The sequence below is a fragment of the Oryctolagus cuniculus genome, chromosome 7 (genome assembly GCF_051225735.1).
Source record: "Oryctolagus cuniculus isolate XC-2025 breed Fujian yellow rabbit chromosome 7, ASM5122573v1, whole genome shotgun sequence".
Taxonomy (NCBI): domain Eukaryota; kingdom Metazoa; phylum Chordata; class Mammalia; order Lagomorpha; family Leporidae; genus Oryctolagus; species Oryctolagus cuniculus.
Window position 1 is genome coordinate 35626312 of NC_142873.1, and position 144179 is coordinate 35770490.

Here is a 144179-nt window from a genome sequence, read left to right on the forward strand (position 1 = left end):
GTGTCCATCTCTATCCTTTCTAGTAAATCAGTAGATGTAGGAAAAAATGCTTCCCTGAATTCTGTTACCATTATAAAAAGTTATCAAAACTGAGAAGAGGGTCTTGGGAAGCTTTGTTCGTTGCCAAGACATATGGCAGCATGGTGACCAGGAAAACACCTACATGACATTGAAATCTGAAAGGAATGGGGAACATCTCTTTGAAACTGAGCACTTAACATGTGGGACCCACACTAACTTCAAGTTATTAGTGTCAGTATTGAATTCAGTGGTTGGATGCCCGGTTGTATGGATGGAGAGTTGCTTGCTCTGGAGGGATAACCCCATGCACCTAATGTCAGGAGTCTCGAAAGTAGAGGAACAGAGTTGTTCTTAAGTCTCATTGCCCAGGGCCCTGTGAAACAAAGTTAGCCATGATCACCTTGCAAGACAGAAGTAACAGAACCAATTGGCTACATAGGAAAGAAAAGCAGATCCAAATCTGTATCTTTCAAGGTGCCATTTATAAGTGCTTCAGTCCTTTTTGGTGTCATGGTACAGTCTCCTTGAAGCAGAAGGTGACATCTCGTCTTCATACCTAAATACCCAAACCCTCAACTCAGAGCATTTGCCCGAGTTTGCCTTTATGCTTTTAGACTTGGATATGTGTTGATTATTGTATCTGCAATTCTCTTCTCTTGCTTCCCCATGTGGCAAACCCCTATTCATCCTCCAATACAAAAGTCAAATATCCTCTCAATTTCTCCATCTTTACAACTTTGTTGATACTTCTTCAATCAGTGGAAACTGTAGAATTACACTTATATGCCATATGTCTGTGTCTCCCTCTAAAGCCAACACTGTAAACTGCTTGAAGAAGTGGCCATATGCTATTCATTTCTGTATCATTTCACCTAACACAAAGTCTGCTCCAAAGGAAGTTTTCCATTAAAATAGGAGAAGTAAATTAGTGTATAATGGCTTCTGTGGCCTTAGTTTACCTGTTTTACTTCTAAGGCTGGTCATGGTCAAACCAAGAGAGAGAAAGAAATCATTCAGCCAGTGTTGTGCCTAAGCTGAGATCTATAGAGGTCATGGGCAAAATTTGAACTGTTGAACTCTGACCTTTCTGGGACCATAGAAAATAAAGCTGTAGGTTTCAACCCAATTGTTAGAAAGCTAGCCTCCATGACATTACCTCCTGCTACCTCACATAGATTCTTAAGACACTATGTCCCCATTCCCTACCTTAGTTCCTTTTAAAGCTAGGCCTCTGTAGCTTCTGTCTGTCATTACTCACAGGTCTTCTCAGAAGTCATTTAATAATCTTAGAAATTAGGAGGTGTTCCCAGAGCACACCTGAGCTGAGAGAATCAAATTCAAGATTTCTAGAAAGCAGGGAGAATGGCTTCCACCAGAGAGCCAATATGGAGAACATTCAAGTGGGTCTGAAGATTTAAAGAATACTTTACAAAAAGGTGATCATCACCCCTGACCACTCTGTCCATTTTGCAATCTACTAACCTTTTGCTGTATGTTGTATTTTGAGGACAAGGTCACTTAGGTACCTCTTTTCTGAAGGGATTGTTAGGTGGTGAACCAGTACTGATATTATCTCACCTAACTTCCTATGTAGTAGTGACATCTACTGGGGAACATTGTCACTTCAGGGCACCAATTTCTGTACTGTACTAAGTAACTTTAAAGTGTCAATTCCTTTAATCTCTGTAGACACTACAAAAGTTCATGTTACAATCTGCATCTACCAGATAAGGAACCATGACACAGAGAAATTGAATACTTGTCCAAATGCCACCTGGATAATACATTGGCAGAGTGGGGATTTGAACCCAGAGGAGGGTGGCTTCAGAGCCTGGACTCTTCACCATTAAAACCTGTTGCTTCTTCTACCATTCATCTTCTGTGCTTAGAGTGCAACCATCATGGAGCACTTTGCCTGTTGCTTGGAAATCATGTGTTTCCACAATAAACTCTGTCCTGCTAAGAACATCCCCTGTGTTTCATATCCATATTTATAATGCCAGTAGTTTGCAACAGCCCCAACACCTAATATGTGCTTAATAAATATTTGGTGAATAATGTTGCACAAACTAATGGATGAGAAAGAGAGTGCATGCACGTAGATGGCAGATACAGAGCAGGGATAGGGAGAACGGTGAAGCCCTCATGCCTTCCAATAGGGATTTTGGAAAGGCACATCAGTGAGAGCAGGGTGACCAGCCTTCAACTCTGGTAATCCTTGAGATCCTTTACAGATTCTCATAGCTTTCAGAAGAGTCCACGCTTCATAGCTTGAAATGGAAGACCCTTCAGGACCTGCTTCCTCCCTCCCTCTTCAGCTTCTGCACGTCCCACAGCACCTCATGCCCTTGGCTGCAGAGATCTTGCCGACTGATTTTCTGAACTGATCACACCCTCTCACATCTACAGGCTTGGACATTGCCTCCGCCTGGCATCTCCTTTGTGACTTACTTGGACTCTTCCAGCTTTTTCCAGAGCACCGGTACTTGTTGTTCAAGTGTGGGTGTCTTCTCCAGGAGGCTTTCCCACAGACACAACTGGCCAGGGCTGAGCCTCTCTTCTGAGACGCAACAGCATTGTGGGTGGAGGAAGGGGTGCAAGATGCAGCTTTGTGGCCTGGGATTGAATCCCAACCTGGCCTTTTACTGGCTGTGTAACCTCAGGTGAGTTACTTCATCATTCTGTACCTCAGTGCTCCCATCTTCAAAGTGAGAATAATGAGAAATAGCAGGGCTTTACTGCATTGTAAGCACTGATGGAGTGAAGAAGTGTAGACTGCCTGGAACAGTGCACTAAGGGGAACTGCAGGGTTTGCTCTGACGATCACTTTTATCATCTATTTACTTGTCTCTCTTTCCTAGCAAAGAGTTTCTTAACCAACAGCAGTTTTGGCAGTGCTTTTATGCCCACAGGGCCTAGCAAAGTGCCTGTTAGCAAGCAGTAAAGACTGAGGGAGAGAGGGGGAGCAGGACAGGAAGAAATGTACTTACTTTTCAAGTGCAGTTATGTGGACCCACGAACAGAATCAGGCAGTCTGCAGGCAGCTCTGAGTAAGCAGTGGAACAAAGAGGGAGCAGAAAAGCGGATTTCATTGTGGCTTATGGTTCTCCTTTCTCTATGCTTTGCTCTGTGCATAAAGTCCATCCACAATTGCTTCATCCCTTCATCTCCCCATGCTACCCCAGAAGGACATCTTTTGAAAGTGACAATCACTTCCACACATGAGAAATATGTTAAAGCCATTTTTTAAAAAAATGCAATTTATTTATTTGAAAGGCAAAGTAACGGGGGGAGAGAGAGAGAGAGATTTTCCATCCAGTGGTTCACTCCCCAAAAGGCCACAATGGCTGGAAATGGGCCAGGCCGAAGACAGAAACCAGGAGTTTCATCCAGGTCTCAGACATGGATGGCAGGGGACCAAGCCTGCTTTTCCCAGGTCATTAACAAGGAAGGAGCTGAATCAGAAATGGAGCAGCCAGGACTCCAACAAGCACCCATGTGGGATGCCGATGCTGTAGGCAGTGGGCTCAAAATGCCTCCCTGCCTCCCTTCCTTGGTGACTGAAAGACTCCCCTCAAGATACAGAGATGCTGCCCAAAAAGGCTGATCTCATTCACACACATGAAAGAACGTCTTTTTCCCATCAAAAAGCAGAGATTGGAGACTTTTAGGTAATGAGCTGGTTCAAGTTGCGGAGAAAAATGAGGAGAGTTGCCATTAATCAAGCATTTTCTACATGCTGTTAGACTTCATGAAAATGCCTTTTAAACATTTGACTTTTAACAGCTACATTTGGAAAATGAGATGGGGGATTGGCCCTGACTGGCAGCCCTGAGAAAGGGCAGCTCAACATGGGCCTAGGTGTGGCCAGTGAGTCCATGCCTCCAAAGCATACGGGGCAGTTTTAAAAGAAGCTGCTGAAGGGAGGAGGCAATAGTATAGCTGTTACAGGGACAATATTAGAGTTTTCCAGAAACAGCAACAGTAAGAATACATACATATGGAGGTTTGTCAGGAAAATTGGCTCAGGTCTCTCTAAGGATGAGAGGTCTCACAACAGGCCACCTGCAAGCTAGAGCCCCAGGATGCATGCCTAATCCAAGTCCAAGGGCCTCAAAACCAGGGAAGCTGATGGGGTGACTTTCAGCTGAGACCCAGAGGCCTGAAACCTGAGGAGCCGAATCCTAAAGTGGGAAGAACAGAGATCCTGGAGCTCTGGGGTCTGCAGACAGAAGAGGAAAGTGTTTTTGACTTCCATTCTAATTTTCCTTTGTTTCTGTTCTCTCTGGGCCCCAGAAAATTACATGGTGCGTCTTCTCCACCTGGTCCACTCAGACTCACACATTAATGTCTCTGGAACACCCTCACAAACACTCTCTCAAATAATGCTTCACCAGGTTCTAGGATTTCCTTCATCCATTAATCTTGATTCCTAGAATTAACTATCACAGGAGCCACTTCCACCCTTCACTATATATATGGCCATAAATTTTATTAACCTTGTTTGCTTTCTCCTCTTTGTTTTCCATCAAAATCCATTCTCAAGGCCAGCATTGTGGCACAGTGAGCTAAGCTGCCACCTACAACACTGAGATCCAATGTCCAAGAAAAGGCTAGAGTCCCACCTGCTCTATTCCTGATGCAACTCCCTTGCTAACGCACCTGGGAAACCAGCAGAAGATGGCCAAAGTGCCCACACCCCTGCCATCCATGTGTGAGACCCAGATGGAACTCTGAGCTCCTAGCTTCAGCCTGGACCAGTTCTGGCCATTGCAACAATTTGGGGAGTGAGCCAGTAGATGGAACATCTCTCTCTCTCTCTCTCTCTCTCTCTCTCTGTCATTTTGCCTTTCAAATAAATACATAGGTATTTAAAAAAAATTCTCAAGGAGGTCCAAGTAGATAAACTTTCCTCCAATGTCTAAGTTACCCATTCATACGTTTGTTCAGTTCGTGTAGACTGTGCACCAACACCCTATCAGGCCCACAGAAAGCCCCTGAGGACAGAGAATCCGGGCAGATCCAGGCCAACTCTGTTTCATAGAACCTGAGACTCGAAATTCCCTGAAATGTCATGCCCCTTGAGTGACCCCACCACTCCTTCCTTGCTACTCTTTTCCTTATGAACCCTTGTCATCCCCCCGCCCCCAGCGGAACCCCACAGAAGCATCCTGACTGTTCCCACTCACCACCTTGTAGTCAGAACCAAGTCTACCTTCCTGCAGAGTACATGAGAAGCTTGTGATCCGGCCTTGTCTGCTTCCAGAGCCTCCTTCCCTGCTGCTTCCCCAGATTCAGCCTAGCCCTGAGGAGCCTCTGGGAATCCTCCTGCAGCCCAACATGCACACATTCGTCCCTGAAGCTTTACGCTTCTTGTCCTACTCTCTATTCAAGGCCATTGCTCACGTAATAACACTCTTCTCACCCGTCACAAGCCTCCCTCTCTGGAGCCTTCACCAGCCTTCTCTGCCCCTGTGTTCCCAGTGCCTTCTCCAACGGCACTCACCACATTGTTTCAATTGTTTGCTTCCTTGTGTGTTTGCTTCCTAAGGCTGTGAGCTTTGGGAGCCAGCGAGTGCCTTCTAGTGATCTGTGTATCTTCCTTCCTCAGAGCCCATCATACTAAAGTCACAGCAAGAGCACAAATCATGCTTACACGAATGAATGAATAAAATGAAATGAAAAAGTCTAAGTGAAGCAAATACATTAGAGTTGTGTAAAAGGGCTGTATGAACATGTTGCTGTTTTCTACTTTACTAGAAAAGGTGAGGAGAGGCCGGCGCCGCGGCTCAATAAGTTAATCCTCCGCCTAGCGGCGCCAGCACTCTGAGTTCTTGTCCCGGTTGGGGCGCTGGATTCTCTCCTGGTTGCTCCTCTTCCAGTCCAGCTCTCTGCTGTGGCCCAGGAGTGCAGTGGAGGATGGCCCAAGTGCCTGGGCCCTGCACCCCATGGGAGACCAGGAGAAGTACCTGGCTCCTGGCTTTGGATCAGCGCGATGTGCTAGCCACAGCGGCCGTTGTGGGGGTGAACCAACAGAGAAAGGAAGACCTTTCTCTGTCTCTCTCTCTCACTGTCCACTCTGCCTGTAAAAAAAAAAAAAAAAAAAAAAAAAAAAAAAAAAAGGTGAGGAGAGAATTTCCCTCACATTTTGAGGGACAGTTAGGATCATCCTTTCCTACTCTGGGTACAGGCGCATTTATAAGGGACAGAAAGGACATCTTTAGGGCAGGTAAAATGCTCTAACAAATATATGTAAGATTCTCATTATCTTGTAGGAGGCTCCTGAGTTGATATCACTAAATAGCTATCTGGACACCTAATCTTACTTTCTTTTTTAAATTCTTTTAAATTTTAATTTTAATTAGTTTTCAACAGATTCAATGTGCTTTATAGATACATTTCTAACAACATAATAATATTTTCTTCCTCCACTCCCTCCCTCCCTCCCTTTCTTTCTTTTTTTAGATTTTGACATAGCATATTTTAAATTTACATTACAGGCTGGCGCCGTGGCTCACTAGGCTAATCCTCTGCCTGCGGCGCTGGCACACCAGGTTCTAGTCCCGGTCAGGGTGCTGGATTCTGTTCCAGTTGCCCCTCTTCCAGTCCAGCTTTCTGCTATGGCCCAGGAGTGCAGTGGAGGATGGCCCAAGTCCTTGGGCCCTGTACCCCATGGGAAACCAGGAGAAGCACCTGGCTCCTGGCTTCGGATCAGCGCGATGCACCGGCTGCAGCGCACCGGCCGCGGCGGCCATTGGAGGGTGAACCAAGGGCAAAGGAAGACCTTTCTCTCTGTCTCCCACTGTCCACTCTACCTGTCAAAAAAATATTTACATTACAGCAAAATGGCTTACTACCTCATTGAATGAGAAGTTTAACAAGTAAAAAGCAAAGACCTTAGTTTACTCGGAATATGGACAATGGCTATAAATAATAATTGAATGGAAAAGTGACCATTTCACCCATATACAGTAAATTTTAAAGTAGTCACAGATCACTAAAACTATATAACATAATTAACCATTGGTTTGACAAAGGTATAAAACAAAGTTTTACAAGCCTACATTTGCAGCAATGCTGAGACACACAGACAATTCTTTTTTCTTTCTTCTTGTTTTGTTAGTTTTTTAAATTCTCACATATGATGGGCAATATGCGGTATTTGTCTTTCTGAGTCTGGCTTATTTCACTCAATATGACGCCCTCTAGTTCTATCCATTTTGCTGCAAGTGGTAGAATTTCATTCATTTTTATAGCTGAATAATATTCCACTATGCATATGTACCACATTTTCTTTATCCAGTCACATGACGATGGACACCTTGATTGATTCCAAACTTTGGTTATTGTGAACATTGCTACCATCAACATGGTGGTGCAGGTATCTCTTTGATACATTGTATTCAAGTCTTTTGGGTATATACCCAGTCATGGGATTGCTGGATCCTATGGCAAGTCTATTTCTAGCTTTTAAAGAAATTTTCACACTGTTTTGCATGGTGGCTGCAATAATTTACATTCACACCAGCAATGCATAAGTGTTCCCCTTTGTCCACATCTTTGCCAGCATTTGTTACTCTCTGTGTTGTGGGTTTTAGCCATTCTGACAGGGGTGAGGTGATACCTCATTGTGGTTTTGATCTGCATTTCTCTGATAGCTAGTGATGTTGAGCATTTTTCATATTTTTGTTGTCCATTTGTATTTCTTCTTTTGAGAACTGTCCATTGAAATTCTTTGCCCATTTCTCAAATGGATTTGTTGTTTGTTGTTGTTGTTGTTGTTGCATTTTTTAAGTTCTGATATATTCAGGATGTTAATCCTTTGACAGATAGGTGGTTTGCAAATATTTTCCCCATTCTGTTGGATGTCTCTTCACTCCATTGAGCATTTCCTTTGCTATGCAAAAGCTTCTGAGTTTGGTATAGTCCCATTTATTGAATTTTGCTTTTGTTGCCTGTGCTTTCAGGGTCTTGTCTAAGAAGTCATTCCCTACACCAATATCTTGGAGTATTCCCCCTACATTTTCTTCCAGCAACTTCATTATCTCAGGTCTTAAATTTCGGTTTTTGATTCATCTTGAGTTGATTTTTGCATATGCTGAGAGGTATGGATGTAATTTCATCCTTATACATATGTACAAACAGTCTTACCAACATCATTTGTTGAAGAGAATATCTTTATTCCACTGTACAGTTTGAGCAATTTGTAAAAAATCAGTTGGCTGTGTGTAAGTGGATTAACTTCTGGGCTCTCTATTCTGTTTCACTGATTTTTGTATCAGTTTTTATGCCAGTACCATGCTGTTTTTTTTTTAATTTAATTTTATTTTTAAAAAAATTTTTTTGACAGGCAGAGTTAGACAGTGAGAGAGAGAGAGACAGAGAGAAAGGTCTTCCTTCCGTTGATTTACCCCCTCTCCCCAAATGGCCTTTATGGCTGGCGCACTGCGCCGATCTGAAGCCAGGAGCCAGGTGCTTCTTCCTGGTCTCCCATGCTGGTGCAGGAGCCCAAATGCTTGGACCATCCTCCACTGCCTTCCTGGGCCACAGCAGAGAGCTGGACTGGAAGGGGAGCAACCAGGACAGAATCCGGCGCTCCAACCGGGACAATAACCCAGGGTGCCAGCGCCGCAGGTGGAGGATTAGCGAAGTGAGCCGCGGCGCCAGCCATACCATGCTGTTTTAATTACTGTAGCTTTTTAGTTTGCTTTGAAGTCAGGTATTTTGATGCCTCCAGCTTGATTTTTCTTGTTCAGGATGGCTTTGGCTATTCTGAATCTTTTGAGATTTCATGTGAATTTCAGAATTGCTTTTTCTATTTCTATGAAGAATGTCATTGGTGTTTTGATAAAGATTTCATTGAATCTGTAGATTGCTTTAGGTAATATAGACATTTTAATGATATTGATTTTTCCAATCCATGAGCAAGGAATATTTTTTCATTTTTTGTGTGTGCCCTTGATGAGTTTTTTCATCAATGTCTGATAATTTTCATTATAGAAATCTTTCATTTCTTTGGTTAAACTTGTTCCTAAATATTTGATTTTTTGTGGCTATTGTGAATGGAATTTGTTTATTGATTTCTCTTTCTGTGAGTTCATCATTAGCATACAAAAGAAGCTACCATTTTCTATATGTTTATTTCGTAACCTGCAACTTTATCGAATTAGTTTATCAATTCTAACAGTTTTTTGGTGGAGTGTTTAGTTTTTCCAAGTGCAACATCATGTCATAAGGATAATCTGACTTCCTTTTTTCCAATTTTGTTGCCCTTAATTGTTTATCCTCCCTAATTGCTCTCTCTGAAACTCCTATAGTGAATAAAAGTGGTGATATGAAGGGAACTGCTTTCATTTTCTCATTTAGTAGACATTGGCTGTTGGCTTGTGATATATACTCCTTATAATTTTGAGGAATGTTCCTTTTATACCTAATTTGTGGAGGGTTTTTGTCATGAAGGGGTGTTGATTCTTATCAAATGCTTTCTCTGCATCTGTTGAGATGACCATATGGTTTTTGTTCTTCATTCTATTGATGTGATTTATGACACTTCTTAACTTGTGAAAGTTGAACCACCCTTGCTTTTCTGAGATAAACCCCACTTGATCACGATATATGATCTTTTTGAAGTGGTTTTGGATTCGATTTGCTAGTATTTTGTTGAGAATCTTTGTACCTGTGTTCATTAAGGATATAGGTCTGTAGTTTTCTTTTTGTGTCATATCTTTGGTTTTGATATCAAAGTAATGCTGGCTTCATGAAAAGAGTTTTGGCAGAGTTACATCCTGTTCAATATTTTGGAGTAGTTTGAAGAGTATTGGAATTACTTCACCCTTGAATGTTTTGTGGAATTTAGTAGTAAAGCCATCAGGTCCCAGATTTTCCTTGCTGGAAGACTTTTAATTACTGCTTCAATCGCACTGCTTGCTAACTGTCTAAGTTGTCTCTATCTTCTTGATTTAATCTTGGTAGGTTTTATGAATCCAGGAATTTATTCACTTCTGCAGCATGTTCCAGTTTATTAGCATATAGTTCTTTAGAGTAGATTCTTATGATCCTTTGTATTTCAATAGTGTTGGTTGTAATGTCTCCTTTTTCATTTCTAATTGTATTTACTGGAGCTTTTTCCCTTTTTTTCTTTGTTAGTCTAGCTAGAAGCTTATCTATTTTATCTTTTCAAAAAACCAATATTTTGCTTTGTTGATTATTTTAGCTTCAATTTAATTGATTTGTGCTCTGATCCTAATTATTTCTCGCATCTTGCTGATGTGGGGTTTGGTTTGTTCTTGTTTTTCTAAGTCTTCAAGATGCATCATTAGATCTTCAATTTGAAACCTTTCTCTTTTTTAATGTAAGCACTTAATGCTATAAACTTCCTCCTTTTTAAAAATTTATTTATTTATTTGAAAGGCAGAGTTACAGAGAGGCAGAGGTGGAGGGGGATGGAAAGAGAGAGAGAAAGAGAGAGAGAGATCTTTCATCTGCTGGTTCACTCCCCGAACAGTTGGAGCTGAGCCAATCAGAAGCCAGGAACCAGGAGCTTCTTTGGGGTCTCCCACATGGGTGCAGTGGGCCAGGGCCTGGGCCATCTTCTACTGCTTTTCCAGACCACAGCAGAGAGCAGGAATGGAAGTGGTGCACCCAGGACTTGAACCAGCACTCATATAGGATGCTGGCACTTCAGACAGTGGCTTTTACCTGCTATGCCACAGTGCTAGCCCCTAACTTCCTTCTTAATACTGCTTTTGCCATGTCCTACAGGTTTTGATATGGTTTGTTTTCATTTTCATTTATTTCAAGAAAGTTTTTGATTTCCTTTCTAATTTCATTAATGACCCATTGATCATTCAGTAACATGTTGTTTAACTCAGGGGGCGTCCATAGCCTTGGCAGCTCATGACAAGAGCCTAGGGTGATTACTGAGGCCATAAACAAGAGTGTCAATTTGTTAAGTCAACAACAGGAGTCACTGTGCACTTACTCCTCATGTAGGATCTCTGTCCTTAGTGTGCTGTACATTGAGATTTAATGCTATAACGAGTACTCAAACAGTATTTTTCACTTTATGTTTCTGTGTGGGAGCAAACTGTTGAAATCTTTACTTAATGTATGCTAAACTGATCTTCTGTATATAAAGAGAATCGAAAATGAATCTTGATGTGAATGGAAGGGGAGAGGGAGTGGGAAAGGGGAGGGTAGCGGGTGGGAGGGACGTTATTGGGGGGAAGCCATTGTAATCCATAAGCTGTACTTTGGAAATTTATATTTATTAAATAAAAGTTAAAAAAAGAAAGCATTTATGTTTAACTTACAAATATTTATCTATTGTTCTTCTTGTTGTTGATTTGCAGTTTTATTCCTTTACAGTATGAAAAGATACATAGTATGATTCCAACTTTTTAAATTTGCTGAGACTTGATCTGTGGCCTAATATGTGGTCTATCCTAGAAAATGTTGTATGCAATTGGAAAGTGAACCAACTGATGAGGTATTTCCCTCTCTTTCTCTCTCTTTCTCTCAAATGAAATAAATAAAATAAAATAGAAACTTCTGGCACCATACAGCATTTACCTTCTGTACAATAGTTCCTTAACATGATGCCCTTTAGTTTCACCCAAGTTCTCACAAATGGCAGGACCTTCTTTTTCACTAAGGCTGAACAGTGTTCCATTTTGTATTTATAAACCATCGTTAGGTAGGATGAAGAACCTGGAGATCTAAATGTACAACATGATGAATATATTAATAGTATAGTGTATACTGACAATGTGTTACAAGAATAGATTTCAGGGCTAGCGCTGTGGGGCAGAGGGTTAAGTAGCTGTCTGCAGCACTGGCATCCCATATGGCCACTGGTTTGAGTTGGGGCTGCTCCACTTCTTTTTTTTTTTTCTTAAAATAAGATTTACTTATTTATTTGAAAGGCAGAGTTACAGAGAAGCAGAGAGAAAGAGAGAGAGAGAGAGAGAGAGAGAGAGAGACTTCTAGCCACTGGTTCTCTCCCCAAATGGCCACAACGGCAGGAGTTGGACTGATCCAAAGCCAGGAGCCAGGAATCTCCTCTGGGTCTCCCACCTGAGTGCAGGGGCTCAAGGACTTGGATTGTCTTCTACTGCTTTCCCAGGTCATAACAGAGAGTTGGATCAGAGGAGCAGCCAGGACTCGAACAGGCACCCATATGGGATGCTGGCAGTACAGGTGGCGCTGGTCCTATAGCTGCTCCACTTCTGATCCAGATCTTTGCTCATGTGCCTGAGAAGGCAACAAAGGATGGCCCAAGATGTTGGGCCCCTGCACCCAAGTGGGAGACCAGGATGAAGCTCCTGGCTCCTAGCTTTAGCCTAGCCCAGCCTTGCCCATTTGGGGCGTGAACCAGTGGTTGGAAAATCTCTCTTTCTGTCTTTCCCTCTCTCTCTCTCTCTCTCTGTGTGTATCTGACTTTCAAATAAATCTTTTTCAAAAATTAAAAAAAACACAGTGATTTCAGGTGCTCTCACCACACACACACACACACACACATACACTAAACACTGTGAGGAAGTGAATCTATTAATTACATTGATTGTAGTAATCTACACTATGCATACGTGTATTCAAACATGGTGTACAACTTAACTATATGCAATTTTTTATTGAACAAAAAAGACTTCTGGGAATGAGTCAGGCATGAAAGCCAGGCACTGGGTCTCTCCCTTCCCATCATCTTGACGTCATACCTCCTGTGAGCAGCTCTTCCCTCACATGCAGGCCTGCCCTTGCATTGCAGGTCACAACCTTGTGTGCATAAGACCCAAACTCCGAAGGCAAACCTGGAAGAGTGCCCAGGGCCAGCTTTTTCTGATCCCACATCTTACATTCTCACCAATGCCACACATGCTCTGGGCTTCCAAGTACTTTAAAGACCCTCCTGGATTTTCTTGTCATTCCTACTACAAACTTAAAATTTGAAATAGGAAGAATTGAAATGATAAAGTCAAGAAGAAGTGCACAGGTTTTATATTTTTCTCAGTAACAAACTTGTCAGAAATTACTGGTTTTTAATTGCACAATAGCTATTTGTAATCGTGTACTGATTTGCTAAAGGCAAACCAACTAAAATGCTTGTATGTACAGATATTTCCTTAAGATGTGCAAGGCTATTTGCAGATGGAAATCTCTCCATAGATGTACCAGTTATTCTGTGTATTGTGTGAGGAACGTGACTTATGCATAGGCTTATTTTGCATTGCCATATCTACAGCTTTCTCTTGACTGTGGAGAAAAACTGGCTATTGACTTAAAGTCAGTCTCTACAGTTTTATTTTAACCACCTTCAACTCTACCCTTTCCTATCAATTTCATGTAAAAGACACTTTCCCAAATTTAAAACATGCAGATCAACAGCTACAGCAAGGGCCCGCGCTGTGGCGTAGTGGGTAAAGCTGCTGCCTGCAGTGCTGGCATCCCATATGGGCACCGGGTTCTAGTTCCGGTTGCTCCACTTCAGATCCAGCTCTCTGCTATGGCCTGGAAAAGCAGTAGAAGATGGCCCAAGTGCTTGGGCCCCTGCACCCATGTGGGAAACCCGGAAGAAGCTCCTGACTTCTGGCTTCTAATCTGCACATCTCCGGCCGTTGCAGCCATCTGGAGAGTGAACCAGCAGATGGAAGATCTATCTCTCTCTCTCTCTCTCCCTCTCCCTCTCCCTTTCCCTCTCCCTCTCCCTCTCCCCCTCTCTCTCCTTCTCTCTCTGTGTAACTCTGACTTTTGAATAAATAAATAAATAAATCTTTAAAAAAAATAGCTACAGCAAACATGGGGACCTAAGTGGGGGATTGGAGGGCAGGCAGGTGTCTTACATACAAACCACATATTTTGTGTACCTTTACATCAGAAGCATTTTGAGGAATTAGAGACAGGAAGAAAACAAATGGACAGAGGTCCTGCCCTCAGAAAGTTCAGAGGATCTGCATGAGTAAGGTCGCCTTGTGTCTATTACATTTACTCAAGAAACAGAGTTTTTGAGGCTAAGATGGGGAATGTGCAAACTCCAAGGAAGCTGAGGATTCATTTCTCATTTCTGCATGACTTTTTGTGACAAAGTCCTAAGCTGAAACCACCAAGTCATGCGCCAGTTAATGGAGGGTGTTGATAAGGGAAGATCCACTATATATTAAGCAGTGTTAAATAGCAATTAGAAGTAGAAAAATAATAATAGAAAAATCCAAACTATATTCATATTTGTGATACTAACCTATTATACTGCTTGGTACAGTGGATGCTTATTAAATATTAGCTGAACACAAATTTATGTTTTTTTATTGTTAGAATCTCAAAAAATATACACACAGTAGCAGGTCCATAGGCTTTATAGCCAGGAAGCCTGAAGTCAGGTGTGTCATTGGTTTGTGACCCTGGACAAAGGAATTTCAGGCTTTGGGGGCCAGTGTTGTGGCTGTTGCCTGCCCAGCCGGCATCCCGTAAGGAGGCCAATTCAAGTCTTGGCTGCTCCACTTCCAATCCAGCTCCCTGCTAATGCACCTGTAAAAGCAGCAGAAGATGGCCCAAGAGCTTGGGCCCTTACACCCATGTGGGAGACCTGGATGGAGTTCCAGGCTTCTGTCTGTCCCCACCCCTAGCCATTGTGGCCATCTGGGGAGTGACTCAGTGGATGGAGAATCTCTCTCTGCTTTCCAAATAAATAAACAAATCTATAAAAAAAAGAAACTAAAGTTGTATTTGTGAAATGCATGAAGTTTGTATACCTTAAATAAAAGGTTTCTGGGTAAAAAGAAAAAAGAAATTGAAGACACTAAATATATATTGTGGTATTGTATAGACAATAATCTATGTGAAGTCATGGAGTAAGTTCTCAGTAAATGTGTATTCCTTCTCTCTCTCTTTTTTTTTTTTTTTTTTTTTTTTTTTGACAGGCAGAGTGGACAGGGAGAGAGAGAGACAGAGAGAAAGGTCTTCCTTTGCCGTTGGGTCACCCTCTAATGGCCGCCGCGGCTGGCGCGCTGCGGCCGGCGCATCCCGCTGACCTGATGGCAGGAGCCAGGTACTTATCCTGGTCTCCCAAGGGGTGCAGGGCCCAAGGACTTGGGCCATCCTCCACTGCACTCCGGGGCCACAGCAGAGAGCTGGCCTGGAAGAGGGGCAACCAGGACAGAATCCGGCGCCCCGACCGGGACTAGAACCCAGTGTGCCGGCGCCGCAAGGCAGAGGATTAGCCTAGTGAGCCGCGGCGCTGGCCTATTCCTTCTCCTTAAACTCAGATTCCTAACACTTATCATTTGGTGATTTAAAAGTTCATTAAAAAAAAAAAAAGGTTTATTTATTTGAAAGGCAGAGTGTCAGAGAGAAAGGGCGAGAGGGAGGGGGAGAGATTTTCTATCTACTGGGTCATTCCCCAAATGACCACTACAGTTAGGACTGGGCCAGGCTGAAGCCAGGACCAAAAACACTGTCTGGGCTCCTGTGCAGATAGCATGGGACCAGCTACTTCACCCATTCTCATCTGCCTTTCCAGCTGCATTAGCAGGAAGCCAGATGTGGAAGTAGATTAGCCAGGACTCAAACCAGTCCTCTGATAGAGGGTGCTGGGGTTGCAAGCAGAGACTTAGCCTGCTGTACCACAATGCCAAACCCAAAAGGTTCCTTATTTAAAATAACACCTGAAAATGTTCTTCTTTTAAGTTTAGTGGGAAATACAGAAAACCAAGGTCTCAGATAAACCATGTTTCTTGCTGTTCAACGAGACTGTTCATCCTAGACTGCTGCTGTCACCATCTGGTGGCAGCACACTGTATAATATTTTTGAGTGATGAATGCATATAATGAAACCCTAAGCATTCCTTAGTCTTACATATTGCAGATAGTAGGAAGATTTAGATAACAGCTCTTTACAACACCTTTTCCCAACCAATATGTGGTGACATGTTGCTATGCTAAAACGATGTCTGAAGAAATAATATGTATTTTCAACACCTATTAATGTCTATTTTTAATGCCATTAGTTTCAATGACACTCTCCTTCTTTGCCCCTCAACACTCCGGTTACAGTCTGAATTTAAAAGCTAAGAGATTCTTTTGAAGAGTCATGTTAAAATAAAGTCACTCAAGGGGCCGTCACTGTGGTGTAGTGGGTAAAGCCACTGGCTGCCATGCCAGCATCCCATATAGGCACTGGTTCATGTCCCAGCTGCTCCACTTCTGGTCTTGCTCTCTGCTATGGCTTGAGAGAGCAGTAGAAGATGGCCCAAATCCTTGGACCTCTGCATCCATGTTGAAGATCAGGATGAAGCTCCTGGCTCCTGGCTCCTGGCTCCTGGCTCCTGGCTCCTGGCTTTGGCCTGGCTCAGCCCCAGCCAATGGCCGTCTGGGGAATGGACCAGAGGATGGAGGACCTCTCCCTCTGCCTCCCCTTCTCTCTAACTCTGCCTCTCAAATAAATAAGTAAATCTTTAAAATAAGGTCACTCATTACAAAAGCACAACTCAAAGAAGAAAATAATAGATAAATTGAGCACCATCAAAATTAAAAATCTTGTGCTTCAAAGGACATTATCAAGAAAGTGAAGACAACCCACAGAATGGAGAAACATTTTGCAAATCATGTATCTGATAAGGGACTTGTTTCTAGACTATATGAAGGATTCCTACTTGATTATATAAAAACAATCCAACTAAAAATGAGGGAAAGATCTAAATAGATATTTCTCTAAAGCGGATATACAAAAGGCCAATAAACACAGAAAAAAATGGTCAGCATCAGCCATTAGGGAAATGCAAATAAAAGTCGTAACGAAGGGCCCCTGTGTTATGGCACAATGGATTAAGCCGCTGCTTGAGATACCTGCTTCCCATATCAAAGCATATCAGTTTGAATTCCAGATGTTCCACTTTCTTTTTCTTTTTTTTTTTTTTTAAGATTTATTTATTTATTTGAAAGGCAGAGTTACAGAGAGGCAGTGACACTGAGAGAGAGAGAGAGAGAGAGAATCTTCCATCCACTGGTTCACCCTCCAAAATGGCCTCCACGGTCGGAACTGTGCTGATCTGAAGCCAGGAGGCTGGTGGAGCTCCTTTCAGGTCCCCAACGCAGGTGCAGGGGCCCAAAGACCTGGGCCATCCTCTTCTGCTTTCCCAGGTCGTAGCAGAGAACTGGATCAGAAGTGGAGTAGCTGGGACCCAAACCAGTGCCCACATGGGATGCTGGCACTGCAGGTGGCAGCTTTACCCACTATGACACAGTGCCAGCCCCAAACGCTCCACTTTCTATTCAAGCCTGCTAATGAACCTGGGAAGGCAGCCCAAATACTTGGAAGATGGCCCAAATACTTGGACCCCTGCTACCCACATGGGAGATTCAGATGTAGTTGGAAAATCCATCTCTCTCTCTCCCTCTCCTTCTTTCTCCACCTCAATCTGTTTTTCCCCTCTCTCTAGAAAACTCTGCCTTTCAAATAAATTTTTTAAAATCCTTAAGAAAAAAGAAACACTAAAAATCATGAGATACCACTGTGCACACACTAATAGTGTCTATAACAACGACAACAAAAAAGACAGTTAATAACAAGTATTGGTGAAGATGTAGAGGAATTAGAAGCCTTATACATTATTTATAGAAATGTAAAATGGGGCAGCTACCTTGGAAAACACTCTAGGATATTGTCAAAAGATTAAACCCAGAGTTATCCTATCACGCAGCTATTCCACTCTGAGGAATATTTCTAAAAGAAGTGAAAACATAAATTCACATAAAAATCTGTACATAAATGTTCATAGGAACATTATTCACATAGCTAAAAAGTTGGAATTATCCCAAATGCCCATCATCTTATGTTTACAATAGGATATTATCCATAAATAAAAATCATAAAGTACTGATAAAACAGCAATGTGGCTGAATCTTGAAAATATTATGCAGAGTGAAAGAAGACAGCCTCAAACCCACACATTATATTCTTCCATTTATATTAAATATTTAGAATAGGCAAATCCATAGAAATAGAAAGTCGGTTTGTATTTGCCTAGAGTTGGAGGGGCAAGATCCAGGGGCTGGTAATATCCAAGGGATGTAGGTTTCTTTGTGGGGCTTTGAAATGTTCTCCAGTCTATTGTGGTAATGGCTGTACAAGTCTAGGAATGTACAAAAAATGAACTGCACATTTTAAATGAGTGAATTATACAGCATATTGGTTCTTCAAAAAGCTGTTAAAATGTAAAAAAAAAAAAAAACAAAGCATATCTGAAATGGTGGTAGACAAGAGGTTCATCATGTCTTGCAAACAAAAGCTTCATTGTGTTCTGGTAAAAACTTTCAGAACTATAATCAAATTCAAAGATGTCAGTGTCACTCATACATATTAGGTTTTCTTGTACTCTATATATTAGCGTATTAAGTCTGTGATTATAAAGTAAATTAAAAAGATGTTATCAGAGCCGGTGCTGTGGCATAGCAGATAAAGCCGCCACCTGCAGGGTTGGTATCCCATATGGGCACTGGTTCGAGTCCCAGCTGCTCCACTTCTGATCCAGCTCTCTGCTATGGCCTGGGAAAGCAGTAGAAGATGGCCCAAATCCTTGGGCCCTTGCACCCCCGTGGGAGACCCCGAAGAAACTCCTTGTTTGTGGCTTCTGATTGACGCAGCTCTGGCCTCTGCGGCAATCTGGGAAGTGAACCAGCAAATGGAAGACCTATCTCTCTCTCTCTCTCTCTCTCTCTCTCTCTCTCTTTCTTTCTCCCTCTGCCTCTCTATAACTCTGCCTTTCAAATAAATAAATAGATATTTTAAAATGTTATCATAAGATTAGAAAAGAAAAGAGAAGGAGGAAGAAAAGAATAATTATATTCTTAGAACTGTATCTATGAACAACTTGAAATCTGTTCTCTTTAAACTAATAAAAAGTTAAAGAAGAATTTCAAAACCAAAACATTTCAGTCCAACATTGGAGGCTATTCTTTTATAGAGAGGCTAATCTTTTCATAAGGTTGGCTTAGTGGTGCAATTGGTTAATCTCTGGCTTGCAGTGCTGGCATCCCCCGTCAGAGCACTGATGCAAGTCTCAGCTGCTCTACTTCAGGTTAATGCATCTGGGAAGGCAGCAGAAGATGGCCTAACCATTTGGTTCCTTGCCACCTGCGTGGGAGACCCAGATAAAGCTCCTGGTCTTAGATTTGGCCTGGCCCACATCTGGCTATTGCAACCATTTAGGGAGTGAACCAGTGTGGAAGATTAATCTCTCCCTTTCTCCATCCCCACCTCTTGCTGTAACTCTTTCAAATAAACAAATCATTAATAAAATTTAAAAATCTCCATAAATTAATTTGTACCTTTGGAAACTTTTTCTAACTTTATTTTCTCATAAAAGAATATTCTTTTCTGGTTTTAGTGATGTTCTATAAAATGATTAAATAGTACAATTTCATATTTAACTGTTAACAAGGTTCCCTTTAGATATCCAGAGCAGAGCTAATCTTACCATCAAAAGTAATTTTTATTGATAGCACTTTACTCCTTTTAACAGCCTGAGCCATGCCTACCACCCTCTGCATAACACACAAACACACACACACACACACACACTCACATGCATGTATGCACACAAACCTCTGGTACCTTGGCATATGACATGGAAGAATTTGGGGAACCTTGTCTGCAGCACCAAGGCTCGGCTGGCAGTACCTTGTTAGGCTGGCATATGTGACTAGTTTTGATTTCCTCTATCCCTAAAAGCCATATTTCTGTACCTCTGTAACTCATTGAAACAAATCACAGAATCTGAACATTTGAAAGCACTTTACAAGCAGCTAAGTCTTCCATGGACCTTCCAATGTGAATTAAAGCAGCCCAATCTTTCACTCGTATCTGATTCTGCTACAGTCATAGAGATGCCGCACAAAGGATAAAAGAGCCATTTTTTCATGACCTTCCCCATTTCTCTGAACAAAGCCCAGTGTCAAAATCTTTGAAGAGCACATATTATAGTAAGGAACAAGATTCAAAAAAAATGTTTGGAAGCATTCATGGTACAGAGAAATAATTTCCTCTCTCCTATCCCAAAATAAAAAACAACCTTATGATGTGTTAGATTGAAATGTTTAAATATTGAACCAGTGCCAAAAAATGATTTGTAAGCCTCAATAAACTTCATGAAATTTAAAAATGATATTATTATCCCATCTGACAGTGTGTCTTTCAGGACTTGAAGCTGTGTGGCCCAGATTAGGGGCCTTCTAATGAAAAATAAACGTGCAGTACATTTGACTCACAAATAGAGTGACATATAAAATACTCAAAAGATATACACTCAATGAGGTCTATTTGCAATTGCTGGTTACTGGTATCAATTTTTGTCTCCTACACTGAGCAATTGGGTCTTTTACCTGAGTATTAGATCCTGATGGTTACGACATGAAGCGCTTTTTTCAAGAAAGAAAAAAAAAGGCGTGTATATAGGAAAGACAGCACAGCGTCAGTTCATACTCAATGGGATATCCAAGCTTAATGTCTCGAAAGATGAACAACTGGTTCTCCATGAAATGGGTGCAATATTCACATATATAACATGAGGTTCGTGCATCCTTTGTCCATTGTAGATGCTGTAACATAAACAATGTCAGCTGAGCTGGCAGCACTCATTTCTATAAACTCTGTTCTAGCCACCGCATTTCCTACCATGAAATATATTTTCGAAAGTCAGTAACATTGGAGACAAGGACTCGGGTTGTTGGCTTGGTTGTTTATTCTTCTGTTTCCATCTCTTTTACCAGAAGCACTTTATGCAAACAGCATCTCTTCTTCTGCCGCCTCCTGCTGTGCTTCGAAGGCTGGAGAGGAGGGAGAAGGAAGCTGGGGAGAGATGGGGGCGGGGGGGGGGGGGGGGGGCAGGGCGGGGCATGCTCCTTGCTCAATCTCTGCTGCTCTGAGCTCCAAGCAGGCACAAGATTGATGACACTCCCTGGGTGTACAGGAAGATCTCCTCCTTGTGAAAGACTGCTCATGAGGCCTGATAGACTTGTCATCTCTTAATAAACATCGCTGATGTGTTGGGAGGACAGAGCCAGGCAGCAGAAGGGCACACCCAGCCGGGCGCTTGCCTCTTGTGATGATTTACTCAACAGGTCCTGCTGGGGGTGCCATGGAGCAGCGGGCTTTTTCCATCACCTCCCCTGGGAGACCTCGTTTCCCTCTAGGGACCCAGAGACACATATTTGGGATCCAGAGCCTCCTTCTTTGGGGATCTTCCTAATTTCCCGAGATTCAAGGAATCTGGAGAACAGGAAAAGCTCACTTGCTGCTGATCTTTCATTCCCAGAAGTGCGGGGCAATCCACACACTATCGCTGTCATGAGTCCCTGAGGAGCTTTGTCTTCAGGTTTTGAGAGTGATGGAGACAGAACATCTAATCACTTTTCATAAAGTCCCAACGTGGCGGCAGCAGCCCCAGGAGAGAGAGTCAGTCCTGCTTCTGCGAAGTTCTTTGCTCCTCCCTCCTCTCCTTGTCTCTTCTTTCTCTACCCATCTGCTAAATTGTTCCTGAAATTCCACCTTCTCCAAGAAGTACATCCCTGATAAATTCAGCTGCAGGTCCAGTTGCTCTTCCCTCCATGTGATCCATAGACCACATTCTCAGATTCTGCTCCACTCTACTCCCTAGGAAGCTCATCTCTGCTTCTCTGTCACTTGGTGCTGAGTGAATGTGTGCACAGACCCATTCCACAAACTCCCTGTCTCTCCCCAGAGTCAAACCAAACTTATGTTTGTCTTGTAAATTAACTTATAGCATTTAAATCTTCATTTTGATTTTCATTGTAACATTTAATTCTGCCTACCAGTGAGTGCTCGGCTCATTTACCTTCACAATCTGCCTTGGAACTCCTGTAGGACAGGGATCCAGGGGGTCACTCTGGGCAGTGCCAGGGACGCTTTGCAGGAAGAATAGCATTTCCTGATGGATGTCACCAATGATGGAGATGCAGGCCTAAAGAACACCTGCCCAGTACTACACTTAATATTCATTGTCTAAAACCAGTCACACAGACCACTTGGGCAGTACAAGATGGACATTTAACCACTGGATTAACAAAATAGCCCATTAACGAAACCCAGCCTATGAGTTACACTAAGGCCCTATGTCCCCAGCTTTTCCCTCACTGAAGCCAGAGCCTTCGGGCTCCATTTTCCTCACAGGAAATTGCTCTTCTGATATCTTGAAGCCTTTTATGTATAACATGTGTGTGTGGCCAAATAGCGAGCTTACATTTTCATCTTGAAATAATTGCGATTAATAAATTACAACAGAGCTGCAGTACAAGCCTCATCCCCAAGGGAACCACATTTTGTTTATATTCCTAGAAGTCAACCTCAGCCTGAACTCAAAAAGTTCAGCCCCCACCAGAATTCAGAGAGGCTTAGACAAGATGTGTGTAGGGAGTAGGGAAGGGCAGGATGTTCACCTGTAGGGTAGCCCTCAGGAACCCCATTTTGTTAGCTATAGCAGGCCACTGCTCCTTCATCATTCTCCTCCTGCCCTCATCCTCTGTCCCAGCATCAGCTCAAGAGGCAACATCGCCCTGCTCCTTGTCTCCTTTCCCTGACGAGCGACCTCGCAGCAGGCTCCGGTGACTGTCTGCTGCACAGAACTGCAGAAACAGTGCTCTGTGTTGATGTGGATGGAATTCTGCAAGAGAAGCACTTGGGGGAGAGGGGAGTTTCTTTCAGAAATAGCAGGGTTTTTTTTTTTTCTGTGGAAATACTAGAATTCACTTTACAAGCATACTTCAAAAGGCTTGGGGAAGGGGCCGGTTAAGCCTCTGCCTGTGGCGCTGGCATCCTATATGGGTGTTGGTTCAATCCAGCTCCCTGCTAATGGCCCGAGAAAGCAGTGGTCGGGTCCCTGCACCAGAGTGGGAGTCCTGGAAAAAGCTCCTGACTCCTGGCTTTGGAGCAGCCCAGCTCCGGCCATTGCAGCTGTCTGGGGAGTGAACCAACAGATGGAAGACCTCTCTGTCTACCTCTCCCTCTCTCTGTCTGTAACTTTATCTCTCAAATAAATAAATAGATCTTTAAAAAAAAAGTTTTGGGGAAATGAAATTAAAAGATGTTTACTTTGATGCAAAACAATCTTGAAATCCATGCATTTGTGGAGGATCTTCTAAAAGTTCATTGAAAATGTTATGTAAAAAAATGAACACTTTTCAAAAATTTTTCTACCAATGGGCAAGCATTCAGCAGAGTGGTTAACACACCTGCACCCATATTGGAGTGTCTGGATTTGAGTCTCAGCTCTGCTCCGGATTCCAGTTTCCTGCTAATACACACCCTGGGAGTCAGCTGGTAGTGACTCAAGTAGTTGGTTCCCTGCCAGGTGAGAGAACCAGATTGGATTCTCAGTTCCCTGCTTTGGCCTGGCCCAGCTTCAGCTTTTGCAAGCATTTTGTGACTAATCCAGCAGATCAGATCTCTCTCCGCTCTCTGTCTCTGTCTCTCTCTAATTAAAAAATAATTTTAAATTTTGCACCAAAATTACCTTATTATTTAGTTTCACTTTTTATGAACTTTCTGAAGTACTCTCATGGAAGAGCCCTGGCACTCAAATTTGTCAGTATAGCAGAAGAAGCCCCTGCTCTTGGAATGAGACTAGTTTTGCTATGATTCTAGGCTCTGCTACTTTAACTGGCTACATCAAGTTTTTACGACCTCCCCTCTCCACCTCCACCTCCTTCACACACACCTCTTTTTTCACCTGTAAAGTCGAGATCACCTATGGAAAATGTCTTACACACAATAATCATTCAATAAATCATAGCTGTTATTATTATCATAGCTGTTTGCTTGTCATCATGATCATCATTGCTATGACTACCAGGAATGATTGAAATAACCTTCCTTAGTTCATCAACTATTTGTTGGTCAGGTCCTGCGTGGTTGGAGATGAGTGAATGCTGTGAAACCTCAAATGAATATCAAGTGCATTATCACTCAGCTACTCAAGTGCAGCAATGGACATGGAAGCAAGCAATGCCCAGGCCATTTCACATCAGGGGTGAAAATAAGAACATAATCATAACTAAAGTGCATTGCTTGGCTTTGTCTCCACCAGTCATGAGAGTTAAGGACCCATGCAATCCTTGCTCAATCAAATCTTGGGGTTCTTGAGGGCTCAGGAAGTGACTGTAGTACCCTCAGCTAACTGAGAGAGCCCCCATTGTCTCCTGCTCCTGTTTCCCCTATTGCTGTCTCCATTTGTTGTCATCCTGAAAAAAGCAAGATGAACTTTTCATCTCTCTTCAGACAGCCCCCCCCCCCCACAGTTTCTGGAGGATGTGAGGGAGTTGGCAGACTATGTTTAAAATGCTGGCTCCACTCTTGAGGCCAGCTTGCCCTCCCTCGTTTGGCGGGCTCCGCCACGACCACTGTTCTTATATCTGTCACTTCACGCTTCACACACATTTATGTTTCTTGCCAGGACCCTAAAAGGTTTTTTGCAAACACCCCTTCCCATAAATTCACTGATTCCAAAGCTAGCGACACACCCTGGGGGCAACAAAGCTGCTGCCAAGAGCCAGGAGGCACCGCAGCACGAGGCATGCCCCCACCTCTTCCCCATTCCAGCTGTCCGCAGCAAGAGGACATGCTCCATCCAGTGAGTCACCGGGTGAGTGCTCAGCCTGATGCGTCTGTCATGCATCCCTACGTACTCTATCCAAGGCTCTGAGAGGAAGAGGCGCTTCGGCTTAAATTCTGTGATTTAGGCCCCACAACAGAGCAGCCTTGCATTAACGTATCAGGGCATTTGTAGTGAAATACTACTCTATTTTTACTTCCTCTTTATTGCTGCCTCCCAGGCCAGTCTTTTGAGAGATGGAGAAAACAATAGAGAAGCTAGAGAAGCATCCCTTGTTATAATAATCTGTGTGTGTGTGTGTGTGTGTGTGTGCATAGTTGTATTTTATCACCTCCTTATCCAGGTAAAAAGACATCAGGGTCTCAGAGAACTCCATCAGTCTGCTGAACCGTATCAGTCAAGTACAATATATTCAGTGACAAATAACAGAAACCCCCCTAGAGACTGGCTTACACAGCAAACGGCTTCCTTGCTCCCTGCAACAGGTTAGCAACCTAGGGGAGGACAGTGGTTCCATGAGCCTTTCCCTTCCTTTCTTCTGCTCAGCTGTCTTCACCTGGTTTCATCTTTAGCATCTCAGGAGGGCAGCTGAGCTCCCCAGCAGATAGAGATCCTCCATCCACTGCTTCGCTCCCCAAATGGCCAGAGTCGGGCCAGCCTGAAGCCCAGGAACCAGGAGCTTCATCTGCTGCTTTCCCAGGTGCATTAGCAGGGAGCTGTTTTGGCAGTGGAGCAGCAGGGACATGAATCAGCACCCTTATGTGATACCAGCATGACAGCAGCATAATCCACTGTACCACAATGCCAACCTCCTTATTTTCCTTTTTGCTAATGAAAACAGCATTTGCCCATGTGGATGTCTGGCATCTTTCTGACTTGCCATTATCCTGCAAGTAACATTTGTTTCAACAGTAGTTGCCAGATATTAAACACTTAGTAGATGTTAATCAATGTGGCAAGAGTTCTTACATACATAGTCTTCTATATGTACAGGAGGTTATTGGGCCCAGCCTAACTGTAAACTGTGTGACGTTTTATACAAAATATATAAAATACATTTTATAAAAAATACTAATTTTTGCTATTTTACTATTTTTGAATTAACAAAATAGAATGCGTTGTCTACTTTCCAACAAAACTCAAGTGTCCTCCAGTGTTCCTGCCTGCCAAGTTGGAGTTACTCTACAATATCCCACAGATCATGTAAGTCCTGTTCTCACTGCCCTCAGGGAGCCCACTGCCTTTCTCCAGAGCATCTGAGGATGCCAAGGAGAGTCTCCTTCGTCTTGTCACTGCTCCTGCCAAGAGCAGTGATTCTGGAATTTTTCAGAATGCTTCTCCAGGCCACCGTGCTTCTATTCACTTCTGCATGCCATGGTTTGAACAACTCCTCTGTTTATCTCCCAGACAGAGCTGACAGCAGGTTATCCTGGCCAAAACACAGAATCAGCGCTTGAAGATGGCATAACGCAGAAATCCCAGTTGCACCCCATCACTCTGGTGGTTCCACCTCACTACAGCAGGTGAAGTAGAGCGTCTAGGAAAGAGTTCAAAGAATCAACTTCAAATTCCTTTATTTTGCCTCCAAGTCCTGGGGTCCAGAGCAGTCAGACCCTGTTCTGCAGAGTCCCACAGCAACACAGTCCCCTGACGTCTTTCACTCTGTCTTTTTTATGTCCAGAGCCCCCTCTCTACATAAGAAGAGATGGCATGGATATGCGACCAGCAACAATAGTGATTCAGGCTATAAAAATGAGTTGTGTGTTGTTGTCATAGACGTTGCCATTAAAATGCAAAACTTCTAATATACCTTTTTCGGAATTGTTTTTGGTTTCTTTGGAAACTGAGTATCTTCAATGGTACAAATTTTCATGATTTTTGTGGTAAGTTTAATTTCTGCAAAGAAGCAAAATGTGCTTGGAGCTGAATCTGACAACTAAGGTGAGAAATGAGTCTCTAGGTCAAAAACCAGATGTGACAACCTTACAATGATGTCGATGTTTTCTTTAACTGGGGAGAGAGCTGTTGAGGATATTCCCAAAGAGGAATTGAGAAAGACATTTGAGCATGTGCAGTGTGAGTATGGTGAAGCATAACACTCATCAAGAAAATATGGTACTGCGACTAAGGACAAAGTCTTTGTTGGCTAGCTCCAGGGCTACAGCCACACTCTCTCACTCTGGCAATCTGGCAATGTTTTTGCACCATTTTTCATTTTATATTCTTCAGCTTTAACAAATGAATAAACCTCCTGGGAAGTGATGCTGTGAGGCTTATTATTCCATGCAAGTGGACCATAGGAGGGAACTTCAAAAAGATTGTAGAAAAGTAGAATTAAGAGATAACTTTATTTAGGGGTAAAAAAGCTGAAAGCCGTGCAGCTTTTCATAGCATGAATTTTCCTTGAACTTCTTAATGAGCCTTCATATTTGATGTTCTCCTAGTACTTCTACTTCTATTGCAAAGAGCAAGCCTACCATGCTTGAGAGCCATTGCTAGCTTCCAACTTGAAGGTGACTATTTTAGAACAAATGAAGAAGTGATCACACCCCTATTGCAACATGGTGTCTCTCAATTTGCTGCCTCCAAGTTTCCAAATTCACAGGAACAGAGAGATTACTTCTGAGTGATCAGGAGGCAAAGATAACATGCATAATATATAATTCAAACATTCATAAATGAGGACTGTATTGATCTAATGTCTGTTACTTTTCTAAAATGCCAGAAAAGAGTTTCTTTAGAAATGAAACAGTTTGAGGTTTCTATATCAAGTGGCTCCATAGTCTAGCATCTAGTAGAGGCTGGTTATGGTAGGTGCAGTGTCAGTGATCATATCATGTGCCAGGGAGGAGAGAGCTCCTTGGTTGAACTTCAACTGAAATACTTAAACCTCTCATGAGAACCACGCACTGGTGGTACACCCACAATGACCCAAAGACTTCCCATCCACCCCACCTCTGAGATGCCATCATTAGACCAGAGCTCTACCCTTCATCAAACAACTATTAATATTAAGACACTAGAGCTTATGCAACTGTATGAGTTTTAGGGAGATAAATCCTACTCAACCCACAACAGGGACTTTGTTGGGACAGTCCTACCATCTCAATGCCCAATCAGATACAGAACTGCATACACTTTGCTGCCTCTGTTGTTGGAGAACCTGGGAGAGATGGCAGAGCAACAGAAACCAGGGCAAGTTGCTCAAATATTTTCAGAGCCCAAGTATTTTTTTTCTAAAACACAAATAAATCAAACACAAACATACACACAAATCAGCACACTGTGAACAGAAAGAAAAAGTGAATGCTGGGAAAATAAGGGTCTGAAAATCCTACCTTGACTTTAGGAATAATAATGAAAAGATAGGTAAAGGCATAGTTTCCCATGTTAACAACATTTTGCCAGCAACTAGGTATAGTTATTGTTAGAACACATTTAAATAATAATGATAGTATTTATAGAGCTACCAAGCACTGCACTAAATGCTATGTCTACATTATCATAGTTGCTTTGGTTTAGGATAAAAGTCAACATCCACTAGTCCTATACTCAAGAATAAATTTTTATATATGCAAATATCAATTATATAGATGCATCAACTTGCAAATGAAAAAAAGTCTAAAAGAGTGTACAGGCAGCTGAGATTTCTCGGCACTTCCTCTGGAGCTGGAGAACGGACCAGGTTAGCCAGGTGAGGATGCTTCTTGGATGCTAGGGGGAGGGAGAGAGGTCCTGAGGGCAAGGAGACAGTCCACTGTTCTAACGCAAATCATTTATTGCCGGATTGCTGGTGATTTTACAAAGAGAAGAGTCCTGCAGCAAGGGCAGCCGTGTTTCACCAGCAGGCAGAGTTATGGGGTCAGTCTGAATTCCATAAAGCTCCCGAGGTTTGTGAAAGGCACTATATGGGCCTCGATAAACAACAATGATCAGGTTAACCTCTTGTTTCCTGACTTCCCATATCTGATTTTGAATGTGGATAAGAGCATCCCCTACTGATCTTGTCCTTTGCGAAGCAAATACATTGTGACAAAATGACAGAAGATAATCTCAAAATCCAAGTCCACTTGATGAGTATGGATGCTGGACTTCAGGGTGAAGGTGTTTTACATCATCACCATCCCTTTTCGGCCAAACAAAGAGAAAGCACTCCTCCGCAGAGCTTTTATTTTGTTAAAGTCCCTCTGATGGGCTCCTGCTCTCAGTAGTTATATAACAAACTGGTGGCATAATATATGCGGGCAGCGGGGTGGGAGTTGAACATACCTGTATTTGCAACCATAATGAGAGCTTCGAGGTAACAAGAGGGGTGATTTGGATAATAATTAATAACCTGAGTTGCAGGCACAACTGGAGCCGCATGCAAATTCTATGACCCTGCAGTGGCACCTCCTGAAGAAGAAGGTGCTTTATTGCCTCTGTCAGGCGTTCCCTTCTCAGCTGCGATTCCTCACAGCCTTGGTGGTTTGCATACTGCAGCTAAACATCAGGCAGTAATGAATGACAACACAGCCACTCTGCGCACTGCAGTGAGAGCTGCCATAATTGGCTCCCCCATCACCACCATCCCCTCCTCCTTTGCACAGGAGAGGAGGTGCTGATAGCAAGCACTTCTACATAAAGAGAATGGCATGTGGACCCACCGCGGTAGTCCAGGATACAGAGGTAGCTGTCACAACTCAATATTTTCACCCTTCCCAGAGACACAGAGACCACTGTCTCGGGATGTGAATCATGCAGCTCTCTGTCCACACTCTGGGAATGGCCTGACTCAGAAAAGAAAGATCAGTGGTAGAATCACGGATATTTTCCTGTCTGCCTTCTAGGCCTTCTTCCCCTGTTTTGCCTGGGTTCAGATTATGGAATGAAAGAAGCTAAATGAAAGACTAGAGTCTTCATGTTGGAATTTGTGTTTTGCTTTTCTGAGATATATTTTCAGGCTTTTTGTTTGTTGTTGCTGTTAATGTCAGATTGAATGTCCAGGACTCTGTTTTTTTTTTTTTAAATAGAAATTTATTTATTTATTTGAAAGCCAGAGTTACACAAAGAGAGGAGAGGCAGAGAGAGACAGATCTTCCATCCGATGGTTCACTCCCCAATTTGCTGAAACGGAGTTGTGCCAATCCCAAGCCAGGAACTACGAGTTTCTTCCAGGTCTCCCACACAGGTGCAGGGGCCCAAGCACTTGGGCCATCTTCTACTGCTTTCCCAGGCCATAGCAGAGAGCTGGATCAGAAGAGGAGCAGCCGGGACTAGAACCGGCACCCATATGGGATGCCAGCACTTTAGGCCAGGGCATTAACCTGCTGCGCCACAGCGCTGGCCCCTAGGACTCTGTTTTAACTTGGTTCTACCACTAAATGTATAACCTTGAAGAGCTTGTTGTGGGCATTTGGAGAGTGAATCAGTGGAGGGAGTTCTCTCTTTCTCCCTCTCCTTCTTCCCCTCTCTCTCCCCTTGTATCTCTCTCTCTCTCTCTCTCTCTGCCTTTGAAATAAATAATTTTTTTGATTTTTTAAAATTTTTTATTTATTTATTTTTTGACAGGCAGAGTGGACAGTGAGAGAGAGAGAGAGACAGAGAGAAAGGTCTTCCTTTGCCGTTGGTTCATCCTCCAATGGCCGCCGCAGCCGGCGCGCTGCGGTGGGAGCACCACGCTGATCCGATGGCAGGAGCCAGGTACTTATCCTGCTCTCCCATGGGGTGCAGGGCCCAAGTACTTGGGCCATCCTCCACTGCACTCCCTGGCCACAGCAGAGAGCTGGCCTGGAAGAGGGGCAACCGGGACAGAATCCGGCAGCCCGACCAGGACTAGAATCCAGTGTGCCGAAGCCACAAGGTGGAGGATTAGCCTAGTGAGCCGCGGCGCCAGCCGAAATAAATAATTTTTTTAAAAAATTAGTCCTAGCACAATCATCTACTTTGCAGTAGATGGTACTCTATTCATAAAATTTCTTGCGTAATGCAACACAATAAAAGACCCACTTTTTGTATCCTGAATTTCCTAATAATGCAATCCTGGGATTTGTTTCTTGGGTTTTTTTTTAAAGGTTCATTTATTTATTTGAGAATCAGAGTTATAGACAGAGAGACAGAGATAGAGGTCTTCCATCCACTGGTTCACTCCCTAGATGGCTGCAATGGCCGGAACTGCGCCAATCCAAAGCCAGGAGCCAGGAGCTTCTTCGGGGTCTCCCACGTGGGTGCAGGGGCCCAAGCACTTGGGTCATCTTCTACTGCTTTCCCAGGCCATTAGCAGGGAGCTGGATAGGAAGTGGAGCATCAGGAACATGAGTTGGCACCCATATGGGATGCCAGCATGGCAGGCAAAAGCTTAACCTACAATACCACAGCACCAGCACCAGCAATTCTCATTTTTTTTGGCTTAAGTGAGCATATTTAATTACAAGCTAAATGCTCTATTTCTTACTAATGTGCAGCCCTACTGACTACAATAACTAGAAAGTTAGAAACAAATTTGATAATGAATATTAAATATCAGTCTTTTGGATTCTTTACTGTTAAACATAAAATAAAATTCTAGAAATCTAGTAATTGATGCTTACTGGTGTAACATAGTTACATTCTGCACAATAGATATTTGACTATTATGATCAATTGATTCCATTTTTCCAGATGATATTGGAATAGCATGTAGAAGTTTCTTTAATTTGGTGATTTACAAATATAGTGAATAATTTTAGAATAAATGAGCTCATATATCAAGAAATAACTATACATAACTTATTGAATGGCGAGCAGTATAGCCCAGTCATTAGGTGCAAAGGCTGTTGAGGGAGATCCCAGGACATGGACTGCTATGCTGGAAATTAACAAGTTAATCTTAATTTAGACAAAGTGGTTACAAAAGAGTGTATATGATGAGCAGAGAAGAGATAGTAACAAAGTTGGAGTGTCAAGGGTGAGATAATTTAGGTTTTACAACAGTAGCACACTACCAGAAATCCATTTTATTTTCTCCCATAAGAGAGGCCTGACTCTTTTGGAATTTAGAAATTTTGTACTTTCGGACTTCTTAGTTAAATTACAGGGATGGATAAAATTGTAATAGTTGAGAATGCAAAGGAAGAAAGGGAAAGAGAAAAGAAGAGGAAGACTAAATTATCCAAGACTCCAAAACCTAGAGAAAAAGTAGAAGATCAAGAATCAGCAATGAAAACGGAAATTGAGTTATCTGACCTACATATACCAGAAAATCACTAAAGAATACCCACGCTCTCAGCTGCATAGCTTTTTTATTCATCAAATCGAACCATAAAATAAATATCGACAAACTCTAAAATACATCTGAAATGATGGGGAAATTTTTGCTTGTAATGCCTAAAGCTAGAAATGCATAATGAAAAGATAGCTTGAAAATCCCCATGTTCTAAATGTTTGTAAATTAATCAGTATACTTCTAGATAACATATAAGGCAAGGAGAAAATTTCATAATAGCAATCACAGATTTAAACTGAATGATAATGAAATTACCACACATAAAATTTTTTCTGGGATGCAGCTAAGGCTATGCTTAGAAGGAAATACATGGCCTTAAATGCCTACATTGAACAATAAAAAAATTAAGGGACTAATAATATATCTCAAAATTAGATTAAAATATGTTAAGCCCACAGTTTACAGAAGAAAATGACATGTATAAAAACAGAAATTAATGAATTGGAAAAGAAATGTAAGGGCTGGCGCTGTGGCATAGCAGGTAAAGCCGCCTCCTGCAGTGCCGGCATCCCATATGGGCACCAGTTTGAGTCCCAGCTCTTCCACTTCCGATCCAGCTCTCTGCTATGGCCTGGGAAAGCAGTAGAAGATGGCCCAACCCCTTGGGCCCCTGTACCCATGTGGGAGACCCAGAGGAAGCTCCTGGCTCCCGCCTTTGGATCAGCACAGCTCTGGCCATTGCAGCCAACTGGGGAGTGAACCATCAGATGGAACACCTCTCTCTCTCTCTGCCTCTCCTTCTCTCTGTGTGTAACTCTGAATTTCAAATAAATAAATCTTAAAAAAAAAAAAAAAGTAAAGTAATGTAATTGGAAATCCCTGGCAAGACTGATCAAGAGAAAAAAGGGAGATGGAAAAATTACTACTGTGAGGTTAGGAATTGAAAACAAAGTATCATTAATGATGTCACAGATGTGAAAAGTAAGATAATAATGAAATAATTTTGTTAATCTATTAGAAACTTTAGATGAAATTCATAATTTCTTGAAAACTACAATCTATAAGTATAATAAAAAATCAAAAATATGAAAAGTTCTTTACCTTTTAAAGAATATGAACTTGTAAATTCAAATATTCCCACAAAGAAATGGTCAGGCTAAGATGGCTCCACTATTGAATTCCAGAAAGAATAAAAGCCAGTATTTATACAAACTATTCCAGCACATAGAAAATGAGTTCCCAATTAATTTAATGAACTCAATCTTAGTTTTAAACAAATGGCAATGTAGGCATAATAACAGAATATCATAGGTTAGTCTTTTTCATGGGCATATATGTTAAAAAAAAACGGAGATATAAACATAGCTCACTATAGTCTCAGAGGATTTTTTAGCCCTTTCAGAGGTCTGGCTGTAGTCCCTGCCCACAGTTCAAAGATTCTCTGACTGCTTTGGGTTAAGCAAACTTTCTCTCTAAGGTAAAGGGGGAAAAAAAGAAAAAGAGGGAGAACTTCTAGTTAAAGACAGGTGACAGCCAGTGCCGCGGCTCAGTAGGCTAATCCTCCACCTGCAGGGCCAGCACACCGGGTTCTAGGCCCGGTCGGGGCGCCAGATTCTGTCCCGGTTGCCCCTCTTCCAGGCCTCTTCCCTGTGGCCGGGGAGTGCAGTGGAGGATGGCCCAAGTGCTTGGGCCCTGCACCCCATGGGAGACCAGGAGAAGCACCTGGCTCCTGCCTTCGGATCAGCGCAGTGGGCTGACCACAGCGCGCCAGCCGTGGCGGCCATTGGAAGGTGAACCAATGACAAAGGAAGACCTTTCTCTCTCTCTCTCTCTCTCTCTCTCTCTATCTCACTGTCCACTCTATTAAAAAAAAAAAAAAAAAAAAGACGGGTGACTGCATGCATTTATATTCTCTCTCTCTCTCTCTCCACCCCCCCACCAAAAAAAAAGTTTTAACCTTTAAATGACAGTACACGGGTCAGGCATTTGGAGGCAGCAGGTTAGGCTGCTGCTCGCAACACCCACACCCTATACTGCAAGGTCTGATTTCAAGCTCCAGCTCTCTGCTGTGGCCAGGGAGTGCAGTGGAGGATGGCCCAAGTGCTTGGGCCCTGCACCCCATGGGAGACCAGGAGGAGGCACCTGGCTCCTGCCATCAAATCAGTGTGGTGCGCCGGTGCAGCGCGCCAGCCGTGGCAGCCATTGGAGGGTGAACCAACGGCAAAGGAAGACCTTTCTCTCTGTCTCTCTCTCTCTCTCACTGTCCACTCTGCCTGTTAAAAAAAAAAAAAAGGATACAACAAAATCCACCAGACAACTATGAAATATTAAAAATGTCTAATATTAAAGTAAAAATTGACAGCATGAAAAATCTAGAAAATGTGTCCTATAACAAAAAGAAAAAAAATCACTAAATGGAAACATATTCAGAAAGTAAAAAAAATGAATTTTCAAGACATAAAATCTGTTATTATTTTATTTTTTCTTTTCATTTTAAAGTCTTTGTTAGGTTAATCCACTCATTTGCCAAGCATGTATTATTGCACACACACTATTCTCCAAGCATTGCTTTTTCAAAAAAGATTTATTTATTTATTTGAAAGGCAGTGTAAAAGAGAGAAAAAAAAATCTTCCATCTGGTAATTCACTCTCCAAAAATGACCATGGCTGGACTAGGCCAAAGCCAGGAGCCAGGACCCCATCCAGGAGTCCTACATGAGCAGCAGCAGTGCAAATATTGGGACATCATCTGCTGCCTCTCAGGCAAATTAGCAGGGAGCTGGATCAGAGGAGGTACACCTGAGACTTGAACCAGCTCTCTGACAGGGGATGCCAACAATGCAAGTGGCAACTTAACCCTCTGAGCCACAATGTCAGCTACCATTGTTCATATTTTTTGTGTCTGTTTATGTCCCTTACCTATTATATTATGTTATATTATACTATATCGTTATTTCAAAAAGCAGACAGAGAGAAGGAGAGTGAAAGATGACTCCTGTCTACTGGTTCACTCCTCAAATGTCCACAGTGGCCAGGAGCCAGGAACCAATCTGGGTTTCCTACGTGGGGGGCAGGGACCCAAGTATCACTTGGTGTCTCACAAGGTACTTGTTAGCAGGAAATTGGAATTTGGAGCAGAGCTGAAACAAACCCAAACCCTATGATATGAGATGTGGGTATTCTACACAGCGTCTCATTCACTACACCAAATGCCCACTCCAAAAACTGTTATTTTAAATATTACAGACAAGATTGAAAAAAATGAACCTAATGCTGAAAGAATAGAAAATATTTTTTAAAACATTTGCCCAGGTGATTAAACTGTTGGAAGGGATGCCTGAGTCTAATATCAGAGTGCCTAGATTTGAGTACTGACTGTGCTACCAGTTCCACCTTCTGGCTAACACACACTCTGGGAGGCAACAGATTGTGTCCTTACCAATCACACAGAAGACAAGGACTGAGTTCCCCGCTCCTTCCTGTCTTTGGCCCCTGGCCTTGTCTAAAGCTATTGCAGACTTTTGGGGAGTAAACCAGCAGATGGGAATTCTCTCTCTCTCTCTCCAATTATTTGTCTGTCTCTGTCTCTGTGTCTTTCTAGGTCTCTCTCAAATAAATAATTTAATATTACTTAAAAAAATAATGAAGAGTCCTAAAGATAAAAAAAATCAAAAATGAAAATTACAAGGATCAGACTTAAAGTAGCCACTAAAGAAGAAAAAATTAGTGAACTTGAAAACTTAGTAACAGAAGATACACAGAGAATAGAAGGCTGAATAAAAAAATCACTTGGAAAATAAAAATTTTAGCCCCAGAGGATGGAGAGGAGAGAGAAAATAAAAAAAAACACTTGAAAAAGATAATGGTTGAAAATTTTCCAATATGAAAAAGGGTCATAAAGTCACAGACCGAAGAGTCTCAACAAGTCCTAAATAAATAAGTACACAGAAAATCATACCAGGGAACATCACAACCAACTTGCTATAGCTTAAAAGAAAAATAACTTACACCACAAAAGCCAAATATGTCAGTTAACTATGCCACCATACTTAGAACCTTATCAATAAGAGTACAAAAAAGACCATATCCATGTAAGGCTATGTCAAAATTTCAATTTTCCTGCTAAGGAGATTCTGATAAAAGAAACAAAATACAAAGCTGAGGAAAATTGTAACATAGTGCTTTAAGCAAGCATATGAGAACATTAAAAACTTTGAATATGAAATATGAAAATTACAATATGAAATGGACCTAAATATCATAGAAAGAAAATAAGAGTTGGTTTTCCTCATGAAAGAAATACAAGAAAATAACAAAGCCACCCCAAAAAAAGACGTCTAAATTACTGGGTATGCAAATAAGGGTAAATTTGGATGTAAACATAATAAAATGTATTGAATAAAATCAGTAGAGCAAAAAGGGAATAAAAATGGGATAAATAAATGAAACAACTCTGTGGTAAAGTTGTTGCAAAGAAAGGCCAAAAAAACAAAGCAAACATTCATTTATCCTTTCATATTAAGTGCTATCCCAAAGATGAAAGTCAAAACAACATAAGGGAATTCAAATTTAAACTATAATAACAAAAAAGAGACTTTCCAGAAACAAAAGAGGAATCTATACATTGAAAGGGCTCAGCAAGTTCCAAAGAAAATTAACCTAGAATGATGAACTCTGAGACATAAAGTGAAAATACTCAGGAGCTCTGGCCAAAAAGATGAAATAAATTATGAAGTCAAAAGAATTAGATTGTTACCAGGCTTCTCAAAAACAACATAAAAGCATGATAATAGTGGAATAACATTTCCAAGAAACGTAAAGAAAAAGAGTAAGCTAAGGATATTATATCCAACCAGTCTGTCCTCCAAATGTTAAGGTTATAGAAAAGGGCTTTGCATGTGCTTAAATTCATGTTAGTTTGTGATCTTCCTGAGACTTTTACTTCAGGATGAGTGTCATCCAATCATGAGATCACTGGGTCACTTCCCAAAAAGATTGAAGATGTATATTTCATATATTCAGTTGTAGAGCAAAGACCCCACATAGAGTGAGCATATGCGGTGCCCAGACCATTGTCTCTGATCCTGTATTCCACTAAAAAGAATCAGCATTCCAGAGAGAAATGTCTGGCTCCAGGTCTGAGCAGGAGAGATGTAAGATGAAAGAAGTACATCTGGTTGTACCAGGAAGAAAGGAAGTGCTAGGAAAAGCAATAATGGGGATGGAGCACAAAGACATCGCAGCCGGCTTGAAAATCCAGGCCACCAATTTGAGCACCAGAATACAACAAACAGTACAGTAGAAATTATAAACCACTGGGGGAAAAAACAGAAATTAAACCAACAATAAGTAGATGATGAAGCTATGGAGAAAAAGAGAGAGGGAGGGTGGGAGGAAAGGAAGGAAGGAAGGAAGGAAGGAAGGAAGGAAGGAAGGAAGGAAGGGAGGGAGGGAGGGAGGGAGGGAGGGAGGGAGGGAGGGAGGGAGGGGGAAGGGGAAGGGGAAGGGGAAGGGGAGAAGGGGGGGGAAGGGGAGAAGGGAGGGAGGGAGGGAGGAAAGGAGGGAGGGAAGGAAGGAAGGAAAAAAAGTAAGGAAAGAGGAGGGAGACAAGGAGACACAGAGGAAGGAGTAGATAAACGAGGATGGGGGAATATTACTTAGAGAAGAATGCTGAGAGCTAACAGGTTAAGTGTGCAGCATATACAGGAGTTGAAAAATTACCATTTCACAATGATAACAGTAAATCCTGGATAGGCGATAATCATAAATTCATCTTAAATCTAACAAAGTTTTGATAAGAATTGGAATGTTTGCTTAGTCTTAAAATGTTTGTACATAACTGCTTATTTGTTACGAGAGAGGGGAAAAAAGTAGCTATGCAAAAGAAAAACAATCAAATACCACTATTATCAGATTCTCAAAATTAACACCACCTAGGAGGGGTAGAAGGATATTGTGCACTTCCAGAGATGGTAACCTGAGGACACAACAGCGGCAGTCCAGCTGACGTGACATAATCTCGATCTATTCACAAGGAAAAATAAAACAAATATAAGATTAGGAATTTTTTCTATTTTAAAGGTAAAAGTGATCATATTCTTCAAAAAGTGTCATAAAATTTGGGGCTGGTGCTGCAGCACAGCTGGTTAAGCTGCCACCTGCCATGCCAGCATCCCATAACGGAGTGCTACTTCCAGTCCCAGTTTTAGGTCCAGCTCCCTGCTAATGCACCTGGGAAAGCAATGGAAGACGGTCCAACTATTTGGGTCCCTACCACCCACACAGGAAAGTCAGACGGAATTCCTGACTCCTGGCTTTGGTGGGACCCAGCCCTGGCTATGCAGCCATTTGGGGAGTCAACCAGCCTACGTCAGCAACAGATAGAAGATCTCTCCTCTCCTCTCCTCTCCTCTCCTCTCCTCTCCTCTCCTCTCCTCTCCTCTCCTCTCCTCTCCTCCCCCATATCTGTAACTCTGTTTTCCAAATAAATAAAAAAAATCTTTAAGAAAAAGTAATAAGCATCAAAGAATGGCTATAGAAATATTCTTAGAGAGGTGAGCACTTTGGTGTATCAGATAAAGCTGCTGCCTGCAGTGCTGGCATCCCATATAGGCCCTGGTTTGAGTCCTTGCTGCTCCTCTTCTGATCCAGATCTCTACTATGGCCTGGGAAGGCAGTAGAAGATGGCCCAAGTCCTTTGGCCCCTGTATCCACATGAGAGACCCAGGAGAAGCTCCTGGTTTCTGGCTTCGGATTGGCCCAGCTCCAGCCATTGCAGCTATTTGGGGAGTGAACCAGCAGTCACTCTCACTCTCTCGCTCTCTCTGCCTCTGCCTCTCTGTAACTCTGCCTTTCAAATAAATAAATAAATCTTAAAAAAAGAAAAAAAAAAGAAATGTTCTTAAAGGAGGCTAGAGAGACATGAATACATTATATACATTACTTGATACTATACTGCTACTGTGTTGCATAGGACAAACATTTCCATAAAGAACAATATTCTAGCAACTGAAAAAAACTTGCAGTGAGTAGTAGATTAGATAAAAATCACTGAATCAGCATAATACATTAGGTTGCTAACTGTATTGTGGTTATATAAAAGAAAATCCCTATTTTTAACACTCTGAAGTATTCAAGGGTAATGGGTCATAGCCGGCACCGTGGCTCACTAGGCTAATCCTCCGCCCACGGCACCGGCACCCCGGGTTCTAGTCCCGGTTGGGGTGCCGGATTCTGTCCCAGTTGCCCCTCTTCCAGGCCAGCTCTCTGCTGTGACCCAAGTTCTAGGGCCCTGCACCTGCATGGGAGACCAGGAGAGGCACCTGGCTCCTGGCTTTGTGGCCATTGGAGGGTGAATCAACAGCAAAGAAAGACCTTTCTCTCCGTCTCTCTCTCTCACTGTCCACTCTGCCTGTCAAAAAAAAACAAAAGGGTAATAGGTCATAATGTATGTAACTTACCTTCAAAAGTTCAGAAGAATCATTATAGATTACATAGATGTGTAGCTAGAACAAATGATTAGTAAGTGAAGTAAAAACAGTAGATAAATTGGAGTAAAGGACATATGAACTTTCTTGAATTTTTTCCTTTCATAACTTTCTATAAATTTGAAAATATTTCCCAAAAATTTTAGCTAAGAATAGGAGAATGTGAAAAGCATATTTGTGCCAACAAATTTGACAACTTATGTGAAATGTATAAATTCCTTGGAAAAACATTACCAAAATTCCCAAAATTTATTTAAATGCAAAATATACCTAGCCCTGTATCTGCTGGAAAAAAAAAAAAGGAAGTTGTTGTTCAAGCATTCTCACATAGAAAACTTCAGATCCAGATTGCTTCATAGTGAGTCCTACTAATCAATTATGAAATAAATATTGTTAAGCCTACACAAACACTTTCAAAAAAGAAAGTGGATCATAATTCTCAGTCTGTTGTATGAAACCAATAATAAATCTATTCCAAAAAGACATCACAAGAAAAAAAATTATAGAAAAACCACAGGATCATCTCATTATTCAGAAAAAGCATTTAACTACCATAATGAGGTACCACCATACCCTCAATTCAGTGACTAAAATTACAAACCTGACAGTATCAAGTGCAAACATGGATGTGGAATAGCTCAAAGTCCCAAAGTCCCATGCATTACTGACTCACATGTAAGAAAAAATATTACAGCCAATTTGGAAAACAGATTGTCAATTTCTTCTGAAGTTAAATGTATATTTATCATATGACACAGCAATTCCTCTCTTAGGTGTATTGCCAAGGATAATTAAATATGTGTCCACACAAAGATTTGCACATGAATGTTTATCAAAAATTTATTAGGAGTAGTCAAAAAGTGGAAAAAACTCAAATGTCCACCAACTGGTGAACAGATTAATAACCTGTGGTATGCAATAGACTGTCACCTTTAAAAGAAATTACTACTCATATTTGTAACAACATGGATGGATCACAAAAATAGTATGCTGACTATAAGGATATGTTTCTGTGATCTCATTTATATGAAATTAGAAAGTAGGAAAAACCAGTCCATGATGACAAAAAGAAAAGCAGTGGTTGTCTGGGGCCAATGGTGGAGTGAATATCAATTGCATAAGAACACAGATCATTTTGGAATGAGGGAAGTGTTCTATACATTGAGTGAAGTGGTGTTTCCATAGGTTTATATATGAGCATTTGTCAAACTCCCCAAACTGAACATTTTAAAAGGATGATTTTTCATTACAGGTAAACTACACTTCAATAATATTGATTAAAATTTGTACTTAGCCTTAAAATCTGAGTTCAATTCTGTCTTTTCTAAGGAATATTTTCCAACTTCACAACTCTAGGAAATGCTCCCCCCATCAGTTCTTCCCATAGCCCATCAGTAACAGCTGTATCGCAGCCCTCCATGGGTCTGTTTCATGCTACGGGTGTGTGTGTGTGTGTGTGTGTGAGTGTGTGTGTGCATATTCTGCCTCTTTCCCACTTGAATTTTCCATTGAATCTGTCTTCCACCTGAATCTCTCCACTGAAATAATTCTTGCTAGCTAACATCACTAATGGTTGATTGCAATGGCCATTGAATAGTTTGTATCTTAATTGGTTTTTTGTCTGTATACAATACTTTTTAAATGTTTATTTGCTTATTTTCATCCACTTGAATGTCAGAATGAAAGAGAAACAAGGACATAGACAAAAAAAAAAAAAAAAAGAACTCTTCCATCCTCCATCAGTTGATTTACTCCTCAAATGCTCAAAATAGCCAGGGCTGGGCCAGGCCGAAAGTTGGAGCCTAGAGCTCAATCTGTATCTCTAAGATGGATGGCAGGCACTTGAGCCGTCTTCTGCCACCTCTCAGGACGAGCTTACAGAAGCTGAATGGAAACAGCGTAGCTGGGACTTGAAACAACACTCCAGTATGCGGGGTGGGGGACCCACGTGGTGACCTCATCCACTGTGTCACACTTCAGCCCCAGTATCCTATAGTTTTGAGCACTTCTTTGTATTTACCCGAAACACATGGTTAGCACGATCTTTTTAGTCTCATTTTCCAGGTTTCTTTCTACTTCCATTTAAAAAATGACATTCCTTGTACTTTCACTTTGGATCTTTCCTTACCGAATAAACTTTCTACACAAGATTTTCCAGTACCAACTTTTACCATCTTGATGCTGATAAACTTTAAAATGTGTCCTTACCTTCAGTTGTTTTTTTCCCCTTGTTTGTTTAACTGAATGCAAGACTCATTTACCTACCTACCAATGGATATCAAAGGTATTAAAATTAATCTTTCCACAACTGACCTATTTTCTAACTCCCAACTGTGTTCTTTCTTTTGTATTTCATTTCCTCTTATGAACACACATAAACCAAGCCACCTAAACCAAATCTAGCAGATTATCCTAGACTCCTCATTCTCCATGTACATCTAGTTGTGCTCATTAAGTCCTGTTGACTCTATTTCTTAATAATTTGTACATTATCCATTTCCTTGTCTGACTTAATTCAAAGTTTGAATACAAGATGAAACTTATCGTCCATCCCAGGTTTAGAAAGTGAGAAATACACAAGTCTGGTTTGGGGAATGCTGATTTTTTAAGGCAAATGAGCAATAATCAGCAGGAAATGTGCATCAGAGAGTTGGATTCATGAGACCAAATATGAGAGAAGGGAAAAGGCAGGAGATGAAAGTACAGACCCGGGAGCCCTTAGAATATAAGTGGTAGTTAAATGCGTGAGAGTATGAGCGCCCAGCAGTAGGCCAAAGTTAGACGCTAATGGCCTCGATTTCCTTGTTGGAAGTGACTGCCGAGGCAGGGAACTAGCAAGCAGGGATGAAGTTTTAAAAGAGTTGCTTTGGAGAATTGGAGGGGGAACTTGGATAGGAATGTGTAGCACATGTCTCTTGACCAACACAGAGGAGGCAGGAAAACAAACAGTGAGGGGTCCAGAATCCCAACCAATGTCCCCAAGATTACAATTATGGTTACTTCCCTGGATGGTGAGTGAGGAAGGGCTGGGCAGTGATGGGGGCTCTGGCAGAGTTGGAGAACAGGAGGAGTCAAGGAGGGGAGGTCACGATTAGACCAGAGCACAGATACGTGGGGTAAGAAACACAGCAAAACAGAGGAAAGCATGAAGCTTGGGTCACAAAACACAAGACCGTGCAGGTGCTAGCAGGGAGAAAGATAGGAATCATTAGAATCAAGTATACAAGGAAGGTGAACACAGGGTCATTAGCAGTGATGCCAACAAAGGCACTGAAACTCCCAGTAAAAACAGTGATTTGGATGCCTTTTAGCCAACTATCCAAATCCTCTTGGATAATCACAAAAGGGCAGGGAATCTATAATCACTCATCTTGCCTGAGAAATAGTAAAGCATTCTAGTTGAAGAGAGCTAACAGCCCTCGGGAAGTCTGATGTGGTTCATGATGTAGAAACTGCTCTGGAGCCGGAGTTTGAGGAGACAGTCAGAAGGGACAGAGGCATCAGACTGTCTGCATTCTGCAACCTTGAATAGATGGAGAGCAAAACTCTGAAAAAGAGATGTATATGAGTGTGCTTAGAAATTGGAAGGCCCTGGGGCCAGAGCTGTGGTGTAGCAGGTAAAATCACTGTCTGAGGGTGCCGGTATCCCATAACGGCACCATTTCAAGTCCCACCTGCTCCTCTTCCAATTCAGCTCTCTGCTTATGGCCTGGAAAAGTAGTAGAAAATGTCCCAAGTGCTTGGACCCCTGCACCCGCATGGGAGACCCAGAAGAGGATCCTGGCTCCTGGCTGCAGATCAGCCCAGCTCTAGCTGGTGCAGCCATTTGGGGAGTGAACCAGCAGATAAAAGACCTTTCTCTCTCTGTAACTCTACCTCTCAAATAAAAACATAAATGAGTTTTCGAAGAAGAAGAAGGAGAAGGAGGAAGACAAATTTGTTTGCTTCCTAATCAGACCTGATTTCAAACCCTGGGAACTTAGACTCTGTTTTACCAACAAAGGTAAAAAGAGTGCAGTCTGTGGGCAGGGAGGCTACTTCCTTTCTTTGGAAATGGAATGGCTCTGTAGGACAGCGTCACCTCCATGCTGAGGTCCCAGAGGACATGAGCTTCCTGCCCCCCTCACAGGTCACACCTGCCAGGAGTGCTCTGAGATTCGCATCCCGTCCTGAAAGGCCCCCAGGCTCACCATGAACTCACTTTGTTTCTGTAACCTTTTTCGGGCCCTCTTTATAGATGTCTTATGGGAGCTAAAGATTTTTTTATTTATGTGAAAGGCATAGTTAAATTAAGAGAGAGAGAGAGAGAGGAAAAGAGAGCGAGTTCTTCCATCTGCTGGTTCACTCTTCAAATGCCAACAACAGCTTGGTCTGGTCCAGGCTGGAGCCAGAAGCTTCTTCCAGGTCTCTCACGTGAGTGCAGGGGCTCAAGCACTTGGGCCATCCTCCACTGTCTTCCCAGGCTATTAGCAGGGAGCTGGATCAGCAGTGGAACAGTCAGGACACAAACCAATGCCCATGCAGGCATCCCAGCCATGGCTTTACCTGCTACAACACAATGCCAGACCCTGGACCGTACTTTTGTTTGATGGAATTTTTAGCTGATTCTTTCTTTCTCTAAAATATTTTCCTTCTGATCATAAAAAGAAGTAGAGCCTGCTGAGACTATTACTGTAATATCAACTGAGGAGAGGAGATAAGAAACACAGAGAAAATGACAAAGACCAAGAGATGGAGAGAGAAAGAAACTACAGAGAACTTTCAGAAACTATAAAAAGCAGTAATGATGTGCTAGTGTACCCAGAAACTTAATGATATTTCCATCTGAAATAAACCATCATTCAAATTAAAATGATAAACCTTAATCAACATTTAATTAAGGGAGAAATCCTAGAAGTTGAAAGTCTGCAACAGAATACAAAATTTACAGACAAGGTTTCCTTAGATTTCCCTGTATCCAATTCTAGTTGTCCCCTCTAGAGGAGGGCAGGCCATTAGGAACAATTGAAAGGATGGCTCCATCAGCCCTTTCTGCCCTCACAGCTCACCTCAACAGTTCCAGCAGGGAAGATCTGCTGAGCCCAGTGCTAGTCTCAAATCTCAAAAATATCCAATATAGTCAATCAAACAGATTGGGAGGTAGAAATACCTCTATCTTAAGATTTTCTGGATAAGTCTGGGATGTCCAAGCTCCACTAGTTTTTTTTCCCCCCCCCATTATAAGCTGTGGGGAGCAACCCAGACTGGACTGAGTTACTGGAATTAAGACTTATTCTATGCATCTGCTCTCCCACAATATGGCGCTGGGAGAGGAGGCAACAGCTTCTACCCAGCTGCCTCTCACCAACTTGACAAGCTGCAGGACCTGCTCCTGATTGGAGGAGAGCAGCGTACTCGGCGTGTGGGCAGCCGAGTTAGGATTAGCGGAGGAGGACTATAAAGGAGGAGAGAGACGGCATGCACCAGGAACATCTAAGGGGAACATCTACCTGAGGAACACCTGTGCAGCCCCCGAGAGAGCCGGCCGGCCGTGTGCCGCTCCCCCGCGGAAGTGGGGAAGGTGGCAGGGGGAACTGCCCTTCCACGGAGGTGGAAGGGACGGTAGCCAACCCGGGAAGAACCAGCAGCAAACCCGGGGAGGGCCGAGCAGACGAAAGAACAGCGCAGGGTCCTGTGTCGTTCCTCCACAAAGACGGGGAGCGACATAAGCTTAGTTGGAGATTGTTCTGGTGACCACCACACACAGTGAGGGACCACACTTCTAGTGTCTTGGACTTAAAACTCATCAGGAACTGTGCTACATACTAGGCCAATATAAATATCCAGCAAATTCTGAAAATTTGTTGACCATTGGTGTGGGGAGCAACCCGGACTGGACTAAGTTGCTGGAATTGGGACTTGTTCTATGCATCTGCTCTCCCACAATATGGCGCTGGGAGAGGAGAAAGCAGCTTCTACGCAGCTGCCTCTTGCCAACTTGAGTGATGACCTCCAGGAGCTGATCCTGTTCCTGATTGGAGGAGAGCAGCGTACTCGGCGTGTGGGCAGCCGAGTTGGGATTGGCGGAGGAGGACTATAGAGGAGGAGAGAGAGGGCATGCACCAGGAACATCTAAGGGGAACACCTGTGCAGCCCCCGAGAGAGCCAGCCGGCGGTGTGCCGCTCCCCTGCGGAAGTGGGGAATGTGGCCAGGGGGAACCGCCCTTCCACGGAGGTGGAAGGGTCGGTAGCCAACCCGGGAAGAACCAGCAGCAAACCCGGGGAGGGCCGAGCAGACAAAAGAACAACGCAGGGTCCTGTGTCGTTCCTCCACGAAGAGGGGGAGCAACAATTGGGCCCCATAGCTAACTAAATATTGCAGGAGATACAAAAACCATCAAAGTCATTTCTTACATTCTGAGAGAAAAGACATACACGCCCAAAAAGATTTATAAAGGACAATGATCACAGATCAGTCAAATGAGAAACACAGCAAGTGAACAAGTATAAGTATATAGATCACTATGAGCTCAGTTCCTCAGAGAAAACTTTCTTGGCATCAAAGCAAGGAACAGTGCATAGAAGATCTTGATGGGTGGACTCTCATGACTAGATGCTTATTTGCTCTAGAATATTACTCTGGCAACATCATTAAGAATGGTTTAGTATAGAATAAAAGACTAAAAAAGTCACTGCTACATCAACAATGGTAAAACATTAATGTGAATAGAAATAGATGCATTTAAATCACATTAAGGGGATGGCTTGTCAGAATTTAGCGGTTGATTGAGAAAGAGGATTGCCAAACAAGGAAGAGCGAAGAAGGACACTCAATATATTTGTCTAAGCAAACTATTTAGATGGTCTCCGTTCACTGAGATGAGCAATGCATAGCAAGAGACAGACTTCCACATTAGGTGTTATTTGAAGGCACAGCACTTGATGATGTCCCTGCCTTAATTTGACTTTTATTTTTTCTTTTTTATTGCCTGCATGTCAAGAGTTTTGGACAGTTTCATTTCATAAATTTACTTTAATATGTTGTAGCCAAAATCATCTTCATGATAACTTTCCCTCACCACTTCTAAAAGTGTTATTTTAAAATAAGCATAAATAACCCGGCACAAAGACAGTTCAAGGTTTATTTTGTGAGTATCCCTCTTTCATTCCTTACTCTTCCAACCTTTATACTTAAAAATACAAAAATATGAAGACAGCCTTTCCAAGGTTCTCAGACACCAGTCAAACCTGTAAAAATGCTTTGGAACCTACCAAATAGTCGCATCATCACTTGTTTCTAGGGGATATTATACACAAGATTGTAAGTGCCCTAGTCTGCATAGCCAGTACTGAGGCTGGGAATTATATTTTCTACTTATTTTTTACACTATGGATTTGCAATTTTCCGGAAATTCAAGCTTTCGGCTGGAAATCTCTTAGGTTCTGTGATTCAGGCCTAAATCTGTGAGATGTGGCCACATTTCTATGGCTGAATTAAGCAGATCATTTCTAGCATCATTTGGCCTAGACAAGATGCTAGCTTTCTCCAAATTACAGGTTCTCCCAGGAAAAGGCTTCACCACCCCTGTCTCTTCTACTTAGTCTCCAGAATCAATGAAGCAATGGATGCTTTGTGCAGGAGCGAAAGGAGAGAAAGGGGAATTTGCACATGTCAACATCCTGTTGGCAGCAAAATCCCACTCCTCATACATGTCTAGAGGCCCAGCAGCGTCAGCGTGTACCTGCCAAGATAGGATGGACTGTGAGAAGCCGGTGACCAGGTATAACATCCCAACCAAGATAGTGGGGTCCGTCACAACGGACTCAGGGCTGAGACACGTCACTCCAAGCTCTGTGCCAGAGTGCTCTCCTGTGGCACTCAGCTGAAGATGGTTTGTGTGTGCTCCCCCTCACCTGATGAAGTAACCTGGGTCCTGGACAGGACGAGTCCTGGAGTCCACAAGTGTTTTCCTGCAAGTGGTGCCACAGAAGGCCAAACACACACGCCCGTGCTATTCTGGTATAGTCTTTCTTTTCAAGTCCTTGGACCTTGGGTCTTCACCAAAGGTTCAGGGTTTGAGTGGCTCTTCAAATTTTTCTGTTCTGGGGCCATGAAGAATGATGCCAATGGGATGATGTTGTAAAACGGAACCACCCCTAAACACAAGTTGGTAAGGGCAGCAGCAACAGCGACAGCAGCAAGCCAGAGTTGAATTCCATTTAAATAAAATGCCAAAAGGCAGTCAGTGAAAGTGACATTTATGGTGTTACTACAAATGCATTCAGTGGGAAAGCTCAGTAGCAGAAGCAAGGGGGAAAAAAACAAGCTGTAGTGAAAACTGCCATCTGTATATTGTGCCCCGTTTTTAATATTCTGTATTCTCATAAAAAGTGTTGTTTCTGTCACTATTCAATCTCACAAACTCACACAGAACACTGTTAAAAGTCAGCAGTGTGTGAAATGGTATTTTAAAATAAATGAAACCGGCTCGCAGAGCTGCGGAGGAATATTGCAATGCTGGGCGCTGACAGACAGGCACTGAAAAGTAACAACCGTTATCATCTTAAAGCAAAGCGGATTAAATAAAAACCCACAGCCAGTGGTGCATTACCAAGTCTGATATTGACACAGCTGCTGTGGTGGTTATTTTTCATTGTCTCATCAAGACAAAGCATCATGGGATATCAATCTTCCCTCTGTCAGGCCATGCCTGGTATAAAGTTTTTCGTTTACATTTTCATTATATCCCTTTTATCTCCGATCCCAGCATTTTTTCCTTAACTGTGGGGTCGAATGACCTGTGGGGCAGTGTTGAGCTATTCCCTTCTGGTCAGAAGAGCTCCCTCCGGGGGCAAAGGGTAGTTTGCCCCTCTTTCTAGCCCCATCACCTTTAGCTTACTTCAAATGCTGGGACAAGGCCATTATTCTCTGTGCTGGTAGATGATTAGAAACCGATGTGTGTGTGCCTGTAGTGAGAGAGAGAGAGAGAGAAATAAAGAGCAAGAGGGGAAGAGATAATGATGATGAGAATTAAAAGCACATTGGAAGGTGTTATTTGCTTTCTTTTCTTTTTCACTGGAAAGAAAGGGGAGAGTTAGAATAACAGGCAAGTCCCTTGAGAACACTAGAGCTGCAACACCGGATTAGTGCTTAACTTTTATAAACCCCTTTTTTATTTTCTAAACTGGCTCACTCTTTCTTGAATTGGCTTGCAATTCAGAAGCTGGCTGACCTGTGGAACATATATTTTAATTTGCCTTGCAAAAAAATGGTGTCTACAAGATTCATTTGAAGGGCATGACTGATAGACGTTTCCACTATGCTTTGTTCTACTACTCTGAATTCCCCTGCCCTGGAAGTATATTAATGCAATTTCTTTAGGGAAAAAATCAGTTATGAAATATTTTGGATATTGTGGTCTCTAGTTTGTACGTCATTGGCCCCAGTGGCTGGGAAAATATGACTTTTAAGTTCATCAGCAAAAGTTAGAATTGAGATTTTATAAGATAGAGTTGGATATACGAAAGAGGGTGGCTTTCAAAGTCTTAAATGGGGACCTGACTTTTTGCTCATCATCCACAGAAGGATTGGAAAGGAATGAAAGCATGGGCTGAAGGCTCTGTGAGCGGTTCAACAGAAAAGACAGTTCCCTTTGTGTGCTTTCCATGCTAGCAAAAAGCGAGTCAGGTGACAGGATCAGTACAAGTTAAGGCAAAACACACTAGCTGCTGAACCAATACTCTCCATATTTGACGTCTCTTCAGTTTACCAGGAAGAAGTTACTTATCATTCATGTCACAGCCCATGTGGGTTAGGCTGCTCTCCTACATCCTCTGAAATACGTGGCCTCCAACGTCCCTGCTGAAAAGCAAAAGCATCCAAGTATCGCACAGGACATTTTAGGACCAAGGCATGAAAGAGGTTTTCATCACTTCTGCCAACTTCCCAATGGCCAGCGCTCAGGCACATGGCCTCATTCTAACTGGGAGAGTAGCTGAGAATCTTCCTGGAATTTTCCTGTGTGATCTGGAAAGAACTGCAGTGAACACAGAAATCTCTTTGTTATTGTTGTTGTTTGGTCATAGAATCAGGGCAGGAAAGGGAATGGTTAGAAAGAAGGGAAGGTGTGAAATAAATAAGAAAACATGATATACTCCTGCTATACTATGAGTGTCAATTTCTTTTTTTTTTTTTTTTTTTTTTTTTTTTTTTTTTTTTACAGGCAGAGTAGACAGTGAGAGAGAGAGACAGAGAGAAAGGTCTTCCTTTGCTGCTGGTTCACCCTCCAATGCCTGCCGCGGCCAGCACGCTGTGGCCGGCGCACCGCGCTGATCCGAAGCCAGGAGCCAGGTACTTATCCTGGTTTCCCATGCAGGTGCAGGGCCCAAGCACTTGGGCCATCCTCCACTGCACTCCCAGGCCTCAGCAGAGAGCTGGCCTGGAAGAGGGGTAACCGGGACAGGGACTAGAACCCAGTGTGCTGGCGCCGCAAGGCGGAGGATTAGCCTAGTGAGCCGGGCGCCGGCCTATGAGTGTCAGTTTCTACCTTAGTTGTTCAGCCATCCCAACAGCTCAGCTACTACCCCTTCTGCTTCCACCACCAGTAACCCCCGTCCTCCTCAGGAAGCAGAATGTTCATCAAGCTGTGTCCTCATTATCTACTGCAGGTAATGACTACCCCCACGGGGTGGCTTAAAGCGTAGCAACCATTAATCTGTTAATAAACTTGGGGGTTGACTGGACTCATCAAGGCAGTACTAGCTCAATGTGTCTAGTGAAGCTGTACTGGGTAGTGGCTGAGGATGACTCAAAGCCTCTTTCCTTGCATGTTTAAAGCTTAGACTGGGAACCCTCAAAATCGTTGAAACTACAATATCCGGGATTCCTTAGGCATCTCTCTCTCTCTCTCTACAAATGATCTTCCATGTGGTCACTCCATCTACCGTTCTCAGGGTGCCTGAACAATTTACATGGAAACCCAAAGGCTCTCAGAGAATTTCCCAAAAGAAACTAGAAGGAGTTATGTGGATTTTTTAAAAACAGATGCTCAGGGAACCAATGCTGTGGTGTAGCAGGTAAAGCTGCCTCCTGCAGTGCCAGCATCCCCTGTGGGTGCTGGTTCCAGTCCTGGCTGCTCCACTTCTGATCCAGCTCTCTGCTGATGGTCTGGGAAAGCAGTGGAAGATGGCCCAAGTGCTTGGGCCCCTGCAACTGCATGGGAGATGCAGAAGAAGCTCATGGCTCCTGGCTTCAGACAGGCACAGCTCCAGCCAATGTAGTCATTTGGGGAGTGAACAAGTGGATGGAAGAGCACCTCTCTCTCTCTGTCTGCCTTTGGGATTGCCTCTGCCTCTGCCTCTCTGTAACTCTGCCTTTCAAATAAATAAATAAATCTTAAAAACAAATGCTCAGAAGTCAAGTGGTATACTTTAGCCACATGCTGTTTATCAAGTTAATCACTAAACATAAAAAGTTTTCAAGCTATCCATTTTAGAAAGACCAATGTTCACATTAAATCCATGTTCTTGCAAATTCCTAGATGAAAACAAGACAGTCAGCCTATTATGGGAATAGTCCTAAAAATGTTAGCTGTTGTAAAACAGAAACAAAAATGTATGGCAACGAGATAGTGATTTTTTTTCTCTTACTCATCTAATTTTACCACATGCTTTATGTATACTATCTTTACACTTGCACTAACAAAAATAAAAAGTCCTGCCAGAATCGCTCTATCCTCTAACCAGGCACCTCCTCTGTAACATCTCTAGAGGCTCAGAAGGGACTGAATCAATCAAAAGTTCTAGTTATGGAAAACTCTTCTAAAGGACCTCAACCTGAATCAATGTTTATAGTGACATAGCCACCTGCCCACCTCATGTGGGCATCACCATAACAGAAATTTGATAGGCTGCAAAATTTCTAAGGAAACATGTAGTGTCATCCTTCAACCAAACACCCACTTCCTTCCTGGTCTGCAGATTCAGTTTCCAAATGTGCAACCAAATTTGGTGATCTATAGTTGGTGAGATAGCTACCTGAAGATTGGTGCACCATAGATGGCTGGGACACCCTTATGTCCTGTAAGCCTCAAGCATCCCCCTAACTTCACTTTCTTGGCCCCTCTTTAAGGGAAAGCTTCTGCCTTGGTGCACTGAGAGTACTGCACACTAGTTCTAGTCCCTGGCCTCAAATTCCTGTGCATCTCTCCAGGGCCCAGACCTCTGCTTGACTCTGAGTGGCAGATCTCCAAACCACAAATTCTTGCTAACATTCTTCCAATAGTCACAGTGCTGCTACCCACCCAGAACAGTATATTAAGTGTGATTCCTGCTACTGGGTCACCCCATCAGACTGGACCTCTTCACCGTGCAATCCAATGGCTACTTGAATGTTGTGTTGAACTGATGACCACATGAAGAAGCACACTCTCCAGCCAAAAGTGTGTCCCTAATCCAGGCTCTGTAGGCTACTTACTTATGTTATCCCTGCAATGTTCAACTGGCTTCTCAATATTTTTGACAATCAGAGTGTATCGGTTATGGTTGATAAGTAGATATGTTATCCATTATTTACTTCAATTGCTTAAATCATATCTCTTCTTTTCTCATATCCTTAGGCTCACCTGTGAACAGTATTTAACTCTTAAAATTGGTTACTTCAGGGGCAGATGTTTAGCTCACTGATTAAAATGCTGTGTTGGAGGCCGGCACTGTGGTACAGCAGGTTAAAGCCACGACCTGTAGTGGCAGCATCCCATACGGGTGCTGGTTCTAGTCCCGGCTGCTCCTCTTCTGATCCAGCTCTCTGCTAAGGTCTAGGAAAGCAGTAGAAGATGACCCAAGTCCTTGGGCCCCTGCACCCTCATGGGAGACCTGGAAGAAGCTCCTGGCTCCTGGTTTCATATCAGTTCATCTCTGGCCTTTGCAGCCATCTGGGGAGTGAACCAGCAGATGGAAAACCTCTCTGTCCCTACCTCTCTCTGTAACTCTTTCAAATTAATCAAATAAATCTTTAAAAATAAATAAATGCTGCTTGGGACAGCTCCTCCCCACATCAGAGTATGTGTCATTGCTCTTCTGCTTCCACTCCACCTTACAGGTAATGAGCACCCTGGGTGGCAGCGGGTGAGGACTCAAGTACTTTAATCCCTGCCACCAAGGTGGGAGACTCAGACAGAGTCCCAGGCTCCTGGCTTCAGCCTGGCCTAGCTCCAGTTGTCACAGGCATTTTGGAAGTAATTCAAAGGATGGGAGGTACATCTCTGTGTGTGTGTGTGTTTGTGTGTGTGTATGTGTCCTGGACTTTCCAATAAAATAGGTATTTTTTACACCCCATGAGAAAATGGAATATTTTTTAAATTGTAACCTGATTAATGTAATCCAACTTGAATTTCTACCAAACTATGACATCGCTAAGTTAATAATATAGTCACTTCCTTTATTCAGCATAAGCAAAAAAGGTATCTCATTAATTATATGTTCTGATAATTAGAAACTCAGAGTTGAAATCATCCAAACCACCTGTTATGGAATATTTAGAACATAAAATATTTTGGGTATGAAATTTATTCTGAACATAATTGATCACACTTTGATGATTCAGAAGTTGCTTTAGAATCATAAGGCTGCCACATCATCTTTATGAGCATCAGTTAACGAGCAGTCATTTCTGTTAGTGGAGAGTATTTGCCAATAGAAAATGCCCGTTTAATGGGGCACTGGATAGAAAAGGTGCTTTATGATACTGCAAGATGACTATCCCTCAGAAAGTAATGAAAAAGAAACCATCTGAGTGCTGTCTGTGGTCTCCATGAGTCTATTTAGGTTTTAAATGTCAGAGACAGCCAGGTTCTAGTCCTGGTTGGGATGCCAGATTCTGTCCCGGTTGCTCCTCTTCCAGTCCAGCTCTCTGCTGTGGCTGGGGAAGGCAGTGGAGGATGGCCCAGGTCCTTGAGCCCTGCACCCGCATGGGAGACCAGGAGGAAGCACCTGGCTCCTGGCTTTGGATTGGTGCAGCATGCCGGCTGTAGCGGCCATTTCAGGGGTGAGCCAAAGGAAAGAAGACCTTTCTGTCTCTCTCTCTCTCTCTAACTCTGCCTGTCAAAAAAAAAAAAAAAAAAAAAAACTTAAATAAAATGTCAAAGGCAGCATGAATGTTCCTTACCACATACAACCACTTTCCTGAAACAGCTGATGACTCACTTCCCACTCCTTTCTCCTGGTCTGAAAAAATAAATTAAAATTAAGGGGCCGGCACTGTGGAGTTGCAGCTAAAGCCACCGCCCGAAGTGCCGGCATTTCATATGGGCTCCGGTTTGAGTCTCACCTACTCCACTTCTGATCCAGCTCTCTGCTATGTTCTAGGAAAGCAGTAGAAGGTGGCTCAAATCCTTTGACCCCTGCACCTGCATGGGAAACCCAGAAGAATCTCCTGGCTCCTGACTCCAGATTGGCCCAGCTCCAGTCATTGCGTTGGGGAGTAAACCAGTGGATGGAAGACGTTTCTCTCTCATTCTGCCTTTGCCTCTCTGCAGCTCTGTGTTTCAAATAAATCAATACATCTTCAAAAAAAAAAAAAAAAGTAAAAAGGCCCAAAGTGAGATTATCATTTAAAATCTGGTTTTCCTTTCCAGAAACCTCATAGCACATTTTCTGGTTTACATCCAAATTAAATGACAGCATCAGAAAACTGCAATGTCAGCATCATTCTGTAGACATTATATATGTAATAAGTGTTTGCCCATAACATGTCCCTAAGTCTCTTGTGGTTTAAAGAGGAAAGTTCTACCTAGTTCTAAGCAAATGACCACCCTCAGTTCTCAGCTGGGTGTGAATTCTCCACCCAAACTTTCATAGCCCTCATTGTGTCCCTATGAACAGGGCCTATTAGATTATACGCTGTATTAGCATACTTCTCATATCATCCCAACCAAATTTGAATGTCCTAAAGACTAATTCTATTTTCTTCATTGATGATTCATTTCATTAGTTTAAAACTTTTTTTAAATTTCATTTAATGTACACAAGTTTCATGTATTTCATATACACAGTTAGGAATATAGGATACTTCCCACCCTATCCTCCCTCCTGCACAAGCTCCAATAGTTTAAAACTTTTCAAATTCCTCAGATGGAGTTTTTTTTTTTTTTTTTTTTTTATTTTTTGGACAGGCAGAGTGGACAGTGAGAGAGAGAGAGAGAGAAAGGTCTTCCTCTGCCGTTGGTTCACCCTCCAATGGTCGCCGCCCGCGCTGATCTGATGGCAGGAGCCAGGTGCTTCTCCTGGTCTCCCATGGGGTGCAGGGCCCAAGCACCTGGGCCATCCTCCACTGCACTCCCTGGCCACACCAGAGAGCTGGCCTGGAAAAGGGGCAACTGGGACAGAATCCAGCACCCCGACCGGGACTAGAACCCGGTGTGCCGGCGCCGCAAGGTGGAGGATTAGCCTAGTGAGCCGTGGCACCGGCCCTTCAGATGGAGTTTTAAAACAATGAGGTGACTAAAGCATATAATATTATTCTTGTGATGCAATTAAAAATCAAGACATCAAAAAGTAAAGTCATTTTCCCAAAATTCCTGCAGAAATGAACCTGCTGTAGTCAGTGTGTTAAATGTACTTAGTGCTAACAGACTGAATGATGAAGCAGGTGTTTGGCACAGTGGTTAAGACACTGCTTGAGTTACCTGCATCACAGATCATAGTGTCTGTTTAGAAATTCTGGCTCCTCTTCTTCTAATTCAGAGACCTGCCAATGTGCATCCTGGGAGGAAGCAGGGGATGACTCAAGTACCTGGGTCCCTGTCATCCACATGGGAGACCCAGAGTAAGATCCATGCTCCTGGCTTCAGTATGGATCAGCCCTGTCTACTGGGAGCATTTGGGGAGTGAACCAGTAGATGGAAGCTCTTTGTCTCTCTGCATGTCAAATAAAATGGAAACAAATCAATAAGAAAGTAAGAGATAAAATGACCAACTGATTCCTAATCTGGGGCCTGTGTGCCCCTCCAAACCTTTGTGTTTTCAGGTGAGAAGGTCATTATCTTCACTATGATAATGTGTATGCAGCACAAGGCCCTGCCCTACATGCTCTTCCTTGTTGTAATAGTCTTCCCGGAGTCTTTCTTTGCAGTTAGGTCATTCTCATGGAGATTTAATGATTCACCTGCATGCTTATTTCAGTTGCAGATGCAGTCATCTTTGCATCACCTGTCAGAACTCCATAGAATGTCGTGAACATGGAAAAGCCTCAAGACATATGTGCTGAATGAATACATTTATAATTACACTCAGGGCTGGCACACCTTATTCACAAGAGGCTCATTGATAACTCTACCATCTCTGGTATATCCTTAGGAGCCCATCAGTCACACATGTTAGCAGAAGGAAACAGAAATAATACTATTTGTTTATCTATTCAATATCATTTTGTTTTGCATACTGGAAGGATTATGGGCTGTGAGTCAGATAGATTTGGATTTAAATCCCAGCTCTGCCATTTACTAGCTCTGTAAACGTTGATAAATTACCTAACCTTCCTGATTCTCAACTTCCTCATGTATAAAATGAAATAAGAACCTCTTTGCAGGGTAATTTGAAGGATTAAGATAATATAAGTAAAGCTATAGGCACATCCTAGTCACCCAATCACCTGTAAATATCACGGCTTCATCTCTACCTCTTTTGAATGTCTTTTTGCCCAGAAAAGAACTGCTTCCAGTCTCCACAATTTTCAAAAACTGCTTTATAGATCTATAGGCCTCCCATTTATGGCAACTCCTTCAATATGACATTCTTTCTATGACTGTAGTCAAACCTCTCTCTTGGTAATTTTATGCTTAAATATATTGGGCCTTCTATGTAAATATAATATATTTTCCACACATGTATGTGTATATAATCCCATTTAAATTAAATTATATTTATGATATATAATTTAATTATCTATTTATAAATATTTCTTCGTTAACAAAGCATTTACATTTTTTCAAATAAACAAACATATTTTTCTCTACAAAGAATTTACATGGGGGGCCTTCTAAAAGCTCATGGAAAATGCGTGCAATCTTTCACTTCCATTTTCCCAATGAACTTCTTGAAGTACCTTCTTATTCAAGAAGGGGCAATATGTGTTAGTTATATTTAACACTGATGCATTTCAACTTCTGGGGAGTCACAGGGGCATGTGGTATCCTAAAAAGTCTGAATTCCTAGGAGACATTTCCTGGTTATTGGGGTAGCACAAATCTTTGTTGATTATCAAGGTAATTAACACAATTTCCCTTCATTAGGACCTTGAGTGTCATCATCCAGACCTTTGATTTCTAGATAGAGAAGGCAGTGTGATGTCTCTGGTTCCCTTCCAAAAGTCAAGAGGATCATTTTAAAGGAAAAAGAAAAGGCAATGCCCCCAGTACCAGAATACTGTGTATATACAGGGCCACATGATCTTTGGGTGCACCTCATAGAAGGTGCAAATGTCTGAACTGTGATCTCCATTTTAAGTTGCTCCAGCAACATTACAGCAATCATGCATGGATTTCATGCCCTGGTATAGCCACATCAAATTCATAATAAGACAGCTGAAAACCATACCTTGAATTTAGAACAGCTCTTGAACATCTACAAGTAGATATTAGCCCTCTGAAGCAAGTGTTTTCTTAGGCCAGATCTGCTCATCATGACCCAATATCCTATTTCTTATTCCTCTTCATTTACAAAGTTATTTAAATAAATATTAAGCAGCTTATTTACCAACATTCAATTTCACAGTGATTATGTGGAACATTTCTTTAACATGATTAACCACAGAGTGGAGTCACTTTTCATTAGTAAAACTCATTTTTAATGTACTCAATAAGAGTTCCAAAAGCCATTATGGCTTCTTCAGACATACTTCAAATAGGTACAGTTTCATGGTTTTAATGCCAAGGCGTTTTTATTTTTTTAAATCAGTGTCACACAGAGCTTGACCTTACTCAGGTGAGTTATATGATGTCTGTGGTTAATTCTCAGTAACTTCAGTAGATGCCTCCAAATATTAACTCAAATCAAAATAAATTTCTCCATTCCTACATGATTGTGCTGTCATAAAAGTCTTGTTATTTGCTCCTTTTTAATATTTTATTTATTTATTTGAGAGGTAGAATTGCAGACAGAAAAGAGAGACTCAGACACAGAGAGAAAGGTCTTCCATCTTTTGGTTCACTCTGCAAACAGCCACAACAGCTGGAGCTGGGCAGATCCAAAGCCAGGAGCCCGGGCCGGCACCATGGCTCACTTGGTTAATCCTCTGCCTGTGGCACCAGTATCCCATATGGGCACAGGGTTCTAGTCCTGGTTGCTCCTCTTCCAGTCCAGCTCTCTGCTATGGCCCAGGAAGGCGGCGGAGGATGGCCCAAATGCTTGGGCGCCTACACCCACATGGGAGACCAGGAGGAAGCACCTGGCTCCTGGCTTTGGATCAGCGCAGTGCACCAGCTGTAGCAGCCATTTGAGGGGTGAACCAACGGAAGGAAGACCTTTCTCTCCGTCTCTCTCTCTCTCACTAACTCTGTCAACAAAAAAAATTAAAAAAAAAAAAGCCAGGAGCCCAAGAGCTTCTTCTGGGTGTGCCAGGACTTGGGCCATCTTCTACTGCTTTCCCAGGCTATATCAGAGAGCTGGATCAGAAAAGGAGAAGCTAGGACATGAACCAATGCTCATATGGGATGCCGGCGCCACAGGCAGAGATTTAGCCTATTACATCACAGCCTCGGCCTCAAGTCTTACTTCAATTACTTCAGCTTAGCCAGAAAACCCAGCAAACAAATAAGTATCTAAACTCTCAGATGTCTCAGAAAGGGAGCCGCTAAACAGACTGTTTATATTCTTTCCCTTGTTTCTGAAATTCTTCCAAGGACCAATTTAGCATTGCTTATACTTGTACAAGACAGAACAGATTTTCTAGATGTCTCTCTGAATAGTGACCCATTTTTAAATTCCTCCCTTAGGAGGTCATTACTGATATAGCCACCCATGGACATTGGCCTCTAGTACTTTAGGGCAGGGTAGAAATTACTGTATCAAATCACAAAGGAGACAAAGCCAGAGAGAGTGAGCTAGTCTGGCATCCAAAGAAAGGACCAAAGCCCAAATGTCAGAAGAATCACACACCAGCCCTAAACTCACAGAAGCAGAAGTGGAAATCGAAGAGATATGACTGAGAGAGGAGGGGCATATGGTACAGTCACAGATCAGAAGTTGGAAAGAGTTTTTCTGAGATAGCTTCAGGGCATACGCAGGTGAAAGACAAGCAATGAGGTGTCCCGAGCAAAATCTGAGACACCTGGTTGCTAAATGCAGTTTACCGTTACCAAACTTGTGGCTGAGCAGATGTGCTTAAAGGTCAGAGATAAGGATGTTCATTGCCTAGCAGCAAGTAATCTTTAAACAGCAGGTTGAAACTTTGGCACCCAATTACAAAAAACATTATGACATACGTACATGGGACTTATCTGGGAGGTCACTGAGTATCACCCTCTACCATAATTCTAGGAACAAGTACTCAAGGAAGCTTTTTTTATTTTATGGGTACAATCTCTTGCCCACTCCCAATTTCATTCAATAACTATTTGCAAATTTGCTTGGTAAATTAGCAGCCATCTCTAATGCAGGAGGAACAGAATAGTGGATTGGGTTGAAATTTACATAGTCTGGAGAAAGACTGTCAGTTGATTGACTAAGTTTATGCAAAAACTTGTTTGGTAAGCAGTCCTACCAAATGATTATCTTTAGTCCTCATGGTCCTTTTATAAAGTCTTGAAAAAAATTGATTTTTGTAAATAATAACTTTATCTTCACACATACAATGGATGTGGGCAGGTCATACTTGAACATCACAGTGTTTCTAAGAAGTAGATAGAAAGAAATTGGTTCTTCCAAATATTCTGCCTGGTTTGATGGTGCAGCTCCAGCTCACCTGTGGTGCTCTGGCCACGTGACCTGCTGGTTGTGTTTTTGCCAACCCATTTAAGTCAGGCATAACTGTACTTCAAAGGCTGAATATCTGTTTCTAGCCATAAGATCTGCAGTTATTAAATCTTTCACCTATTTCTTTTCTTTCCCTCTATTCTTGACAGCAAAGCTTTATGTTTTATAGAGCAATGCTTTCTCCATTATGCAGTTCCAATATTTTAAGAAGAGTTAGTTATGCAGTGATCCCTGGAGATATTTGTATCATAAGATATGATGTTCACAGGAATGATTCCAGATGCAGATTAGTACTTTTAGAGTTTGAAGTCTCTTTGAGTTCTCTCTCACACTTGAAGCATTCAAGATGGTGTCCTGGTTTTGAGAAATGTCAAAGGGAAGCAGTTCCTGTCAGCAGATTGACACTGTGACTGAATTTGCAGTAGCGTCATTCACACTATGTTACACTGCGAACGGTTAAAACTCCATCTGCCCAGGGACCCAGTATAAAATATGTAACATTTTATGTTAAAGTAATTGCATAAAAGAAGCATCATTTCTCTAGTTTCCCCTAAAGCTTGTACTTCTTTAAATAAAAGGTTATCAGTGCAAACACCTGTGGGAGCTTTACCATATGCCAAGCATATGAATCATTTGAGCCACTTAACACCCCAGAAAGTAAGCAGAATGATTATGCCTGTGTTACGGAAGAGGAAACCGAGAGAGAGACAAAGGTTAAGTCATGCGTCCAAGGTCACAGAGCTAGAAGTAAAAGCTAGGAAGTCCAGCTCGAGAGACAGTCCTAACCTAACAAAACATCTAGATTTTTGCTCTTAAACTCACTAGCCAGTTGTTCTCCATCAAATTCTTATGTGTGCTCCCCAAATAGATGACATTTTCTACTGTAACAATACAGCCAATTTTGGTTTGAAGAGCTGCATCTATCCTAAAACACCAAGGATGATTGAGGGCTACTGTTTTAAAGCAAATCTTAATGGAGAGTCAAGGGAAGCTCTACAATCACCCTTTATTTTCAGGTAACATCCAAGCCTTTGCCTATTTGGGTTCACTGTGTCTAAGTTCATAAGGAGGCCCCAAACTATTTGTGCAAATATATTGACATTATTTTCTCTTTTCTGTTACTTTGGATCTTATTATTTATTTCCACTATCTCTCTATGTGATTTGGCTCTCAAACTCGTGCCAGAATTTATACCCCAAAGTCTTAAATTGACGGTACTAAGGGAGCAGAAACAACCAATAATGATGTTCAGGAGGTGTGGGTAGTGGGAGGCCCTTAGTCTTTGGGGGAAGGCCTTTGGAAAGAAGTTGTCTCAAAAGGGTTGGTTATAAAAGCCTGAATTGAGCCTAACTCTTTCTTGGCCCACCATGTGATCCTTCCTCTGGACTACTCCACCATGGCTCCCTGCCACCTTCAACAGACAGCAACCCAATGAGGCTCTGATCTTGGACTTGAACCTCCAAAACTGTGAACAAAGTCAACCTTCTCTCTTGATAAATGCATTGCTGTGGGTATTTTGTTGTAGCCATGAAAAGCTGTCTAATGTACCATGGATTTGTCAATGTCTACCTTCTTATGCATGTAAAACCACACTTCACAGCCTGGCCTTAGTTCCCTTTTGCACCTTGACTTAAAACCACACAGCCATGGCCAGTCCCTACAGACAGAAAACATATTAATGGTTGCCAGGAGATAGAGGAAGAGGAAAAATTGAGAGCAGCTGTTTAATGATAAAAGGGTTTCTTTGGGGGAAACTGTGTGGAATCAGTGGTGATAGTTGTGCAATATTGTACATACACTAAAACCTAGTGAACTATGTGCTTTATAGTGGTTAACAAGGTGAAATCTAGGCTATCTGAACTTTATCTCAATTTTTTAAATAAAGCCAAGACTAGGCCTTTCCACAATCTCACCCATCTGTGACCCAAGAGGCCTCAGTTGGAATTCTATGATGATCTAAATGAGATGATTTAACTAGAATAAGGGTTCTTCAGCCTTGCCTTCATAACTGATTTTATGAAGTTCAAGTCTACACTTTTACTGCTGTTTTGCCTTATACTGTTGTGGACCACTCTTCAGACACAGATCTCAGCATTTAAGACTGAAGACCTTTTAACCATGTGCTTATGAAAGCAAGCGACTCTACTATAATCGCACCTAAGCTTTCATGTTGCTTTTAAAACACATCCACAATTTTTTCAGTATTCCTCCCTACAAAAGGTCAAGCCTGATTCCCCTCCCTTTAAGTAGAGGCAGGGCTTACTGACTTACAAGTAAAACAAATAGAATGTGGCAGAAGTGGTGGTGTGTTTCTGGATAATAATAGTCATGGCATCTCCTACTTGCTCCTTGTCTTGGGTCACTCACTCTGGGAGAAGCCAGCTGCCACACAGTCAGGACACTCCAACAGCAAATCCAGAGGCCCATCTGGTGAGAAACTGAAGTCTCAGTTTTAAGCTATAGGAGTGGACAATTTCAAATGCAGACTCTCCAGCCCCTGGCAAGCCTTCTGCAATTCCTGAATACATCCAAACTGCAACTTCACAAAAGACAAAGGCCAGAACTACTTACCTAAACCAATCCTGCATTCCTGACACAGAACCTTAAATAGTAGATGTGCAGCATTTCAAGCCCACACAATTTAGAATAATGAGTTGCACAGCAATAGATAATTAATACAACAGCTCCTCATTATCTGTTTCTGTTCACATCTCTCGCCATATTTTACCCCATCACTTTGCTCACTGAACTCCTATAACTATTACTACATGATTAGTCTTTGTTTACTGATTATTTCATTAAATAAACATTTCCTACACAGCAACATTGAATATATGATGAACATCTATACATCTACCATCTAGATTTTAATATTTTTCTACTCTTCCTTGATCACATATCTATCTATCCTCTCCATTCATCATTCCATCTTATTTCTGATGCATTTCAAAGTAAACTGCAGGTATCAGTGCCCTTCACCTTAAATATTTCAATATATTTGGCAGCAAATAAAATTCAGCATTCATCTATAGTTATTTTCCCACTGAAGTAAATTTGAATACAATGAGATGTATAATACTCCAGATATATTTTCTAATTTTGACAAATGCAGGCACCTGCACACATGCCAAGCCCTTCTGAAGACATAGACCATCCATAAGTTTATACTCCCTAACACAGGCTGCAAGACAGTTTCTTATGATTCTGTCCCTCTCTCGCAGCATTAACATCATCTGGTCACATAGCAGGTGTTCAACCAAAACCTTTAAATCTATTAGTAGATCTCACCCGACTTCTTGAAGGAGAGCAAGTAGATGACTATTGTGGCTCCACTAAGGTGGAAAACAAAAACATTTTGGAACCTTGAGAAGCGAGAGAGAGGACAAAGAAACTGCCCTCTTCTCTTCTTTGTAAAATCCCTTAAGGAAGTTTGTTTACCGAAATTAACACGGTGTAGAAATAGTAAAAATGCTTATGAAAGGCAATTTGTTTTCCATGGAATCCACCAGATGGCCCACACTGTCAGGTATTACTTAAATCTCCACTTGGGAAAACCTGTTATCTCCCTCCCTTCTAATAACCCTTGGCCTGAATATTATGACCAGTACACATAGCCACTGTGAAGCTTTGCTACAAGCGTTGTAATGGCTTTTGAGAGCTTGTGGAAAAAATAAAAGGTAGCTTGTAAGTAAAAAATAAAGAGCAATCTTTGGGTTTTAGCATGCAGTGGGTAAGGAGACGAGGCAGTTCTACCTCTGCCTTCACAAAGGCTCAGCTCAATCAACCAGAGCTACCTGTGTGCCTGAACCCCACGCTCGCCTCTGCCTTCTGACTCTCTCTCCATTACTCCGAGCTTGTCCTAGTGCTGGCTGACAGGAGAGGGCTCTCAGCAGTCCCTTTGAAATTGTGCAGACTGAAACTGGCCTGCATTCACAGAGGAATGTCTGCATTTGGTTTTGTTTTGTTTTTGGCTTCCCCCTATCTTCTTTCCTCTGACCCTCTCAACTTATCTCCCATCTTTGTCTATTGCTCTCCACTCAACCCATTTTTTCTGGCTCTTGCAATTGATTTCTCCTCTCACAGCCTATCTTTCTCACATTGGCCCTCACTCACATAATTTTTATCTCTACCTTTTCACATTCTTTTTCTCATTTGCTCTCATCCTTCTTGTTCTCTCTCTTTTTGTCCTCTCACATTCTCAATCCTACATCAAACACACAGTTTCCTAACTTACTCTCCTCCTCCACCTTTTGCCAAGCTGAGCCAGCATGCTGCCCGAATTGAAGCCTTTGTGAAATAGTCCTGCTCCTCTTTCCTGCAGACTTGAGAGTCAGTCTTTGGAAGCAAATAGAAGAGAGCCGATTTTCAACCGTGAAGGTTGTCCAGAGCTGTCTAATTTGTCAGCCTGGTTCCACCTGCCATATGCACAGCCTGAAGCCCCATGACAGCCCTCATTTTCTAAGCTGAACTTCAACCTCCGCCCTCTGACCCTTTTGTTCACATTCTGTTATTGCAAAGGGACAGAAACACAACCCACTGGCGCCTTATTACAGTTTTAATTTCCCGAGTAGTTCCACCACTTCATTTTCACCTCCAACATCACTCTGCCTTTGCAACAGCTCCCCTTTGCTATCTGTGAAACATAACCCCGAGAAGCAATTTTGCAATGTTGGTGTGATTGTGATCAATGCAAAGATCTCTTGGAGTGCTTTTACAGGCCTCTGCTTTTCTCTGATTTAAATGGATATCCTGATTATCATACGGTTCTTCCTCTTTTCACATCTAATACAAAACATAGAGGTTAATGCAGAACACTTTTAAGATTTGTTTTTAATTTTCTGAAATCTTGCTCACGTTTAATTTCTGTTGTTTCTGCCCTTGCTGCTTCGGTCCAGAAACTCACCAATAGAGTCTTATAGTTCTAAACCTAGGCTTTAAATCCAACAAAGCAATGATTTCTGGTCAAATATATCTGGCTTCTGAATGTTCGCCCATGCTAAGTTCATGTTTTGAAATCATGCTGAAAATGAATGTCCACTCAATGTCCATCATTACTCTCCCTTGTTAATTTTGGGAAACTAATTTATCTTGAAAGTTTTACACCAACAACTAGAAAATTCAATGAAGAAACCCCCATAGAGATTGACTTAACTGAAATACATCTCACCAACATGACTATATAATTGCATTTAAGCCATCTCTGTGGATCACTGGCTGGAAAACAGCCTCCCACCCAGCATCCCAGCAAGGGACCTCCTTACACACTGCAGACTGGACTGAGAGCTACTATATAGAGGAAATTAAATTCTTTTTCTTTCAATTTCCCATGATGAGTAAGGTAGCTGACACTTAACATCCACTCCTTACACTCATGAAATTAATGAATTTAATCTCTCGAATGAGTCCAATCATTAGTCATCATTATCATTGTACATTTTAGATTTGGAGAGGAAAGGGATTGATGGAATCTGTGGGTTTCTACACAATATGCTTGGATGGAAAAAATGTTGCTGGTTCTCTCTAGAATTCAGTTTCTTCATCTATAAGATAAGAAGAAGCAAATAGATAGTCTCTGAGGTCTCTTATGCTTCTAGTAGCAATAATCATCCCGACTTAGCACCATGTGAGCATACCCTACACACATAACCAGAGAGAAGTCAAGATTCTAAAAAGAATAGAAAAGAAACTCATTTGTATTGTGCACTACAGATAATAAACAGTGTATAAAAATATGTGTACATAAAGAACACTCACTTTGTTCCATCTTCTCCAAACAGCCACAATCTAGTGAGGAAAATAAAAGTGCGATGATCTATAAGAATTATTCTGATGGCCCTTGTTGCTCTGGTTTTCCTATAAAAACAGCACAGTTTTCTCCCACATTCCTTCTCTCTCCCCAACGTTCCTAAAAGATTTTCCAACCATTTATATTCCCTAACATTTTTTTAAAGATTTATTTGAAAGTCAGAGTTACAGAGAGAGAGAAGAGGCAGAGAGAGGTATAGAGAAAGAGGGTTTGTTCTTCCACCTGCTGGTTCACTCTGCAGATGGCCACAATGGCCGGAGCTACGCCGATCCAAAGCCAAGAGCCAGGAGCTTCTTTCAGGTCTCCCACACGGGTGCAGGGGCCCAAGGACCTGGGCCATCTTCTATTGCTTTCCCAGGCCACAGCAGAGAGCCGGATTGGAAGTGGAGCAGCCGGGTCTTGAACCGGCGCCCATATGGGATGCTGGCGCTTCAAGCAAAGGCTTTAACCTGCTGCGCCACAGTGAGACAGAGAGAAAGGTCTTCCTTTGCCCTTGGTTCACCCTCCAATGGCGCACCGCGCCTATCCGAAGGCAGGAGCCAGGTGCTTCCTCCTGGTCTCCCATGGGGTGCAGGGCCCAAGCACTTGGGCCATCCTCCACTGTACTCCCTGGCCACAGCAGAGAGCTGGCCCGGAAGAGGGGCAACCGGGACAGAATCTGGGGCCCCGACCGGGACTAGAGCCTGGTGTGCCGGCGCCACAAGGCGGAGGATTAGCCTACTGAGCCGTGGCACCAGCGAAGAGCAGAACTTTTTAAATAACCCTTGAAAACAATCCAGTTTTGAATTTGCAACATCTGACCTAGGATATTAACAGTGAGCACAAACAGCTGGCCTCTCCTTGGACCATGAATGCATTTAGAGGATGTGAGCAAGCGATCAAGAAGGAAAGGGTAGATGAAGTCTCAATCAGATCAAATCACAAGGGCAACATAACATCCTTCAATGAATTGAATACCCACAATGCATCAAGAATTACACTTGATATATAGCCACAGGCAGTAAACGAACCACATAATGATGAACCAGCCACTTAAAGAACTTACTTTCCAACAGGCAAGACAACAGATACAAACTATTTTGCAAAGCAGAGATATAGCAATGTTTATCAGAAAACACTGACAAGACCTGGATTCCAAATGGGAGAATTGAAAATGACTTTGTTTTGTGACCATGGTGTCATTTAAATTTTTTAAAGAGAGAATAAAATCCTGAATGATACAGGTAGTATGTATACAGGTGGGCAATGAGGAGAGAGTGAGGAAACACATGCCAGATTTTCCCAGAAAACACATGGAGAAAATGGGTGATAATGAGCCTGCAATGTCAGGCTGGAGACTTTATCCCTGATTCAGAAGGTAAAGAGGAGCTGTGAAGGATTTTAGGTAAAGTGAACTCTATGTTTCAGGAAGATAATGGTAAAATTTATAGAATAGGATGATGACTGGGAAGACAGCAAACTGGTAGGCTATTGGAGATGATGTAAAAGTCCTGTTTGGTAGCCTTCATTCTAGTCAGCAAATGTTCCAATCCTGCTCATTTTCAGCACACTCCTGCAAAGTTGGACATGGCCACATGACTTCCTTTGGCCAATAAAACTGAGCAGAAATGACAGGTATTGCTTCAGGACACAAACAGTTTATTCCCCATGCAAGATCCTGCATATTTTGTCTCTCCCTTGCCTCAGAAAACAATAATTCTGTTATACTACTATAGTTTTAATGATCTGTGATTGCTTTAAAATTTACTGTACATGGGTGGAATGGTCATTTTTCTGTTCAATTATTGCTTAGGGCCATTGTCTATATCCCACTTAACTAGGGTATTTTTAATTTTTACCTCTTAAACTTCTTATTCAGTGAAATATTTAGCTTTTTATTATAATGTAAATTTAAAATATGCTATCTCAAAAACAAAAAGAAAGAAGAGAAAAGAAAGAAGGAAAGAAAGAAAAAAGAAAGACAGGAAGAAAGGAAGGAAGGAAGGAAGGAAGGAAGGAAGGAGGGAGGGAGGGAGGAAGGGAGGGAGGTAGGGAGGAAGGAACCACTTTCTTACTCAGCTTTCAAATAGTTTGATGTTCTCTTTTATAATCCAACATTCATTCTGTATCTTCACCACTCATTTCAGTAGTCCCTTTCTACCTACCTCATTTCAGAACATGGAACCTATCTCCATGGTCACTGCTTTTCAGATATATTTATATTTTTCTTCTAACCTTTCTTTAAGATTTATTTATTTATTTATTTATTTAAAAAGCAGAGTTACAGAGCAGCACAGGCAGAGAGAGAGAGCGAGAGTGAGAAAGAAAGAAAAGTCTTCCTTCCTTGGTTCCCTCTCCAAATGGCCTCAAGGACTGGAGCTGTGCTGATTCAAAACCAGGAGCTTCTTCCAGGTCTCCCACATGGGTGCAGGGGCCCAAGGACTTGGACCATCTTCTACTGCTTTCCCAGGCCATAGCAGAGAGCTGGATTAGAAGTGGAGTGTCCAGGACTTGAACCAGCGCCCATATGGGATGCCAGCACTGTATGTGGCGGCTTTACCTGCTATACCACAGCACCGGCCACTCTGATGTAAATTTAATAACAGTACATTCCATCCTTGGTCCTGAAGCTGCTCATCTCATCTCATCTCTTTTCCTGTCAGAATTTTGTCTCCTATTTTTTGTGGAAACACAGGTATTCAGACAAGGACTCTTGACTTCCTACTCTTCCATCGTGTAGCCCCACCTCTGAGAGATGAAGTAACTCATTTCAGGCCATGCAGCTAACAAATAATGGTCAGATTTATAATCCAGGTCTGTTTGGACTCCAAACCATATATTTTCTTTATTATTTTTTTTTGACAGAGATAGAGAGAAAGGTCTTCCCTCCGTTGGTTCACTCCCCAAATGGCCACTACAGCTGGAGCTATGCTGATCCGAAGCCAGGAGCCAGGAGCTTCCTCCTGGTCTCCCATGGGGTGCAGGGCCCAAGCACTTGGGCCATCCTCCACTGCCTTCCAGGGCCACAGCAGAGAAATGGACTGGAAGAGGAGCAACCAGGACAGAATCTGGTGCCCCAACCAGGAATAGAACCCGGGGTGCTGGTGCCACAGGCAGAGGATTAGCCTAGTGAGCCACGGCACCAGCCCCCAAAGCCTATATTTTCAAGCATTGCACAGTAATCGAGAACACGGACTTGAGTAACACAGTCATTAAATCCTAGTTCAGCCTTTTACCAGCTTGGTGAATTTTCCCTGTGCCTCTCTCAAAGGGTTATGGCTAGGATAACATGAAATAACACAATGCATTTGACAGCAACTAGCACATGCTTATACTCACTAAGCAAGAGGAAAACCAAGGGGGTGTTCTGTTGATAATGGAATCCTAAGAAGAACAATTTCACTGGGGCCGGCACTGTGGCTTAGCAGGTAAAGCTGCCACCTGCAGTGCCAGCATCCCATAAGGACACCAGTCCCAGCTGCACCACTTCTGATCCAGCTTCCTGCTAGTGTGCCTGGGAAAGCAGTGGAAGATGTACCAAATGCTTGGCCCACTGCACACACATGAGAGATCAGGAAGAAGCTCCTGGCTCCTGGCTTTGGATTGGCACATCCCCAGCTGTTGTGGCCATTTGGGGAGTGAGCCACGAATGGCAGACCTCTCTCTCTCTCTCTCTCTCTCTCTCTGTAACTCTGCCTTTCAAATAAATAAATAAATCCTTTTTAAAAAAAAAAGAACAATTTCTCTAAATGTAGGTGAGAAGTGGTCTAAAGTATTACAAACTGCACAGAAGCTTAAAAGGATACAGAATTTTTAAAATTTATTTAAAAATTGTTTTAAAATTTATTGGGTAGGAAGTCAGCTGTGAAGAGGGAGACTTTATAGTAAAACAAACCTGGATGAAAGCCTGGATTTTTGTGACATCCCAGGGGAGGTAATTAGCTTACATGCAAAGTGCTCAACGTGAACCAATTTTACTAATATTTCTGCTTCCTTTCCTGCTTCCCTTTGTTTGGTCTCTCTCTGCTTCTCTTTCCCCCTCAGCCTTTATTCTCAGTTTATTCAAGATTCTCCTGCCCCTACCTTCTCCATCAGAGAGCTTATTCACCTCCAGCTCCAATTATCAGAGAAATGTCTTTGTCCACATCTCTAGAAGCTGGCCACTCAAGACCATCGGTGACCTGGGCTGCACCCCTCAGAGATTCTGATATAATTAGCAAGGGTAAGACAGTGGCTTTTTTCTGGTTTAACTTTCCAGGAAAACTTAATGCACGATTGTTAAATATTTGATGACATTTTCCACCTGTATATTCTGTCTTTCCTCTCAAATTTAACACATCTAAATCTAACCTCACCATTATTATCACTTATATTAGTTACAACATTGCATCTTTCAATTTTGAATAATAAGAAACCTAACTGAACTTCACACACAGCATACGGTGTTTTGTTTTCTTCTTTTTAAGCAACAAGAAATCCAGAGATAGGCAATGCTAGCTTTAGCATAACGGGTCAAGGATACCAGGGCTAAGTTCTCTGAATTCTTGACCTTTCCCTCATGATCCCGAGATGCTGACGGCAGTTCTAATCATAATATCTGTTTTCCAGGCAAGAGAAAAGGGAGGACAGAAACTGGAATCGGTGGCAACTCCACTGGGAAAAGAAAAGCTAAGCTTTAGCCAGAAACCACAGCAGATTTCCGTGTATGTTTCCTTAGGCGGTACCCTATTGGTTGGCCACTTAATCACATGGCAACAGAACCTGGAGAGGTGAGGTTTTAGCTTGGCCTTCACGATGATGAAGTGAGGAAAAAGCATTGAAATAGATGTGGATTCTAGCATCTGCCAGGACATTCACAGAGTTTCCATTTCGTACTTTTTGTTAGTTGAATAAAAAAAAAAAAAAAACAAAAAACGTTTTCCTAAGGCATTTTAAAACTTGGTGCCACACTCTCAGGTCTTTCTCACCCGCTGTGTTCAGTATATTGCTAAGTGATCCTTTTAGTCTAAATGCATGTACTCCTTTTCAACTCCACAGCCATCATCCTAATTAGACCCTCGACATCTTTGCCCTACATAGAGCACTTGGCCACCTTGCCGTTAGTCTCTCCATATTCTAGCCAAACCATCTTGCATGCCACTGACTGTTATGTCACCAAAACAGCAGGAGCTTTTCATGGATTCCATGTTGTTGACCAAAGCCCAGACACCTTGGCTTATCCTCAAGGCCCTTCACTCTCCTTTCCTGCACATCGGGCTGCTCACTGGATACGTCGGGGCCTTTCCACCTGCGTGCCATTGTTCATGCCCTCAACTGCTTTCTCTCTTTCCTTTCTCTGCCCTTCTCAATGACTCCCCAAATGATGGGAACATCAGGATTGTGGGAAAGCACTTTTTATTAGGCTACAATCCTGAAGTCAGAACAGGCTATTTCTTCACCTTGGCCCTACTCTATCTATCCAGTGCTTTATACATAGCAGGTCTCTGTGCATATTTATTAATAAAATAAATCAATGTACAATCATCTGATGGTTGACTTGCTTGTTTAGTTTTCGAAGGGGAGGAGACATGGTTGGGACTTGGGTTGAAGGGAAGGAAAATCCATTGACAAAAATCTCTTCCCTCTCTACTAGTCCCTTCCTTTCCAGGTGAATATTTTCATTTTGAAGTCAAGCATTGAGTAACTTCACCCATATCCTCCTCCTCCACTCAGTTCCAAATAAAAATGAGTTACACAGAACCCACCAGCAGTAGTTTATGTGTGCAAGCAATTGCTGCCGTGCATCCTTAATAGCAGTGTAATCAAAAGTTATGATGCATTTTTCTGTAATCACAAGAAATGATACCCACTTAGTGCTAAGTAAAGCAAATTCCCCACCAAAAAAAGGCAAAAGCATTTCAATTTTCATTTTGAAACGAGTGAGTCAGAATCAATTTGGTAAAGCAGTTAACAGCAACTGTGTGCCCCTTCCCAGTTCGTAACAGGTACAATTTTCTTTTAACAAACAACCAAGCAGAGGTCTCTGATGCTGGATTAATATGGTGTAGTCAAACCTTCTGACTATTGTGTATTTAAATTGGGTAATAGAGGCTATCGGAAGAGCACCGACGTGAATCTGAAGAACAGACCTATTTGCAAGCATCCAGAACATATCCTAAGGAAAAAAAATATAAACATAAATAAACTGGGAAGGAATTTTTTTCATGAGGATTTCAGAAAATAGCAGCCTGAAAGTGCATCCCAAGTACCTTTGTGTGAGCTATTAGCAGCTGCACCAAACTCAAGTTATAGAAGGAAGAAAATGTCTTTATTTTGTAAGAGCATTCGTGCATTTTATTTCCTCACTCTTTCCCCCAAAATGAGGATGTCAGCTAAAAAGAGACAAGTGTTAAATTTTAATTGGGTTTAGAAGACCAACGATCTTCCATTTCTACACCACTGCCACAAACACATACACTGCTTTCTTTGGGAAATGTGAAGACAGTTGACAAAATATATTTGTCTAATATAATTGGGTGTCCCATGGAACTGATTTTAAAAATAAAAAGTAGCCCAAAATTATCATTATAGTACACTTTTTACCATATCTCCTTTGTTCTTTGTCCTCTCTCTTTTTCTGTCTTTTAATTGTCTAGAAAAACATATTATAAATGTGTGTGCACATAAATATGCACAAATAATGTTTATCTAGCATCAGGTTTTCAAAAGAATTGTTGAAGCACAATAAAAAATTCATGTTCCCTGAAGTAGTCAGCATTTTGGATATTTTGTTTTTGTTTTCTCACAATTTATTCCTATTTACTTATTTATTTATTTATTTAGTCTACAGTTTAAACAAGAAAACTACATTGCAGATGTTAAGAAAAAGCTCCTGATATAATGCATCATTTCCAAAGGCATAATAATGATTCACCAAATATACATTCTTGGCACTATTTTTTAAGAGCTACAAGTAATGAGAGTAGATTGGACACACGCAATTATTAAAACATAAACTGCTAGCAATGGAGTCAATTCAGTATTGCAATGTCCTACTTTCTTATTTTTTGGACTTGAAATAAGTGCTTCCCAACTTTCCACTAAAACAGTTGTTGGAATCAACATTGTAGGGTTCTAAGCGTTACACTCAGTTCATACATTGCAGAAAATAGCTGGGTATTAATCCAGCCAATGACATAAAAGTCAAGGAGTGCACCTGTGGCCAAAACACATCTGGAGGAAAGACAACAGGGTCCCTGGATTTGTTTGTGAGGGTCATGGTTCTTTGTTTACACACTAGTCCAGTGGGTCCAGTCTAACCTAGGGAGATTGGACTGTTTCCTGAAGTCATGGGCATTGCTGTGCCATTTATTTTTTTTAAGCAAGGACAGTACTTGGAATTCAGGATGGTAGATCATAGGTTTGAAAAGTATAGCAAAATTTGCTGAAACTATTTGTGAAAAATATTTTTTTCTTTTATTATGTTCTATGTTGAAAACTAACCTTTTAGGGTTCTCTTTTTAAATAAAGGAAAGATTTCTGAGGTGAAACCGACTAATGAGCATAATAAAAGTTAGATATTTCAACTGTTTTGTAAATACCATAGGTTCTTTATAAAACTAAAAATTATAATGTTTTCGTGGAAAAGGAAAACAAATTTACAACTACCCAGAGGTATTCATAAAAGGATGGACCAAGAGGAAGAGCCCGAGGTGACTCAAAGTTTAAAATCCAGTGGAATCCATCAAAAGTATCAAAGCTGAGGTTAGGAAAGACCAACTGGAGAAACAGCCTGACAAAGATGCCTTTAAAGTCCTAGTCGTGGGAGATGCGTAGTGAAAGCAGTATCCTTGAACCCAACAGGCAAAGCTAGACCATTAAGGCTTCCATCTGTTCTCACCTCAGCTCCTCCGTTGGGAATGCTGCAGATAACTGATCAGACCAGTCTCCTCAAGAGCCTGCCCAAGTGTCTCTGCCACTGAATGTGTGGGACCTGAAATTCACATCAGTCTTTACTTGCCATGTCTGGCTCCTTAGTATGGAGTAGAAACTTACAGAGGCACAGGTACCTTGTTCTAATCACTGAATGGCATGTGTATTAGGCCAATATCCTACTCACTGAGAACTGGTTCCATCATTAAGACTGGGAGCTTTAAAACTGAGTCGGTTCTAGTCCTCTTCCAATCCAGTTGTCTGCTATGGCCTGGAATAGCAGTAGAAGATGGCCCAAGTGTTTGGGCCCCTGCACCCACGTGGGAGACCCAGAGGAAACTCCTGGTTCCTGGCTTCGGATTGGCGCAGATACAGCCGCTGTGGCCAATTGGGAAGTGAACCAGTGGATGGGAGACCTCTCTCTCTGTCTCTAACTCTCTCTGTAACTCTGTCTTTCAAATAAATAAAATAAATCTTTAAAAAAATGAGCCATGGTTTTCTATCAACACTCTTAGTATTCAAGTGTTGAATATAGTCATGAGAATATTTTCTTTTTTAAAGATCTGTTTATTTTGAAAGTCAGAGTTACAGAGAAAAGGACAGAGAGAGAGAGAGAGAGAGAGAGAGAGATTCCATCTGCCTGTTCACTCCCCAAATAGCCACAATGGCCTGGGATGAACCATGTCAAAACTAGGAGCCAGGAGCTTCATCCGGATCCCCTACGTGGGTGGCAGGGGCCCAAGCATGTGAGCCATCTTCGGCCACTCTTCTAAGGCCATTGTCAAGGAGCTGAATCAGACATGAACCGGCGCCCATATGGGGTGTAAGCATCACAGGCAGCAGCTTTACCCACTATGCCACGATTGGAGCCCTGAGAATAATTCATTAATGCATCCAAATGCCCCATTCTTTCCTGTTCCAAATTTGCACTTGAGCAATTGAACACAGTGTTTATGTAATCCCAAGGAGCAAATTTGCAAATTGTTAAAAGAAATTGAAATTAGAATTTGTAATGGGATACAATTTTGAAATGACAATTCTGCCATTTGATACTAAGAATGTTCCTTTCTTTATGTGAACTATAGAAAAAATTACTTCTTTAAAAGTTTTAAAGAAAGAATACATATGATACTGAATGCAGAGAAAATGAGAACTAAGTTGGCTTGGTTTGTTTAACCATTGGACAAATCTTGTGTACATGAATGTCTGTGGCAGGTACATCTCACCCTGCTTTTTAAAGGATTTACAGGAGCTGGTGTCATGGCACAGCAAGTTAAGCTGCCACTTGCAAGGATGGTATCCCTCATTGACATGTTGCAGTGCTGATTGGAGCCTCAGTTGCTTCACTTTTGATTCAACTCGCTGCTAGTGTACTTGGGAAAGGTAGTGGCACATAGGTCTTGTGCCCCTGCCACCCAAATGGGAGACCCAGATGGAATTCCAGGCTCCTGGTTTTGAGCTGGACTAGCCCCAACTATTGTGGTTATTTGGGGAGTGAACCAGAGGATGAAGATCTCTAGATAGATAGATAGATAGACAGACAGACAGATAGATAGATAGATAGATAAATTTCCCTCCTCCACCCTCTCCTCCTCTCCATCTCTGTCACTCTGCCTCTCAAACAAATGAATAAATAATGTTTTTTTTTTTAAAAAAAGGAGGATTTACAGAGATTGTCATGTGAGTTTAATGAGTTATGAAAGGTAGTCAGGTAGTCTTAGAAGGGATCACAGCTACCTGCTCATTAACTGATATCCTATTGACCTTATCAGTTTTTATAGTTGCCCAAGATGGACCCAAAGGGAAAAAGAGCATGAAAAAGGAAGGAAAGGGAAAGGAAAGCTAACATATTGATTATTACATTATAAACAAGGCACCATCCCAAGTTCTTTATATGGTTACTTTTATTCATAGTCAATTTAATTGGCAACTGATTCCAATACCAACACCAGATTTCAGTCAGGTACAGCATTTAAGGAATAGGAAAGAAGTTACCAAGTTCCCCCAGTCCTACGGCCTTGGCCAATAGTCATTAGGAACAGGATATGAGTTGCTTATTAATTTCCAGACTTTTCACAGAGGATGCAAAATCTTGAGTAAGAGAATAAGGGAGGGAGAGTTGTGTCCATTGACTAAGTCAAAACCATCACAATGAATGGTAGCTCCCGAGGAAACTGGAGTCAAAAATCCTAACGAGAACTTTGGACCTGAAGAATAGAAATGAGATGAGAGAGGAGGGATGGGATATGGGAGGCACTCAAAGCAGCTGGCAAATGATTCCTCCTTATTTTCATTTTTTTTTCTTTTTACTAAATACATCTCTATGCATGGCTTTTAAAAACATCCTGAAAAAATACAAAAGGGGCACTAGACTTTGAAATGTAGGATAGGGACATATTACAATCAGAATCATAGAATTTTATAGCTGGAAGGAAACATAGGGGTCCCACAGGCAAGTCTTCACAGTATGTTCAAGGGGATTTTATGTTCTGTGGTTCTTCGGGGTTTGGCGGGGGAAGGAAGAACAGACAGGAGCTCGGCTGGTATAGGGAGAAGGCAGTAGACAGAGGTGAATTTTACCCTCTTTTCATACTAAGAGTCCATGAAAGATTTCCTTTAGAAACAAAAACCAAAGGGATTCTATTATGTTAAGGGGGGGGGGGGGGCCTGTTTTTACCAATGAAGTCAGCAATTTTGGCTCCAACAAGGGAGACTTTCCCAAGGCTCCGTTAGTCAAAGAGCAGTGACTCCAGCCCACAGGACTCCAGGAGACTCACCACCACATAAGGCTGCCTCTCATTATGCAGCCTAATTCCCTATGAGACGATTTAATTAAAATTGTGGCCATTTTGGTTTTAATCTTGAGACTCTAATTATTTTATGTTAAATATCTTGGTGGCTAATAAAAATGAATTAAATGTATAAATACAACATTATATTTAAATAATATTTTAAACAGTGTTTGGACCCTCTATCCTCTTGCCTGTATGGACTTTAATATTTCAATCTATTACTGCCTCTGCAAATAAAAGTGCATGCCATTTCTGAGGGTAAATGCTTAATAACTCCTTTCTTCAAGGTCAGGGCATTATTTTATATGAGGAAAATTATTCTAAGCCAGCCAAGTATAATTACTAAGTGTGTTTTTATTTTCTCTAGCATTCAAAAATTTACATAGAAGTGGTAAGCACTAAGTGACAATAGAGTTCTAATCCTTTCCCAACCAACTCTGGAATGACTATAAACCTCCAGAAAAAAAGCCTGAAACCACAGGAGGTCAGCATTGCATTTACCACCTCGGGTTTTATGCTCTTAGTCACAGACACAAAGGATTAATGGTCGGAGCTAGGAGGCACACTGGGTCCTACTACCCCTCCTGTCTAGCAATATCTCCCTCTGTAGGTAATAAATAAGAATATGTCTGCTTATGTCCAGCATTGCAAAAGGGCTTTACATGTGTGATCTCTGAATTCTCACAAGGACAGTATACTGTGGGTATAAACTATTATCCTCTCCATTTGAAAGAACTAGACATGAAGGCACAAAGTTTATGTCAATTGCCCAAAGTCGTGCAGGAGTCAACCCAGAAAGCCAGACTCCAAAATCCAGAGAATGAGAACTCTAGAGACACAACGTAGAGGTAGTTGAGTTGACTGATTCAGAAGTCAGGTCTAAGGGAACAGAAATAGCCACTATAATAAGGACTGGGTTAGGGATAGCACAAAAACGGAAAAACATGAGTCCCTTCTGTTAGGCAGGTGTGACAATGACATGCTCCTACCTGGATCACCATTCCAAACTAAGAAGAGATTGTGGAACCTGAGAAGCCAAGAAGTGCAGGAACAGGGAAGAAGGAATCACTGAGGTTGTCTGGGGATGGAGCTGGATTCTGGAAATTGTTGGAGGAGGAGAGAGAGAGGCACTGGAGAACTGAAAGAAGTAGCTGTGGAGGCATTGAGAGGGGTCACTGGAGGTGAACAGGCAAGCTGCTGGAGAGCAGGGCCAAGTAGGCCACAGAACCGCTGACCAGGAGGCCCAGGAAGAAGAGCCATGAGCCTGTAGTCCTACTCCCACCCTCCCGGAGAGCACCTGCCATCTCATTCACAGTCCTCCACCTTGACAGTGAACTTAAAAGCAGTGGCCATGTCTAGTCTTTCATGTAGGCCACATTTTTTCAAGATCAAACAGGGTACGAAAGTAAACTACAAAGAAAATGTGAAAGTAGTACAATGGTGGTTACCTGTGAGGTCGTCCATCTAGCACAGTGTTGTACACTGGCTAGTAACAGACTCTCAAACAATTATAAGCAGATTTAGATGGAGCTGAATTGATTTGCCACTCCCTCGCTGGCAGTTTCAGGTAAAATGAAGAGAGATATTGGCGAGTATGTGAATTTTTCTTCACTTCTAAAATCACGCCTTGTTTGGACAAAGACAGTGACACCATAAAAAGGCATAACTAAAAACTGACATGACATCTGCTCTTACAAAGCTCTCATCAATAAAACCATCCTCAGATAAAAGCAGGAGAAGCGTGGATATTGGGGAAAGAGGAAACAGGAGGAGAGCAAGCTCCCTGTGCATCACGTAAGGAAGAGGTCCCTGGAGGAGCTTGGGCAGGGGGAGGAGCCCCCAAACTAAAACCACCATCTCAACTGCTCTGCTTATTACTTGCTCTGCCTATATGCATCTGTTTCCATTTGAAACAAATGAAAACCTCCCTTTTCTCTGTTGACATCAAAGCCAGAAAGCTAGGCTCAGCTCATTGTCATAGCTGCTATCATTAATAATACTTATGGCCATGATTACAATGCCATCTACTCAGAGTGCTGTAAAGAGAGAAGCATAGACAACAGACAATGGGAACCAGATCCCATGGGATGCAAGGAATGTTCCCACTCTCTCAGCCTCTACCAGGTTTCAGGCAGGACCCTGGTGAGGTGGTAACACGGTGCAGACACTTCAGAGCACTGAGGCAGCCAGCTGGGGTGGGTTGTGCCATTGCGGGTCTGCTGCCACTCTGGGGATGGTTTCAGGTCTATTTTCAGTTCTCTCTAGTGTGAGTGCAACATCAGGCCCATCCATCTCCTTCCCTGCTCCCTTTCTCTTATCACCCTGCCTGAATCTGAGTGACGAACAATGGTCTTCCCCAGTTTCAACAACACACAGATTTGTGAGGATTGAACTGACCAACACACCATACAAATTAGCACAGACCCTGATGGCCTCAAAAAAATTATATGAAGGACTAGGACTTGAATGAAAAATAATCAATGCTGCTTTTCCTCTTTATCTTTCTGGTGATTCATGGGACCTGGGTGTAGGGGTTGGGGTATGCTCTGACAGCAAGCACTGTCTCCAACCATATGGGCCTTGCTTGAAACACTCAGAATCATAGAATTCAGTTAAACTTAGCTTGGAGTGAAAAGAAATGACAACAGCGCTGCAAATGCTTAAAGCGTATAAAAATAGATGCAGAACTATAGTTATCCATCCCTCCCCAGGCTTGGCATATACTTGGCACTCAAACATTTATGGAATGAATTTATGTGAAAATTGTACCAGAACACAATGTTTTCTGAATTTTCCTGACTATCTATGTTGCCTGACTCTCTATACCATCTTCTCTTTCCCACTTCACCCTGACAGTCTCTGTGACCTCCCTAATACTCCCCAAAGTGACCACGTGTCTGCTCAGGTGGTGCCTCCATCCGCCATGCCTTTCCCCATTGCCCATCCGAAAACCTTGACTCATCTGTGGGAACTTCGCCCTGGTCCTGTCTAGTCTAGCAAGGTCTTCCCGACGCTCCTGATGGTGATTTTACTTTTCCTTCTGTCAGGTCTCTGTCTTCTCCATGCTTCCCCAACACTTAACTGAGGGTGCTGCCAAGTGTATCTGCTTATGCGTCAGTTGTCTCTACTAACTAAACTGGGTCCCATGCCAGCAAGCACTACAATTTCAGTGATTTGCAGGACAGTGATGGGCACATAATCTTGATAAAAATTTGATGAGTGAATAAATTATCTTCAAATAATTCAAATAACATTGGGGGTGGAAGAAACTCTTTCCATGAGTTATAGTGTACCCAGATCCCAACAATCAATCTCACAAATACACTCAGCTGATGACAAGAAGAGCAAGGAAAAAAGTGTGTAAACTATGCTCACAAACCCATTCTCATCCTGCTTAAAAAAAAAAAAAAAAAGAGGCCAAAGATTTACTTGTGATGAAATATTAACAACAATTCGATTTAAACTAGGCAGGGAAGAGAGCATGCTGATTTGAAGTTGAATAGTTTGGGGTGCTCTGTTTCTCAGGGTCATACCTATATCTGCACTACTTTTCACTGGGGTGCAAGCCCCTACTGGATTCTTGAAAATTATTTGGAATAAAAATTATTTCACTGAACCATAACTCCATGTAATAGCCTCAAAATCATCACTGCATCTTCAACAAAAACAACATCTGTCTACTTCTTACTCAAGGCTTTTGTTATTAAAATCTATACACAGATTCCATCCAGAATGTACTACCTCCCCTAAAAATGAATATGCATTGTCCTTAAAGATAGTGGAGATAAATTTCACTTTTACCTTGGAATCAAGTTCACAACTTCTGCCGAGTATTCATTTTTTAATATCTCACCCCTAATAGCTAATTTTAATGTTTTCTTTTTTTCTATGTGTTTTCTGGCCACTTCCTATTATGTATAATATGTGTGTAATTTTTTTATTATTGTAACCTATTCCAAACCCATTCAAGTTATAGACAGATTGTAAATCATGCATTAGATAAAAATGAAATATAGATGAGCAACTAGGCAAGTCTAAACCCAAGTGCAGACACTAGGGGACCCTATTCATGTTAGATAAGGACTCCACAGCCTTAACCTATGAAACCATGCGGAATTGTCAATATTCTATCATTTTTGACCTGCAAAAGTGATGACATTTTATACCTTACACCTGCTTCCCAAGGGTCAATTTTAAAACTTTTGGGTTTTCAAATACCACCTGCTTTGGTGACCTCTGGCCTAATTTTCACTCTGCCACCGTGGTGTTTCAAACTCAGATAAATATTGGAAGTGTCTGCAGAGCTTTAAAATATCCTCAACCTGGAGACTTACTTATTTCCAACCAATGAAACCAATATCTTAAAAACGAATCAGCATCTCTTAGCATTGAACACAGGCATCGATATTTGCTGAAGCTCTCTGGGTGATTCTATTAAACAGCTGAAGTTGAAAATCACCTTTCTGTAGGAACTGCCTTTTATGTTTCCAATGTACTGCTGAGACTCTGTTGAGCTCTGCCAAGATCTCTAATAATCAAGAGGGCCCTAGAGACCTGTGTGTCCAGCTGTCCTTATAAACCAAGAAACCGATGTACAATCCAGTTTGCTTGTTTAGACCCCCAACTCTTTGTCATTTCCTCTGAAACCCTGGTGTCTCAAATTGCTTAAGGGTAAACTAAGACATGCCCCGTCTTTTCCCTTCTTTGTCATTATAAGATGATCCCTTTTCCCTTTGCCAGTTGGCTGGACACAGAAATAGTTTAGTACGCAATCTCTAGGAACTCCTGACTCCACCTCTGGATAGGAATCATTGTGTGCTGATGAAAGTTCTTTCCTAAAACACCTGTTTTCCAAAACAGAAAAGTTGGAAGGAAACCTGTTCTCACTCCAGTTGCTCCAACTCTGCTTTTGTAATGATTGCTCAGCCTACAGAACTATCTGTAAACAGGCTTCTGCTCCAATTCTTCATGTTCCACAATGGTTTGCCTTCAGAGACCTGAGCAGCATCCACCTTGGCTCAGCACCCAGGAGAGCCAGTGATGTAAGCCAGATGCTGAGTGCTTCAGGCTGAATCTGACGTCATCCTCTTGTCAGGCACTCTGGCATCTGCCGCCATTGGCCGCTCCCGTGTACGCTGAAGTTAAAGGTGGGCACTTAGCACATTTATTACATACGGGGCTTATTAGATAACTGGGCTCTGTTGTGATAAATTGGCTGTGTGCTTCATTTGGACTCTCAATGCTCTGCAGGTTTTTCTAATTTACTTTTGCCATGGCTCAGCCAAGATGGGATTCAGAGGAAGAAGAAGGAGGGACAGGGGAAAACAGAGAGAGAGGGAGAGAGAGAGAGAAAGCAAGCCTGTGTTGTGGATGTCATGGATCAAATCCTTGCTCTGCCTCTTCCTGGCTCAGCAATGAGGGGCCTTTCAAGCTGCCGTGCTCAACAGCATCCACAGAACTGTCTTCCTCGGGGAGGTTTGCTTTTCTTAAAGTGCCCTGGCGCTTTCATGATGACTCCTCCATGCATTATGAATAGCTGCTGCTTTGGTCCAAAGCTGTCACTTTTTTTTTCTTTTTTTTCCTTCCTTTTAAGTTTGGATTTAAATGTGCACACATGCACATTCACATGTAACTCCCTAGCAGCACCTACAAACACAGATGGGTGGGAGGGAGGCAGGGAGATGGAGACAGGAGATAGGAGAGTGTTGCTGGCTGTGTCCTGTGTGAATTGCTCTCTACCTGCAGCCTCTGAGAGGCTTCAGATCTCTCTCCCTCCCAGCAAACACCAGGGTATAGAAGGCTGCTTTGAAACATGGCAGGCTTTGAGTGCATGTGTGCGTGCTTGTGCCATGAAACACGAAAATCTATTGCCCTATCAGAGTGACTGACATTTCTTTCCTCCTTAATGCAAGCCTTGATCTTTTCCCGACTGAGTTTTCTGATTCCCTCCAGCTTGCCTTATCAGTAGGTGAACCGCCATCAAAGGATGCAGAAATCACATGATGCTTGATGCCAGGCCTGGCTTAACCCATGAGGGCCACTGATCACATCCCAAAGGCAATAACTGGGGAGGCAGATGCCGGCTCAGTGGCCTTAAAAAAGGAGATCCCAAGGTGTCATCTGCCCCCTTAAATTGTGCTGTCGTAGAGAAAACAAGAAGTCTGCCTGCTTCACTTACCCTTCTGGTGTTAGTGAGATAATTCACTCCAGAAAAGTTCCACTATCCCCTACCCACCCCATTCCATATCATCCACATAAATTTCACTCAAACTACTGTTTAAATAGAAGTGATATTTTCTAAAGTTTGAGCACAACTTAGTGGATAAACTCTGGATTTTGGCGCCTACGAGATACACATATTTCCAGCTCCTTTCCTGTCTAGTATTTATGTAAGTTATTTAACCATTCCAAGTCTCCACTTCCATGCCAGTAAAGTGAGTACAAAAACTCTACTCAACCCATAGGATTGCAGTGTCACACACATGAAGTTCTAGGATCCTTGTCTGGTTCAGAGATCAGTAATTAATGGCCATCATCATTATAATTCTTTCTTATGCATTTTGGAATCGTCCAAGCGAGTCCTTTCAGTGTCCTCTTCTTCTTTTTTTTTTTTTTTTTTTTTCATTTTTGAGAAGGGACTCTAGGTCCCTTGTCTGCAAGTAGGGAAGGGCTGAGGCAGCAGCAGCTCAGTGGGGGAGGAAGTGAAGACATACACAGAGCACCACCGCCATTGCTTCCTTCAGGACAGGAGACCAAAGGGCTCCAGCTGCTGAGCTTCTGTCAGTCAATCTCTCCATTCTAGGCTGTGCATCCCACCCTCATTCTAGTAGAGATGTATTTTCAATTAATGCACATGTGTAACACGTAAGCTCTGTTATTCCTCAGAAAGGAAATACGATTTGGGTGTCCCTTCCTTTCACTGATAGCATCATTAGAATATAGAAGATGAAATATTTCACAAGTATGACTTTTTCAGCTTTCATTTGTGTACCGCTCAGCAGTCTCAAGAGGGACAGCTGGTCATTTGCCCTTCAGGCCCTGGTATTTGGCTATCATTTTAGGAAATGAAGGGAAAAGGATAAGAACCTAATATTGTTCCTAGAAACTTCGCTGGAGACCTGACAGCATCACAGGAATTCTCTAGTAGAGGTTGTCTGGCTCTAATTCAAAATCACAGTGTGATGATAACAATACCAATATCTAACCTTATTTCTGAGAGTGAACTGCACTTGTTAAGACCCATGCTGTGCACTCTGGCCTCAGAATCAGCCCTTAAAGCATTCAGATCCGGCTGAAAAGCACATGAGAGTATTTCAGGCATGGAAAGCCAAGACACTCTGGCAAAAAAAAAAAAAAAAAAACAGCAACAGCAACAACAACTAAATGAAAGATCTCCACGAGTGAGATCCCAGTGGAAAGAACAGGTCATCAAAGAAGGAGGTACCTTTCTCTGAAGGGAGGAGAGAACTTCCACTTTGACTATGACCTTGTCTAAATATGATCAGAGTCAGTGAACTCAAAAGGCTTCCATAGCCTTGGCAACTCATGACAAGAGCCTAGGGTGATTACTGAGGCCATAAACAAGAGTGTCAATTTGTTAAGTCAACAACAGGAGTCACTGTGCACCTACTCCTCATGTAGGATCTCTGTCCTTAATGTGCTGTACATTGTGATTTAATGCTATAACTAGTACTCAAACAGTATTTTTCACTTTGTGTTTCTATGTGGTTGCAAACTGTTGAAATCTTTACTTAATATATACTAAACTGATCTCCTGTATATAAAGAGAATTGAAAATGAATCTTGATGTGAATGGAAGGGGAGAGGGAGCGGGAAAGGGGAGGGTTGTGGGTGGGAGGGAAGTTATGGGGGGGGGGGAGCCATTGTAATCCATAAGCTGTACTTTGAAATTTATATTCATTAAATAAAAGTTAAAAATATATATCAAAAAAAAAAAAAACACCCATGCTGTGGAGTAAGCATTTGGCATAGCACATGGAACACCCATGTGCCATATCAGAGTACCTGAGTTCAAGTCCTAGCTCTAAGCTTGATCCTAGCTTGCTGCTAAAGAGTATCTTCAGAGGTAGCAGGTGAGAGATCAAGTGCTTGGGTTTCTGCCACTCACTCACATAGGAGAATAGGATGGAGTTCCAGGCTCCCAGCTTTGGCCTGCCTCAGCCATTGGTTGTCATGTGCATTTGAGGAGTGAACAAGGGGGTGGGAGATTCATTCTCTCTATATACATATATTTTTTTCAAATAAGTACAAATAAATAAATAGAACATTTTTCTGAAAGATTCATGCTGTGAGTTTTAGAGCCTCACTCGTCATACATATCTCTCCCTTAGTGTTTTGGTAATTGATAACCTAAACCACTGACTCTAAGTGCTCAGTAGATGTCAGGTTCTCCTAATGAAATCAGACAAGACCCCCTAAAATCTACCCTGAAATGCGGCCCCTTAAAGAAAATGCTATCCGGGGTGCCACATGCACTACTGGAATTTGGGGTGCCTTACAATTTCACCACGGGCTTATTACTAAATCCCCGATATTGATAAGCCCAAGAGGGTTCTTGCCTAATATTTAGAGAAGAATTCTAAATACAGGCACAGATAAATGAGGTAGCATGGTACGTTTTAAGCTTTTATTTAGTAAGAAATGTGCATAAGATAGTGAGAGCTTTATTTAGGGGAGAGAGGTGAATAGGGGTTCATACCAAGCACCAGGAACCAGCCACGTGGATGAGCATCTAGGCCAGGAAGCCTAGAGCACATGGCCCGAAGGCCACGAGCCCTAGAGGCACAGGGCTACACCAAGCCCTGTCCTGGCAAGAGGCCAGGGAAGAAGAGCAGGCCTGGGCACACTGTGCCCTAGGCTTTTAACCCACTCCAAAGGGAAGTGGTTAATTAACCTGATTGACTGGTGGGCACCCCGGTGTGGCCAGGTAGGGGAATGAGGCCACACAGGGGCGTGGCAAAGGCATCAGGTAGGAGCATGAGGTCACACAGGGGCGTGGTCTTCCAGTTCACAAATCTGATCAATTTTAACCTGTATGCCTGCCTACTTCACTAAGAGCTTGAGATATAAAGATGAGCATGCCCTCAAATAGTTTACAGGCTGAAGTAGGGAAAAATGAGCAAGATGCATTTCCTGATTGTATTATAAAGGCACATGCTATATACTCTCCTAACCTCATAATTCTGCAGGTTGGAATTTCTTATCCCCTGCTTACAGGTAGGGAACTGATGCTTTAAGTAGTTAAGAGATTTTGCTCAAGGTCAAATAATTTTAGTGACTATAATTAACAGTTAATTACTACTTAGTACTATAACTTGCCCTTCGCCCAAGCATTCCTCGTTCTTTTACCTTGCTCTGCTTATTTTTCTTTTCTCTTCTCTTCTCTCTTTTTTCTTTTCTTCTATCTCTCTTATTTTTTAGTTTCATTTTTTCATACCTCTTATCATTTTCTAGTATACTATATTGTTGACTTTTTAAAAGTATTCTGTCTCAGCCTACTGAAATGTAAATGCCACAATGATTCTGTTTTGTTCATGGAATGCACATAGTGGGTGTTAAATAAATAGTTGTTGAGTACATTAGTGAATGGATGGTTGTGAGGGATTAATCCTTTCTTTTGTCTCCTATTGTAATGTCAATAAGTTCATGATAAGTAGGATTCAGAGATTTAAATAAAATGCTATTGGCGCTCACATACAGAGTTAAAAATATTGACTAAGCCTGAATGCAGACATGGGCCTACTGATGAATTCTTTCAGGATAACTCCAGGATGTCCTAAAAATGTAGGTTCCTGGATCCCATCCTAGTTGGGATGTGAAACATTCCAGTCTGATAAGACTCCTTTGTACTTTTGAATCACAGTTCTCAACCATCTCAAGGCTGACCACACACACACACAAACACACCCACTGCACCAAATTAAATCAGCCTAAGAATGCACATTTTAATGCACTTCCCAAGCTCCTGATGCATGCAGAGAAGTTTGAGAATCAGTATAAAGTTTCAGATGGGATAAGAGGCTCAGGAAAGTGGTGGAAGAAGAACGGCGGCAGCAGCATTGAATGTCTCTATAGATAGAGAATTGAGAAGCACAGGCACTCAGTCATTTGTCCCAAATCACAAAGCCAATAAGTCAGAATTTGGTGTCAAGGCTTTTTCTGGTACATTTTATTGGCTTTTGGGACCATCTTTTACTTCTTTACGTGGCTACAATGTAGTACTTAATCAATAGCCACTCAATAGATATTTATTGAACAAGCTGATGCCTTATCCTGTAGAATTAGATTGAGTTATTGCTCTAACTCTCACAACTCTTGGCAGTGAAGATGCCTCATTGCTATGAATGTCCCAGCCAAACCCTCAAACCCCAGACTTTAAATGCAGGACCTTGAACAGGCCAAAAGCAGACAGACTGCAAGCACTCTGCTCAAGACAGCCTCTATCCCTGTCTGATCTGCAACAAATGAGTAATGGGGTGGGAGCAACCTGGGAAAAAGGTAGGAAAAAATTGTATGAGAAGGAAGCATTCCAATCTGGCCAGACTCCTTTGTACTTTTGTCACAGTTTCTCAACTATCCCAGGCTGACAACACACACACACGCACACACACACACACAAGTTTCCATACATGAAGCAGCAGCCTCAAGGTTAACTTGGCTTTCCGCCAAACCCTGCACATAATTTCCAATTCTGGGGGTCCATTAGTCCTTTACTTTGCCAACCAAAGTCTTAATTCTGAAAACAATAAGAAAAACAAGAAGATTGCTGTTAAATGTTGTTTTTACTGGACATTGCCCCCCTTCCCGAAGAAAAGAAAAAGGACACACTCTGACAACATCCGCTGTCCCGTCATTTCCCATTTTTACAGGATAGCTGTGGGGTGTGTGATCCACAGCCAGAAATAAAACAGGACTGGAAGAGGCAGCCATCTGTCTGGAAGCACACACTGTCCCAGATGGCACTTCTTTCCTGGCTTTCTGGTAACAATCTCCTCTGTCTAACGAAATGAGGCAGAAATTGCCCAGTGAGTTAGTGAGGGTGATGAACCCCAGTCCTCACAGCTCGGGCATTAGGGCTTGGGAACCCCCACTCATTCTCTATTTGTACATATTATCTTGCTATTGTCATGCATCAGAACTGTTGCTCTGTAATTTCTTTCTTTCTTTTTTTTTTTTTTTTTTTTTTTTTGGATAGGCAGAGCTATACAGAGAGAAAGGTCTTCTTTTTCCGTTGGTTCACCCCCCAAATGGCCACTACAGCCGACACGCTGCGCTGATCCAAAGCCAAAAGCCAGGTGCTTCCTCCTGGTCTCCCATGCAGGTGCAGGGCCCAAGGACTTGGGCCATCCTCCACTGCACTCCCGGGCCACAGCAGGGAGCTGGACTAGAAGAGGAGCAACCAGGACAGAATCCAGCGCCCCAGCCGGGACTAGAACCTGGGGTGCTGGCACCGCAGGTGGAGGATTAGCCAAGTGAGCCACGGCGCCAGCCTCTTGCTCTGTAATTTCAAAGTGTGTGTGAGAGAATTTTGGAAAGACACAATCTGCTTCCTCTCTTTCTCATGCACACAGTCCTAGGCCCCCCCAAAGGGCAATGTACTTTTTGTGCCCTGCACACAGTGGGGATAAACACTCACTGACTGACCCACTGGCTTCCTAGCAGTCCAAGTACCAGGCTGCAGAAGGGGAAAGGAGTCCTCACAAGTCCTGGTAATCGCAGTCCAGCTTGGCTTGTCCTTCAGTTGCCCAGAGGCCATTCTTTGAAGATCAATTATGCATCAACCTAAGTACATCTGATTTTAAAGTTAATATCTAGAGATAGAAGGGAGGGTAAGAGGAAGACAATCAATAGGATCGTAGAAAGACCCCTGAACTGGCCTCAGAAGACTGTCTTAACTCTACTATTAAGTAGTAGAGAGCTCTTGGGCAAGAAAGATACTTAACCTTCAGTAACCTGATTTTCTCATTTTGCCTATTAAATTCTGAGCATTTCAGACACCATGACTGGCATCAAAGTCACCTGGAGAGCTGGTGAAAACACAGATTGCTGGCTCCACCCCCAGAGCTTCTGATTCTGTAAGTGTGGTGTGAGGTCCAAGAATCCTCATTCTGACAAGTTCCCAAATGATGCCAGTGCTATTTGTTAAAGACCATACTCTGAGAACCCCTGCGATAGCGTATGCCAGCCACACAGTAAGAATTCAGAAGTGTTGTTTATGTGAATGAATCTGTAAGATGAATTCAGGTGCTTTTTGACCTAAGTCTACCAAGTACAGACTCTATGACCACCTCCTTGTTTGAGTTATGGAGTCATGGATTAGTGACTCCACATATAGGACTCAGAACAACCCATCAACATACAAACAAGAAACTTGTATTCCTTCAGGCTGAAACCTCCCCAGCCTACAATACTTTATCAAACTGAGAAGACAACCCCACAATGTTACATGGAAAGGGAACCTCAATAAAGTTTGGAATGAAATAACTATTTACTTAGTGGTAATGATATTTGAGCTTCAAGAAAACAAAGATTAAGCAAGGAAAAGTAAGGAAAGTCAAACATATATTATTAGATTTCTTTCTTGAATCTGTATAGAAACACTTTCTCTAGGGGGGGTCAAAAAAACTGCCTTCTAAGACTAGAATGCGCATGTGTAATGATAAAACAGGAAACCTCTGTCTCATGCTTGGACTTATGTGAATTATTTGGCAACCAGAGAGCCAACTTCACCCACCTTTAAAATGCTAGATAAATGAACTGATTTCACTTTTAACCATAGGTTAATACCATTAACTTTTGTTTAGGGATCAATTAAACATTGTCTTTTTCTTCACTAAGAAGATCTATGAAGTAAATTAAAATTTGAGAAACAATATGATCTGCTGTAAGAAACTTCCTATGGGCTTAAAAACTTAAATATATAATACTTTTTTAAAAAAAGATTTATTTATTTATCTGAAAGTCAGTTACACAGAGAGAAGAGAGGCAAAGAGAGAGAGAGAGGTCCTCCTTCCTCTGGTTCACTCCCAAGTTAGCCGCAATGGCTGGAGCTGTGCCAATAGGAAGCCAGGAGCCAGGAGCTGCTTCCAGGTCTCCCACATGGGTGCAGGGGCCCAAGGACGGGGGCCATCTTCCACTGCTTTCCTAGGCCACAGCAGTGAGCTAAATTGGAAGTGGAGCAGCTGGGACTTGAACAGGCGCCCTAATGGGAGTCCAGCACTGCAAGCGGCAGCCTTACCCACTATGCGATAATGCCAGCCCCAATATATAATACTAAAAGTAAACTATTAGCTGGTTTCATATTTTTCAACCTTACCAACTAAGCCCTTCCCATAAAAACATTCATAGCAATGAGGCATCCCATTTAACTGACAAGCAAAAACTGTATATTTAAAAAAAATTTTTGAAGATTTATTTATTTGAAAGCCAGAGTGGCACAGAGAGAGTTCTTTCATCCATTGGTTTACTCCCCAACTGTTCACAACAGCTGGGGCTGGGCTAGGAGAGAGCCAGGAGCCAGGAATTCCATCCAGGTCTCTTACGTGGGTGACAGGGACCCAAGAATCTGTGACATCATCCACTCCTTTCCCAGGGGCACTAATAGGAAGCTGGACTGAACATAGAGGAGCTAAAGTTCAGACTGGCGTCCAGTGTGGGATGCAGGTGTCACCGACTGCAGTGTTACATGCTGCACCGAAGCCTACCCCAAAGTTGTATGTAGTTACCACATTCAACTGGATGCTCTAGTAAATGTTTTCATTGTGGAATGTCTAAATCCAGTTGATTCACATGTGCATTATCTCACATACTTTTGTAAAGATCTATTTTGTTTATTCGAAAGTCATAATTATAGAGAAAGGGGAAGAGACAGAAAGAGAGAGAACTTCCATCCATTGGTTCACTCCCCACATGGCCACAACAGCTATGGCTGGGCTGGTCTGAAGCCAGGGGCCAGGAGCTTCTTCATGGTCTCCCATATGGATACAGGGGATCAAGCACTTGTGCCATCCTCTGCTATGTTCTCAGGCATGTTAGCAGGGAGCTGGATTGAAAGAGGAGCAGCCCACACATGAACCAGCACCCATGTGGATGCCACCATCATAGGAGATTGTTTTTTCTGATATGCCACAACATCGGCCCCTTTCACATACTTTGGTGAACCATTAATCTAGGTCTTCTTGGGAAACTAAAATTAAAATGGGGGTGATCATCACTTTTGAGTTTATCCAGACTCTTAATTCTATTTGAATCATTAAAAATATATTCACTGATTAAGTTATTCAAGCATTACATTGATTGCTGAAGAAACATAGATAACTAAAAAAAAAGTGTTCTTGGCAAAGTTTCATGATCTTTGCGAGAAGGAGAAATAAGCATGGGTGCAATATGCTCCAGTTTTCTGCTGCTGGGGAGGTTATTTTCAAACTGTGATGGAGGGAAGTGAAGCCCAGAGAGCCATCTCACTTGGCAGAAGAAACAGAGACCTAAATTCCAGGCAGCTAAAGCAGCTGTAATTTGTGAGCAAGGAAGAGCAAAATGGGAAATTACCAAAGAATACAAACCAGTGATTGATTGATCAAGTACATTTGACAAGTCTAGGTTGAGACCATGAAGAATGGCAGAGATTGAGTACAGGAAGGATATGGGTAGAATGGAGTTGCTCAAGGTTGTGCCATTCTGGGAAACCTTAGATTTCTGAAGACTAAAAGGGGAGAAAGCATAGGGAACACTCAAACATTTAGTTGAAACACAGAAAGACCGAGCTTTGGAAACAGGGCTTCCCTTAAACCCATCTTCACAAAGCCTATCAGAACTTGAAAGGATCAAGCTGATGTGTTAGCTAATTAACTGCCTGTCAGGACAACCAACCCTTAATTTATAGATGGCAAAAATATGTGTCAATCTGTAAGCCAACCAACAATAAAAATTACTAGACATGGAAAGAAGCAGGAAAATACTCTTACAACAAGTAGGAAAGAAACAGTCATTGGAAATAGGCCAGATGTTGGAATTAACATACAAAAACTTTAAAATAACTCTTTTAAATATGCTCAGGGATTTTTAAATGAAGAGCTGCCCATCTCTTGAATGTGGCCTGAGCTTAGTGGTTTGCTTCTAGTGATAAGTCTGGAAAGGCCGCTAGAGGGACTGCAGAGTGCAAGATCCTGGCCCACCCTATCCTGACCAACATCATCATCGGTAAATTACGTTTATGACATGTGTCCCTGCTATGATGTGAGAACTTCACTTTATCCTTGTGATCACCTTCCCAAATCCTGTAGCTCCTAAATAATCGTAAGAAAAACATCATGCAAAACAAAATTGAGAATCATTCTACAAAATGCTTAACTTCAACTCTTCAGGGTTATCACAAACAACAAAATAAATTTTCATAAACCACAAAAGAAAAGGAGAGACAAAGACTAAATGTAATTTGGTATCCTAGATAGTATCCAGGACTAGAAAAAACAACCACAAAAAGATGAGAATTAAGTAAAAGTGTGGATTTTACTTAGTAACAGCAAACAAGGTTGGTTCCTTACTAGTTGCAAAATGCATCATAGTAATGTAAGATATCAACAATAGGAATCTGGTTGTGGTACAGTGGGTTAAGCCAACATTTACCATGCCGGCATCCCATATCAGATGTCAGTTTAAATCCAGGCTATTTTGCTTTTGATTCAGCGTCCTGCTAAGGCACCTGGGAAGGCAGTGGTTGATTGCCTGCCTTACATGTGGGAGACTCAGATGGAATTACTGGCTTTAGCCTGGTCCAGCCCTGGCTGTTGTGGGCATTTGGGGAGTAAACCAGCAAACCAGCAGATAGAAGACATATTTCTCTCCCATTTTTGAATAAACAAGTATACCTTAAAGTCTATTTATAGAACAAATAGATGACAGGTTCTCTGTAAACTTATAACTTTTGCTGAAACAAGAAAAAAGTTTATTGAATAATTTGTTTCCTCAAACATGTCTTTGGGGAAAAGTAAAAAGATGGACATAAAAAATAAGCAGATGGAGAATATCAAGAGACTTAGGAATTTAAAAATATTAAAATTCTAGAATTGAAAAATACATATGACTTGCAAATGTCCTGGAAAGGTACAATAGCACATTGGACATTTAAGAAATAACCAGTAAACTAGAAGACAGAGCAGTAGACTAAAGCACACATATGCACAAAGGATGGGGGGAAGGACTAGATAGTGAGTGACCAGTAGGATAGCAGTAAATGGTCTCACATACACGTAATTGGAGTTACAGAAATAGGAGGAGAAAAGATTAAACCATAAAAGAGATACAAAGAAATAATGACTAGCCTTTTTTATAAATTTAAAAAGAAAAAAAAAACTTTTTAGATGTAAGAAGCTCAAAAAACCTTAACAGAAAACACAAAGAAAACCACCCCTAGATATGTTATAGTAACATTGATGAATGCTAATCACAAACAAAAACTCCTAAAAGCGGTCAGGGTAATTGTAAGAATTACTGCTGAGTTTTGGTAAAAAAAATAAAAATACTTCCAAAATGAACACAAAATGGAGTTCCCAAATAAACAAAGCTTAAAAAATTTATTCTCAGTAGGCCTACATGTAACAAAAATGATTAAGGAAGTTCTTCAGGCTGAATGGAATGGATACAAAATGGAACTAGAATATATATGAACAAATGAGGAGTTCCTGACATAGTAAATATGTAAGCACAAAAGACTATTTTCTATAGCTTAATTTTTTAAAAATTCAATTGGTTATTTAAAGCAAAAACAATAAAAAGGTATTGTTGGGTTTATAACACAAACAGAAACAAAAAATGTATAAAAGCAATAGCACAAATGATGCAAGACTTTAAACATCAAATATACTTACTTAGGTATAATGAAGTTTAATGTTAATTCAAAATTAACTAGGATAAGTAGCAAATGCACATTGTAATTCCTAAAACCACAAATTAAAATAAGTAAGTATAATAAACAGAGCCATGGAGGCCTGGAGACCTCCACCTAGACTTAAAAGGATGCTTTAGGAACCAACATTGTGGCATAGCAGGTTAAGCCTTTACCTGCAGTGCTGGCATTCCATATGGGCGCCTGTTTGAGTTCTGACTGCTCCACTTTGATCCACTCCCTACTGATGCACCTGGAAAGCAGTAGAAGATGGCCCAAGTGCTAGGGTCCCTGCATCCACATGGGAGATCCAGAAGAAGGTCTTGGCTCCTGGTTTCAGCCTGAGGCAGTTGCTTCCATTTGGGGAGTGAACCAGCAGGTGTCTCTTCCTCTCTCTCTCTCTCTTTCTCTCTCTCTCCCCTCTCTCATAGTTCTGACTTTCAAATAAATGAATAAATCTTTGGGAAAAAAAAAAAAAAAGATGCTTCAGACAAGGGGGAAGCCCAGGCAGAGATTGGTCAAAGGAGCAGAATTGCCTAAGGCAATGCCAGGTGGAAACACAGGGTTGGAGTTGCTACAGAGTCCCCACCAGGGCAATGCCTATGGGAGCTGCATAGATGAGACTCCAACTTGCAGAATTGAAGTACATGCTGTAATCAGCAAAACTGATGGGGCTGCCCATGCCACTGGATATCTACCTCCACCAAAGTGTGGTTAGGATGCCAGATACAGACAGGACCTTAGGATTTAACGTTTGCATTGCTGGGTTTCAGACAGGGTTAAACTAGACTTTAGGATTAATGTTGGAATAAATTAAGACCTTGGGACTTTTGAAGATGGAATGATAGTATGTTGGGTGTGAAAAGAGCATGAGTTTGGCTCCCCAACTCTAGGGTTAGAATGTATGGTTTGGCCGGCGCCCTGGCTCACTAGGCTAATCCTCCGCCTTGCGGCGCCAGCACACCGGGTTCTAGTCCCCGTTTGGGGCGCCGGATTCTGTCCCGGTTGCCCCTCTTCCAGGCCAGCTCTCTGCTGTGGCCAGGGAGTGCAGTGGAGGATGGCCCAAGTGCTTGGGCCCTGCACCCCATGGGAGACCAGGAAAAGTACCTGGCTCCTGCCTTGGGATCAGCGTGGTGCGCCAGCTGCAGTGCACCAGCCACAGTGGCCATTAGAGGGTGAACCAACGGCAAAGGAAGACCTTTCTCTCTGTCTCTCTCTCTCACTGTCCACTCTGCCTGTCAAAAAAAAAAAAAAATGTATGGTTTGATTTGAAAAGGATTTGGCTACCCAAGCTTATGCAGACATTAAACTCTAAAGCCTTATGCTTATGGTAATGGATTGATGTTAATGGTTGATGCATTAAAGATGCAGACTTGAGCTAATTATGGCATCTGGGAAGTGGGCCTAGTGGGAGTTCTTTAAGTCTTTGAGAGCCTGCTATCAGAAGTTGTTGTTGGGGCTGGCACTGTGGTACAGTAGGTTAATCCTCTGCCTGCAGCACAGGGATGCCAATGGGCACCAGTTCGAGTCCCAGCTGCTCCTCTTCCAATCCAGATCTCTACTAGGGCCTGTGAAAGCAGTAGAAAATGGCCCAGGTGCTTGAGCCCCTGAACCTATGTGGGAGACTCAGAAGAAACTCCTGGCTCCTGGCTTCGGATCAGCCCAGCTCTGGCCGTCGCAGTCATTTGGGGAGTAAACCAGCAGAAGGAAGACCTTTCTCTCTGTCTCCTCTCCCTCTCACTGTCTGTAACTCTACCTCTAAAATAAGTAAATAAAATCTTAAAAAAAATAAGTTGTTGTCATGAGGGGGTTGTTTATATAGGCTGAGTATGCTCCCCACCTCTCTCTGGACTTCCTAACTCACCACATGACTGCTCCTCCATACATACTTTCTACCATTCACTGCCCTCATCAGATGGCAGTCAAATGAGGCGCCTGATCTTGGACTGTGAAACTCCAAGTTGTGAGCTGAAATAAGCTATTTTCCTCCCTCAGTAGCTCATCTTGGATATTCTAGTCAGAGTAATGAGTAGTCCCATGGAAAGGTTTGCTTTTCTAACAGCTACTGAAGCTAAACATCTCAGCACTAGCTCTGCCTCTAATTCCACAGGTGTTCTTCTCTCATTATTGAGAAGATTGTGAATAGTTGGTCAGAATATCCTAGTGGATACAAAAATAATAGCCTCTTATTTCCCTCTTCCTCCCTCAGAAGAGAGAAAGTCTATTCCTACTTACCCAAGGGCTAATGTAGAGACAGTTAAGTCAGGGTGTCAGGATTTTATCCAGGTAAATGTAAGTGTCGCTCCCCCTCTTCACGGAGGAACGACACAGGACCCTGCGCTGTTCTTTTGTCCGCTCGGCCCTCCCCGGGTTTGCTGCTGGTTCTTCCTGGGTTGGCTACCGTCCCTTCCACCTCCGTGGAAGGGCGGTTCCCCCTGCCACTTTCCCCACTGGTGAAGTACTTCCGCGGGGGAGCGGCACACCGCCGGCCGGCTCTCTCGGGGGCTGCTCAGATGTTCCTCAGGTGTTCCTGGTGCATGTTGTCTCTCTCCTCCTTTATAGTCCTCTTCCACCAATCCCAACTCTGCTACCCACACGCCGAGTACGCTGCTCTCCTCCAATCAGGAGCAGGTCCTGCTGTTTATTGGTTAAACTGGAGGCAGCTGTGTAGAAGCTGTTTCCTCCTCTCCCAGCGCCATATTGTGGGAGAGCAGATGCATAGAATAAGTCTTAATTCCAGTAACAGTCTAGTCCGAGTTGCTCCCCACAGTAAGGATACTCTTTTTTTTTCCTTTTCTCTTTTCTACTCACCCCATCCATCATCTGACTTACTTTATGCCTACAAAAGTTTCTTATCATTTACAAAATGATCCAAGTTATTTTATAGTTACATCTATAAACCTGTCCTGCCAAATAAACTAGCATCATCTGCCAACTCTCTCTTATCAACCAATGTACCATGCAAATCTAAACTAAGCCTCATGCCCTATCATGCTTGTATTTTCCCATCCAACTCCACTAACAAGTGTTAGTAAAATGGTACAGTCTTTTTTTTTTTTTTTTTTTTTTGACAGGCAGAGTGGACAGTGAGAGAGACAGACAGAGAGAAAGGTCTTCCTTTTTGCCGTTGGTTCACCCTCCAATGGCCGCCGCGGACAGTGCGCTGTGGCCAGCGCACCGCACTGATCCTATGGCAGGAGCCAGGTACTTCTCCTGGTCTCCCATGGGGTGCAGGGCCCAAGCACTTGGGCCATCCTCCACTGCACTCCCTGGCCACAGCAGAGAGCTGGCCTGGAAGAGGGGCAACCGGGATAGAATCCGGCGCCCCGACCGGGACTAGAACCTGGTGTGCTGGCGCCGCAAGGCGGAGGATTAGCCTAGTGAGCCACGGCGCCGGCCCAAAATGGTACAGTCTTATCTACAGTGCATTCTATACCCCAGACACCATCCTAGTCTCTAGCCCCCACCGCCACTGCTGGAAGCCAGGTGACCACATGGTCCAACCACACGCATCAGCCCCACCCCCACTATAATGTCATTTGCTGCTCCTACTTCCCTGCCCAACTCCCAGCAAAGGTATAACAGGGCCTGTTTCTGAACACCTGCCTCTCTTGATCGCTCTCTCTTGCGCTCCCCTCCTCTCTCTTACCCTGTTGTCCTCTCTTCGGCCCATTGGGCTTCCCCCACCCAACAATAAACCTTCCCTTAAACTCCCTTGTTTGGTGTGTTTTGTGGTGACCTTATAACAAGTCCTTCTTTATTGTGCAAACCTCATCTCACATCACCTCCTCCATGAACCCTCCCATGACTACTTCTTCCATGTTTCCATGACCTCCTAGAAGTTCTTCTCTGTAGATACATTCACAGTGTATTATACCCGTGTATTGTACACCAGGATCCTGAGGGCAGAAAAAAGCCTTTGGGCACAAAATAAGCATGTCTTAAAAGTGTATTGATTGACTCCACTAGCAATAATGGAATAAAACTCCTAAATTTACTAGTGTAGGATCTGAGCTGGGCTGCCATGTCTACTACCCTGCCTTGACCACTTAGCTGTCTTCCAAGCTCCTTGCAGTCCTCGGATCACTGCGTGCTCTGTGTACTCCAAGAGAAAGCGAAAGACAGTGGCTCATTTTAGAATCAATGTGAGCCCTTAGAATCTTGGAATCTTAGCCATGGATGACTTTATCTTTGTCACTTTGTGGCTCCTCAGGTGTCACTCAAGCAGTAAAATCTCCTATCCCATTTACATGAGGTGTAAATGTGTTTTCACACTTCTGCCTGGTGAAGTACTTTCTGTAATGCTGATGGTTAATTACCTGACAATGAATCCCCTCTCCTGGGAGGAGGAGGAGGAGGAACCTGGGGGGAAAGACAAGAGGAAATTATTTGGATCACACTTGCTCACAGAGAGTGAGCCAAACCGACACCTACTATGTCTTGGGAAATGTTCTCTCTGAAGCCACCATTGCGGCCCAACCCCTCGCATGCCTTCATTTCTTACTCATTTTCTCTCTCTGCTTCCTCTTTCAAATCGTACAGAACAGAAATAACCTTCTGGGTTTTTAGGAGATTTCATTGTACTTGGTAATGTGTGATTTATAAACATAAATAAAATAAATAGAATTCCAGGGTAATAAATTCTAAGTGGAATATCAATAAATCTCCTCCCTCTGATGATGTCTCTATGATTTTCTCCTTTTCCCTTCTCACTGCTTTCCCAGACTGGGAGAGTGGTCTGTTCTTCTCATTGGCAGAAATTAGGGGGAGCGAAGGCAAGCTGAGGGAGTTGGGTGGGGTGAGAGGTTGTGGAAGAAATGTAACAAGGGGCTGCATTGAAATGTAAATTCCTTCAAATTATTAAGCACCAGAGAGCAGCGCTCACCAGCCCTTTGTTCCTGAGTCAGAATGTGTAATCTAGAAAAATAAATATCAGTCAGTATCAGCCACACAAAGAAATCAGGTCAAACATAGTCAGAGCCCCAAGTCCCACAAATACCTTCTCCCTCATCATGAAGGTTCAGGTCACAGTCACCAATGATTGATCAGAACTCCTCTAATAGGAATTTGGATTAGAATCTTTTTTTACTTACCTCAGCCCCCACCCCTTTCCCCATCAGCTATCCGGAAACCAAGACCTCCTTGTGGGCGCCTTAGACACAAAGACATCTGGTTTGCTGCTGCTTTCAGCCTAGCTTTGGAGATGCATTGGCTCAGGCTTTTTTTTTTTTTTCCAATGGACAAAAGTTTAACAATTTTACCTAGAGTGGTGCTGCAGCTCACAACTTGGGATGAATGACTTTGTGGTCCAATTTACATTTTTTTAAAAGATTTATTTGTTTATTTGAAAGGCAGCATTACAGACAGAGAGACAGAGACAGAAATACAAAGATCTTGCAGCTGCTGGGTCACTCCCTAAATGACCATAATGGCCAGAACTGGGACGATCTGAAGCCAGGAGCCAGGAGCTTCTTCTGGGTCTTCCACATGAGTGCAGGGGCCCAAGCACTTTGTCATCTTCCACTGCTTTCTCAGGAGCATTAGCAGGGAGAGGAATTGGAAGTGGAGCAGCCAGGACTTGAACCTGTGCCAAGGGCAGTGGTTTTCCCACTATGCCACAGATCCGGCCCTATCTAATTTATATTTTGAATTCCCTCCTCCTAGCTCTAGGAGCCCAGAGATCTTCTGCAGGACAGCAGACTACTACCAGTCCTCTTCTTGCTCTTCCCATTTCAAGACACCACACTCATTGTGATGTACTCGATTAAGCAGCTGCCTGCCGTGCCAGCATCCCATATGGCCGCTGGTATGATTCCCGGCTGTTCCACTTCTAACCCAGTTTCCTGCTAATGCACCTGGGAAGGCAGTAGAGGAGGGCCCAAGTGCTTGGGCCACTGCACCCATGGTGAAACCCACAGGAAGCTCCTGGTTTCTCCCTTGCCCAGCCACAGCCATTGTGGCCATTTGGGGAGTACACCAGCAGATGGAAGACCTCTCTCTATATATAGTTCTGCCTTTCAAATAAATAAAATAAATCTTTAAAACACACACACCTACATTCAGCTCTAAAGATGATGCTGGAACATTTTGAGATTTATGCTGTCAGGGACAGCATGAACAATGCCTTGGTCACTTGGTGGACCTGTTCAGCCTGCTTTTTCTGGATTGTAAACTCCTTGAAGTCAGACATAAGGTGTTTGGTCTTTACCCTCTCTTCAGTGATCTTCTTCCCCATCTCATGCCTAGCACATGTAAGCACTCAGAAGAACACTGACTGACAGATTGTCTAAGCCAATATGATAAATTAAGAGAGATTTTCTGTGAGTTGCAGAGGTGGGAGTAGCAGCTAGTGGGAAGGCGTGACATGTTTCAGTAGTCAGTGAATGCTGTTTTCTTTAAGCCTTGGCCTGACTTTCTTAATGAGTTTTGCCAGAGGAATGGTGGGTGGTAAAAAAAAGTCATTTGCTCTTCGTCTCTCAAACAGAAATCTGGGCTTTTCCAAAAAATTGTAACTTTGCTTCATTTCATAGTACCTGGTAACACATGTCACCTCCCATCCTCCCCACGACCAGGTATTTTTACCAAAACTTTTTCCCAGAGGCCCAGGAATTTTCAGGCTCTGGAATGGGTTCATTCTTCAACAAAACACCTGTGGCAACCTGTCCTGGCATCCCAGAAAGTTCTGTTGCCCAGGTCTGTCTTTCGTTCCTGACTTTCTAGATTTTTAATTCCCTTTCTCTCTTAATCCTTCAAATATGTGTTCCTCCAAATTCTGCCAAATGTATGCCCCAGTGTTTGCCTTGACAGTGAGTGGCACAGCCCCACCGTATTTTTTCCCACTTGAGTCTCCATTAGCTACTTTGCCTTGTGAGTGCTGCTGAGCATGACCTGTACAATGGGGTAGGTGCTGATAGGCCTCCCTGACCAAGCCCTCTTCACACTCTCAGATCATTTCCAGGCAGCGAAACCCACTCACCATTAATCCTGGTGCTCACACAATACCAAGAACAGGACACAATTTAACAAAAAAAAAATTAAAAAACAAGGAGTTACTCTCACATTTCCCCAACTTCCAGCAAAAACCAAGTTCAATTAAGTGCAACAGCTGTAGTTAACAGGCCTGAAGACATCATTCAATCAAATATTGATTGGTGACTAGATTTGCAGTGGTGACTAGATTGGTGACCAGAATTAGAGATTCCTAGATCTCGAAGCAAATGAACTTGGACATAGAATGGAAATAAAGGTGGCATTTGTCAAATGGCTCTTCTCCCGGAGACAGGTATATGTTTCTAAAGTGATGGCTTGGCATCCTGCTGCTTTCACAATCACCTGAGAAGCATTTGAAAATAATATAAATAAGCTTAAAACTGCTAACATAGACTTTAACAATTTCTTAGTCAAATTAGAAGCTTCCAAGTAGAACACTGCTTTACTAAATGCCTGACATAGTAGGAACTAAATGCATGTTTTGTGAATTCATGAGCAAAAGAATTCACAAATGAATTAAAAATGAATGAACAAATAATAGCTTTTAAAAAGTAACTTAGCTTTGCCATAAGTGATAGTGGATAGAATGTCTGTACTTAGGAAAAATGATATTTAAGGCATTGCTTCTGATGATTGTAATTCTCTGCAGAAGACTCCATAGCAATCTCCCTTACTCCCACTTCATCTCACAGCATGGATGGAAGTCCAAATAAACAGAGACGAACTCAGGGAAATGGCCCTAGGAATGGGAGAAAACTTCTCCAGTGAAAGAATAGAGTCTTCCCTTTCCATATCTGTTTAGAAATTGAAATATATGGGGGCAGCATTGTGGCATAACCAGTTAAGCCATTGCCTGTAACACCAGCATTCTATAAGGGCACTGGTTTGAGTCCCTGATGACCCACTTCATATTCAGCCACCTGCTAATGCACCTGGGAAAGCAGCAGAAGATGGCCTAAGTACTTGGGTCCTGGCACCCGGAGACCTGGAAAAGGATCCTGGCTCCTGGCTTCATCCCGGCCTACCCCAACCATTGCAGCCACTTGAGAGGTGAAATACCAGATGGAGAATCTCTCTATCTCTCTCTCCCCTCTCCCTCTGTAACTCTGCCTTTCAAATAAGTAAAATAAACCAATAAACCTCTTTTTTAAAACAGGAAAGAAGTTAAAATTTACCTTTTTTGGATTGCTTAAAAATAATAACTGTGAACTACATTATTTTTTAAGACTTACTAATTTACTTGAAAGGCAGAATGACAGGGAGACAGAGAGAGAGAGAATCTTCCCTCTGCTGGTTCACACCCCTAGTGGCCGCATTAACCAGGACTGGTCCAGGCTATAGTCAGGATCCTAGAACTCCATCTGGGTCTCCCACATGGGTGGCAGGGGCCCAAGCAGTCAAACCATCATGGATTGCCTCCCAAGTACCTCAGCAGAAAACTGAACTGGAAGTAGAGCAACTGGGCCTCAAACCAATGCTCCAGCATGGAACACCGACATCACAAGCAACAGCCCAGTCTAATGGCCCCTTCATACTTAACAATCTTCCACATCAAGTACCTCAATTATTCTAACCCATCTATGGGAATGATACCACTATCCACATTTCACAGATGGGAGAAACAGAGGCTAGAAATGTAAAGTAAATGCCCAACCCTCCCCATCCAATGCTTTGTCCGTTTCATCAGAGTTGTCTCTCAAGTGGAAAAGCCCTAAGTCTAAGTCAGGGTCCATGGTTCTACAAATCTTTGCTATGTAATGTTTCTACTGGTCGTCCTTGTATTTCTTCTTTCATTGCTTGAGTCAGTGATGAGTATGTATTAGCTTTCTATTGATATGTAAATTTTCAAAATTTATTTATTTATTTTATTTATTTAAGAGAGAGAGTTACAGACAGAGAGAGGGAGAGACAAAGAGAAAGGTCTCCCACCTGCTGGTTCACTCCCCAAATGACTGCAATGGCTGGGGCTGGGCCAATCTAAATCCAGGAGCAAGCAGCGAAGAGCCAGGAGTTTCTTCTGGTCTCCCACATGGGTGCAGGGGCCCAATCATTTGGGCCATCTTCCACTGCTTTCCCAGCCCATAGCAGAGAGCTGGATGGGAAAAGAAGCAGCTGGGTCTTGAACTGGCGCCCATATGGGATGCTAGCACTGCAGGTTTACCTGCTACAGCACAGTGCCAGCCCCGGATGTGTAAATTTTAAAATATCACCAAACTTAGTGGTTTGAAACTTAACTTACTTGGCATTTCTATGAATCCTGTGGGCTCAACTGGGTTCTTGGCTACTGGTCTCAAAAAGTGGGAATCAAGGTTTTCCCTGAGCTGGCTCTCATCCCAAGGCTCCTAGGAAAAGCATTCTTCCTAGGTCACTCAGGTTGTCTGCAGAACTCTGTTGCAGCTCAATTCACAATAGCTAAGACCTGGAATCAACCTAAATGCCCATCAACAGTAGACTGGATAAAGAAATTATGGGACAAGTACTCTAGAGAATACTATACAGCAGTAAAACACAATGAAATCTGGTCATTTGCAACAAAATGGAGGAATCTGGAACACATCATGCTGAGTGAAATAAGCCAGTCCCAAAGGGACAAATATCATATGTTTTCCCTAATCAGTGACAACTGACCAAGCACCAAAAAGGAAACCTGTTGAAGTGAAATGGACACTATGGTAAAGAGTGACTGATCAGCCTTTGTCCTGACTGTTGATGAACAACTTAATATTTTATCCCTTTTAGTACTTTTTTTGTCCTATTTAATACTATTGGTTGAACTCAGTAATTAACACACAGTTATTCTTAGGTGTTTAAATTTAACTGAAAAGTGATCTCTGTTAAATATAAGAGTGGGAATAAGAGAGGAGGAAAGGTACAATTTGGGATATGCTCAATCAGACTTGCCCCAAACGGTAGAGTTAGAAACATGCCAGGGGATTCCAATTCAATCCCCTCAAGGTGGCAAGTACCAATGCCATCTCACTAGTCCAAGTGATCAATTTTAGTTCACAATTGATCATGATGATAGGACTAAGAGTCAAAGGGATCACATAAACAAGACTAGTGTCTGCTAATACTATCTGATAGAATTAAGAAAGAGAGAACGATTCAACATGGGAAGCAGGATACACAGCAGACTTATAGAATGGCAGATGCCCTAAACAACACTCTGGCCTCAGAATTAGCCCTTAAGGCATTCGGATCTGGCTGAAGAGCCCATGAGAGTATTATAGGCATGGAAAGCCAAGACACTCTGGAAAAAAAAAAAAAAAAGACCTAAATGAAAGATCTCTGTGAGTGAGATCCCAGTGGAAAGAATGGGCCACAGAGAAGAGAACTTCCACTTTGACTACGACCTCGTTTAAATAAGATCAGAGTCGGCAAACTCAAAAAGCTTCCATAGCCTTGGTAATTCATGACAAGAGCCTATAGCGATTACTGATGCCATAAACAAGAGTGTCAATTTGCTAAGTCAACAACAGGAGTCACTGTGCACTTACTCCCCATATAGGATCTCTGTCCTTAATGTGTTGTACAATGTGAATTAGTGCTATAACTAGTACTCAAACAGTATTTTACACTTTATGTTTCTGTGTTCAAATCTTTGCTTAATTTATACTAAATTGATCTTCTGTATATAAAGAGAATTGAAAATGAATCTTGATGTGAATGGGATGGGAGAGGGAGCGGGAGATGGGAGGATTGCAGGTGGGAGGGAAGTTATGGGGGGAAAAAAGCCATTGTAATCCATAAACTGCACTTTGGAAATTTGTATCTATTAAATAAAAGTTTTTAAAAAAGAACTCTGTTCCCTGGGTGTAGAATTGAAGTTCCTCTTTTCTTGTGTGCTGTCTGCAGGGACTCCACTGTCCCTGAAGTTTGCTCTCAGCTTCACCTCCACAGCAAAGCCAGCAATAGTTTGTAAAATCCTCCTCAGGCTCCAGATCTAACTTCTTCTTCTACTACTTGCCAGGAAAAGCATTGCTTTAAAAAAGAGCTTACCTTCTTAGGTCAGGCCCACTTGATCCATGCCTCAAGGTCAATTGACTCAGGACTTGACATTTGCCAAATCCCTTTACAAATCCCTTTACAAAAGCCCCTATGTTGGTGAGCAAGTGGATAGCTAACAGCGGAAATCTCCAGGGAAGAAAAGTGGTAATGTTGGACTACCACAGCTATGGAAAAATAAAACAAAACAGGAAAAATTATTATCTTTTTCTGTTTTATCTGTGCAGGTACTTCAAATAGGCTCATGAAGAGAATGGGATTAAAAGATATAGTGACCATTGGGTTTAGTCATTGCTTGGGAGGCCCCTGTCTCATGAGTCCTACCTCTGCTTCTGATACAGCTTCCTGCCTATGTGAACCCTAGGAGACTGCACATAATGGCTCAAGTATTTGGTTTCCTAGGAGACCAGGATGGAAATCCCTGCTCCTTGCTCCAGGCCCATCCTCAGGCATTGCAGGAATTTGAGGATTAAACCAACAGATGGAAGATTTCTTTTTTCTCTCCCTTGCCTTTCAAATAAATACATAAAAAAAAACCCGCTTTTTTTTTTAAAAAAAAAAAAGAAAGTTTGGGGCTGGTGCTGTGACGTAGTGGGTAAAAGTGCCACCTGAATGCTGGCATCCCATCTGGGTGCTGGATTGTATCCCAGCTGCTCCACTTCTGATCCACCTCTCTGCTATGGCCTGTGAAAGCAGTGGAGGATGGCCCGAGTCCTCGGGCTCCTGCACCCACGTGGGAGACCCGGCAGAAGCTCCTGGCTCCTGGCTTCAGATCAGCACAGCTCTGGCCATTGTGGCCAATTTGGGAGTGAACCAGCAGATGGAGGTTCTCTCTCTCTCTCTGCCTCTCCTTCTTTCTCTGTGTAACTCTTTCAAATAAATAAATAAGTCTTTTTTTAAAAAAAAGAAAGTTCATTTTGGTGCAAAAAACCTTAAATTCATGCATAGTTTTTTCATAATACACATTTTCCGTGAACTTTTTGAAGACCTCTAATAATATTCCTTTAGGATGATTTCTGTGTTTCATTTAGACAAATTAAGTCAAGTTACACACCCAGATTTTTTCGTCAACCTAAAGGTCACTTTAAATTCTATGACCTTCCTCAGTCTTCACAACCACCATGGGACACCTTCAGCCAGCCTGGGCATAGTCACCTTAGGTCCCAGGCTGCCGGGTGCTTGCCAGTAAGGATGAACCTAGTGACTCACTTCCACCCCCAGTGGCTCACTCTGGCACATGTGCCCTGAGTGGCAATGGTTGCCACAAGTGCTGGGCCTCCTGCTTTCTCTGCAGCCCTGGACAGATGGTGGAGTCTGGTGGGACAGCTGAGAAAACGATAGCTAGGATGGCAAGGATAACTATGAATGATGATATGATGTGGATGATGACGACGACGACGATGATGTGAAGTGCAGGAAAGAATAGTAAAACCATAAAAAGTACAGATTTCAGAAAAGAAAAAATTAAATAAAGAAAAATTAAATGAATAAAATAAATGGAAAATACATCAACCAGGAAAAAAAAAAGAGAGAGAGAGAGAGAGTGGGGCTGGCAGTGTGGCGCAAAGTGTTAATGCCCTGGCCTGAAGCGGCGGCATCCCATATGGGTGCTGGTTCAAGACCTGGCTGCGCCACTTCCAATCCAGCTCTCTGCTATGGCCTGGGAAAGCAGTAGAAGATGGCCCAAGTCCTTGGGCCCCTGCACCCATGTGGGAGACCCAGAGAAGCTCCTGGCTCCTGGCTTCAGATTGGCGCGGCTCCAGCTGTTGTGGCCATCTGGGGAGTGAACCATCAGATGGAAGACCTCTCTCTCTCTCTCTCTCTCTCTCTCTCTCTCTCTCTGCCTCTCCTCTCTGTGTAACTCTGACTTTCAAATGACTAAATAAATAAATCTTAAAAAAAAAAAAAAAAGAAGAGAGTCAAAAACATGTTAGGAAAACCTAAAGTACTAATACCAAAGAACAACAAGCACATAAACTGAGACTAAGCTGAAGAAATTGAAGGAAGAATCAGGCTTAAGGTGAGCTAAAGACACTTTTGGCATTAATTATACAGCTAAAAGAGACAATGCTCTGAGCCCATTTTGAAGACATGATTTTCCAGAACTCAGTTCCACAAACATAAAATTACATACGTAGGGGCCGGCGCTGTGGTGTAGCATGTAAAGCCGCTGTCTGCAGTGCCGGCATCCCACATGGGTGCCAGTTGGAGTCCCAGCTGCTCCACTTCCCGTCCAGCTCTCTGCTGTGGCCTGGGAAAGCAATGGAGGATGGCCCAAGTCCTTGGGACCCTGCACCAGCGTGGGAGATCCGGAAGAAGCTCCTAGCTCCTGGCTTTGGATCGGCCCAGCTCCAGCTGTTGCACCAATTGGGGAGTGAACCGGTGATGGAAGATCTCTCTCTCTCTCTCTTTGCCTTTCCTTCTCTCTGTGTGTACCTCTGCCTTTTAAATACATAAATAAATCTTTTTTTAAAAAATTACATATGCAGAGTCAGCATGTTGTGGCAATGTGGGGAAAAGCTTAGATGGACATGTGTCCTTTTCTTTGGAATCTGCTGACTTGAAAAATACAGCCAATGTTTTGCAGTGACAAAGGAAAGCAAAGAAAGTGAGAGGCGTGATTACTGCAGGGGGATTAAGGGCCTCCATAAAGATGAGGCCCCAGGTTACATGTTAATCTATTTCTGTCTTTATTCCACCCATTACTACAGATTACATAGTTGTGCTCCCCGAAATTCACTTGTTGAAACCCTAAGCCAATGTGATCGTATTAGGAAGTAGGGACTCTGGGTTTCATGAGGTGAGATGAGGGGGGCAAGCCTCTAAATTAGGTTTAGATGAAGTCCTGAGATTGCAGCCCTGTGATGGGATCAGCATCCCTATGAAAAAGACGAAGAACCTAAATCTCCCTCTATTCTTTCCACCTAAGGATACAGCAAGACAGTGGCCATCTGCAAGCCAAAAACAGGGCCCTCACCTGACACCAAATCTGATACCTTGATCAAGATACCTTGAACTTTCCAGCCTCCTGGACTACAGGAAGTAAGTGTTTGTTGCCTAATCCTTAGCAGGTGAAAACACCTGCAATGCTTCCTTTCCTTTCAATTCTTTCAAATGCTACAATCAGAAGTGCAGTGTCCTTTTTTAAGCTTTATTTTTAACTCCTTGACAATTAGGGAACTAAGTAAGAGGGAGGGAGTCGGTTCTTGTGACAAAGGTCTAAAATCTGAAAGCCCAGTGGCTACTAAATCACAGTTTTTAAAAAAATCCTAATAATGTTATCACTGTTGCTATTTGATTCCACAGCAGCAGTGGTGGTGTTACATTGGAAACAAAAGCAACAACATGACCGAAATCGCATACTATTTATACTAGCCCCATTCAGCAATACAGCTTTGACCGTGTCGCCTTGAACGACTTCATAAATTGTCAAGAAAAGCAGTTTGCAAAAGGTCATGTGATGTGCACCTCACTTTAAAGCTGTGTTGTCTAAAATTGAGCTTGAAGCCTTAAAAAATAGAACGAACGCAAAGAAGACTGCTTATTTCAGAGTGAAGTTACTACTGTTCAAACTCACTAGGATGACACAACTGAAATGACCAAGACTCTCCAACTCAGACACTGAAGAATATAAACCGTGATTGCATGATAAGTTGTGGAATGAGGAGTTTATGTTATCAGCTAGCCTTATTAATAATTTTTAATATTAATGCTGAGGGTCCTTGCTGTCTATTCAGATAAGAATTCTGAATACCAGCTCTAGTAGAATGGGCGACATGGTAAGGTCTTTAGCATTTTTTTCACTGAGAGAAATATACAGGGAAGTGAAGGATTTATTTAGGGGAGAAAGAAGTTTAGAAGTATAAGTTGGGTCCATCCCAGGCAGAGAGCAGGCGGGGAGCCATGTGGAGCAAAGCATGCAGGCAGGAAAGCTAAGGCAGAGTGGATGCCTAAAGGCCGCGCCCTCGGGCACAGGACAACAAGGACCAGGGCCAGACACTCCAGGCCTTTTATTCACTACCAAAGGGGAGTGGTTACATAGTCTGGCAGGTGGGCGTACAGGTGAGTTCAGGTAGGGGCATGAGATCACACAGGGGGCAGAGTGAAGGCATGGTCTCCAGCTCACATATCTAACCCATTTCATTCTATCCGTCTGCCTGTACCATATCCAACATCCTGACTGCCTGGTTCATATTTATCAGAACATGCAAATGCAGAAGAGAAATTTTGTACCTCTTTTCTATGCCTGATACTAGGGCCTAAGCATCAACACCTCCTCTGAGCTCTTAGACTGTGAGTGGGGAACTTCATCTAGGGCTTGGCATTTCCCTTCCCCTAGAAAATGTGCTCCATGGGACCAGTGCTGTGACATAAGAGCTAAGCCTCTGCTTGCAGCACCAGCACCCCATATGGGTGCTGTTTCATGTGCCAGCTGCTCCTCTTCTGATCCAACTCTCTGCATATGGCCTGGGAAGGCAGTGGAAGATGGCCCAAGTTCTTGGACCCCTGCACCTGTGTGGGAGAACTGGAAGAAGCTCCTGGCTCCTGGCTTCAGATTGGCTAAGCACTGGCTGTTGCTTCTATCTTGGGAGTGAACCAGCAGATGGAAGATATTTCTCTCTATCTCTCCCTCTCTGTGTCTATAACTCTGCCAATCAAATAAATGAAAAAAAAATTAAGAAAAAAAAATGTGCCAGCTAAGGACAGTTTGGCCAAAGCAGATGTTAACAATCTGCAATGTCTTACATAGCAACCAACTTAATAAAATCACTATTGGGGGACTTAAAAAAGAATACTGTATATAAAAAAAGATATTTCTGAAAAACTAGATACACAGTAATGAAACTAGCAAATTTGTGGTTTTGTGTATAATGTGAGTCCTTCTACCACATGGGAAACTAGTTATTCAGGTGTAGATAGCACAAATAAAGTTGGCTACTTCATGGCAAATTTTCACACAGTATTAATCATGCTACTACAAATAAAACAACCTTGAAAGTGGTCTCAGGACCCTTGAGAAAGCCCCAAGGGACAACCATATTCTAGCTCTCAACCAGATTCCTAATGAACCTCTGTCTTCATTTGTCTCCCTTGACACACAGAAGGTCACTATCTAGGGCAACCAATTCTGCTTTCATAAACCCCATCCTAATCCATTCTCAAATTCCCCTCCCCTAGTATTCCCCTGCCCAATAGTCCACTCCTCCCTAACAATTGATTTTTATCTTCTTTTTTTCTCCTCTGGCTTAGTGTTTTAAAGTTCTCCCTTTTACCCAATATTGAGCTCAGCATAGGAAATCCTAGACTGAGGAGGCAGTTTTTGCAAGCTGGCACCGCATCCCCCTCGAGAGGCCATCTCCTGCTGGAACTCTGTCTTGACTGCCATTCCTAACAATGCCCCTTTTCAACATGAAGTGGCCAAAGTGGTCATCTTCCATAAGCCCTCACAGAAGTGAGGGTCCATTCTTATGAGGGGTAAGGAATGTGAGGAGTCAGATGGGTTAACAGGCAGTTAGCTTGGTCCCAGTGGAAATTTAAGGTGCAAAATGCTTGCTTTCCCCAAAAGTTATCCTCAGCAGGTTCAAAAGCACCTACCCTACTTCCTTAGGAATCTCTAATTTTATCATGAGAATAGCAAGCGAGTGATGATTCCTTCTGAGCTCCCAGTTTACTGTAAAGCAGCCATCAAAAGGGTGGGATAACCTAATCTGCTTTACAGTGCCAAACAGGATAAAAGATTGCAAATCGGGTCTTATTTATTTATTTGAGAGGTAAAGTTACAGACAGTAAGAGAGACAGAGAAAAGTCTTCCTTCCTTTGGTTCACTCTCCAAATGGCCGCAACACAGCTGGAACTGTGCCGATCCGAAGCCAGGTGCCAGGCGCCTCTTCCTGGTCTCCCATGTGGGTGCAGGAGCCCAAGGTCTTGGGCCGTCCTCCACTGCTCTCCCAGGCCATAGCAGAGAGCTGGATTGGAAGTGGAGCAACCGGGACTAGAACCGGCCGCCCATTTGAGATGCCAATGCCACAGGTAGAGGATTAACCTACTACGCCACGGCGCTGGCACCACTTTTTAATGGGTTTTGTCCCTGCCTTGTAACTGAATGTAAATCTGATTGTAAAGTTTTTTTTTCTTCCCCAAAATTGTGCTTAAAAACTCCACTACCACTGGCCCCTTTGGGTTTTGCCTCTCTTGGAGCTCCTCTTCCATGCCACTCTGGCTGGAAGTCCTTGACTCCAATAAATCTTGCTTTTAAATAAGAAAAAGAAGAGAAGGGAAGGGAAGGGAAGGGAAGGGAAGGGAAGGGAAGGGAAGGGAAGGGAAGGGAAGGGAAGGGAAGAGAAGAGAAGAGAAGAGAAGAGAAGAGAAGAGAAGAGAAGAGAAGAGAAGAGAAGAGAAGAGAAGAGAAGAGAAGAGAAGAGAAGAAGGATGTCTGGATTATAGATAGAAATTAATATGAAGTTCTTTGTAATAGGAATACAGCCACTACGTTACCAGAAGGAGAGAAACAGAGACAGACAGAAATCAGAAGGAGAGAAACAGAGACAGGAAGAAAGAGAGAGATAGCCCATCAGCTGGTTTATTCCCCAAATGGCCACAATGGCTGGAGTTGGGCCAGGGTGAGAACAAGGAGCCAAGAACACAATCCAGGTCCTCCATGTGGCTGGCAGGAATTCAAAAACAAGAAGCTGGAGTCAAGGCTACAGCCAAGAATCAAACCCTGTGGAACACAGGCATCTAAACTGCAAGGTTAAATGCTGCTCCCAAATTTTTTAAGTTTGTCAGAAATTTCTTTTTTTGCTAACGAAATTCAGAATCCTCTTCCTAAGTCTTCTCACAGTTGTCAAGTCTCTTATCACTTGTGTGTTTTTCATCTTGGGCCTTTATTTTGTCATCTTTTTGTAAACTGTCACTATATGAAGCAAGTCAGTTACTGATAAATTGTGCCTCTGCAGCACCATTAGCTGTACAAATAGCTGACTATGAAGCGTCTATTCCACTGTGAATCCTTGTTGTAGCAATTTCATTCATTAAGAACAATTTAGGAAGAAAGGGTATGGGGACACAAACCATGATAAAGAACAAGATTTATTCCTAAAAAAAGATGAGATACATAATCGCTCTTGGACTTAAAGATATTTCACCTATGATTCCAAAATCCCCTTAAAATCACCCTACAATCCTCAGTTTGTGCAAAGGTGAGGCATACCCAGGTCGCCTTTTGTTTACAGTCATACTAAATTTTAGCTTGGAGCAAAAGAAGGGTGGAAGACTTTTGATGTTTTTCATGAACTCTTTCTCCAGAGCAGAAGGATTTAGAAGTAGGTGAAGGGAAGAATGAGTTGGAGGAGAGAGGATAAGCCTGCTGTAGCGACAGCCACCAAATCAGTCCATAAGCAAAAAAGAGAAGAAGAACTTGGCCTAGGCCCCGTGTGAAAGCCCCTGACCTGGGACAGATCCGCTGTCTTCTCCAGGTTGTGACTTGCTGCAGCATGAAGAGCTACGTTAAGGCACTGTTGAAGAATTCAGCAGGGCCAAATCTGTGAGTAACAAAGCACTCTCCATCCAGAGACATAATCATCAGCAATTTATTGACAGTTACAGAGAAAGAGAAATAAATATTCAGTTTAGATTAGAACATCACTAGTTGAAGGAATGACATCAATGCCTAAAGTATTCTGGAATCCCAGAATAATCATTAGGGTCCAGGCCGGCGCCGCGGCTCACTAGGCTAATCCTCCGCCTAGCGGCGCCGGTACACCGGGTTCTAGTCCCGGTTGGGGCGCCGGATTCTGTCCCGGTTGCCCCTCTTCCAGGCCAGCCCTCTGCTGTGGCCCGGGAGTGCAGTGGAGGATGGCCCAGGTGCTTGGGCCCTGCACCCCATGGGAGACCAGGAAAAGCACCTGGTTCCTGGCTCCTGCCATCGGATCAGCGCGGTGCGCCGGCCGCAGCGCGCCGGCCGCGGCGGCCATTGGAGGGTGAACCAACGGCAAAGGAAGACCTTTCTCTCTGTCTCTCTCTCTCACTGTCCACTCTGCCTGTCAAAAAAAATAAAAATAAAAAAAAAATCATTAGGGTCCAGATTGGGAAGTCCCAGGCAGCGTGCCCTCTTCATGGGTGACATTCCAGAGTCTCTCCCTCCTAAATCCCCTTAAAAAACATGCTGAGCAAGGTGGCATTCATCCAAGTCCTTGTGTGACAAGGTAGGGCGTCCATTCTCCCAGGAATTGGCAAGGGACCTAGGGGAACATACATCCATCCTTGATCCATATCTCAGATAAAAATAAAGCTTGTTTTTCTCTGTGGGTAAGACACGCCCACAAGAAAAATGGCACCTGTAGTTCTGGGCATTTGAGCAGGAACAAGGACAGGGAAGATCCTTATCTGAATATTTATCCCTTCACCTATCCACATGCTTTCCTGGGATGGTGCTGGGTGTCATAAGTGGAACGTGCTACCAAATTAATCACATTTTTTAATTCCATTGTCCCTGAACTTTTGGAAATACCTTCCTGCTTGTGTAAGTGTGTGTGTGTGTGTGTACCAAAAAGTAGCCACTAAACAAACAATGGTTAAGTAAGATGTTATCACTATTATTGCAATGGCAGTATCTATGCATGACAAGTTTCCTTGGAGATAGTCTAATCCACACTGCCACAGAGGTGGGTATCATTAGCTTTCCCACTCTGTCCTCTCCCTCAACAGTTAATTTACAATAGGGAATGTATGACCAACTATTCATCTATTCTGAACCCAGAAGCTGAACAATAGGGCTTTATCCAGTTACTTCTGGCACCTTTCTTATATGTAACCATTTTCAGAGTGGGTGTCCCACCTGAGATACTGATATTATATTTTCCAGCCAAGACAGATAGTTAGCTCTTGTTAACTCTCCTTTCAGTTTTTGGTTTTCATGATTGAAACACAGTCAAACCCAGAGTGAGGCCTTAGTCCATCAAACTGTCAACAACACCTCCACAAGAGCTGGAAACATAGAAAATACGATGCCAGTAATGGTATGTAAGGAGAAGGCTCTCCTTTATTGGTACCATCTGGTATGGTGGGTTAGAACACTGTTAACCATGTGGCCAGGCCAGGGCTTTCTCTGATAAATGAGAACCAGCATGGATGTGGGTACACACAGAGGCTCACCACTCCCCACAAAAATCATTCCAGCCATTCAGCCAGTAGCTTTTTCATAATTTCATCTTTTTTCTTTAATTTCAACCATATGTCTTTCCAGGTTTGGAGCTGCCTAAACGCCTTCAAAACCTACATTTTGGGAAAAACCCCAAGGCCTTGGAAAGTAAGAGATTCAGGACACTGTTGCTCTCTCTTCAGCATTGTTCTCCATGACCACGCCCATTTTCTTGTGCCTCCCTCACACACCCAATATCTACCTCATCTTGGGCCTGCCTCCTTCTACTACTTTGTCACAGGGATTAGCCTACAGCAAGGGAAAGGGGGAACAGGATCTGTATTTTCTCTGCCCATCACACCATTAACCAGAGTCAAGCAAGATACTTTGTAAGCACACAAGTCTTCTTAGTAAGATGGATAAATGAGTAATATTTTCCTAAAGCCTCAATGTACTCAACAGCTTTCTTTTTTGGTAAAGATTTATTTATTTATTTATTTGAAAGGCAGAGTTACAGAAAGGCAGAGGCAGAGAAAGAGAGAAGAAGAGGGGTCTTCCATTGGCTGGTTCACTCCCCAGATGACCACAACGGCCGGAGCTACACGGATTTGAAGCCAGGAGCCAGGAGCCAGGAGCTTCTTCCAGATCTCCCATGAGGATTCAGGGGCCTAAGGACTTGGACCATCCTCTACTACTTTCCTAAGCCATAGCAGAGAGCTGGATCGGAAGCAGAGCAGCTGGAACTCGAACCAGCGCCCATATGGGATGAGGGCACTACAGGCTGCACTTTACCCACTATACCACAGTGCCGGCCCTAAACATCTCTTAAGAAAAATAATTTTCCCCATCAGTTCCCAAATCCCATACACTGGCTGAATTATATTATTTTGATATGGAAGATAGATCCCTTGGTGGGGACATAATATTTAGAATAAATTCATGAAGAATGAGATATCAAGTGTTGGAAAAGAATATTATATTTCTTTAGAACTGTGCCTACTTATTGCAGAGTTTTAATTAATTTCTACTTCTCTAACCCATTTTGAAATTGTTTAAAAAAAAAGTTGTTGAAAGCCACCTCCTGCAGTGCTGGCATCCCATATGGGTGCTAGTTTGAGTCCCAGCTGCTCCACTTCCAATCCAGCTCTCTGCTATGTCTTGGGAAAGCAGTAGAAGTTGGCCCAAGTCCTTGGGCCCCTGCACCCATGTGGGAGACCCAGAAGAAGCTCCTGGCTCCAGGCTTAGGTCTGGCCTATCTCTGACCATTGAGGCCATTTGGGGAGTGAACCAGCAGATGGTAGACTCTCTTTCTCTCTCTCTCTCTCTCTCTCTCTCTAATCTGCCTCTACCTGTCACTCTGCCTTTCAAATGAACAAATAAATCTTTTAAAAATGATTTATTTATTTAGAAAGGCAAAGTGATAGAGAAAGAGAGAGTTTCCATCCGTTGGTAGACTCCCCAAATGGCTGGGCCAGGGTACCTGGGTCTCCCACTTGGGTGGCTGGAGCCCAAGTACTTCTGCCATCATCCACTGATTTCCCAGCACATTAGCAGGAAGCTGGAGTGGAAACAGAACAGCTGGAACTTGAACCAGCATCTTGATATGGGATGCCAGTGTCACAAGTAGTGGCTTAACCCACTGACACTGCAACACTGGTTCCTCCGTTTTCAACTAGATGGCTCTCTCTTCATTATTACTGCCACCTATATCCCTAAAGCAAAATGTACGAGTCTTGAAGATTCCTGTTATTGGGTAATGTTGCTGCTTTGTTTACTCAATGCCAACAAAACATATTGCTAGAGACCATCTTTATGGCAGACTTTAAGGCACACTGTACCTTGGCATTAAGTGCTCAGCAGAAGGCAAAAAAGACAATTTCAGTTTTAGGGATTTAAGGTCTAGTACTAGGCAGATAGTCAATAAACACTGCATATGTAAGACACATAGTTGGGTTAGGTGGTGTTGTATGATAGTGGAGAAAATAAAATCAGGAAAAGAAAGTAGTATTTTAAACAGGGTGCTTAGGAATAATGTCCTTGATATGATGGCATTTGAAAAGGGATCTGACAGAAGTGAAAAAGTGAACCATGTGGAAACCCAGAGAGAGTGAGAGTGAGAGCAAGAGAGAGAGAGAGAGAGAACATTACAGGCGGGAGGAACAGCAAGTAGCAAGATCATGAGAAGGTCACTTGATCACCTATTCTAAGAGCTTTGACCACTGACAGCAAAGTTACAAGACTTTTTGTGCTTCTAAAAGGATTCTCCTGGTGCGGCTAACTTGAGAACAGAGTATATGTGGGGACAAGTGTGAAGGTAATGAGGCCATAAATGACAACCACCTTAAGCTACAGGGACAAAGATCCAGGTGATGGACAATGGTTGAAATCTGGGTGCACTAAGTCGACAGAGCTGGTAGGAAGGGATGGTGCCCTGATTACAGAACATGAAAAAAAAAAAAGATTCAAAGATGGAACTAAGGCTGTTATTCCTAGGAAATATAAGGATGAAACTGTCATTTACTCATGAGGGAAAAATGGTGGAGGAAACCAACTTGGAGGGGTGAGCAGGAGTGAGATTCAAGGCACAGTAAGTCTGAAATGCCCTTAAACCAGCAGGAGTATAGGATGCATAGGCAGCTGGCCTCAGAGGAGAGGTTAGGATTAGGATGATACAGCTGCAGTCTTCATTTGACAGATATTTAAAGTCATGGGCTGGATGGCAGAGAAGAGGAGGGGTCTGGGCATTACACCACAGGTGACTCTAAAGCTTAAAGACCTGTGCAGGTGAATCCACTATGAAGGCAGAAGAAAAAAAACTCACCAGTGAGTTAGGAAGTGAGCCTGTACATAAGGAGTGTGGTACTCCAGAAGCCACATGGCATGCAGGGGGTCACCATCTGTGTTAAACACCCTGAGAGGGCTGGAGGAGGGAATAGGAAAGTCAAGAATGACCTCAGCAAGAGCAGTTATGTAAACAGTGTGACTGGAATGGGTACAAAGGCAATGACATATAGCAGTAGGAGGGATTAGGAATAAGAATCCCAAGCAGATTTTATTGTCATGGGCAGCTGAGCTACAAGACAGGAACTGGAGAAGCATCACAAGTCAAAAGGACTTCCTGCTTTTTTGTTCCGTTTTTCTTTTTTTTAAACATGAGAAAAATTGCAGCATGATTATAGGAGAACAGGAGTCATTTGATGAAGAGAGGAGAATAGATGCTGCGGGAGACAAAAGGGGGAATTGCAGCCAGAGCGGTTAGCAATACAGTCCACCATGGAGAGCCGGGCCATAGAGAGGATCACAGGAGGTCATCACCTACCCTGAGTAGCCGAGGCTAAAATGCAGAATCCAGTCTGCTGGTGCTCAGCTCAGATATCTGTGTTCACTTTACTGATTAGCTCAGAGAGAAAACTGTTGGCGCTCATACATGACCTCATCTTGCACCCCAACTCTTTCATTAATTTATGTGTTAAACAGGGTTTAATTAAATATTCCTAGTGTGTGAAGTATGAAAATGAGAATAGAGGAATGAATAGAGTGTATGTCTACTGTGTAAAAGTATATTAACATCTAGCAAATATAAATAGTATGGACACTCAAATTCTGTAAACCTCGGCAGCATACAAAACCTTTCATAAGAGAGAAAAACTCACATGAAACAAGAGTTTAGGGGGAGGAAAATATTTTTTGAATCAGGTCTGATTTCTTGAAAAAGGTGACATTTATTCTGGTCCTTCTGAGCATGAACAGGATTTCACCCAACAAAGAATAAGAGGCTCACTAGGCTAATCCTCCAACTGTGGTGCCGGCACCCCAGGTTCTAGTCCCGGTTGGGGCGCCGGATTCTGTCCCTGTTGCTCCTCTTCCAGTCCAGCTCTCTGCTGTGGCCCGGGAGTGCAGTGGAGGATGGCCCAGGTGCTTGGGCCCTGCACCCGCATGGGAGACCAGGATAAGTATCTAGCTCCTGGCTTCGGATCAGCGTGGTGTGCCGGCTGCAAAGCACCGGCTGTAGCGGCCACTTGGGGGGTGAACCAACGGCAAAAGGAAGACCTTTCTCTCTGTCTCTTTCTCTCTCACTATCTAATTCTGCCTGTCAAAAAAATAAAAAATAAAAAAAAGGAATAAGAGGATGGAGTTCCAGGCAGCAGATAATACAGCAAGGGTAAAGCAGAGAGGTGGCAAAGCTTGGGGAACAGATGACTGTCTTCTGTGGCACTTGGATCACCCTCTACTTCCTGGGTTATTGCTTTCTTTTGTTTTGTTCATTTTCACTGTTACAAGGGGTCAAGAGAGACAAACTTGCATGGGAAAGAACTGAGACAGCCTCACAATCTTTGATGTGAAATAGCCAATATTCAATGTCTTTCCTCAAACTAAAGTCTAGTTAATTAAAAAAATACATAATGATATGTCATCTTTGTTCTTTTTAAAAACAGAAATACATTTAAGTTGCCACAGACACAACACAAATCCAAGACAGAAATTGGTTTAGGGCCAGGGAATATCGTGCACATTTCTACCCTATACATAGACACACACACATACACACACACATGTGCACACATGCTTGCACATAGGATGATTGAGACCATTTTCCTGATTTCATAATGATGAGCAGGGACTGGCACTGTGATACAGTGGGTAAACTTCCTGGCCTGAAGCACCAGCATCCCATATGGGCGCTGGTTCAAGACCCAGGTACTCCACTTCCTATCCAGCTCTCTGCTATGGCCTGGGAAAGCAGTAGAAGATGGCCCAAGTCTTTGGGCCCCTGCAGCTACGTGGGAGACCCAGAAGAAGCTCCTGGCTCCTGGCTTCAGATCAGCGTAGCTCCAGCTGTCGTGGCCAATTGGGGAGTGAATCCTCTTTCTCTCTCTGCCTCTCCTCTCTCTGTGTAACTTTCAAATAAATAAATAAATATTTTAACAAAATAATGAAGAGCAGAGGAAAAAAGAGGCCTCTTTGTGTTTCCTCTAAGAAAAAGGCCTTCCTTTTTACCGTTGGTTCACCCTCCAATGGCCACTACAGCCAGCGCGCTGCTACCAGCGCACCACGCTGATCCGAAGCCAGGAGCCAGGTGCTTCTCCTGGTCTCCCATGAAGGTGCAGGTCCCAAGGACGTGAGCCATCCTCCACTGCATTCCCAGGTCACAGCAGAGAGCTGTGACTGGAAGAGGGGCAACCCGGACAGAATCTGGCGCCCCAACCGGGACTAGAACCCGGGGTGCTGGCGCCGCAGGCGGAGGATTAGCCTATTGAGCCACGGCGCCGGCAGAGATACTTTCTGGATGTGTGCATTCAACAAATTTTGGTGACCTTCTATGTCATGAGCATAACACTGGGCTCTAGAAAATGCAGTGGCTTATGGGCAGTGAAAAGGGGACACAGCACTGAAATGTTCCATGATATTCCACAAATTTATGCTGATCAGATTTAGAGTGGAAAGGGTATCTATCTACCATCCCAACCCAAACCAAACAGCTTCTGTTTTTATATAAATTGATTTGAGATAAATGTGAAATATTATGAATTATTTTTGTCTTAACCAAGTATTTTTAAAATTTGTTTATTTATTTATTTTCATACTATTTGAAAGACTGAGGGAGAGAGGCAGAGAGAGAGTTCATTCCTCATATGCCTGGAACAGCCAAGGCTATGCCAGGCTGATGCCAGGAGCCAGGAACTCAATCTGGATCTCCCATGTGGGTGGCAGGAACCCAATTACTTGAGCCACCACCTGCTGCCTCCCAGGGTACCCATTAACAGGAACCTAGGTGGTAAACAGAGGTAGGACTAGAACCCAAGCACTTAGGTACAGGATGCTGGCCTCCCAAGCAGCAACTTAAGTTGATGTGCCAAACACACACTCCAGTTTCTGTTGTTTTTTTTTTAAGATTTATTTATTTATTTATTTGAAAGAGTTACAGAGAGAGAAGGAGAGGCAGAGAGAGAAAAAGAGAGAGAGAGAGAGAGGTCTTCCATCCGCTGGTTCACTCCCCAATTGGCTGCAATGGCCGGAGCTGCACCAATCCGAAGCCAGGAGTCGGGGGCTTCTTCCAGGTCTCCCATGCAGGTGCAGGGACCCAAGGACTTGGGCAATCTTCTACTGCTTTCCCAGGCCATAGCAGAGAGCTGGATTGGAAGTGGAGCAGCCAGGTCTCGAACTAGCGCCCATATGAGATGCCAGTGCTTCAGGCTAGGGAATTAACCCACTGTGCTACAGTACCAGCCCCAGTTTCTGTATTTTAATAATAGATAATACTATCAGGATAATAATTTTCAAAGCTTATCCACATGTACTTTTTCAATTGCCCTTCCTCACCCCATGCATTCAGTTTAACTCCTGTATCATCACCTTCCCCTCTTCACACAGGTGTCTGGTGACTAAGCACTTTGTGGATAAAGTCTCTGAAGATATGTTGGTGAAAGGATCCTCCATGAGCAAGCAAGAAGCTGTGCAAGAAATAACAGGTTAACATTTCTAACCAAGTCATTCACCTAAAAATAGTCCAACCATGTGGCCTTGACGAAGCGAATGGATCGTCATCAACTGAATTACAATAAGATCTGAGTTTCCTGTGATACCTCTGAATTTGATTTTCAAACTCCAGTTTTTGGATGTTTGCAGAACAAATGTAATTATTGTGTATTGCAAAACTTAGATGAACTTATTGTATCTTATTTCTGAGGGTTATGTTTTCCTTTGGGGAGTAGGAGGAACACTTGCCCCCATAGTTTTCCTTCATTCTCCCCAGGGCCACCTCATTCCTCCTTATCCAGGGGATGGGCACCCCAGTAACTCCTTCCCATCTCTGTCCCAAAGCAGGAGAAGAGTACTTCAATGACAGCTGGTGGTATCCACACCACCAGCCCACTCAGAAAGGCTGAGCCAATGGGTTCCCCCCTCAGCATCTTCACCTTCAACCCTCATTCTCTTCTCTTCAGCCCTTACCCTGAGTGGAGGAGAGAATGCTGACTTCTCATGGGCTACAGATCTCAATTCCGAAATCACAGGCCAGCAAAATAATATCTCTTATTTGATTTATAAGTTACAGCATATTTTGAGATGGGTAGCACTGGCATTATCATTTCCATTTCACAGGTGGGGAAGTGGAGGCCTTCAATTGTTAACTGACCCATCCAAACTTGCCCGCTGCCAGTAAGTGACAGAGGTCTGGCTAGACCCCAGCTTTTCGCCAAGACCCCTGTGACCTCCACAAAGCCAGGCTGAGCAGAAATGTGTGTATGTTTTACAAAGCATCCACACATTTTCATGTTTCCTACCTCCTTCCATCCTAGTTCTGCAATTCTACCAACCCAAACTGATGTCCTTGGTTAAATATAGTCTTTCTATCCTGTTTTTAGGGATAGAGTTACTTTCAGTCACTTCGGAGAACCATGTAATAAAATGGAACTAACTCAGGCTTTGGAGCCAAACACACTCAGCCCAAATCCTAGACTGGCCTTCTTGGGATCTCTTGTCTGTAGCAAGTCATTTAATATATTTGAGATTAAATTCTTTAATAGGAGTACTAGATACATGGCAACGCTGCTATAAACATGTTCGATAATATACATAAAATACTTGCAATATAGGACAAAATGAATAAATAACACTTTAAAATTTTTATTTTTTAACTTTTTTTATTTGAAGGTCAGAGAAAGAGAGAGAGATCAATTTTCCTTTCACTGGTTCACTCCCCAGTTGCCCACAACAGCTGGGACTGCACCAGACTGAAACCAGGAACCAGGAATTCCATCCAGGTCTCCCACATAGGTGATCTAAACACTTAGGCCATCACCTGCTGCCTCCCAGGGTGTACATAGGTGTAAGCTGGAATCAGAAGCAGAGCTGGGACTTGAATCCAGGCACTCTAATAAGGGGTGTTGGCATCCCAAGCAGCATCTTAACCACTGTGCCAAATGCCCTCCCCATACTGTCTTTGGACATAACATAAGTGGGTATAACATCTAACCTAGATTGAATGCCATTTACCAAATGTAGAAAAGGCAGTTTCTCTGATGGTGCGTTCCCTATTATAAACTGGTATGATACTATCAGGATTATCCTAAGGATTGAATGTATTAATACATATTAAAAATATGCCCAAACTAAAGAAGCATAACTAAATGATAACTGTAATTATCATCATTATGTCCTCCATGGAGATGAGCTCCTGTTGTGCATCTAAAGAATGGAGGAGATGTGAAGACAAAGCCACCTCTTGGTCCCCTCCAACAACTCAACACCCTGTGAGTGCAGAGCGCCCCCTTGGCAGGCTGAGAGGGGACGCTGTTAAGAAGTGGGACACTCAGAGAGGGGACGGTGTAGCTGGATGGGGGGAAGGAAACACAAGGATAACTTTGAAGGCACCCTTCAAATGAACTTGCCACTTCCATAACTCTGTGCCCAGAAGGTGCCCTGTGAGACGGACGCTGAAGCCCACATCACAGGCAGGGAAGGCTGCTGGCACCTTCCATCATCTCCTAGAGCCACGCCAGGGGCCCCCTTTGCCTCCCTGAAGAATGCTCAATTTTTCTACCCAGATGCCTTGCATGTATCCAGCTCTCTAGTCCTGGGCTGCTGCCTTCGCACCGTTCACTGACACTGATTTCCATTTTGTGTTTACAGCACAGAAAGTGAAAACAGGGGCCGGCGCTGTGGCGTAGCAGCGTAAGCCTCCACTTATGATGCTGGCGTCCGAAATGGGTGCTGGTTTGAGACCTGGCTGCTCCACTTCTGATCCAGCTCCCTTCTAATGTGCCTGGAAAAACAGTTAACGTTGGCCCAAGTCCTTAGTCCCCTGCACCTGTGTGGGAGACTCAGAAGAAGCTCCTGGCTGCTGATTTTGGCCTGTCTCAGCCCTGCCCGTTGCGGCTATTTGGGGTCTGAACCAGAGGATGGAAGATCTCTTTCGCTGTATCTCCTCCTCTCTCTGTAACTCTACCTTTCAAATAAAAAAAAAAATGGTAACAATTTAAAAAGTGAAAACAGTCCCTTTGGGACTGCATGGATAAAAAGGAGTCCCGGGCAGCCTCAACACTTGGCTCTGCTCATAAGTGTTTGTGCATCACACAGGCACAATGCCTGTGTGTGTGTGTGTGTGTGTGTGTGTGTGTATCCACATTTAAGCCAGAAGCAACAAGAAGCGCTACTTACCCAACCCACCTTCTAACTTAACAGGGCACCCAGGTGTCCTTCCTGTCCAGGGAGCAGAGGTCAACCTCTGAAAGAGGGAGGTCACAGCTGAAATGGGTTTCAGGGCCAAATTATCGGCCCTCCCAGACATTGGTTTGCAGTGCAGAACCAATTTGAAAATGTGGCATGATCAGCAGTCTCGCCGGAGGAGCGACCAGGACGGGTATAGAGGGATGTAATAAATCAAGGCTCGGTTGCCCTGAGTGGGGAGCACTGGCTGCGCCAGCCCGGGCAGCTGTGAGGCACGATTGAGATGCATTGGCAGAGCTGTGACGGTGACCCCCAGAATGAAATAATTGGGGTTGGGGGAGGTGCACTGCGGGTCAGACTGAGGGGCACTGGAAGAATATATGGAGGGAGAAAGCTTTCAAAAGCGCTGCCTGGACAATGACAGGCTCTGGCCGGAGTAATTATCTGTCCTGTTCATCCACACTCAATCCACTGTTAAAGGAGAAACACACGCTCACACGAGTACACAGGCACAAAAGGGAAGAAAGCCCTTCCGGAAGCAAGCGCGAAGTACTGTACAGCAAAAACAATAGACCCCAGAGGGAAAAGGTGATTGAAACTTGGAGAACTTCATTTCAAGGCGAACAGTGCCCTCTCGAGGCGAGCATGCTAGAAGCAAGTGAGGTCGAACAAAAGAAGTTCAGCGAAATGAAACCCTGGCGATGACTCTTCCTCTTTGGACAGTTCTGGGAGATTTGGTGCCAGGTTATGGCAGGGGGAAGAGGGTGCCAACTACTTCCTGCTTCTGAATGAGTGTCCATGGTCGTGTCATTCTCCAGGCTTCAACAAAAGGCAGGGGTAACTCCAGTGACTGCAAGGAGAAATTTTGCCAAACACAATTACAAGTGGAATGCTTTTAGAGTAAATGTCCGATTTCATTCTTAGCATTAGAAATGGGTATTTCTTGAAGGGAGTGTCATAAACAGGAAAGTTCAATACAATTTGCAGTGGATGAGAGGGGAAAGGGGCATAAAATTATGTATTTTAGAGATTATATCTTGAGGAACAAGGTCTGTGCTCCCTCAATAAATCTCCCTCCAGGAGTCACCTGTTTCAAAAGTATGAGACCAAAATATAAAGTGCTGATAAAGGGTATTTCAAAGGCAGGATGTTCCAGTCAATAAGTCATGGGTCTCTCATGAACCCTTAAACCACGCTAAAATCTCTTTTCTCAAGACCAACGGTCCTCACCTACTCCAGATGCTTCCTCCACACCACTTCCTTTACCTCTCCCTTCTCTTCCACTCTCTGCAGGGTCACTGCACAACACAGTGAAAAGATCACACACTGGGCAGCTAAACAGATGTGCACTCAGAATTCAAAACCACTGGGTTCAAAAAAAAAAAAAAAACCACTGGGTTCAGGCCACCTGCTTAATGACCTGCGCCTCTCAGGGTCCTCACCTGTAAGCTGTGGCTGGTAGCAGTCTTCTCACTGTTGGTGGGAGCAGTAAGCGACTTCCATAATAGCGGAAGGTGCCTGGCACCACGCAGTGCACAGGTGCTCCAGACAAATTCATTACCGCCACCTTGCCTTCCCTGTTGCCACTGAGTAACCTGAGAGCCCCAGGTTGACCTACTTGTCTCTATGTCTCCTTCTCCAGTCCATACTGTATGCCAAATACCACCAAACAACCCTTCTAAATCGTGCTTTCATATCAGACCATCCCCTTATTTCACTATCATCTGCAAGATGAATTCAAACAGACATCCAATGCCCTGGTCAACCCGTGCTAATTCATCTTCCTACCCCCCTCCCTGTGCTACACAGTGCTAACCTTTAACACAGGTTGCCCATCTGCTTGCCACATTAAATACCCTACGAATGCCTTTACCTTACAGCCTCCATTAGGCAAGCCAACAGTTCTTCCCAAATACTCCCCGAAATCCAAATCCTACCTCTTCTTCTGGACCAACCTCAAGTCTCCTCCTCTCTTGAGCCCTCTCTGGCCATTCCTTCTCCATGGTGACCTCTGGGTACTTGGAGCATATTCATCACAGTATATCTGCACTTTTGCCCTATTAATATTTTCTTAAGATTTTATTTATTTATTTGAAAGTCAGTTACACAAAGAAGGAGAGGAAGAGAGAGAGGTCTTCCATCCTCTGGTTCACTTCCCAAATGGCCACAATGGCTGGAGCTACACTGATCCAAAGCCAGGAGCCAGGAGTTTTTCTGGGTCTCCCACACAGGTGTAGGGGTACAGGGACTTGGGCCTTCTTCCACTGCTTTCCTAGGCCATAGCAGAGAGCTGGATCAGAAGTGGAGCAGCTGAGCCTCAAACAGGCACCCATATGGGATGACTGCACTGCAGGCAGCAGCTTAACCCGCTGTGCCACAGTGCCAGCCCCTGTCTTATTAATATTAAAATAAATGCTATAAACCTGATAAGCATGACACAGATCTGCAAGTCCTAACTTTGAAAGATGCCTTTGACATATTGATGACTTAAGGGAATTAACACAATATGTGCTTTCCAAGTCACTTCTGTTTTTTAAAAAATAAGTGCACATATACATACCTAAACATATAGGTACATAGATACACACTCACAAATACACATGGAGGCAAAGAAGTTTTCATTTTTGCTGTGTACCTCTGTGTTTGAATCTTTTTCCATTGAACATGTACACATTTTTAACTAATTTTTTTTTTTCAAATTACCCAACAAATTTTCATTGAGCACCTGCTGTGTGCCAGGCACTGGTCTAGGAAGGTGCTCCCTGCTTTCTATGGAGTTGACAAACAGCTGGGAAAGAAACCAGCAGGTCGCCTGAGGTGGGCATGTACTTAGTGTGTGAAATAGAGATGCAAAGTATACGGGACTGAGAGGGACAGCGTGACCGTTCTCAGGGGAGACCAACAGGCTCAGACAGAAGGATGACATTGGTGCCTGAAGGGGGAGAATGAGTAGGTGTCTACCGATGGGAGAGGAAAGAATCAGGCATGCTTGGCAGTGGGGAGATGCGTGGGCAGAAGCAAAGAAGCTTGCTTAGCCCGGGGAGGGGCAAAGCTCTGTGTGAAAAACATCTAGGCTACATGGAGGTGGGGAGATAAGTTTACGAAGAAGCGCTATAGTCAGGCTGTGAGGATTTTCCTGTGATGAAGATGGGAATGCATTCTTAAAAAAAAAAAAAAGTATCTGTTTATTTAAGAGGTGGAGAGACAGAGGCAGAGAGAACACCCACCTACTGGTTCACTCCTCAAACGTCCGTGACACACAGAGTTGGGCCTAGCTACAGCCAGGATCTCAACCCGGGGCTCCTACATGAGTGGCAGCAACCCAGTCACCTGAGCCACCACTGATGACTCCCCAGGTCTGCATTAGCAGGCAGCCCAAGTCAGGAGCCAGCGGCAAGGATCAAACTCAGGCGCTCTCAAATGGGATGTGGGCTTCCCAACCGCTAGGCCAAACCCCTCCCCAGAATCTCATTCTTCATACCTCAGGGAGCCACAGACAGTTGTTAGCAGAGGTGTAGAATGATCATTTACTTCCTGATAGTGTTCTTTAACTATTTCATGATGTTTGTAATAATCTTCCTATGTCTGTGGCATATATCTTAGAGTCCACAGCGTGCGGAGTTCAAAATTCTTCAAGGGAGCACCAGAGGCATCTGGGAACTTGTTCCCTGGCAGGGTGGTGCCATCAGCTTCCACTCTCTGTGATCCCTACCAGAATGTAAACGCAACGTTCTGCTCGTAGCCCTGGCCCAGGAACATAGCCTCTTTTCAGAATTACTCTCTGCGTACTCAGTAGAATAGACCTCACCACATCCTCGCCTTTCTCTCTCAGCCTCCCACCCCAGCTCCCCACGGGGAGACCTTGCACAGGGCTGAGCCCATCCCCCTCGGTGGCTGCTTTTGTGGCTGTGCTGGAGAGGTGGCTGGTTGGCCCGGGCCGCATCCACATGGCGCCTGATGATAACACCTCACCAGGAGAAAAGGAGGCCGGTTTTCCGCGGATGGCACTGTGTACAGCCGGCTGAGCTGCTTGGCTCAGCCTCTGCAGCTGTGTACTCCTGATGCTATATTTAAGCCAAAAAAAAAAAAAAAAAATCTCTGAATGATATAATCAGTACAGACTGAAATTTGGTTGACCATTTAAGTGTTTGTTTTCTTCTCCCTGCCAAATATCCACTCTCTGTGGGTGGGGGGTGGGAGGGAGTGGAAACTGAGCGTCAACCCCCCAAAAAGTTTAAACTCCCACTGTGCAGAAAAACAGGGACAGATTCTGCCACATGTGGTGCCACTTGGCTGAGTTTCCCAACTGTTCAAATGATTTCTATGGCAAACCTTCCCCATGGATGGAAGGGAAACAGAAGCACTGCTTCCCACTCCAGGCAGGGAGCAGGTGATGGGGCAAGCATAGGCGTGGGGGGCTGGAAGAGTGGAACTAGGCCATGTGAGGGGGATTTAAATGAAAAATGGGTATCATCATGCCAATGCAGTCAGAGAAATACACCTGCCCAGCACAGAGTGCTTCCTGCTCCTCCAAATGCCGGTGTTACCAACAGCTTACTCATGCACCAACCAGGTCTTCTGCAGCTCCTCCCTCTTCCCTTGGGGCCCAGTGTTTATTATCCCTGTGGGAGAAGACTCTAGATGCCCTGGGAAGAACACTGGGGAGCCTGGGGATGTTTTCTCGCTTGCTTGGTTTTTAAAGGCATTGGAAATTGAACCCAGTTTGGGGGAAATTCAGTCAGTCTGGCTGCCTACATGTAACTACTTTCTCTTAAAAGTCAGGGTGAGAGGCCAGTGCTGTGGCGTAGCGGGTAAAGCTACTGCCTGCAGTGCCGGCATCCCATATGGGCACCGGTTCAAGTCCCGGATGCTCCACTTCTGATCCAGCTCTCTGCTATGGCCTGGGAAAGCAGTAGAGGATGGCACAAGTCCTTGGGCCCCTGCACCCGTGTGGGAGACCTGGAAGAAGCTCTTGACTCCTGGCTTCGGGTTGGCTCAGCTCCAGCTGTTGTGATCAATTGAGGAGTGAACCAGGTGATGGAAGACCTCTCTCTCTCTCTCTCTCTCTCTCTCTCTCTCTCTCTCTTCTGTCTCTGTGTAACTTTGACTTTCAAATAAATAAATCTTAAAAAAACAAGGTCAGGATGAGACTGAGAAGAATTAAGATGGTTCTGGGCCAGGGAATTTGAGAATGTCTCACTGCCTTCCAAAACCAGAGGCGTTTACACCCCAAGGTCCTGAGAGAAAGCTCCCAAACTCCAGGCTGTGAACACTGGAGGTCGAGGAGCAGTTCATCCTGATTCTGCCTGCTGCGGATGCTTCAGAGAGACAGGGCTGTGCCATCTGACTGTGTTTCACTCCTTCTACTTCCCATGTCCTGGTGTCTGATTTCTCCACTTTCCAGGCCTCAGGCAAGAAGAATGGAGGAAGCCAAAAGACCACAGGATCAGGGCTCCCCTGTGTGGAAATGGGACAATGCAAGACAGAGCAAGAGAGACACAAGAGATGTTAATTGTTACAACGTGTGACTCAACAGGGACTTGGAAGCTGACCCGGTAGAATAGCCCTTTTTCCATTCTGCTATGTAATGATGCTGTGACTTTACTTACATTTTCCAGGAAATTTTAGATTGGTAGGACTGGTGGAGATTTCAGAGATCACTTAGTGGAAAGAATGAATTGTGCAACAGCAATCAAAAAGGCCCAGTCATGTGGCCAGTGGGAGATGGGACAGTGGCCATCACTGGCACTCTCCACAGCTCTGTCCCAACTGTAGGGCCCCAGTGCTGGTTCTTTCATAAACTTGGCTGTTTTCATACCACAGCCCCATAAACAGGCATTCATTTATAAATACCCATGAGTGGTAAAGAACTTCCCACATCTCTGATACTGTGGAGCCTCTCTGAAGGGGTTCTGGAATAAACGATCAGGTTTTGGTTAAATGAGTTCTCTGCAGACTAAATATACAAATCCTCGGCTGGGGCCCAAAGTGGGACATGTATTAATTAGTGAATGATGCAATTTTATCACAGAAGTGTTCCCAGGCTCCCTAAACACTTCTCCACAAACAAAAATTCATGTAGCTATTATCATATTATCATCGTGAAGTTCCAAAAAATTAGGCCACTGATTCCAAATAGACCTTCTGGGGGTCTGATCTCTCAGCAGGTGTGTGGGTTAGCAGGTAGTTAGCTGAAAGGATGAAGATGGCAGAAGCCTGGTGGGAAATGTGGGTCCCCAAAGCCTGTGGTTGTCCAAGGTTTCACTTAGCAGTTAATTGCAAAACAAACAAATCCTCATCTTGTTCCACTTGAGGAGCTAAGTGGGTAAAATTTACATGGAAGAGAGGAGAAAAGGGGGGGGACACCCAGCAGGAGCCCTCTCATCTGCCCTGAATCCAGATCACCCTTTGTGACTTCACACAATTTCTGTACAAACCAGAGCCTCCAGGGCATCAGAAGTGTTTAGCACCACACAAAACAATGACTTACAGACTTAGAGGTTTTCACAGATGCAGGTACTTTTAAAAGGTTCTGCAATAATGGGATTAAGTATGTTTCGATTGGTGCAAAAATTTTGAAATCTGCACGTAGATTTGCTCCATAATATAGATATTTCCCATGATCTTTTCAAAGACCCTTCATAACTGGGTAGATATTTTAGGCAAAGAGAATGGTAGGTAGATGACAGAGATTTGGGACATTCTTCTGAAAAGCTTCCTGAATGTTCAGAGTCCTGAAACAGGCAAAAAGTAGAGAACCAAAGCATCTCTCTGCTGTGATGTTCTGTTGACTTTCTGTGGTCCTTTCACAGGGAAGATGAGCCCGACAGTGATCTCTAGAGGGGCAAAAGCAGGGAAAATCACTCTCATCTGTTGCATTCTCTTCTCAACCTTAAATCATCAGGCAACTTTGAAGAGAAAAGAGTTCAAAAAGCATTGTGCTCCTAAAGAGTAGAAAATTAAAAAAAATGTCCACCAACTTGGTGTCAATGACTGATTCAATGATTCAATTATTCATTCAGTGAATATTTATGAGCACCTACTATATGTTAGGCAATTATTGGGATATACCGGCAAACAAAACTAGTAGTATTTATTGCCTCACAGGGGAGACAAACCATACAGAATAAACAGAAAAATCAATTGATGATGCGTTAGAGTAGGCTGGACTTTGTTGTGATGACCAAGAAACCCCAAACTTTCAGCAGCTCAGCATGAATATTTCATGTGCAAGGTCCTTGAGGCAGGTCACCACCACTTGTAGATGTTCTCTCCGGAACATGTAGCCTCCAAATCATCAAAGAGGGCAAAACAGAGTTCAGGAATGCATGGGATGCTTTTAAGGGCCAGTACCACAAACATCTGACATCACTTCTCCCTACATCTCATTGGGACAAATCTCAAACAAGCATGTCCTCGCGTTCTCGAGAAACCAGGAAGTCTAGGGAAGCACATGGGTATTTGTTGAGACTCACATTCTCTGGCACATATGAGGGGCCTTCGAAAAATTCAGGGGAAATGCATATTATGGGAAAACTATTCATGAATTTCAGCTATTTTTTGACCAAAGCAAATCCTTTGATTTATCCATTGATTCCTTATCCTTTGATTCCATTTCCCATGAATGTACTTTCATAGAATTACAGATTCTGGGATATCTTAAATGGTAGAACTGCTACATTTTTCTTTTTTTAACTTTTATTTAATAAATATAAATTTCCAAAGAACAGCTTTTGGATTACAGTGGCTTTTCCCCCCCATGACTTCCCTTCCACCCGCAACCCTCGCAACTCCCACTCCCTCTCCCATCCCATTCACATTAAGATTCATTTTCAACTATCTTTATATACAGAAGATCAATTCAGTATGTATTAAGTAAAGGTTTCAACAGTTTGCAACCACACAGAAACACAAAGTGTAAAGTACTGTTTGATTACTAGTTATACCATTGATTCACATAGTACAACACATTAAGGACAGAGATTCTACATGGGGAGTAAGTGCACAGTGACTCCTATTGTTGATTTAACAATTGACACTCTTGTTTATGGTGTCAGTAATCACCTGAGGCTCTTGTCATGAGTTGCCAAGGCTATGGAAGCCTTTTGAGTTCACCAACTCTGATCTTATTTAGACAAGGTTATAGTCAAAGTGGAAGTTCTCTCCACCCTTCAGAGAAAGGTACCTCCTTCTTTGATGGCCCATTCTTTCCACCGGGATCTCACTCGCAGAGATCTTTCATGTAGGTTTTTGTTTGTTTGTTTGTTCTTGCCACAGTGTCTTGGCTTTCCATGCCTGAAATACTCTCATGGGCTTTTTAGCTGGCTCCAAATGCCTTAAGGGCTGATCCTGAGGCCAGAGTGCTGATTAGGACATCTGCCATTCTATGAGTCTGCTGTGTATCCTGCTTCCCATGTTGGATCATTCTCTCCTTTTTAATTCTATCAGTTAGTATTAGAACTGCTACATTTTTCAAGAACAAACCTATCGAGTGATTGATTTCTAGACACCAACCCATCCTGATGGGAAGGGGAGATAACTATTGTGGGATTTTTTTTTCTTTTATTTCTTTTTGCTGCAACACACTTTATCATTCCTTTGTGGACAATTTTCAGAATTGTTCCAATGTCAGTGAAAATAAATTTTTTTAAACATGCATTTATTGGGGCTGGCACTGTGGTGCAGCAGATTAATGCCCTGTCCTGAAGCACCGGCATCCCATATGGATGCCAGTTCTAGTCCTGACTGCTCCACTTCTGATTCAGCTCTTTGTTGTGGCCTGGGAAAGCAGTGGAGGATGGCCCGAGTCCTTGGGCCCTTGCACCCATGTGGGAGACCCAAGGAAGCTCCTGACTCCTGGCTTTGGATCGGCACAGCTCTGGCCATTGTGGCCAGTTGGGAAGTGAACTATCGGATGGAGGACCTCTCTCTCTCTCTCTTCTCTACCTCTCCTCTCTCTGTGTAATTCTGACTTTCAAATAACAAATAAATAAAAAAATTATTTATTTGTGTTTATTATTTATTATTATTATTATTTATTATTGTAAGTCAGAATTACACAGAAAGAGAAGGAGATGCAGAGAGAGAGAGAGAGAGAGGGAGAGAGAGAGAGAAAGAGAGAGGTCTTCCATCCACTGGTTCATTCCTCAGATGGCCGTAACAGCCAGAGCTGCACCGATCCAAAGCCAGGAGCCAGGAGCTTCTTACTGATCTCCCACGTGGGTGCAGGGGCCCAAGCACTTGGGCCATCTTCCACTGCTTTCCCAGGCCATCACAGAGAGCTGGATTGGAAGTAGAGCATCTGGGACTCGAACCAGAGTCCATATGGGATGACAACACTGCAGGCTGTGGCTTTACCTGCTACACCACAGCCCTGGCCCCAAAAATAAATTTATCTTTTTTAACATTTGATTATAATGAAATATATCAAATCTTCTACATAGTTACTCTTCATTTTGTTATTTGCTTCATTACTTAATTACTAAATCATATATGCTAAAATAGAATGATACATTTTCAACTTTTGTTTCAAATTTTGTTTATACATTTGATACTACCTTTTATGTTCATATAAATTTAATACATTTTTTTCAGAAAATTTAATATATTATTATATATTTATATATTTGTATAAATTTTTTTATCCATTTTAATTTTTAATGAGTTTTTAACAGGTTCAATGTGCTTTGTAGATATAGTTCTAGGAACATAATGATATTCCTTCTGTCCCCCCCTCCCTCCCTCCCTCCCCTTGGAGGCTTTTTTGAGAAGTTAGAGCAAGTGACTCACTGTTCCCTCCTGAATTTCATCAGACTCATTCTTGCCTTTGCTCATTTTGGAGCCCCAGCTTAAAATGCCCCCATTCTCCTCTTCCCATGTTGAAAACCTCTCCACTAAAGCCCTACTAAAGACCTAAGACCTGTACTAAGTTTCTGAATCCTCACACACACTGACTCACATAATCAATGTTTCAAAAATATTTCAGGGGCTGGCGCCGTGGCTCACGTGGTTAATCCTCCGCCTATGGCGCCGGCATCCCATATGGGTGCCGGGTTCTAGTCCTGGTTGCTCCTCTTCCAGTCCAGCTCTCTGCTGTGGCCCGGGAAGGCAGTGGAGGATGGCCCAAGTTCTTGGGCCCCTGCACCCACATGGGAGACCAGAAGTACCTGGCTCCTGGCTTCAGATTGGGGTAGCTCTGGCTGTGGCGGCCATTTGGGGGGTGAACCAACAGAAGGAAGACCTTTCTCTCTTTCTCTCTCTCTCACTATCTAACTTTATCTGTCAAATAAGTTAAAAAAATATTTCAGACTTCTTTTCATCAAAAATTGATTAATTCCTTGAAGAAAGGGGACAGGCCAGAATGCCTCTCATAATCCCCACAGCATCTCCATGCGCATTTGTGTAGGAAGCAACTCTGCTGAGCTTACTAAGTGCACTGGGCCTCTTCCTTTATCATGCTCTGAAAAATGAATTATGCCCATAGTTTTGTCCATGAACCCAAACAGTCTCAGAATACTCCAAGAAAACATTGAAACAAAAACACAAACAATAAGCTGAAGGAGTAAAATAGAAATTTTATGTATCTGGTCTTTGAAACCTGTTAGAACCTAAATAATATCCTTACTATATTTTTAAAAGAGCTATTTATATATTTGAAAGAGTTACAGAGAGAGAGAGAGAGAGAGAGAGAGAGAGAGAGAGATAAAGGGAGAAATCTTCCATCCATTGTTACACTCCCCAAATGGCCATAACAGCCAGGCTGGGTAGGCACAAGACAGGAGCCAGGAGTCTCTTCTGTGTCTCCCCTGTGGATGCAGGGGCCCAAACACTTGGACCATCCTCTGCTACCTTCTCTGCTACCAGGTGCATTAACAGGGAGCTGGATCAGAAGTGGAGTAGCTGGAACTTGAATCAGAGTCCATGTGAGACACAGGCATTGCAGTCAGTAGCTTAATCTGCTATGTCACATCACTGGCCTCTTGAGAGAACATTCTAAATTTGTTGTACTATAGTTGACTGATCATAAGTAAATGGCCTCCCTTTTTTGAGTTCTAGATTGCTAATTTGAAAAATACATAGTAACATTTGCAGTGGTGCAGTGAGGATTAAAGGTCATGTGTGAAGTACTTTTCTGAGTGATGGTGATCTTTCTTTGAGGCTATCATCATTGTTAGGACACCTGATGAGGAGCAAATAATTAGCTGAGCAGTGCTTCTCGAAATGTAGTAGTCCACAGATTTTATCCCACCAGATCTAGAGTGAGAACTGCATTTCTAACAAGCACCTGGGAAATGCCACCACTGCGGGTTGAGTACTGAGAAAGTAGAGAACCAAATCACATCTCTCCCCTACATCCTAACCCGATGCTCTGCTTGTGCTAGGGACCCACACATGCAATACATCAAACATGCAATACATTAGTCCTTTTGCTGATTTCCCTTTTAGGAAAATCAAGAAAATAGAGTGTCAAATGAAATGGTTCATGGGTCAAGGAATAAAACTAAAACAGGATGATCACCTGCCCCACCTTGAGCTTCGCTAAGCAACCAGGCTGTCTCTGCCACTGTGAGTTCTGCAAGGCAAGTACCACGTCTCAGTGATTTTGTAAGTTCATCATCTAGACTAGCACTTGGCACATCCCACAGTATGTTCTCAGCAACTATTTGTTGACCAGAAATAAATGTCCCTATCACAGACCCTAAAGATACGTAGTGTACACAGCAGGCACTCAATAAAAGCTTGTTGAATGAATTACTGAAGATGGAAAGAAGTAATGAATGTGGTCCTGTGTAGGAGAAAATATTATTTCTCATCAAAATCATCTAAGCAAGATCATCTCTTAGGGCTATATGGGCACTGAGGGAAATAACACTGATGTTAGACCACGTCCTTAGAAATGAGTAGGCCTCAGCTGACAATCCAAATTGGTTTGGGTACCATCTGGTGCTGTGATTGAAGCATTTTTCATGCTCACTAAAAAAGAACTCAGGCTGGCTTGAGGGAGCACTGGGTCAAACCAGCAACTTCTATAGGCTAAGCACAGAATGGGCCTGTGGTGGCTGCAGAGGGAGCTGCTGATTTGGGCTGCCATCTTCTCCTGCTTGTTACTAGGAACCTGCCCTATAAGAAAACAAACTCCAGGGAATGGCTCCAGAGCCCAGGCGTCATGAGCAGCCCTCCAGGGAGGACCTGGCGGTGACGCTCTGCACTTGGCTCATAAACAAAACCTCATGGCTGGAATCCACCAGCTCCTGCAATCTCTGACAGCAGAACAGCTCCGAGACCTGGAGATGGGCGGGGGGACAAACGGAGCGGAAATGCTGCCAAGCTTGGGAACAAAAGCGTGCTCACATCGCTGGAGGGACGGGGGAGTCACCTAGGAGTTCTGCTTTTATGAAAAGAGAGACAGAGAGAGAGAGAGAAGAGAGGACATTTAGAGTCTGGGTTGGAGAGGACATAACAGAATTATTATTCTTGATGAGGGAAAACTGGAAGGTGGCACCAAAACGAAATGAGTTTGCAGAGCCGACAAGTTTCGCAAAACACTATGGTTAAAAGCATGTATTTCCTCACCCCCACCCCCATGCTTCTTTTGGCTTTATATCCCATTTTCTTCACTTTGGCTTTGTCTGGAATGGACTATAGCATGGCAATCCAAGAGACAAAGAGACTGATAAGGATCATACTTGAGAATAATTCTTAGAATTGAACCAACAGTTCAACATATACTTTTTTTTTTTTTTTTTTTTTTGGACAGGCAGAGTGGACAGTGAGAGAGAGAGACAGAGAGAAAGGTCTTCCTTTGCCGTTGGTTCACCCTCCAATGGCCGCCGCGCTGATCCGATGGCAGGAGCCAGGTACTTCTCCTCGTCTCCCATGGGGTGCAGGGCCCAAGCACTTGGGCCATCCTCCACTGCACTCCCTGGCCACAGCAGAGAGCTGGCCTGGAAGAAGGGCAACCGGGACAGAATCCGGTGCCCCGACCGGGACTAGAACCCGGTGTGCCAGCGCCGCAAGGCGGAGGATTAGCCTAGTGAGCCACGGCGCCAGTCAACATATACTTGTAAAAAGCTGATGAATGTGTGGGCTCAACATAGGAATGTAAACACTAACAACCAATGGCAGGCCATTCCATTAAGACTTCAATTGTTAATCATTACCTTAAGCTTATTGGGACAAAATTTATACTGAAATAATCATTTGGTGAGCTCAGAAATTTTTCTCTCTGGTAATTAGTTTATGTGTATACATTGTTTTTAACATATTCAGACCTTCTACTGGTCTAACTGAGGGTTTCACTGTGACATTTTATAAAATAGATTCCTCACACAATCCTTCAAAATTTGTTTCTTATAAAATAGATGTCATTACCTGAAAATTGAATATTCAATTATAATAAATGTTATTTCTAAAATGAAAAAAAAGAATTGAGCCAGCAGTCCAAACCAAATTTAGAGAGATGGCTTTAACTAGTAATAGCTAATAACAACCAGGATGTTTGGTCACTTACCATGTGCTGGGATCACTTGTGGCAATTTACCTATTCTAATTAAATTTTCACTCCTTAGCTGTGTCCCAGAGTGATCATTGACATTTTTAAAATAAAGGAATTGTAAAATAAGTAGGCCAAGTAAGTATTTGTCACTAGGTCTCTCAGGGAAGAGGCCATGAAGGAAGACAGTATGGAGATACCTCAGAAAACTGAATGTAGACCTACCATATGACCCAGCCATCTCACTCCTGGGAATTTACCCAAGGGAAATGAAATCAGAATATGAAAGAGTTATCTGCACTCCCATGTTTATTGCAGCTCAGTTCACAATAGCTAAGACATGGAATCAACCCAAATGCCCATTCACTGAAGACTGGATAAAGAACTTATGGGATATATACACTATGGAATATTACACAGTGATGAGAAAAAGGTGAAATCCAGTCATTTACAACAAAATGGATGAATCTGGAAAACACCATACTTAGTGAAATAAGCCAGTCCCAAGGGAACACATACCACCTGTTCTCCCTGACCTGTGATAACTAGTTGAGCACCTAAAAGGCAATCTGTAGAAGTGAAATCTACACTTTGAGAAGCAATGACTTGAACACCCTTGTCTTGACTATTGAGGAACAGTTTTTTATTACTATTTGTTTAACTCTTTAACAGAGTTAAACATACATGTATAAAGTCAATTGAAAATATATCTCAATAAAAAAGGAGTCGGAATAAGAGAGGGAAGTGGAAGAGGGGTTGGAAGTATAGGTGGGAGGGTGGGCATGGTGGGAAGAATCACCAGATTTCTCTAATGTTGTAATTATGAAGTGTATGAAGTTTGTAACTGTAAAGCTGTGTAGTTCTGCATACATTCCTATGGACTTACTTCTAAGGGCACAGTTTAAAAACTTGCCATGGGATCCCAAATCCCTGTAAACTGGATGGTAAAAATATCATCTTAAGTGAAGTGATCATATGGATAGGATTAAGGGTCTGGTAATAATAATAGACTGGATTAAAAAGGAGGAAATGCTCCGACATGGGAAGCAGTTCATACAGCAGACTCATAGAATGACAATCACTTTAATAGCACTCTGACCTCAGAATCAGCTCTTAAGGAATTCAGGTTTGGATGAAAAGTCCACGAGAGCATTTCAAGCATGGAAATCCAGACACTGTGGCAAAAAATGTCCTACATGAAGGACCTCTGTTCATGAGACCCAAGAGGAAAGAAGCATTCATCAAAGAAAGAGGTACTTTTCTCTGAAGGGAGGAGAGAACTTCCAGTTTGTTTATGGCCCTGTCTAAATACTGACAGAGTTTGTGGATTCAAAAGGCTTTCATAGCCTAGGCAGCTCATGTCAAGAGCCTTCGATGATCACTAACATCATACATAAGAGTGTTAATTGTTAACAACAAGAGTCACTGTGCACTACCTTCCCATGTAAGACCTCTGTCCTCAAAAAGTTGTATTATAATTATGTATAAGTACTGATGAAGGATATATCATTCTTGGGTGCTTCATTAAAGTTAATTAACTTTCTACAAAAAAAAAAGGAAGTGAAATTAACTTCAAGATGCAATGACTTTGAACAGCCCTTGTCTCAGCTGTTGAAGAACAGTTTTTTGCTTTGTTTTGTTTTTTTTTTTGTTTGTTTGTTTTATTTCCCTGTGTAAATTGTTGAACTCTTTACTTATTACAGAGTTGGTCTTCTGTGTATAAAGTTAATTGAAAATGGATTTTTTTCTTTTTTTAACTTTTATTTAATAAATATAAATTTCCAAGTACAGCTTATGGATTACAATGGCTTTTCTCCCCCATAACTTCCCTTCCACCTGCAACTCTCCCATCTCCCACTCCCTCTCCCATTCCATTCACATCAAGATTACTTTTTCAATTCTCTTTATATACAGAATATCAATTAAGTATATATTAAGTAAAGATTTTAACAGTTTGCACCCACACAGAAACAAAGTGTAAAGTACTGTTTGAGTACTAGTTATGCTGTTAATTCACATAGTACAGCACATTAAGGACAGAGATCCTACATGAGGAGTAAGTGCACAGTGACTCCTGTTGTTGACTTAACAAATTGACACTCTTGTTTATGGCATCAGGAATCTCCCTAGGCTCTTGTCATGAGTTGCCAAAGCTATGGAAGCCTTTTGAGTTCACCGACTCCGACCTTATTTAGACAAGGTCATAGTCAAAGTGGAAGTTCTCTCCTCCCTTCAGAGAAAGGTACCTCCTTCTTTGATGGCCCATTCTTTCCACTGGGATCTCACTCGCAGAGATCTTTCATGTAGGTTTTGTTTGTTTGTTTGTTTGTTTTGTTTGTTTGTTTGTTTTTGCCAGAGTGTCTTGGCTTTCCATGCCTATAATACTCTCATGGGCTTTTTAGCCAGATCTGAATGACTTAAGGACTGATTCTGAGGCCAGAGCACTGTTTAGGACATCTGCCACTCTATGAGTCTACTGTGTATCCCGCTTCCCATGTTGGATCGTTCTCTCCCTTTTTAATTATATCAGTTAGTATTAGCAGACAATAGTCTTGTTTATGTGATCCCTTTGACTCTTAGCCCTATCGTTATGATCAATTGTGAACTGAAATTGATCACTTTGACTAGTGGATGGCATTGGTACATGCCACCTTGATGGGAATGAATTGGAATCCCCTAGCACATTTCTAACTCCACCATTTGGGGCAAGTCAGCTTGAGCATGTCCCAAATTGTACATCTTTTCCCTCTCTTATTCCCACTCATATTTAACAGAGATCACTTTTCTGTTAAGTTTAAACACCCAAAAATAATTGTGTGTTAACTACAGAGTTCAACCAATAGTATTAAATAGGACAAAAAAATTACTAAAAGGGATAAAGTATTAAGTTGTACATCGACAGTCAGGACATGGAAATGGATCTTAATGGAGAATGGGACTGGGAATGGGAGATGGAGGAGGGGTGGGAGAATGGGTGGGAGGGCAGGTATGATGGGAAGAATCACTATATCCCTACATTTGTACTTATGAAATGCATGAAGTCTGTATTCCTTAAATAAAATTTTATTTGTGGGGAAAAATAAATTTAAAAAAAAATTTTTTAAAAAGAATGAAATGCTATAACGAGTACTCAAACAGTATATTTCACTTTGTGTTTCTATGGGGGTGCAAACTGTTGAAATCTTTACTTAATGTATACTAAACTGATCTTCTGTTAAAAAAAAAAAAGAAGAAATTAGCAATTTCCAACTTGACTCTCGCTGGGATTAAACATGACAATAGGTCTGAACTGATTTCATCATCATTTAAAAAAATCATCTATTATTTTTCACTTTATGTTTCTGTGTGGGAGCAAACTGTTGAAATCTTTACTTAATGTATGCTAAACTGATCGTCTGTATATAAAGAGATTTGAAAATGAATCCTCATGTGAATGGAAGGGGAGAGGGAATGGGAAAGGGGAGGGTTGCGGGTGGGAGGGTCGTTATGGGGGGAAGCCACTGTAATCCATAAGCCGTACTTTGGAAATTTATATTCATTAAATAAAAGTTAAAAAAAAAAGAGACCATGAAGCCAGTCAGTCTGGCTCCACAGCCCACCCTCAGCTACTCCCTATAGAGCCTCTGAGAAGGAACCTCAACTATTAGCCCAGTCCCCGTGGTAAGTCCTCCCATGTGGCTCTTTCCAATTGCTGCCTGGGCTGCCTGCCTTCTACTGGCCTTGATTTGTCTCTGAACACCATCTCTTGATTGTTCACCCATCCAGTGCATTAAGTCTGTTCTTGGGCAAATTTCACTGAGGCTCCACAGGCACCTCACCCAACAGTCTGATCTGTCGCCCAACTTCCTGTGCTGTGGAAGGGGAGAGTCTTCTCTCTGTTCTTCCAACCATTTTGTTTTGTCTCTGATTTGGTCCATAGTTACTTCCTCTCCTGAAAATCCTTTGTACCCATTTTCTACATTATATTTAGGCACATTCATTCTACTGCCTTAAAACTCTTAGTATTCCCAAATTTTAGGTAGAAGTCTTTAAACACTCTAAATTCCTCAAAAGTAGAGACTTCATCTATACTTCCCTATGGCATAGCAGAAGATGTTGATTTTTCTTCTTCTCCTGATGTTAACAAGTCAAAAGGACATGGTCTAAATTTTAGGCATCCAGCAAATTCTAGGATGGATGTGGCACATATATTATGAGGATGTCAGAAACATGAGATGACCATGCAACTAATGGGGGCCAGGGATGAAAAGGGGCTTATTTTCTGCTGAAACATTTCCAATGACCTTTTCATCTGGGCACTCTAACAACACTCACTTGGGGTGGATGTGTCACTTTAGACTTTTAGAAGTGGAAATGAACTGTTCTGGATCAAGACAACATCTTACATGCTCATGAAAATTAGAAAAAATGGAAAGAGGGAAAAATATCACCTGAATTAAACTAATTAAATCTCATTGGTCATTTTTCTCTAGGTTTGTGGTACATGAATTGGAATTGAGAGAATACCTCAAAGTGCTTCCAGCCAGGAATTCTGTTTTACCTTCAAGAATAGGTAGATACATCTGTCAACTTCCCTCTTTTCCAGTCAGCCCCTTACCTGATCCACATTCAGACTGTGCTACCTAGCCTCCCTCAAGCAAAGTGTAGTAAAGACTACAGGTTCTGAAGTTAATCTTCAGTCCAAAGCCTGTTTTTATAGTTTACTAATTATGGGAACTTAGGAATATTATTTAGTTCTTCTGGGCTGTCATCATGATGAATTCAGTTGTCATGGAGAAGTAGTGGGCACTTTCATGAAGTTCATGAAAAATATAATTAAAAGATTGCTGTATGGGGTAGGTGCTTGTTCTCATGGATAAGCCGCCAGTCATCCCACAGTAGAGTATTTGGGCTCAGGATTTGGCTCTGGCTCCTGCTTCCAGCTTCCTGCCAATGTAAGACCTAGGAGGTAGTGGGTGATGGCTCAAGGAGTTGGATTTCTGCCACTCATCTGGGAGACCTGCATTGTGTTTCCAGCTCCTGGTTTTGATGCTGGTCCAGTCCCAGTCATTACAGGAATTCTGGGAGTGAACCAGCAGGTGGAAGTTCTCTTTCTGTCTCCTACACACTCTTTCTTTGCCTCACAAATTAATTAATTAAAAAAGGTATTTATTTTGTTGCAAAAAAAAAAACCCTGAAATGCATCGTTTTCTCATAATATGCATTTTCTATGAACTTTTGAATGCTTCCATGTTGCAAGCAATTCAAAATTCTTTGGACCAAAGAAAATACCATTTAATTAAATTTTCCAATAGCTTTTTAAAGTCCCCTCATACAGCTCTGGCTCATGTTGACCACATTTTCCACCTGTCCTCTAACCCTGCCTCCCAGTTTTCTTCTTACACCAAGTTTTTGTTTCTTCAGGCCTTCTGTTTGTTGAATATACACAATTTCCCCCAAACTGCTCAAGAGCATCTTTTTCCAAAGTCTTAAGCTCAATTTCTTCTACAAATTTCAAGAAAAAAAGAAAAAGTTATAAAAGCACCCAGCCTGGAAATCATGTGTGGAAAAGCACTGCAAATAAGCCACAGCCTGAAAAGGATAAAATGTTACTGAGACTCTATAAGTCTGGAGGCATCATCTGGGAGTAAAACTTTTGAAGAACCAAACAAAATCAGTGTTTCCTTCACTTGCCAGATACTTTTGCTCCAGGGATGGTAGCAGCCTTGAGCAGTTTTGGAGGTTGGGCTCTGAAACAGTGCAGTGTGTTGTGGAGGAGAGGGAAGAAAATCCACTGTGTTCCAATCCCAAATCAATCAGATTGTCAAAGTATTTGTTACTTTGTCCAACCCCAGGCCCAAACAAGACTCCTGTGAAGGTGTAGAACTAATCTTACACCATCTGCTCTCCTGACTCTTATAACTATGACTATTCTTCAGGAAGGCATCTGAGAACTTATTTATGCTATTAGCAAACCACTTTTTTATTTCTGCTGTACTCTTCTAACAGGTCCATGAATTACAAGATGACAATATTAAGCAAGCAAGCTGATGCAAGTATCCTTTAGTCATAGTAAGATGCAGGAGCCACTGAGTTCAATTTCCCATGGCATTTCTATGTTTGCAATATGAGGAATGAGAAAGGACATGCATAAATAACATGGAAAGTAAAAGACATACATGCTTTGAGGGAGATTCCAAAGACCAAGAAGCTCAGTTAGCATCTGTTTGAAGAGAACTAACGGAGAAGGCTTCATGGAGAAGGTACTTGTTGAGCAAGACCTTAAGAGATGATCAGGATGATTCAGGTGAAAATGGAAGGTAAAACAACCCAGTTGTGAGTGCCACAAAAGCCAAGCTCATGTGGAAAAGAGTATAGTGTATTTTTTAAAAGCAAGTATTTCAACTTGGAAGGAGACAGAGACTATATAAGGGAATGATGAAGGGTAGAATAGAGGAAGACAGAGGATGGGGCAGAGGAATGAGACGTTTCAGGCTAAGGAATTTCAACAATGGGAAGCCATGGAGTTGTTGAAATGTATGTGGTTCTAATGCTCAGAGTACTTTCAGTCACTAATATCCTCAGAGACAGAAGCATTCCTGGAGTTAAGGTTCAGGATAGCAGATACCGTAAAATTACCCGCACACCTTCATAGCCGTCTTGCACAAGCACTAAGATCTCTCATTTCTCCTCTCCATTTTATCAATGGATTGGTGCTTTCAAAGTTTGTCAAAGATTGTATCATTGGACTAACTGATTGCAAAGTTAAGAGAGAATTCAGAGACAATGTCATTCACAGTCTAACGACTTTGATAAGAAAACTAGGAATAGTGAGCTCTCCATGGCCTCTCAGTCTGCAGAGGCCCACATTTCTTAACTCCAGGACTTTTTCCACCTCACCTAGATGCTTCCTATGATGAAACAGCTTTCTCATTTTCCCTTTTTTTTCACTGCAGGGCTAGTTTTCTCATTAGCATCGTTAATGGACTTTGGAAACATGCCTGTTCTGCAATAGAGTAATGGTTTTGCTAAGCAGTAACTTCCTTCAAACAACTTTCCTTTTAAAAATAATAAAAAAAAAAGATACTTGGCCTCCCTCCAAATATTCTTGGGATATTTAATCCAGTGGGCTACCCAGAAGGTGATGTTAGATCAGCACAATGTGCATGCTGGCATAGAGAAAAGTGAGGAAGAGGTGACCCACTAATAAAACACTTATAATTGAGTGGAATCATCTTCTATAGAAATCTTTGAAAATAGACTAGGCAGTGCCAACTTATCCTGCTTTGAGGGAGTGTTAAGGGACCGAAGATCAGGAAAGTGGGAATAAATGACATTGGTATTTTCAACTCCAAAAATATTTTATCTGATGTAAGATTTTATATTGGAATTAATCTGCCTTAAAGTTAGAAATTATAAAATATCAACATGATTAAACTCGTGTATAACAGTATATCATAGCAATTAGATAACATAAAAATGTGTGTGGTAATTTTCTATGTTGTATAACAAATTACCACAAGCTTAATGGCTTAAAACAACACACATTTATTAACTTACAAATGTGGGCATGGAATAAGTGTGTTCACAAGGCCAAGATTTAAATGTCAGCAGAGCCCCACTCTTGTCTGGAGCTCACCATCCTCTTCTGAGCTCACTTATCTTGTTGCTAACAGAATTTACTTACTTACAGTCATTGGACTTGGGTCCTTACATTCTTGATGGTTGTCACTGGGGATAGCCCTCAGTTCTTTGAGGCTGCCTTCAGATCCTAGCTATGCAGCCCTGCTACAGTCAGTTCATAGCACAAATTTTTATTTTTTTCCTAGGCCCACAAGAAAGTTGCTTGTTCTATCTTTTATGGACTCACCTGACTATGTCAGACCCACAAAAGATTATTATCTACCTAAATAAATCCAAATCAACTCCTCATGGACTTTATTTACATCTGCATAATTCCTTGTGCCATAAAAGATAAAAGTTAGAACAGAGATATCCCATCAAGTTTGCAGGTCTCACCCACTCTTACAGGGAGGCGATTACACAGAGCACATGTAACAGAGGTGGGGATCATTGGGACCATTTTAGAATTCTGCTTCCCTTCAACTCTATGAGTTTCTATAGGACATGCACCACAATTGAAATTTTTGGTCAAAATGATAAAATAACTAATTGAAAGAACTCATTAAAAAGAGTTTTCCCTGGGCTATTAAATGCCTCTAGTTAATACCTGGTTATGTTGAGATACTTTGATGTCAATTAGAATTAAGCATAGATTTCTATAAATAAGTGACAGTTTGTAACAAAGATTTGCCATTAGAGCTGACACCTTCAGTGAGTAAAATTTCATAAAATCGGTATAATGACTAACTCCTTCTTAGAAATAGCCTGCTCATCACTAACTATTTATTGGATATCAAACTTGTATGCGGTGAGCAATATGTTATCTTGTATAGGGAACAAAACAAAGGAGTACCAGGCATCATCTGTGACAATCACTGATGGCTACACATCAATATCCAATTCTTTTATTTTCCTTGGGCAACACCTAGACCTTATTTCCCAGCTTCTGTGAAAGATAGGTGATGCCATGATGCTGAGTTCTAACCACCAGAAGAAGGCAGCGATTACTCAGCACTTGGAAGTCAGGACCATAAAACCTCCTAAGTACTATCATCCAATCTGTTTTCTTCCACCAGGCTCAACTGGAGACAATCCTTAGGTCCCCAAAATAGCAGGAAGAATAAGGGCCACCCTTCTCCC

The 144179-nt window shown here is 42.6% G+C and overlaps 1 long non-coding RNA gene across 2 annotated transcripts; it reads right to left on the bottom strand.

The window, feature by feature from the left end:
- Positions 1-30694: 30694 nt before the first annotated feature.
- On the bottom strand, positions 30695-95210 carry LOC149125410 (uncharacterized). Of its 2 annotated transcripts, none has more exons than XR_016211410.1 (3): positions 94879-95210; positions 37752-37842; positions 30695-30901 (listed from the first exon to the last, which is right to left on the bottom strand). It is a non-coding gene; the product is annotated as an uncharacterized LOC149125410 (long non-coding RNA). The 2 variants fall into 2 exon arrangements; XR_016211411.1 differs by lacking the exon at positions 30695-30901 and adding an exon at positions 31382-31461.
- Positions 95211-144179: the final 48969 nt, after the last annotated feature.